This window comes from Esox lucius, chromosome 17 (genome assembly GCF_011004845.1).
Source record: "Esox lucius isolate fEsoLuc1 chromosome 17, fEsoLuc1.pri, whole genome shotgun sequence".
Taxonomy (NCBI): domain Eukaryota; kingdom Metazoa; phylum Chordata; class Actinopteri; order Esociformes; family Esocidae; genus Esox; species Esox lucius.
Window position 1 is genome coordinate 44,904,630 of NC_047585.1, and position 140,735 is coordinate 45,045,364.

Consider the following 140,735-nt stretch of genomic DNA (forward strand, 5'->3'; position numbering starts at 1 on the left):
TAGATCCCTTGCTCCAAAAGCAGTTGCAGTGAATTAATTAATATCTGATCATAAACTACAGATGCTAGTCATAAAATTTGAATATCATCAAAAAGTTTATTAATTTCAGTAATTCCATTCAAAATGTGAAACGTGTATAATGTTTACATTCATTCCACACAGACTGATATATTTCAAGTGTTTACTTCTTTTCATTTTGATAAATATAACTGACAACTAATGAAAGTCCCAAATTCAGTATCTCAGAAAATTAGAATATTGTGAAAAGGTTCAATATTGAAGACACCTGGTGCCACACTCTAATCAGCTAATTAACCCAAAACACCTGCAAAGGCCTTTAAATGGTCTCTCAGTCTAGTTATGTAGGCTACACAATCATGGGGAAGACTGCTGACTTGACAGCTGTCCAAAAGACGACCATTGACACTTTGCACAAGTAGGGCAAGACACAAATGGTCATTGCTAAAGAGGCTGGTTGTTCACAGAGCTCTGTGTCCAAGCACATTAATAGAGAGGCGAAGGGAAGGAAAAGATGTGGTAGAAAGAAGTGTACAAGCAATAGGGAGAACCACACCCTGGAGAGGATTGTGAAACAAAACCCATTCAAAAATGTGGGGGAGATTCACAAAGAGTGGACTGCAGCTGGAGTCAGTGCTTCAAGAACCACCACGCACAGACGTATGCAAGACATGGGTTTCAGCTGTCGCATTCCTTGTGTCAAGCCACTCTTAAGCAAGACACAGCATCAGAAGCGTCTCGCATGGGCTAAAGACAAAAAGGACTGGACTGCTGCTGAGCAATGTTCCCTGATTAAAGTACATTTTGCATTTCTTTTGGAAATCATTGTCCCAGAGTCTGGAGGAAGAGAGGAGAGGCACAGAATCCACGTTGCTTGAAGTCCAGTGTAAAGTTTCTACAGTCAGTGATGGTTTGGGGTACCATGTCATCTGCTGGTGTTGGTCCACTGTGTTTTCTGAGGTCCAAGGTCAACACAGCCTTCTACCAGGAAGTTTTAGAGCACTTCATGTTTCCTGCTGCTGACCAACTTTATGGAGATGCAGATTTCATTTTCCAACAAGACTTGCACACAGTGCCAAAGCTACCAGTACCTGGTTTAAGGACCATGGTATCCCTGTTCTTAATTGGCCAGCAAACTCGCCTGACCTTAACCCTATAGAAAATCTATGGGGTATTGTGAAGAGGAAGATGTGATACGCCAGACCCAACAATGCAGAAGAGCTGAAGGCCACTATCAGAGCAACCTGGGCTCTCATAACACCTGAGCAGTGCCACAGATTGATCAACTCCATGCCACGCCGCATTGCTGCAGTAATTCAGGCAAAAGGAGCCCCAACTAAGTATTGAGTGCTGTACATGCTCATACTTTTCATGTTCATACTTTTCAGTTGGCCAACATTTCTAAAAATCTTATTTTTGTATTGGTCTTAAGTAATATTCAAATTTTCTGAGATACTGAATTTGGGATTTTCATTAGTTGTCAGTTATAATCATACCATACCATACCATACCATCTTCTTCCGCTTATCCGGGGCCGGGTCGTGGGGGCAGCAGTCTAAGCAGGGATGCCCAGACTTCCCTCTCCCCAGACACTTCCTCTAGCTCTTCCGGGGGGACACCGAGGCATTCCCAGGCCAGCCGGGAGACATAGTCCCTCCAGCGTGTCCTAGGTCTTCCCCGGGGTCTCCTCCCGGTGGGACGGGACCGGAAAACACCTTCCCAGGAAGGCGTTCCGGAGGCATCCGAAAAAGATGCCCAAGCCACCTCAGCTGACCCCTCTCGATGTGGAGGAGCAGCGGCTCTACTCTGAGCTCCTCCCGGGTGACCGAGCTTCTCACCCTATCTCTAAGGGATCGCCCGGCCACCCTGCGGAGAAAGCTCATTTCGGCCGCCTGTATCCGGGATCTTGTCCTTTCGGTCATGACCCAAAGCTCATGACCATAGGTGAGAATAGGAACGTAGATTTACCGGTAAATCGAGAGCTTCGCCTTGCAGCTCAGCTCTTTCTTCACCACGACAGACCGATACATCGACCGCATTACTGCAGAAGCTGCACCAATCCGTCTGTCAATCTCCTGTTCCATCCTTCCCTCACTCGTGAACAAGACCCCTAGATACTTAAACTCCTCCACTTGAGGCAGGCACTCTCCACCAACCTGAAGTGGGCAAGCCACCCTTTTCCGACTGAGGACCATGGCCTCGGATTTGGAGGTACTGATTTTCATCCCCACCGCTTCACACTCGGCTGCAAACCGTCCCAGCGCATGCTGAAGGTCCTGGTTAGAAGGGGCCAACACGACAACATCATCTGCAAAGAGCAGAGACGAAATTGTGTGGTCCCCAAACCTGACACCCTCCGGCCCCTGGCTGCGCCTAGAAATTCTGTCCATAAAAATTACGAACAGAACCGGTGACAAAGGGCAGCCCTGCCGGAGACCAACATGCACTGGGAACAAGTCTGACTTACTGCCGGCAATGCGGACCAAGCTCCTGCTTCGGTTGTACAGGACCCCATATTCCCCAAGCACCCTCCACAAGATGCCGCAAGGGACACAGTCGAATGCCTTCTCCAAATCCACAAAACACATGTGTATTGGTTGGGCAAACTCCCATGAACCCTCCAACACCCCGTAAAGGGTATAGAGCTGGTCCAGTGTTCCACGGCCCGGACGAAAACCACACTGTTCCTCCTGAATCCGAGGTTCTACTATCGGCCGTATTCTCCTCTCCAGAACCCTGGCAACTCAGTTATAATCATCACAATTAAAAGAAATAAACATTTGAAATATATCAGTCTGTGTGTAATGAATGAATATAATATACAAGTTTCACTTTTTGAATGGAATTACTGAAATAAATCCACTTTTTGATGATATTCAAATTTTATGACCAGCACCTGTAGATGTTAATGGCTTGTGTGAAACGTGGCTAAAGCCTGATGAATTCACTGCCCTAAATGAGGCCTCTCCTCCTGGCTATACTAGTGATCATATCCCCCATACATCCCAAAAATGAGGGGGTGTTGCTAATATTTATGACAGTAAATATACATTTACTCTTAAACACATCACTGATTTTCTTTCTTTTGAAGTTTTACTCATGAAACTTAACCAGGCTGATAAATCGTTTTACATAGCTACTATTTAAAGCCCCCCTGGGCCATACACAATGTTCCTCAATGAGTTTCCAGAATTCTTGTCTAACCTTGTAGTCATGGCAGATAGTATTATGATTCTTGGTGATTTCAATATTCACACGGAAAAGTCCAATTGACCCAATGGGTTTTATCAACATGTCTCAGGTCCAACGCACTGCCACATTCATACCTTAGATTTAGTCCTGTCACGAGAAATAGATATTGTAGATCTAATAATTTCCCCCCAAAATCCTGGAATATCTGATTACTGTCTTATTACATTTAACATTAAAACAATAAATGTTCTTGCTCCGCAAACAATGAGTTTCAAAAGCAGTACTATAAATTTTCAGACTACACAGATTTCTTGATATTCTTCCAAGCTCGCTCATCAATGAGAGAGTAAATAAATCTGCAAACAATCAAATCGAGGATCTAAACTCAACACTGCGAAATACCTTAGATACAGTTGCACCACTAAAAACTAAAGAAATACCCAACAAGAAACTTGCTCCCTGTAGTACTAGAGCACTCAAGCAAGCCTCCAGAAAATTGGATCGAAAGTTTCGCTCCACCAAGTTGGAAGTAATCAGATTAGCCTGGATAGACAGTACACTACAATACCAAAAATCACTCACGTCTGCTCGATCAGCTTATTTCTCCAACCTAATTGAGGTGAACAAAAACAATTCAAAATCTATCGTCTATACAGTTAACAAAAAAGCAACGCTCAACAAGTGAAGTGGGTCTTCTGTCACGTTGTATAGTAGGAGACGGAGGCAGGCGCAGAAGGTTGAGGTGTTTCCCCTTTTTATTTAACCAAAACAAAGAAAACTAAACGGAGTGCCGGGCACTCCAACACTGGGGGCTAAACACAGGTGAAATTAATATACTAATCAACCGAGACAAGAACAGGAAAGACCATACAAGAACAAGACAAAGACAAACAGAAAACATGAAGTGGAACGGTCCCTTCAGGCAGGAGTCAGGAGTCAGGAGCCTGGGGAGGGCCAGAAGCCGGGGGAGCCAGCGAAGGTCCAGGACTTGGCGGAGGGTCAGGAGACGGGAGAGCCGGTGGAACCGGGAGAACCGGCGGAGGGTCAGAAACCGGGAGGGACGGCGGAGGGCCAGGCGCCGGGGGAGGCGGAGCCGGCGGAGGGTCAGGAGCCGGGAGAGCCGGCGGAGGGGCTGGAGCCGGCTGAGGGACAGGAGCTGGGAGAGCCGGCTGAGGGGCAGGAGCTGGGAGAGCCGGCTGAGGGGCAGGAGCTGGGAGAGCCGGCTGAGGGGCAGGAGCTGAGGCGACAGGGACAGGGAGGAGGGTGCCGCTGTGGCCGGGACCGGGGAGGAGGGCGCCGCTGAGGCCAGGACCGGAGAGGGCGCCGCTGAGGCCGGGACCGGAGAGGGCGCCGCTGAGGCCGGGACCGGAGAGGGCGCCGCTGAGGCCGGGACCGGAGAGGGCACCGCGGGACAAGGCGGCAGCTGCAGTGCAGGAGAGGTCGCCGTGGGATGAGGCGGCGGTTCCAGGGCAGGAGAGTCGTCAGCGGGCTCAGGCGGCCAGTCATCAGCGGCCTCGGGCCAATCCTCCTCGGGCGGCTCAAGCCAATCTTCCTCGGGCTCGGGCGGTGGACACTGGGCAGCAGGGGGAGCTGGCGGCTGCGGCGGACACTGGGCAGCAGAGGGAGCTGGCGGCGCTGGCTGCATCTCCTGGGCAGAAGGGGGCGCTGGCGGTGCTGGCAGCATCTCCTGGGCAGAAGGGGGCGCTGGCTGCATCTCCTGGACAGCAGGGGGCGCTGGCTGCCTCTCCTGGGCAGCAGGGGGCGCTGGCTGCCTCTCCTGGGCAGCAGGGGGCGCTGGCTGCCTCTCCTGGGCAGCAGGGGGCGCTGGCTGCCGCGGCTCCAGGGCAGTAGGGGGCGCTGGCTGTCGCGGCTCCAGGGCAGCAGGGGGCGTAGACTCATTGCAGGCTTAAAAGACTCATTGCTGTCCTGACTGTATGTTTCTGTACATATTTTCAGGCTGGGTTTCAGTAGAAGCATTTTGTGAAAACTGTAGATGTAAAAAAGACTATGAAATATATTTGATTGATTGACTTCAATTTAGATATCAGCTTACATTATTATACACCACGGACTTAAACAAAGATAGACCCTCTGCAATGACCAATAGTTCCCTGCAATGACTAACAGTCCTCCCCAGAATAAACACACAAGGAACAATAGTCCTCCAAACAATGACTAATATTCCTTCATGCAATGCCTAATATTCCTCCAAACTATGACTAATATTCCTCCACACAATGAATAATATTCATTCATGCAAAAACTCTTACTCTTTCAATGATGAATTGTCTTCCTCTGTGAGGAACGAAAAAGGCAGATAGGCAGACACTTATCTACAATGTCCCTTCAGCTCAGTACACAGGGCATGATGTTATTTACCCTTCAACAGTTCAACCCTGTTTAAATGAGCTAACCTTCATGGACATGGTGCTGAATTGCCAACACAGTTGTTAAAAAAGACACAGTCGGAAGAGAGGCCGGTGCCAGACAGACAAAGGGCAGATTCAGAGACTGATCCTGTCTTTGAAAACACCTGTACTACAAATATATCAGGCCAGAGTTCTCCAACACTGTTCCAGTAGGGCTACTCTAGTTTTGTCATGACACAGTTCAGAGAAAAATATGTATTCCTTTAGTGAGAATTACATTTTCCTTTCAACAATCTAACCTAAATTGATAGTTATTTTTCTCTAATTTTTTGGGTGTATGATCAGTCTGATTAACAATAAAGCAATATTTTCTTTGCGCTCGTCTTTACCAAATCGGCCTGTAGCACAATATCAGTCCCAAATGGCACCATAATCCCTATCTAGCGCACTACTTCAGACCTGAGCCCCAGTCAAAAGTAGTGCGCGACACAATGCACGTCAGTGGGGACACAGCCATGAGTACCAGAGAAGCCAGGAGAATCACATGAACACAGATTCACCACCAGGTATCAGTGCTGCGCTTCACATGACTGTGAAATGATGATTGGCTGTGTTCCTAAAACAAGCTCTTCCCTATCAGGTCAGGGGACTGTATGTGTGTGTGTGTGTGTGTGAGATATTCGACTGCTTTACTAAACAGCTAATCAGAGTGATAGTGCTGATCTGAAACAAAAAGTCACTGTCATACCAAGCTTGTGGAGCTTCCCCCCTTCATGTGGTTTGTTCAGGGAGGTGAGAACACACAAAATAACCAGTACAACACGTTGAGGTCCAGGGGTTGTATGTCGCATTCCTGAATCAGCATCACATAAACACACCAAAAAGAAGATTTTTATAACTCTTTATGAAACTTAACCGGACTTTACATACACCACTTTGCCTAAAACAGTGCAGCTGTATTTGATGTTTTGCAGTATTTTATTGAACGGCAGTAAAGGATAAAACTTCGAAACACTTCTTGAAACATTGCAGCACTCTGTTAAACATTGTGGCCAATTATTTTGAAAGCGGCTTGGGATGACCACTCTTCTGCATAACGTCTAATCTGTTAGTGTGATCTCGATCAGAATGGCCAGTTGAATGCTAATCATTATAACCCAAGTGTGGCGTGAACGCACCCCACAAATCAGCGTCACCCTTCAGGTTAAGAAAACACCCTCCAGGGCCCTGAACTCACCCTCTGTGTCTCTTCCCATCACCCCCACTGGTGTATTTCTCGCCAAAAACGCTTTGCCATCCCTGGTGTCTGCCTGGTAACACACTGCTGTCTCTGGTGATGTCCTAACTAATCCAACCCAGTGGATTTTATATTAGTGACTTTTCAACTCAATGATGCAGTTGACCATATCTATTCATCGGTTTCCGGAAACATCAGGTTTAAACTGGGCGAAGCGCGGTCGCCGCTGTCTCCAGACCACAGGCTTAGGTAGGTGATGTCAGAGCTGCATGGTATTCTCCTGCCCCTGACAAACCACAATCCAGAATGTGGAGGCAAAAACAGAAATCATTCATCTGCGTGTTCAGGACATTATCAGTCTCTGTAGTCTAACAACCCCATCATTATTATAATGACAGCCATGACAACCAGACTCCATCACTAAAAGGCCCTGCAAAGCCACAAAGCTCACACGCTGACCCAGAACAACTGACTCAGGACCAGCTTCCCCTGGCCAAATCACAGGCATTACCATCAGGCAAAAACACACCAAGTCTGGCCCTGGACCAGTGGTTATATGGGTGAGGCTACAGCCAGGTCATACAGTTGACAGTGTCTGTTGGCCTGTTTTCTTCAGAGTTGCCAGGAACGCGTCACACTTAACTGTTGTGGTAAAAACCCCAAAACATGTTCATAGAAAGAACTGTTTTTTAAGACTTGTGGTCTAGTGATTCTGCATCTTTTATACTAAGAACCTTGTTCTGAGTGAGGAAGTACAATCAGGCAGTCCTGTTTCCATAGACCATGAACCATGACCTGAAATCTAACCATGACCCTAACTGAATCCATGACCCTGAACTTAACCATGACCCTGAACCCTGACAATAACCCTAACTTAAGCCGTGACCCTGACCCTAACAAATACTATCTTCTTTTATTCTAACCAAGTCAACAACTTTGTGTACTACTAGTATTACTTATCCAGAGCGTCTTACATCAGTGAGTGGATACATTTCAATACATCACTACTGTTCTAGCAAAGTGTTTGTCTTTCAGATAACAGACAACATGAACAGAATCCCACAAATCATGAAACTGAACTGTTTCCCATATGTAAGGCACAATATATGGAACACGGTGTCATTCAGACCTGGTCATTACTGTTAGATTGACGAACAACGGGGAAATGGGTAACAAATAATATTTATTTATTTCTCACCAAAAAACTAGGTTTTGCCATACACTTATTCCTGTAGAACTCAAAGTGGATTGCTAAATTGGTTAATAATAAAATAAAATGTGAGTGGGACAATAAGAGTTGTTGGATTCAATCTTCATGACATCAACAGCATCTGAGCGTATACATGTTCAGATTATTTTTTTTTAAATAAGTGTGTAAAATATTTAAAGCTATTAATTTGTTTATTACAATGTTGGCATTTTGTTGGCGATTATTTTAACAACCTAATAACGTCAGACCTCTGGTTGAAAGTTCTTTCAACATGCTAATAACGGCAGACCTCTGGTTGATGAATATTTCTACAGCCGAATAATAGACACTTGAGAATGAACAACAGACTGAGCAAGAAAGTACAAAGAGATTCCCTCTTCTATTAGATCAATAGAATAAGGAAAGCTGGAGCGGTGAGTCTCAAATGACAACCTACACCCTACATTCACTCTGCTGTGCCCTACTCCAGGAATGCAGGGTTCTGGTCAAAATAGTGATTTAGGATGATTTTAGGATCAGAGGGGCATTTGTCTTTGGAAGATAAAAGATGTGGAAAACCAGTCCCTGTCAAAACCGTCTCCAGTCAAACAGTGGATGAACCAAACAGATCTAGGAATAGAAGTCCATGGCGTTCTTCTCGCTCTCATCCGAGGAGGGGTTTTGATGCTGGTCCGAGTCTGACTCCAACATGGGGCTGCGCTGGAGACCAGCCGGACCGCTGCTCTGGGGAGAGGAGGCGAAGAGAGGAGGGTCAGAGCTGTTTGGTATCAGTTGGGGGAAGAACAACTCCCCCTGCATTTGGGACAGCCAGCTAGGGGAGAGTCTGTCACTTTGACCCCTGTCCTGGTGCCCTTTGGTGGGACTGATGGAGTGGAGCGATGGGCTGAAGTCCTGGAGGGTCTCTCTAATCCTCTGGTTCTCCCTGGTTGCTGCCTCCCACACCACCTCCAACTCTCCTTCCACCTCCCTGCAGGGTGGAGAGGGGGACAAAGTCCGGAGGAGGGAAAGAGAGAGTGAGATGACGAAAATAGTATTGAGATGTTTTAGTATTGAGAGTTTTAGAGTTTTTTTTTTTTAAAGAGACGGGTGAGTCATAGACAGGTTAGGAGAACCCATGGTCATCATGTCTTATATAGGTTAGGAGAACCCATGGTCATCATGTCTTATATAGTTTAGGAGAACCCATGGTCATCATGTCTTATATGGTTCAGGAGAACCCATGGTCATCATGTCTTATATAGGTTAGGAGAACCCATGGTCACCATGTCTTATATCTGGACCACAACCACCATCAGCAGGGCCGGCTGAATTGGCCAAACCCAGCATGACACTGTGATTGGTGTTCGGCTGTTACCAAGCCTTTACATGTCTGCAGTGCCCTCAACTGCCCTCTAGGAGGCGACAACGAACACTGGATGACTTCTAAAGATAATATGTGGCTGGCTACACTGTGGACATGAACGAATCGCTGAAAGACAGACACTGAGAAAGAGAGGAGGAGAGACAGGGAGAAGAGGAGAGGAAATGGAGAAAGAAGAGAACTGTCTGGAAGAGAGGGAGAAAAGTAGAGAAAGGTAGAGACAAAAGAAAAAGAATATGACTGCCGGAAAGAGAGGGATTCACTGTGAGGTGCAGTGAGAGACAGGGAGAAAAGGAGAGAAACGCAGAGGAAGCCCCACCAGCTGATCGGTCTTACCCAGCCAGCACTGACTCCCCCTCCTCCTCACCCCCCCACAATGCCCTTCCTGTAATTGGTTTGCGTTGCAAGTGACTCGGCTGCCTTTCCCTTCCTGCTCCTGCCGGTGTGTGACTGGGCTGCCTTCTTCCCTGGATGCCTGTGACCAGGCTGTCTGCCTTCTTCCCTGGATGCCTGTGACCAGGCTGTCTGCCTTCTTCCCTGGATGTCTGGGCCCTGAATGGCTGGCTGGTACCTTTTCTGCTGCAACACTCCATCCAGGTCCTGCTGTTTGTCTCGCACCAGTTTCTGAAGGTGAAGAATTTCTCTCTGGTAGGAGGCTGCCCTCCCTGCAAAGTCCTCCTCCTGCTCTGCCAGCCTCTGGCCCAGAACCCCCAGACTGGAGGCTGCCTGCTGCTTGTACACCTGAAGGGGAAAGAGAGGAGGTGAAAGGCAGGGGTGAATGGAACAGTGGAGAGAGAAGACAGCTTGAAGGGACAGAGAGGGTCCACGTTAAGACCAAGATCTACTGAAGAACAGAGAGGGTCCACATTAAGATCAAGATCTACTGAAGAACAGAGAGGTTCCACATTAAGATCTACTGAAGAACAGAGAGGTTCCACATTAAGATCTGCTGAAGAACAGAGAGGGTCCACGTTAAGACCAAGATCTACTGAAGAACAGAGAGGGTCCACATTAAGATCAAGATCTACTGAAGAACAGAGAGGTTCCACATTAAGATCAAGATCTACTGAAGAACAGAGAGGTTCCACGTTAAGACCCAGGACATCGACTGAAGGGGGAGAGGAGGAGTCCCTACTGGGTTGACTGCTCGGTCAGGGAGTCTGTGTTTATGACCATGACCACTGGGACATCATACAACCCACCAGCACTACAATCACCACATCTTCCAGGGCTGATGCAGCCCTGCTGGATGAACTGACACTGGGAAACAAACCAGAAGCACATGGAAGAACAGACACTGGAACACTAGAGGATAAAACCCAGACACTGGAACATTGCGGTGTAGAACCCAGACACTGGAATGTTGGTGTGTAGATCCCAGACACAGGAATGTTTGAGTATAGAACCTGGACACTGGAACACTGGAGTATAGAATACAGACAGTGGAACACTGGAGTATAAACATGAGAACATTTAAAACTGGATTATTGAACCCAGGCAATGGAACACTGGAGTATAGAACCCAAGCACTGGAACACTACATTTAGAACCCCAGCACTGGAACACTGGTGTACAGATCTCAGATACTGGAACCTCGGAGTATAGAACCCAGACACAGGAACCAATCAAAGGCAAGGTAAATATTGAGAGGGAGAGGAGTATTTGCTTTGTGTGTGTGTGTGTGTGTGTGTGTGAGAGAGAAAAAGAATGCTCAGAAGTAGAGACCGTTTTACATAGTACTGGCACCTTTAGAGAGATTCAGTAAATTGAATAATTCTGTAAATTAAGTAATTAATCACATTAAGGAATACTGTAAATTAAGACATTCCATAAATTAAGAAATGTCATGAATTAAGGGATTCTGTGAATTAAAGTAGTCAGTAAATGAAGGGATTCAATTAATTTAGTAGGTAACTGAACACAGGATTTAACCAAAATGTGTGTCAACCCAGCCCATTGACCACCTGTGGAGCAGTTAGGATTAACAGTCTAGCTTAAGGACAGAACAACTGATTTTAGAACAGTGGTGTTTACTGCAGAAAGCCGAAAAGATGTGATGTTAAGTGATGCCTCTACTGAGGTATTAATGTTAAGTGATGTTATAATACTATGACAGTGATGTCACTAATGAGGTATTGATGTTAAGTGATGTCATATTACTGAGATGGGTAAATTAAATTATGTCACTACTGATGTTTTATGATATAATACTGGGGCAGTGATGTTTTATGATATAATACTGGGGCAGTGATGTTAAATTATCTCATTACTGAGGCAGTGATGTCATAATACTGAGGCGTGATGTTAAGTGATGTCATATTACTGAGGCGGTGTTTTGAAAATCTGTCATAATACTGAGGCAGTGATCTTAACTAATCTCATAACACTGAGGCGGTAATGTTAAGTGATGTCATCGGCTGACCAGACTGATTTGGGTAGAGGGCTATCTGTTGACATAGCAGGATTGAACATGAAGCTGGGTAGAGGGCTAGCTGGGTAGAGGGCTATCTGTTGACGTAGCAGGATTGAACATGAAGCTGGGTAGAGGGGTATTATTTCTGAGTATGGACTAAACATAAAGCTGGGTAGAGGGCTATGTTTTCTTTTTTTTTGGCAACAAACACACACAATTTTTCCATCAGGGTTATGGGGGTGAGACAGGGACATTGCTTGAACCCCCCCTTTTTTAACATTTATATGAATTCATTGGCAAAAGCATGTCCGCGGCATCTGGCTCCACTCCAGTGTACTCAGAAAAAGAATGTCTGATTAAAGTCAGATTATTTGACTATTTGCAGACGAAATGGTGCTTCTCTCTCCAACCAGGAAGAGCTGACAGAATCTTCTAGACCGCACAAATTCTGTCCAACCTGGGCCCTAACGGTGAATCTCAGCACAACAAGATTCCAGGACCACAAACAAATCTAGACACTGTTGTCCTAGAGGAAACAAATAACTAGCCTACCTCAGCCTAAACACCAACAGCACAGACAACTTCAATAAGACTTTGAATGACCTGTGATTAAATGAACTGAAAAGCAAACGGTGGCCTGCTGGTTTCAGGTCAACAGAGTTCCGATCCATACAATAGGTCATAGTATAATTTGATAAACAATGCTTTTTCAATGCATACGAGTATTCTCAATTCCATTTGTAACTACAGATTAAAAATAGTTTCAATAGCATGTAGGCTATTTACGCAACCTATCCTCTAGTGACATCTTGGAATTGATTATTTAAATGTATTGTTCAAATAATATTGAATGAAAAGCTAGCACAAGGATGACCGAACAAATCTGCAAAGATTTTATTTGGTAAGAATAAGGCTAAACAAAAAAACTTTGTTTGTCAATCTGGAACATACTTCTCTTCTCCTTGGCACGGTTCACTATCTGTCCTTGGGAGAAACAGCCCCAGAATACATTTTCCATCAATATATCTGATCCGATGGTGGTTAATAAACAAGAAGACCTAACCCTTTTGCATTTCTTTACACAAAATGTGATTCGATAATGTTCCAAAATTGGAACATTACAAAACAATACAAAGCAGATGGGAAAATATTCCAGGCTTTAGTGTGAAACGGTGTGTGGGTGTTGAGAGAGAGCTGGTGTGGTGTCGTTTCAGAACAAACACAGGAAATTAATCCAGTTAACGAAATGAGTCTAGTCTATTCTCTCAGGTGTGTCTGGATGCCTCCAGTTCTCAGGGCTACTGCCTCACTAGGGGTTTATAGAGACACTGTGGAGATGTGCAGAAATAATCAAATGAAAGGAAAAAGAGAAAATGGAGACAGGTGGTAAAGACAGGTCATAACAGGTTGTGCTGTTTGAGGAGGCAATCTAGGTTTAAAAAAACACTGACAAAGCAAAGGAAACCCCCCCTTTTTCACAGGGAAAGTCTGAGAGTTTCCACATTCGTTATTGGAGTTTAACCGGTTTATAAACAGGTCCAACAAAATGTTGAGCGCGAGTACAAACATCCATTTCACAAAACGTTAACGTTGAAATAAAAGCCAGGGCAGTTCTGGACTGCGCCTGTTAGGATGCCATGTTGGCTTGGTCTCTGATGTTACATCTAATACCATCAGAGCTAATAGGCTGCTGGCTTCTGCTGCCAACCCATGACACACATAGCTAATAGGCTGCTTACTCCTGCTGTGATCTAATGACACACAGTGAACTGTGACCTTTAAAGAATAGGGATCCTGTGGTGTGTGTATGTATGTGTGTGTGTGTGTGTGTGCTTATTGTGTGCGTCAGTGTGGTCTGACAGTGGTGGCTGAATTCTGTAAGCTGTCTCTCAGTGATCAGCTGAGCACTGCCTCTTTAATGCCTCTATTAAGTCTCACAGACTTAGTCTTCAGTCCTGCCTCTATAGAGTCTGCCATTCATGCCTCTATAGAGTCTCTCAGTCCTGCCTCTATAGTCTCTCAGTCCTGCCTCTATATTATTTCAGTCTTGCCTATATAAAGTCTCTCAGTCCTGCCTTTATAGTCTCTCTGTCCTGCCTCTATAGTCTCTCAGTCCTGCCTCTATATTTTTTCAGTCTTGCCTATATAAAGTCTCACAGTCCTGCCTCTATAGTCTCTCAGTCCTGCCTCTATAGTCTCTCAGTCCTGCCTCCTTAGTCTTTCAGTCCTGCTTCTATAGTCTCTCAGTCCTGCCTATATAAAGTCTCTCAGTCCTGCCTTTATAGTCTCTCAGTCCTGCCTTCATAGAGTCTCTCTGTCCTGATTCTATAGAGTCTGTCATTCCTGCCTCTGGTGTCTCAGTCCTGCCTCTGTATAGTCTGACATTCCTCGCTCTATTTAGCCTCTCTGTCCAGCCTTTATTTAGTCTCTCAGTCCTGCCTCTATAGTGTGTCATTCCTGACTCTATTTAGTCTCTTAGTCATGCCTCTGTACACCCTCTTGTGTGGTGTCATAATGCCTAAAATATGAGGTTTGATAATGTATGCATTTTTATTTCTCTTAGCTATTTGGGATCAGTAGGACCTAATAAGTATAATATTTAAGCATGGCACAGACAACTGTCCTCTAGTAAGGACAATAGGTTTGAGTTAAGCAGAATGAAGTACATGGTGCAGGAAGCCTCAAACATTGTGTCCTCATATGTGGACACAGGGTCTCAGTTTAATGGACATGTTTAATTGCCAAGAGACACTAGATTCTAGCTTTTGTTGCCATCCCAGTCTGTGATGGGTTCTGGAAGCATGTCCAGGGTTTAAATGTAAAGACATGTAATGCATCAGAATTATTCTGTTAGAATCCTGCAATCCAGATAGATGGAAACAGATAGAGACAGACCCTTACATTGTAAAATATTATATGCCAATAAAGCCCATTTGAATTGAAGACCGATAGAGGAAGAGAGTGAGACACAGAGAGAGAGAGAGAGTAACAGAGACAAACAGAGAGACAGATACAGAAAGACAGACAGAGTGAGGAAACAGACACACAACGAGAGATACAGACACACAGAGACAGAACGAGAGACAGACAGAGACAAAGAGAGAAAGAGACAGACAGAGACAAAAAAGAGACAGAGAAAGACACACGACAGAGACACACACAGAGAGAGAGACAGAGCAAAAGAGACAGAAGGCAAAGTATTTGCTTGCTTTGTTGATTTTAAGAAAGCATTTGATTCTATTTGGCACAAAGGTCTATTACACAATTCTACAAAGTGGATTTGGTGGTAAGGTGTATGACTTAATAAAATATATATATGTACACAGAAACAGAACAGATTTTGGAGTTAGACAAGGCTTTAGGCTCATTCCAAATCTATTGAACATGTCTGTAAATGAGGTAGCAGACCTGTTGGACAACTCCACAGTCTCAGTTCTGCTTTGGAAAACTTTAAAATGGCAGTGAATGGCAGGTAAAAGGCAGTAGAGCATTGTATGCAATAAAACACATTATTAAAAATCGAAATGTTTGATAGTGTAATCCAACCAATAGAAATGTATGCAAACAAGGTTTGGGGAACACTTAATAAACTGCACTTTAAAAAGGGGAACAAACATCTCTGTCAGAGATCTGAAACAGACACTTACTTACCAATTATAGGCTGAGTGACCAGCTCTTGGCAATAAAAACTAGCAGACAGAGACAGACAAGGCTACCCGGACAGGAGTCTGTGTGTGGTCACTGCATGACCAGGGAGATAGAGGCAGACAGAGACAGACATGGCTACCCAGACAGGAGTGTGTATGTGGTCACTGCATGACCAGGGAGATAGAGGCAGACAGAGACAGACATGGCTACCCAGACAGGAGTGTGTATGTGGTCACTGCATGACCAGGGAGATAGAGGCAGACAGAGACAGACATGGCTACCCAGACAGGAGTGTGTATGTGGTCACTGCATGACCAGGGAGATAGAGGCAGACAGAGACAGACATGGCTACCCAGACAGGAGTCTGTATGTGGTCACTGCATGACCAGGGAGATAGAGGCAGACAGAGACAGACATGGCTACCCAGACAGGAGTCTGTATGTGGTCACTGCATGACCAGGGAGATAGAGGCAGACAGAGACAGACATGGCTACCCAGACAGGAGTGTGTATGTGGTCACTGCATGACCAGGGAGAGACGGAGACACTTTTTCTGCTTTACTGTGAGAGATATTCATCACCAACATATTTGAAGAACTGACCAAACATATTCCAAATGTTTATATCATTACACCCAAAAACAAAAGATACTAAGTGGTGAAACAGCAAGGGCTACTCTTTTTGCCGGACCGCGTAAGCGGAGCCAGCCAAGAAGACAAGAAGAGCGAATGTCCCTTACTGAGTGAGTGACTGACTGCCTATCCCTTGTTAAATAGCGTAGTGGTTAGAGAAGTGAATTTGTGAACTACAGGCCCCACGTTCGTATCTCCTCGTAGGCTAAGCGAAGTACGCATTATGAATTATTCTATATAGACGAAAACTACAAAACCGTTAGTATCTACCTTATAGGTAGCCTGAAATAAAACAGTTTACGGTTATATTACGACTGTTTCTGGTGGATGTTCAAAGTATGCATCCGTGCATGCGTTTTGGGTCAGGATAGACAAACACATTTGCTGGCTACAACATACAGTAGTTACGTTATGGTAAGCCTTAACTAAAACTGTATACGGTTATATTGCGACTGTTTCTGGCATGGAAAAGTTCATCCTCAGTCTCGCTAGAAATTGATATATTCTTATGATTATTCCTAGGAAGTTAGTAGATTCTAGTAAGTGTATTACTGGCTAATAAGCTGTTCAAACGGCCAGTGGCAAAAGCAATACAGTTCATAGACACTATGGTGGAGGTAAACTTAATAAGAAACCTTAGTCAGTTTAACACAATCCTCAATGGAGACTAGTGACTGCTGAAACATGTAATGCCGTGGGGTAGTGGTTAAAGACAGTGTCTCTCATGTGGAAGACCTAAGTACAAATCTATTGAGAGCAACAACATTTATTAATTATTTCTGGTAGATTCCACGATTTCTCATATTTTCACTTGATGAAAAAGTTAGTTATCGTCACATTTATTGATAGTTATTTTATAAATGTAATTCACGAATGAAAGAAAAAAGTATGTTGTTTTGCCATGAAAGAAAATAGCTTTAGCAGACTCGCTAGCAATTGCTCAATTCTTATGACTATTCCAGTAAGTTAGTAGATAGCGGTAAAGTTTATAACTGGCTAATATGCTGTTAAAACGGCCAGTGGCAAACGCCATACATAGACACTATTTGTGGTGGAGGTAAACTTAGAAAGAAACGTTAGTCAGTTTAACTGTATCAATGTTATTCACGAATGGCCAATTAACTGTTAAAACGGCCAGTGGCAAAAGAGGATTTGTTCCGTGGTGTAGTGGTTAATGACACAGCCTTTCATGTGGGCGACCCGGGTTTGAATCTCGAGGTGGCAACTCTTTCTGTTGCGGGCCGGCTGAACTAGGCTGCCTGGTGTCTTGTTGTTATCTCACTAATAGGTTTTGCTTTATTTTATTACAAAATACATTGTATAGATTGATGCATTTGCAATATTTACATGTTTTTACTGCCAATGAAGCAATCATATTTTTATTTGAGTGAGAAAGAGAGAGAGAGAGAAAAATAACTATGTACACAGTATATAATGTGAGTCCATAGTGAGTGTGATTTTGTATTTAGTATTTATTATGTTTCCTTTTTCCAGACTTGCCTTTTCTTCGATTGAAATTGAAAGGCAGATACAGAGAGATACAGAAAGAGAGAGAGAGAAAAATCGTGAGAAAGAGATAGAAAGAGCGATAAAGAGAAATGTAGAGATATAGACTTCTATTCCCTTTCATCTCTGAGTAATTTCATCTTCCATTTGGATCTAATTTAAGATGATCCTTCATTAATCCCTCCAGGATTCTGCTCAGATTTTTATGTTGATGTGTCCTCTGGCTAAATCAATCAAATCAATCGATCAAATTTATTTATAAAGCCCTTTTAACATCAGCAGTTGTCACAAAGTGCTTTTACAAAACACCCAGCCTGAAACCCCAAGGAGCAAACAGCAGTAGTGTTGAATTTCACTGGCTAGGAAAAACTCCCTAAGAGGCTAAAAAGTTTGACTACATAATCGTAAATGTGCGGTCCATTGGTTGAACTTATGAGCGCCCTTTCTTTGTGGAACCTTGGGGGGACTGGAAGGGAAAGATACAGGCTACTCAACAGAGAAACAGAGAGAGTGGGACAGGGAGAGACAGAGAGAGAGTGGGACAGGGAGAGACAGAGAGAGAGAGTGGGACAGGGAGAGACAGAGAGAGAGGGTGGGACAGGGAGAGACAGAGAGAGAGTGGGACAGGGAGAGACAGAGAGAGAGTGGGACAGGGAGAGACAGAGAGAGAGTGGGACAGGGAGAGACAGAGAGAGAGTGGGAGATGGAGAGACAGAGAGAGAGAGTGGGACAAGGAGCGACAGAGAGAGAGTGGGACAGGGAGCGACAGAGAGAGAGAGTGGGACAGGAAGAGACAGAGAGAGAGAGTGGGACAGGGAGAGACAGAGAGAGAGAGTGGGACAGGGAGAGACAGAGAGAGAGTGGGACAGGGAGAGACAGAGAGAGAGTGGGACAGGGAGAGACAGAGAGAGAGTGGGACAGGGAGAGACAGAGAGAGACTGGGACAGGGAGAGACAGAGAGAGGAATCGAAAGGAAGAGAGGACCTGAGCTCTTGGTGTAGTTAAGCAACACTGAGTCTGTGAGTTTTAGATGTAAACACAACCTGAGTAGTTGAGCACAGGCCGCAATCAACAATCAACAGGAGCTTGTTGCACATCATTTGGCCTTTAGATCATTTACAGACACCTGGGGTGCATTCACAAAACTTGAGAGGGACCAACTTGAATTTGTCCAGTCAGTAACTAGTTATTTTGCAATGAATGAACAAATACAGCACCTCCTTAAAGACAGAGCTGTTTGACACTGACTCATTGACTGGGAAGGTGATGATATTCTGATAGTGATTGGTGTGTAGGTCACCCAGATAGCCTTTAAACAGCCCAGCTTAGACAGATGTCTCAATAGCCCTCATTCACTCAACCAGTACTCGGTCAATGATTATATGTTCCTTCTCTACCATCACAGTTGGACTTATCGCTTAAGTCCTAATCCAACAGGTTGTAATACTATCTAATGGGCAGTTAGAGCCTGCTGCCATTGTCTAGGGACCAAGGGTAGGTTGGTTACATGCTTCTTTATCTTAGTACAAGCTGGCAGGCTCTTAACACACATTAACACTGAGAGCCTATCTGACTTTCTACTACTAGAGAGCTGTTCTGCCAGATCTGCACACCCTGAGACTGACCTATAAAGGTAGAGCATTTATCCAGAAGTATTCTGACTGTTACAATCACTTGTATCTGTTATTCTGAAGATACAGTATTGCCTCTCCTTAGACACAGCTTGTTAGCTAAGCAGAGGGACATGCAGCTTGTTAACTTATCATAATAAGCGCTTGTTAGCTAAGCAGAGGGACATGCAGTTTGTTAACTTATCATAATAAGCGCTTGTTAGCTAAGCAGAGGGACATGCAGCTTGTTAACTTATCATAATAAGCGCTTGTTAGCTAAGCAGAGGGACATGCAGCTTGTTAACTTATCATAATAAGCGCTTGTTAGCTAAGCAGAGGGACATGCAGCTTGTTAACTTATCATAATAAGCACTTGTTAGCTAAGCAGAGGGACATGCAGTTTGTTAACTTATCATAATAAGCGCTTGTTAGCTAAGCAGAGGGACATGCAGCTTGTTAACTTATCATAATAAGCGCTTGTTAGCTAAGCAGAGGGACATGCAGCTTGTTAACTTATCATAATAAGCGCTTGTTAGCTAAGCAGAGGGACATGCAGCTTGTTAACTTATCATAATAAGCGCTTGTTAGCTAAGCAGAGGGACATGCAGCTTGTTAGCTAAGGAGTGACAGCATAGTGGAAAGGCATCCTGGATTTTCCAAAGGTCAAATACGGGGTGCTTATCTTTTTTATTTTTCAATATCTCACCTCCCAATGAAACAGGCCAGGGATCAGCCTTGTCTCACCTCCCAGTGAAACAGGCCAGGGATCAGCCTTGTCTCACCTCCCAGTGAAACAGGCCAGGGATCAGCCTTATCTCACCTCCCAGTGAAACAGGCCAGGGATCAGCCTTGTCTCACCTCCCAGTGAAACAGGCCAGGGATCAGCCTTATCTCACCTCCCAGTGAAACAGGCCAGGGATCAGCCTTGTCTCACCTCCCAGTGAAACAGGCCAGGGATCAGCCTTATCTCACCTCCCAGTGAAACAGGCCAGGGATCAGCCTTATCTCACCTCCCAGTGAAACAGGCCAGGGATCAGCCTTGTCTCACCTCCCAGTGAAACAGGCCAGGGATCAGCCTTATCTCACCTCCCAGTGAAACAGGCCAGGGATCAGCCTTATCTCAACTCCCCTTGAGACAACCAGGATCAGTCATTATTGACGGTCACTCCATAGTGTTTGTCAAACCATCTCAGCACAGCACAACTGCATGGGAAGCTAATCTTTACAAAATCAAGCAGGGACTGATGTTTCCTCAGCTAAGTGCCAACATCTCATTAGCTAAGCAGCATACAGAGACAAGCAGATGCTACATTAGTTCATTTCTGGAGAATCTGTCAGCCCTCTTCCACAGCAAAGCAGACAGAAGGAGTGGACAAGCAAGAAGAGGAAGATTTTATTCATTCAACGTTTGTCAATATTTTGTATTCTCGTCCACATGCTTGGGCAATGTAAAGAAAGACATTTGAACTGACAGGGTGTAGAAGTGGATGAGTGGAGATGGAAGAAGTAAAGGATGAAAGAGGAGAAATGCAGAGGAGAAGAAGAAGGAGGACAGAGGAATATACATTTTACAATAACAACAGGAATAACCTGACATACTCTAAGTCTCCATTGGAGCCCAGCTGTGACTGAAGGATTTGGGCAATAAAGACTGCGTGTGGTCTGACATGAAGTCCCAGTGAAAAGTGTGTCCAAACTACTGACTGGTAGTGTATATAGAGAGACTGTCAGCGCCCTGTGACCTCACAGAAACTTTAAGATATTCAGCCGACACTCTCATTCACAGAAACTTACAGTAGTACACATATTGACCCCCTTGGTGGAAGTGAACCCACAACCCTGGCAAAGCAGGTGCCATGCTCTATCAACTGATCTACGCTCCATCAGCTGATCCACGTTCTATCAGCTGATCTACCCTCTATCAGCTGATCTACCCTCTATAAGCTGATCCACGCTCTATAAGCTGATCCACGCTCTATCAGCTGATCCACGCTCTATCAGCTGATCCACGCTCTATCAGCTGATCCACGCTCTATCAGCTGATTCACGCTCTATCAGCTGATCCACGTTCTATAAGCTGATCCACGTTCTATAAGCTGATCCACGCTCTATCAGCTGATCCACGCTCTATAAGCTGATCCACGCTCTATAAGCTGATCCACGCTCTGTAAGCTGATCCACGCTCTGTAAGCTGATCCACGCTCTATCAGCTGATCCACGCTCTATAAGCTGATCCACGCTCTATAAGCTGATCCACGCTCTATAAGCTGATCTACGCTCTATAAGCTGATCCAAGCTCTATAAGCTGATCCACGCTCTATAAGCTGATCCACACTCTATAAGCTAATTCACACTCTATAAGCTGACTCACACTCTATAAGCTGATCCACACTCTATAAGCTGATCCACGCTCTATAAGCTGATCCACGCTCTATAAGCTGATCCACACTCTATAAGCTGATCCACACTCTGTAAGCTGATCCACACTCTGTAAGCTGATCTACCCTCTATCAGCTGATCCACGTTCTATCAGCTGATCCATGCTCTATCAGCTGATCTACGCTCAATCAGCAGAGGCAGACAGGACAATTCGTTTCAGGAACTACTGGTACGGAGAAATATGTATCATCCAATATCGTACACACCATAACCCATGAAGACAATGTTGTAATGGAATGTCTCCCCTGCCACCCTTTCCTTTTATATCCCTCCCCCTCACTGTCCTTCTCTCTCTTACTCTCACTCCTCCCTCCCTTCCACCCTTTTCTCTCCTCTCCCTCCCCTTCTCTCCTTATTTCCTCCCTTCTCAGCTCCTTTCAATGAAATCAGACAGATCACAGCTCCAGCTGACAACAGAATGACACTTTGTGTGGATCCAATTATTTCAGCAACTAGCCACAGATTAAAATAGACAGAAAACAACACTTATTAGAGAAATAGACAGGCAAACAGACAGCCAGGCAAACAGGTAGACAAACTGACAGCCAGGCAGGCAGACAGACGGAGAAGGAAAAATAGAGCCGGGTGGAAGAAGCACATGTTAAACTCTGTATGTATGTATGTATGTATGTATGTATGTATGTTAAACTCTGTATGTATGAATGTTAAACTCTGTATGTATGTATGTAAGTAAGTATATGTATGTATGTATGTATGTTAAACTCTGTAAGTATGTATGTATGTATGTATGTATGAATGTTAAACTCTGTATGTATGAATGTTAAACTCTGTATGTATGAATGTTAAACTCTGTATGTATGTATGTATGTATGTATGTATGTTAAACTCTGTAAGTATGTATGTATGTATGTATGAATGTTAAACTCTGTATGTATGAATGTTAAACTCTGTATGTATGTATGTATGTATGTATGTATGTATGTATGTATGTATGTTAAACTCTGTATGTATGTATGTATGTATGTATGTATGTATGAATGTTAAACTCTGTATGTATGTATGTTAAACTCTGTATGTATGTATGTATGTATGTATGTATGTATGAATGTTAAACTCTGTATGTATGTATGTTAAACTCTGTATGTATGTATGTTAAACTCTGTATGTATGTATGTATGTATGTATGTATGTATGAATGTTAAACTCTGTATGTATGTATGTTAAACTCTGTATGTATGTATGTTAAACTCTGTATGCATGTATGTATGTTAAACTCTGTATGTATGTATGTATGTATGTACAGTATGTTAAACTCTGTATGTATGTATGTTAAACTCTGTATGTATGTATGTTAAACTCTGTATGTATGTTAAACTCTGTATGTATGTATGTATGAATGTTAAACTCTGTATGTATGTATGTATGAATGTTAAACTCTGTATGTATGTATGTATGTTAAACTTTGTATGTATGTATGTCAAACTCTGTATGTATGTATGTATGTATGTATGTTAAACTCTGTATGTATATATGTTAAACTCTGTATGTATGTATGTTAAACTCTGTATGTATGTATGTATGAATGTTAAACTCTGTATGTATGTATGTATGTATGTATGTACAGTATGTTAAACTCTGTATGTATGTATGTTAAACTCTGTATGTATGTATGTTAAACTCTGTATGTATATATGTATGAATGTTAGACTCTGTATGTATGTATGTATGAATGTTAAACTCTGTATGTATGTATGTATGAATGTTAAACTCTGTATGTATGTACGTATGTTAAACTTTGTATGTATGTATGTCAAACTCTGTATGTATGTATGTAAGTATGTACATTATGTTAAACTATGTATGTATGTATGTATGTTAAACTCTGTATGTATATATGTTAAACTCTGTATGTATATATGTATGTTAAACTCTGTATGTATGTATGTATGAATGTTAAACTCTGTATGTATGTATGTATGTTAAACTTTGTATGTATGTATGTCAAACTCTGTATGTATGTATGTAAGTATGTACATTATGTTAAACTATGTATGTATGTATGTATGTTAAACTCTGTATGTATATATGTTAAACTCTGTATGTATGTATGTTAAACTCTATATGTGTGTATGTATGTATGTATGTTAAACTCTGTATGTATGTATGTTAAACTCTGTATGTATATATGTATGTATGTATGTATGTATGTATGTATGAATGTCAAACTCTGTATGTATGTATGTATGTATGTTAAACTTTGTATCTATGTATGTTAAACTCTGTATGTATGTATGTATGTATGTATGTATGTATGTATGTATGTAAGTATGTACAGTATGTTAAACTCTGTGTGTATGTATGTTAAACTCTGTATGTATGTATGTTAAACTCTATATGTGTGTATGTATGTTAAACTCTGTATGTGTGTATGTATGTATGTATGTTAAACTCTGTATGTATGTATGTATGTATGTATGTATGTATGTATGTTAAACTCTGTATGTATATATGTATATATGTACAGTATGTTAAATTATGTATGTATGTATGTTAAACTCTGTATGTGTGTATGTATGTATGTTAAACTCTGTATGTGTGTATGTATGTATGTTAAACTCTGTATGTATGTATGTATGTATGTATGTTAAACTCTGTATGTATGTATGTTAAACTCTGTATGTATATATGTATGTATGTACAGTATGTTAAACTCTGTATGTATGTATGTTAAACTCTGTATGTGTGTATGTATGTATGTTAAACTCTGTATGTATGTGTGTTAAACTCTGTATGTATGTTTGTTAAACTCTGTATGTATGTATGTATGTACAGTATGTTAAACTCTGTATGTATGTATGTATGTACAGTATGTTAAACTCTGTATGTATGTATGTTAAACTCTGTATGTATGTATGTTAAACTCTGTATGTATGTATGTATGTATGTATGTACAGTATGCTAACCTCTGTATGTATGTGTGTTAAACTCTGTATGTATGTATGTTAAACTATGTATGTATGTATGTTAAACTCGGTATGTATGTATGTATGTACAGTATGCTAAACTCTGTATGTATGTGTGTTAAACTCTGTATGTATGTATGTTAAACTCTGTATGTATGTGTGTTAAACTCTGTATGTATGTATGTTAAACTCTGTATGTATGTGTGTTAAACTCTGTATGTGTGTTAAACTCTGTATGTATGTATGTTAAACTCTGTATGTATGTATGTTAAACTCTGTATGTATGTATGTATGTATGTATGTATGAATGTTAAACTCTGTATGTATGTATGTTAAACTCTGTATGTATGTATGTTAAACTCTGTATGTATGTATGTATGTATGTATGTATGTATGTATGAATGTTAAACTCTGTATGTATGTATGTTAAACTCTGTATGTATGTATGTTAAACTCTGTATGTATGTATGTATGTATGTATGTATGTACAGTATGCTAAACTCTGTATGTGTGTTAAACTCTGTATGTATGTTAAAGTCTGTGGTTCATCATACAGGAAGTAGGGTATCATCTGCTGTGTATCCACTATATTCATTTTTGGGATGGGCACGGGTAGACGAATATTCAAATATGCTAAATTAATTTAGTATTCGAGTACTTGTGTGTGTATTCATTTTTGCCCCACATTGTTTTTTCACATAGCCTATGCATTTTTTTGGGTTGAAATATATAGACCTGAATATTACTTTTCTAAATACTATATCAATTCCAATCTGGAATTTTTACATATGCTGATATAACATGACATTTAAAAAAAATATTTTCATGATATTATTATCATTTTTATAACATGCGCTCCTTCACACGTATTTGTTCTTTAAGAGCGTCAGGCGAAGCGTTTGTAGTGTGGTCGGACCCAGTCTGTCAGAATTACGCCAAATATACTTCTTAGCCAACTGTTTGCAAGTGAATGAAAGTTAAGTAATTCAAGGGAAGATGGAATATATCTACTGAATGAATGGTACCTATAGAAAACCATTTTTGACACAAAACGCTAAGTAAAGTTTGGCTGTGGAATCTAAGGCGGTTGAGAGTACAGAAAATGGTGAGTTTAGCATCCAATAAACTCAATGCTGTGTTGAAAAATAGTGTCTTCTAGTTCTGTAGCTGAGTTTTGCGTGTTTACCACTCTGTTTCCTCCATATGCGCGCACGCTTTTTTGTCACACGAACGGCCATTAAGCCAATGTTCACGGAACTACAGAAAAGTAACTAGCTGTCTGTGCATGCACGCCTTTGCGCTGAACGGGCAGTAAGTGGCTGTCACATTGATATAAAGGTAGCCACCGTCTGAGCGACAACCAAATGTAAGAAGCTAACAGTCATGACTCGATAGCTACAATGGATTAGCGTCATGCAGGTAACAATACTCTATTAATGCGGCAGCGGCACTAAGACCTTCGGTTTTCATATCTTGCCTTCAAAATAAAGTTCTGCGATGGGTTGTGTGTATTGTTTATATTTTCAAAGAAAAAACTATTTCGGGTAAAATATAACATTAAACAAATTACTATTTAAATAATACATGAAATAAGGTAAGCACATTGAGAAATGGTTAGAGCTAAAGTAAGTTAACTGGAGAACCACAACATGTTTATTGGGGACAGAAAAAATCCTACCTAGTGCAGCTTTGAGTACTTGGTATCTGTACTTGGTATGGCAAGTACTCAAATGTAAGTACTGGTACTTGGTCTGAAAAAAAGTGGTATCGGTGCATCCCCAATGTAGAACAAATGAAGTGCTTGATGCCAGCTGACTTTTGTCATATTAACAGACAGTAATGACAATAATTTGATAATGAATTTGATAATTTTAGACCCAAAGATTGCGGTTCACCGACATTCCCCATCCAGTCTGACAGAGTTTCAGAGGATTTATTAGGAATAATTGGAGAAACTGCCCAAATCCAGGTTTGCAGGGGCGGGGCGTGGTGCATGGTGACTGTTGGTAGGGGCGTGGTCCATGGTGACCGTGGGTATGGGTGTGGTGCATGGTGACTGTGGGTATGGGTGTGGTGCATGGTGACAGTGGGTAGGGGCGTGGTGCATGGTGACTGTGGGTAGGGGCGTGGTGCATGGTGACTGTGGGTAGGGGCGTGGTGCATGTTGATCCCTACCAAAGGCACTTCTACAAAGTACTGAAAAAAATGTAAACACTAATGGACATGAGATATTATCGTTTTCTATTCAAAATAAAATGGCACACATTTCTAAAAATGCGATTGTATTATCATCATGGAGAATGAGAAACTTGAGAAATCATAGATATACATAGATAGATTGGGATGGTGTGTGGGAGCAGGGAGATAGAGAGTGTTTGCATGTGAGAGACACAGGGAGTGTGTCTGTTTGTGTGCCAGCCAGAAACACAGAGGAAGAAAGAGAGAGAGAAAAGGACAAAGATGGAGAAGAGAGGAGAGAGGAATGAGGGAAGGAAAGAGAAAGGAGAGATGGAGAGAGGAGTGGGTGAGAAGGAGAGAGAGGAGAGAGAAAGGAGAGGGAGAGAAGGAGAGTGAGGAGAAAGGAGAGGGAGAGGAGAGAAAAGGGAGAGATGAGAGGGAAAGGAGAGAAAAGGGAGAGATGAGAGGAAAGGAGAGAGAGCAGCTGTCTCAGTGAACAGCCACCTTCCATTCATAATGGATTCACATGTATATTTAATGGTCATAAAAAAAGGACCGAAGGAATAGATGGATGATCTCAATATAGCTTTTTAAAGTTCTTAATATGGCTTTGTAAAGTTCTTAATATAGCTTTGTAAAGTTCTTAATATAGCTTTATAAAGCTTAACAGCGTTAAATACATTTGGCATGTGTGCGTATCAGAAAAATATAGAAGTCACCTCTTTTCAAATAGCCTGGCTATGTTTGGAAGTCATTATCTGATCAGGTAATGTAGAAAAAGATGTCAAAGGCTGAATACACGTCATCAAGACAATACTGTGTCCAAAGCTCAGATACCATAGCTCAGTATTTAGTATAGCTTAGTATTATACACAAACACCTGCTAATCTCTGTCCCTGTTGCTCCACCATGCTCAGCAGTGTCAGAGCATCAGTAGTAACCATGGTGATTTCACAGCCTGTGTCGCGATGCGACATGTCTCTCTGGATACTAAATTGTATTTACCTCCTGGTGAGAGTGATCAATCACTGATTACCCCCAGATCCTTAACAACTGTCTGGGTATGTCGTGTGTCTGTGTCGGTGTCTGTGTCGGTCTGTGTGTGTGTCAGTGTGAGTGTGTATGTGTGTGTGTCAGTGGCGATGTGTGCATGTCTGTGTGTGTTTGTGTCGGTGTGTGTCTGTGTGTGTCTGTGTGTGTTTGTCTGTGCCGGTGTGTGTCAGAATGAAATCTAGTCCGAATGAAATTTAATTTACCATGTATAAATTCATCCATTCACCCAGCTTTCAAGAAAACCCATGTAACCCAGTTCAAGCTGTTCTCTCTGATCTGAGGTTTGCATTTCTAGGCAGTCCAGTTTTCCAACGAGCAGTCGGCCACAAAGCCAGATCTTCCTCCACAGGTGATGAAAACATGTTACGGCGAATACAGTCATTCACACAAATCCACTAATTGTGCCTTTTGGCTCAGACCTCCTCATTCTCTCACGCTTTCTCTTCCATTCTCTCCCTGTCATTCCCATTCTATCTCTGACTCTCTTCCTGGGACCGCTTCATATCTCTGCTGAATCAGCTCCAGTGAAGCAAAGCAACATCCCAGACAGAGTAGGATTGATCCCTACAGCTGAATACAGTAGCCCTACAGGCCAGTAGATAACAGCTAAAGCACATAGATTAACCTCCATGAACTGACCACTGTAAGTGGCTCTTAATGAGAGACTCTCCTTAATTACTTGTAATTGTGAAATGTAAATGAGGTTTAGTCAGTAAGGAGGCAGTTTGAAATCAACAGCCCAGGTCTGTGATCGTGTGAAGATGTCTGTTAACTGTCAGTGTGTTTAGTATCAGTGTGTGTCAATGTTTAGTGTCAATGTGTTTAGTGTCAATGTGTTTAGTGTCAGTGTGTTTAGTGTCAGTATGTGTCAATGTGTTTAGTGTGTGTGTGTCAATGTTTAGTGTCAGTGTGTTTAGTGTCAGTGTGTGTCAATGTGTTTAGTGTGTGTGTGTCAATGTTTAGTGTCAGTGTGTGTCAGTGTGTTTAGTGTGTGTGTCAATGTTTAGTGTCAGTGTGTGTCAGTGTGTTTAGTGTGTGTCAATGTTTAGTGTCAGTGTGTGTCAATGTGTTTAGTGTGTGTGTCAATGTTTAGTGTCAGTGTGTGTCAGTGTGTTTTGTGTGTGTCAATGTTTAGTGTCAGTGTGTGTCAATGTGTTTAGTGTGTGTGTCAGTGTGTTTAGTGTCAGTATGTGTCAATGTGTTTAGTGTGTGTGTGTCAATGTTTAGTGTCAGTGTGTTTAGTGTCAGTGTGTGTCAATGTGTTTAGTGTGTGTGTGTCAATGTTTAGTGTCAGTGTGTGTCAGTGTGTTTAGTGTGTGTGTCAATGTTTAGTGTCAGTGTGTGTCAGTGTGTTTAGTGTGTGTCAATGTTTAGTGTCAGTGTGTGTCAATGTGTTTAGTGTGTGTGTCAATGTTTAGTGTCAGTGTGTGTCAGTGTGTTTAGTGTCAATGTTTAGTGTCAGTGTGTTTAGTGTCAGTGTGTCCTTTTTCATTTGCTCCTCTCTGTCAGTCACCTATAATCTCTGTCACTCTCCCTCTTGCTCTACACTTTCCATTTCATTCTCTCTCTCCCCTCTTTCTATTTCACTCCCTCTTTCCCACACTTTCCTCTCCCTGTTTTTCTCAGACAGAAATTAGTTTCATCGGTTCTGTCCTGACATGTCTAACAGATAAAGGATATAATTGAGTCTTTGAATGTTAACCAGGAAACCATCGTTAGTCACATAACTGTATCACCACCCTAAATTCTGAGCCATGGTGATATTAAACATTAAGGGTACAGTAATTACACTGCAGTGTTGACATACTATATTATACTGCAGTGTTGACATACTATATAACACTGCAGTGTAGACATACCATATTACACTGCAGTGTAGACATACTATATTACACTGCAATGTAGACATTCTATATTACACTGCAGTGTAGACATACTATATTACACTGCAGTGTAGACATACTATATTACACTGCAGTGTAGACATACTATATTACGCTGCAGTGTTGACATACTATATTACACTGCAGTGTTGACATACTATATTACACTGCAGTGTTGACATACTATATTACACTGCAGTGTAGACATACTATATTACACTGCGGTATAGACATTCTATATTACACTGCAGTATAGACATACTATATTACACTGCAGTATAGACATACTATATTACATTGTGTTTATTGTCAGTGTGTATCAATGTGTTTAGTGTCAGTGTGTGTCAGTGTGTTTAGTGTCAGTGTGTGTCAGTGTGTTTAGTGTCAGTGTGTGTCAGTGTGTGTCAGTGTGTTTAGTGTCAGTGTATGTCAGTGTGTTTAGTGTCAGTGTGTGTCAGTGTGTTTAGTGTCAGTGTGTGTCAATGTGTTTAGTGTCAGTGTGTGTCAATGTGTTTAGTGTCAGTGTGTGTCAATGTGTTTAGTATCTGTGGTTTTCCACTGTGTACCTCCAACAGGCTGATACATTGCCTTTATAAAACACCTCTACACACTCTAACAGGCTGAAACAAAACCCAAAAAATTTTGATACTGACAGTATTTCCCAATAATTAGTCAACGCAATAAGACAATGTTCTGTAGTAACATGTGACACACACACACACACACAGCCTGAGGTGATTCATATTCTCTTTGACTGACATGTGTTGATTACTGGTTTCTCACTCTCTCAATGCCCCCCCCCCTCCATCTATCTCCCCCTCTCTATCTCTCCACCCATCTCTCTCTCCATCTATCTCCCCCTCTCTATATATTTGTCTCTCCATCTATCTCCCCCTCTCTATATATTTGTCTCTCCATCTAAATATTTGTCTCTATTTATCTCTCTCCACCCATCTCTCTCCCTCTTTTTCATTTGCTCCTCTCTGTCAGTCACCTATAATCTCTGTCACTCTCCCTCTTGCTCTACTCTTTCCATTTCATTCTCTCTCTCCCCTCTTTCTATTTCACTCCCTCTTTCCCACACTTTACTCTCCCTGTTTTTCTCAGACAGAAATGTGTTTCATCGGTTCTGTCCTGACATGTCTAACAGATAAAGGATATAATTGAGTCTTTGAATGTTAACCAGGAAACCATCGTTAGTCACATAACTGTATCACCACCCCAAATTCTGAGCCATGGTGATATTAAACATTAAGGGTACAGTAATTACACTGCAGTGTTGACATACTATATTATACTGCAGTGTTGACATACTATATAACACTGCAGTGTAGACATACTATATTACACTGCAGTATAGACATTCTATATTACACTGCAGTGTAGACATACTATATAACACTGCAGTGTAGACATACTATATAACACTGCAGTGTAGACATACTATATTACACTGCAGTGTAGACATACTATATTACACTGCAGTGTAGACATACTATATTACAATGCGGTATAGACATTCTATATTACACTGCGGTATAGACATTCTATATTACACTGCGGTATAGACATACTATATTACAGTAGAGTATAGACATTCTATATTACACTGTGGTATAGACATACTATATTACAGTGGAGTATAGACATTCTATATTACAGTGCAGTATAGACATTCAATATTACAGTGCAGTATAGACATTCTATATTACACTGCGGTATAGACATACTATATTACAGTGGAGTATAGACATTCTATATTACACTGCGGTATAGACATACTATATTACAGTGGAGTATAGACATTCTATATTACACTGCGGTATAGACATACTATATTACACTGCGGTATAGACATACTATATTACAGTGCGGTATAGACATTCTATATTACAGTGCGGTATAGACATTCTATATTACACTGCGGTATAGACATACTATATTACAGTGCGGTATAGACATTCTATATTACAGTGCAGTATAGACATTCTATATTACAGTGCAGTATAGACATTCTATATTACAGTGCAGTATAGACATTCTATATTAAAGTGCAGTATAGACATTCTATATTACACTGCACATACTATATTCTGTCAAGCTTGTAACAGCCTGTATGTTGACGTATTAGCCATCAGTTAGAAATAGTTCAACATCTGCATTGAAAGATTGTGTTTTACCGTCAGTTTCTTTTTTTTTAGAGAATCAAAACAGCACTAACCAAGAGGCATATGACATATTACTAATGTTAATGTGGGGCAGAAAGGACCTGGATTGGTTGTTGGTTTGTGCATTTGACAGTGCCTGCAACATGATGTGTTAGCTAATAGTGTCAGGGATAAAACCAACTAAAAACAACTATAAATCAGGATGTGTGGAACAATGCAGTCTGTTTCAGGGTGCATTTCTAGTTAGGTTTTCCGATAGTTAAGAGACTGCTAACATTATACGTGATACTCATTACCATACCAGTGACATACGACAGTTAAGAGACTGCTAACATTAGCCGTGATACTCATTACCATACCAGTGACATTCGACAGTTAAGAGACTGCTAACATTAGCCGTGATACTCATTACCATACCAGTGACATCCGACAGTTAAGAGACTGCTAACATTAGCCGTGATACTCATTACCATACCAGTGACATCCAACAGTTAAGAGACTGCTAACATTAGCCTTGATACTCATTACCATACCAGTGACATCCGACAGTTAAGAGACTGCTAACATTATACTTGATACTCATTACCATACCAGTGACATACGACAGTTAAGAGACTGCTAACATTAGCCGTGATACTCATTACCATACCAGTGACATCCGACAGCCAATCACTAGCTCAAGTACTTGATAGGGGCCCAAATAACACCCTATTCCAGAGACCAAAAGACTTATCAAAAACTACATAGGGAGCCATTTGGAAACCCCACCCATGTGATAAATGGTCCCGAAGACTTCAGGGAGGGGCTGAATATTCAGATCATAAGTTACAGTGTATTTGTCCCAAATGGCACCCTATTCCCAACGTAGTAAACACCTTTCAACAGGAAGGCACTAAATAGAAAATATGGCATTTGAGACACATATATTTCCTCCCGGGTTGCTGAGTGTGCTATTATATCACGCTAGAGAGACCCTGAATGATGTGTCAGTGCTCAGCAAAGCGTTCTCCTCTATCAGCGTGGCAAAGACGCATGCAGCACAAATGACACCCCATCCCCTAGGTAGGGCCCTGACTGTCAGTGGTAATAGGGGCCAGAATGCAAGTCAAGGCAGTCAAGCTGAAGCATCAATATAATGGAACATCTCCAAGTTTAATTGTAGATTATAGAAGCAGTAGACAGCAAAGCCCTCTGTCACTGGGGAACCCAGCATATTACTGGGGAACCCAGCATATTATTGTGGAACCCAGCATATTACTGTAGAACCCGGCATCCCTGCCTGTAAATATAAAGACCAGAGAGATGAAAGACAAAACAACACAATGAACAGCCTGGAAAAGGCTACAAAACATCACAATGACCTGCATGGTAAATGCTGCAAAAGAACACAATGATCAGCCTTGAAAATTCTACAGAACAACACAACACATGCAACTCTTAGTATTGTGCCTAAACAGACAGTATCTTTTATTTGAAATGATAGTCATGCTTTCAGATGATTTACTTGGTGTAGATCCTAAACTTATAGCGGTATTGATAATTTATGCCACCACCATTTTATGACCAACCCCAGATCCATATTCCTTCCAGTAGTCCTCTCTACAGACGGCATTAGCTAAATGTCATGATTTAAATCATTCATCAAGCACAACCGAAGGAGGCAGCGGGACAAAAAGACACAATGACCTTTACAGCTGGGAAACAAGCTGGCCCAACCTGGCACCCTAACCCCTTCATACTGCACCTTCACCATGAATCGTAGTGTACTATGTAGTTCATAGAATGGCATTTGGGATATGTCCAGAAACTCAGCATGCACTGTTGGTCTTGTTAACCCCACCCCAGGCACCAGTGCCTAGCACTGTTTCCAGATGAGGCGGTTTCCCACCCATTTGGACTATTTTTAAGCCCAGAAATTGGCTTAGGCAGGTCAGTTTACAGATAGGATTGTGTAGTAAAAATAACGTTTGGGTGGGTTTTTTATGGAGTTCGCGGGTGTTTGTACTGTACACTGTCATTGAATCTGGCAACCCTGGTGACTAGGCAAGAGTCACTAGGCAACAGTGACTAGGCAACAGTGAGGTGACTAGGGTATAGGTTCAATTACCTTCTGGACTAGAGGAACTACATCAATGCCATCATTATATTCCCATCCTCATAATGCAGATAGTTAGCTGGCAAGATGGAGATCAGTGGTTTTGAACATCGAAAGTGTTTGAGGTTTCCAGTGGCTGCTTGAGGATAACCACCACCTTTGAACTACATTAAAATGATGGATGCCAACAATGGGGACATTTATGCTCTCATCATGAGACCCACATTACAATGGGAGATGGGAAACCATCCTGTCACCTTCTGGTCTGTCTGCCTTGTGATTTCTTGAAAGAGACTGTCTAAAATAACCTTTTCCTTTATTAAGGAACACTCGTGGCAAACGCCATGCTATACAAAACTGAGTCACATAGACAATAGTCTGAGGTTTTTAGAGCCCTCAATAGTCTGAGGTCTTTAAAGCTTTCAACAGTCTGAGGTGTTGTAGAGCCCTCAACAGTCAGAGTTTTTCTAGAGCACTCAACAGTCTGAGGTATTGTGGCGCCTTCAACAGTCTTAGGTCTTGTACAGCCCTCAATAAACTAGAAACTTGAAGGTCTTGTAGAACCTTCAACAGTCTGAGGACTTGTTGAACCTTCAACAGTCTGATATGTTGTATAGACCTTAAAAGTCTGGGGTCTTGTAAAGCCCATAACAGTCTGATCTGTTGTATAGCAGGCCCTGGTGGTGTCATCAGTCATCTGATTCATGAATCCCAGTAATGGTATCCTAAAGTCATGGTTACAATTCATTGGCTTATCTGTCTGTGTGTCTCTCTTTCTATCTCTCTTTTAGAAGGTAGGCAACATACGGTATATGTTTGACTGACAACACATGAAAAGAACATACATGTTTCCTGAGAACAACTTCTCAATTACAGCAACGCATCTAGCCTTGCTCAGGGACAGAAGGTCAGATGTTTCACCTTACCGGCTCCTTTTGGCTACTGATCAGATGAACTAATCGCTACACTACCTGCCTCTCTTAGGTGATGTTATGTTCTGGATAAACATTCAAACACTGTCTCCCTTTGTCTCTCTCTCCTCTTCCAGGCCGTGAGACCAGGATGAGCGTCCCTCAGCAAGAGCCGGCTGAGAAGCCCCCCTCCGCCGTCACACTGACCCCAGTCCCCACCCCGGCAGTCAACACCCCGACGCCAAACGTCAGCCCTCCGCTGACACCCGTCACAGATGAGCTGGAATGCCAGATATGCTACCAGCGCTACAACGCCCACAACCGCAGGCCCAAGATCCTGGACTGCCTCCACCGCGTGTGTGCCCGCTGCCTCAACAGGATCCTGGACCTGGGCGACGGCTCCGGCCGCATCTCCTGCCCCTTCTGCCGCCACGAAACCGAGGTCAGCGAGTACGAGGTGTCCGGACTCCCTGACGACTCCAACATCATGTGCCGTCTGGCCGTCAGGGACAAGTCGTGGAGCTCTGACAATGCCAAGGAGGTGGTGCTGTCCCCGAAAAGCCTTTCGTCCGACTCTCCCTCCCGCGACTCCTCCAACTGCCTGGTCATCACCATCATGGAGGTGCAGAGGGATGCGGGCTCGCCCAGCCTCGGCCTGAGCAGCTCAGACTATTACCCGGACCACAGCATGGACTCCATCTCTGTGGCCTCCAACGGGCCCGAGGTACAAGACGCCCTGTCCAGGTTCTGTACCCATGTACCCAGAATCTTGGTGTGGCTCCTGGGCTTCTTCTACTTTGGCTCGCTGCCACTGGGCATCTACCTGCTGGTGATCCAGAGGGTGTCTCTGGGCATAGTGTGTGTCAGCCTGGTCCCGTCTAGCCTCACCGTGTGTCTGGTCTATGGGTTCTGCCAGTGTCTCTGCCAGGGAATGTGTGATTGCTCCTCCAGGGGCTGACTGGCTGGTTGACTGACTGGATGGCTGGTTGACTGAATGGGTTGACAGACTGGCTTGCTGACTGGCTGGTTGACTGAGTGGCTTTCTGACTGGCTGGTTGACTGGTTGATTGGCTGGTTGACTTGCTGGCTGACTTGATAAAGTCGAGACTGAAGAGAGGTTGTGATACGCTAATCAACAAGTCAACATCCTTAATGATGTCAATCAGAACAGCGTAAAAACTATGAAAATGGGTGGGGATGGCTGTCCGGCTGGAGATGGGTGGTGGCGAAGGTGGAGGAGAACCATGGATGGGGCACCTGTCCTCTTCTGTCCTGGCTACCTCCCTATACCAAGAAATGACATACAGGCTTTTTACTAAACAGGAGATATAGGAAGTACTAAACAGGAGATCAAGGCTCAAACAAGGCTCCCTTATCGGTGCCACCATGGCGTCCTTTACAGTCCAAATGGATCCGTGGATTTACAGGACTGGGTGGTGGCGAAGGTGGAGGAGAACCATGGATGGGGCACCTGTCCTCTTCTGTCCTGGCTACCTCCCTATACCAAGAAATGACATACAGGCTTTTTACTAAACAGGAGATATAGGCAGTACTAAACAGGAGATCAAGGCTCAAATAAGGCTCCCTTATCGGTGCCACCATGGCGTCCTTTACAGTCCAAATGGATCCGTGGATTTACAGGACTATCTCCATACATGGCTGTGTAGGGCAGGAGGACGCTGAAGACCAGCAGAGGTGGAGAAGATTGGACGGTAGGTCACAGGGTCCTGAAGTGTTTTCAAGACAAAATGGATTCACCAGGTGTGTGAGAGAGTCTGGTGACCACCAGGACCACAAATGTCTTCACGTTGACTCAACGGCCTGACGACTCGGAGTGGCGACACAAACCAATGTTGGCCTAAGAGCTCGCATGCATCAAGTCCCTCTCTGTCTCAGACCTGTCCTGCTCTCCTGTTTGTCGACGAGAACAGTGTCCGATGACTCCTCAAGGACAAAGCCCCAATAAGAACCTTAGTCAACATCCTAAATAAAACCCTCTCCTCTTTGTATTCTAGTGCAATTCTATTTAAATCTGGCCCTCCAAGCCGGTTCCACTCCATTATTTCATTCCAACCCCCTAATCAGGGACTTAAATAGCCCGTGGACACCAGGTGGGCAATTAATGATGAGGTGGAACAGAAGGCTTAGTCCCTGATTAGGGGGTTGCAAGAGAAAAATGGAGATTTGAATCACACTGGTCTAGAGCACTCGTTTGACCAGAGCTCTGGTAACCTAGTTACATTCTATCAGTAGTACATGTTTGTCAGGTGTTACTGTGGATGTGGAGACCATCAAGTGGCTGTTGTATTGTGTTCTGCTGCCTACTCTTGTCTGTCATTCCACTGATGAATGACAGGCCTTCCCGACTCGGAACTACCCACTGCACCGAAACATATTAAATCAAGCTGTTTCCATCTAATCTAGATCAAACATGTCAATGTGGCAATGTTTAAACAACATCCACAACTGATTCATGGTGGAGGGGTATTTTCTCATTTTCACCAAACGTTTAGCCTAAGTCCAAGGACAGGCATATTTGCTGTTCATGTCAGTTAATTTACAGAACGTAAATTTAAACTAGTTAACATTATGTCTGTGCTACGTGGTTACACCAGCAATCGGTCTGAAGACTTTGTGCCCTGTGATGGAAAAAGGCAAGAGATTCCTAGCTGTGCCGACAGCGTTCATCTTTCCGGAACACGACAGACTGACTGGCAACACACAGGGGATGTGATAAACTACTGAAATAAATGAGGAAATTCCTCATAAATTATGAGGAAATTGCTTCTTTCTTTCTTTTTATCTTTAAAACAACATACGTAATGGATTATTTTTGGTTCTTTTCCCCCAGGATTTAGACATCAAAAGCCCACTTAATTTCAGGAGGATAAACTTCCTCAAAAATAACGTAAGCTGCTAGGCTGTAAATCATCAAGAATAATGTTAGCTTTAAGTCTGTGATACAACAGACCATACTTCCCAAAAGCACTAGAACTCATCTAGTACACTTCTACTTACATATATTCTTTATGTAAGGACTGTATAGGTAATAGCGTGCCTTTTGGAATGCATCAGCTGTCCAGGTCCTTCAAACCTTTGACCTCCTCTTGTCTCTCTCCTCCCCTCCTCGGGGACCACCTGATCTGATTGACGTGGCAGAACAATCTCAGCTTATTTTAAAAAAGCTGGGGTTGCCATGACAACACGACAACGGTTTCCAGTTTTTACGTGCTAACAGGCGATAACAGGTTTCTGCCAACCTGGTGTGGTGATGATGCCAGTCGTTCTGAAGCCGTAGACCCCCTCTTTAAACCAGTGGCCCTCATCACAGCCACTTCAATATGGAGCCTGGCCCCAGCATCGAAGAGACACTAGTCTAAATATAACGTGTCTGAAATCTCCTTCCCTCTCAGAAGCCAGACCGTCCAGACTAATTCAGAGGACAAGACAGGGTGAGGTCACTTTTGGAGAGCGGTGTGTTTTTGGAGGACCTGGGAAGCTCCAGTGTGGTGATCATGTGACTAGGGTGAACAGTAAAGGGAATAGCGTGCCATTTTGGACCAATAATGTACCATGTTAATATTTTTGTTCATCCTGACACTGAACTAGGTGCATTTTATTTTACAGGTTTTAATTGGCGTAGCCTGTTTGTAATAGTTGCCTGTCTGATTTATGGGTTTAATAAAGTGTTTCATTTAAGGAACTGTTGTCCACATTATTTCATGTATGGTCTAACAAAATTATTTCAATATGGGACTCCTGCATTGCTAACTATAGTATATTTATATATTGCACACAATCAAATATTCAACATCCTTTTACTGGCATTTCAGGCAAATGTTGCAGCATGAATTTAAAAACACATGAATAATTTACCACAATCTCCCCTCTCCTTTCGTCAACCTCACTCTTCCTTTTGACTCTCCCGGTGAGTTCAATGCACAGAAAGATTCCGACCACGTTATCTCAAACTCACCCTTCAAATAAGAATAAGAACTTAATATAAGAACATCTTTTAAGAGCATCTGTTTTTCCCCCAACAGTGCTCTTGAAATACCCTTCAGAGAACTGTAAACTGCAGGAAGACCAAATGGGTCCGACCCAGTGTGGTTTGTAGGGTAACATGCAATCTAAAGTCCAAACCCCTTGTTGTATTCCCTCCTTCCCTCTCTACCCATAATATTATACTCATTTGCAACCCATACATGAAGTACTATGATTCCATTGAAAGGTCAGTTCATCTCACGCCATTGTCTCCTCACCAGTCCACAGCACACAAAATCTGCATCCCAAATAGCAGTCTGCTCTCTAGATAGTAGATGGCCCGTGACTCCTTTAAACCAGATCCCTATGAAGTAGTTGTGAACTTTGTAAGGGATGAGGATCTGAGAGACAACCCTAGCAACATTCTGCACAGTGTTCTACCCCAAACCGAAATCAATCGGATGTGTGTAGCTCACTCAGTAAGAGCGTGGTCCTTACAATATCAGGATTCTGGGTAAAACTTTAGAGGGTTTTTGATGAAGAAGAATTGGACCTCAATGAGCTGGACTGTGGACACCAGCTTATGGTTTTAGAATAACCTTGGTGATAGAATCCAGACCATTGTAATGGATGGGGTACAATCTAATTGTAGTGGTTCACACAGGAGTTCACCAGGGTTCATTTGGGTTCTTTGTTGTTTACTTAGTAAATTAATGACATTTGTGAGAAAATTAAATTTTTCAAAATTGCCGCTACTGTTTGATTTCCAACTGACACCAAATTCTTAAGCAGGTGCTAAATACAAAGAAAATTAAATACAGTTATGTGAAAATGTAAGTACAGCCCCTGGAAAGTTGTCTTTGGTAATTTTACACATTTGGAAAAATGGATGTAAAATTCCCTTAATCTTCCCTTAATGTTTATAATCATTTATTAATCAAAAATACAGAAATGCATTTTAATAATCCTGTCCATTGTCATTGCAGAGGGCTTTCATGCATCCACAGCCCTCTTCAAGCCCCCAACCAGCATCTGGGACTTCACCTAGCCATCCCATAACCCTCCAATTTGCCTGTGTGTTTTGGATCATTGTTAGTTGCAAGATCCATTTTCAGTTCAGTTTCAGGTTTTTGATAGAAATACTTAAATTCTCCTGACAAATCCTCTTCTAAAATATGGAATTCATGGTTTATAAAATGGGGGGGGGGGGGGGTTGTTTAATTAGATTACAGATTACATAATGACATGACCAAATTCAATCACACCCATGTGATGATAGACCCGTATGGAAACTGGTTTTGGCTTGAATTAAACCTCTTCAAGAATAACAAATACCTCCAGGTTCTAGAAAAACACAAACCTCCAGGCTTTAGAATAACACAAACCTCCAGGTTCTAGAATAACACAAACCTCCAGGTTCTAGAATAACACAAACCTCCAGGCTTTAGAATAACACAAACCTCCAGGTTCAAGAATAATACAAAACTCCAGATTCTAGAATAACTCAAATCTCCAGTTTCTAGAATAACACAAACCTCCAGGTTCTAGAATAACACAAACCTCCAGGCTTTAGAATAACACAAACATCCAGGTTCTAGAATAATTCAAACCTCCAGATTCTAGAATAACTCAAACCTCCAGTTTCTAGAATAACAAAAGCCTCCAGGCTTTAGAATAACACAAACCTCCAGGTTATAGAATAACACAAACCTCCAGGCTTTAGAATAACACAAACCTCCAGGTTGTAGAATAACACAAACCTCCAGGCTTTAGAATAACACAAACCTCCAGGCTGTAGAATAACACAAACCTCCAGGCTTTAGAATAACACAAACCTCCAGGTTGTAGAATAACACAAACCTCCAGGCTTTAGAATAACACAAACCTCCAGGTTCTAGAATAACACAAACCTCCAGGCTTTAGAATAACACAAACCAAGGGATTCTAGACAACAGATCAACACGTTGGACTGTCAGGATGGACATGGTACATAGGTGAGCATTTCCCTGTCTGTGTGTGTCCAGAGAAAGCTAGAGGCAGCAAGAACACAAGCAGCTTTTAACAACCATTAAATGTGCTTCCTGCTACTTCCATTGATTATGTTTCATTCTCATTCGATGAGCAGAGTATATATAAGCTCTGGCTCCATCCCAAATGGGTCCTGAATCCCTGCATTACAGTAGTGTACTAAGCAGGGAATAGGGTGCTATTTGGGAAGCCTGCCTAGTCAGAAGGTGACGCTGATAGGAGGCAGTCAAGTGTTGCACTGGTTCATTATTTACGATGATAATAATGTTAGCTTCGTCTGGGCTCTACCCTTAATTAGAGATTAGAAAAGTTGCATGTGAGAGTTGATGGATTGTGAATGGTTTTGTGCAGAGATTAGCATCAACGCCATGGGCAGGTGTGTGTGTGTGTGTGTGTGTGTGTGTGTATACAGGTTTTACTGTACTTGTGACTACCAAATATTTCCAGTGTACTATAACAAGAAAATCAACGAGGCAAGCCTAGATAGGACGGCCCGTGACTTGATGGAAGTTGTTGCCCTCAGCATATTTGAACCTGGATCTCCTAAGTGAGAGGCTGTGTCTTTAACCACTACGCCACAAAGCTAGACATAAGCCAAGTGATAACGTCTTGACAATAGATCATTTTGTCACACATTAACATCATGCCAAGATCTAATATTTTGCAAGACACCATTATGCACTGTGTTAAACTGGCTAACGTTTCTTATTAAGTTTACTTCCACCACATATAGCATATATGAACTGTATGCCTTTGGCCAGTAATAAGATTACTAGTATCTACTTACTTACTACTTGGAATAGTCATAAGAATTGAGCAATTGTTAGCGAGACAGAAGATGAACATTACCCTGCAAAACCTATTTCATTCCTTGGCTAGTTTTTCGTTCATTTGTAAATGACATTTATACAATAACTATCAATATAGGTGATGATAACTGACTTTTTTGTCAAGTGAAAAAACAAGAGAATCATGGAAACCCCTCCACTTTTACTGCCAAAGGGGTCATGAACTACCCTATATTACCCCAAAAAGCGTGCCTGGATGCATACTTCGACAATCTGAAATAGTCACAAAATAACAGTTAACAGTTTTATTTTAAGCATACTATAACGTAGCTACTGAAGGTTGCATCCAGCAAAAGTTTTGTCTATGCTGAAAAAATCCTAATGCATACTTTGTTTTGTGCTATTTCATTTCATGGCACAACAATGTTCAGTTTTTTTTTCATTTGTGAATGACATTAATACAATAACTATCAAGATAGGTGAAATAACTGACTTTTTCGTCAAGTGGAAAGACAAGAATTGTGGAAACCCCTCTCCTCTTTTACTGCGTAAGGGCTTGTGATCTACTGTTTATTACCCCAAAAAGCATGCAAGGATGCGTACTTTGAAAATCCAATAGAATATAACGATAAACTACCAGAAGATCTTAGATGTGCCCCAAACGTATACATTTTTTAATCCAGGTAAAAAATACTCTTTTCACATGCCTATGACTGAGCACTTAAACTCAACCACACTGTTTAGCCTTATAGCTTCCTATGTTTTTATCCCGTTTTTAATCTTTATATGTTTTCTTATTGTATTTTTTATTATTATGATGTATTCATTTGTCATATTATAGCTATTATAAAATTAACTATATAATACCAAAATATCCCCAACCTGTGGTTGGATCTGAATGTGAATAATGATGGGAACATTTCTCCTCTCCCCATTTAGAAAATAGCTGTTTTTGTCTTAAGATTTAGGTTGAAGTCACACACACAAACAGAATGCAACCAAAACACACAAACACACATGTACCTTCTACATGGTGCCAGGACAACAACCTCTCTCTCAATGTCTGCAAGACTAAGGAGATGATCGTGGACATCAGGAAGCAGCAGAGGGGGGGTCATGCCCCCACACACATCGATGGAGCTGAAGGACAGAGAGTCTCCGAATACAAGTTCCTCGGTGTGTTCATTAAAGATGACCTCACTTGGTCCAGGCAAGTGAACTCACTTTTGGAGAAATTTGGCATGTCTGTAAAAACTCTCACCAACTTCTTAGTCATCACCAATTTGCGTACATTTTGTCACACTAAAATGGAGCGTCAGTTAAATGTGTACATTTTAAAGCTTTTCATTGTTCACGAACCCACTCCAAACCACAGTCAGGTCGGCCTGGCAAACGCCCCAGAGAATCTTGGGTTAAAAACCTCTGTGGTGTATTCTGCAGTGTTTGCACTGGCAGGAAACAGTTTCTACTGAGAGAAATGACAAATAACCAATGAAAGTAGTAGTCGTATTAGTAGTATTTAGCGAGAGGCTTCCAGGAAGAAAAGCCTAACAATGATGAAAAAAAGTTACTTCCCTGCATCCCAAATGGCACTCTACTCCATTTACATTGGACTAGCCTATGAGACCTGGTCAAGACTAGTGCACTAAAAGGGAATAAGGTGCTATTTGGTACTCACACGCTCATTATTACTGTCTCTGAAAACATTTAGGCTGCTGACTGGACCTTAGATTATGACATTAACTGAAAAGGATGACAGAGACGATATTAATTTGGCTTAATCAGATGCTGCCTAACAAAGCCACTTTGAATTGAAAGGAAAGAGATGGAGAGCAAAAAAAAGATAGAGCCACAGAAGAGTGACAGAATAGAGACAGCATGACAGAATATACAGCTTCCATCTCTAGAATATTCCACAAAACATTCAGTGCCCTGAGCAAAACTGGGTAATCTGAGTAAAACTGAAGAAAATGTGAATGTGAAGATTTTTTTTTGCTGTTCATCCTATTGGTCTTTCATTCAAAATAATTGAAATAAAATTATTGAAAGAAATGTATGAGAAATAAATTTTGTACCAGAATTATTGGCACCCTTAGAAATTATTGAGTAAAATCTAAAATCTAAATGTATATTCCCATTCATATTTTATGGATTTCATGACCTGGTACTACCTCTACCCATATAAAAACCTTAATGACCTGGTAGTACCTCTACCCATATAAAAACCTTAATGACCTGGTAGTACCTCTACCCATATAAAAACCTTAATGACCTGGTACTACCTCTACCCATATAAAAACCTAAATGACCTGGTACTACCTCTACCCATATAAAAACCTTAATGACCTGGTACTACCTCTACCCATATAAAAACCTTAATGACCTGGTACTACCTCTACCCATATAAAAACCTTAATGACCTGGTACTACCTCTACCTATATAAAAACCTTAATGACCTGGTACTACATCTACCCATATAAAAACCTTAATGACCTGGTACTACCTTTACCCATATAAAAACCTTAATGACCTGGTACTACCTCTACCCATATAAAAACCTTAATGACCTGGTAGTACCTCTACCTATATAAAAACCTTAATGACCTGGTACTACCTCTACCCATATAAAAACCTTAATGACCTGGTACTACCTCTACCCATATAAAAACCTTAATGACCTGGTACTACCTCTACCCATATAAAAACCTTAATGACCTGGTACTACCTCTACCTATATAAAAACCTTAATGACCTGGTACTACATCTACCCATATAAAAACCTTAATGACCTGGTACTACCTTTACCCATATAAAAACCTTAATGACCTGGTACTACCTCTACCCATATAAAAACCTTAATGACCTGGTACTACCTCTACCCATATAAAAACCTTAATGACCTGGTACTACCTTTACCCATATAAAAACCTTAATGACCTGGTACTACCTCTACCCATATAAAAACCTTAATGACCTGGTACTACCTCTACCCATATAAAAACCTTAATGACCTGGTACTACCTCTACCCATATAAAAACCTTAATGACCTGGTACTACCTCTACCCATATAAAAACCTTAATGACCTGGTACTACCTCTACCCATATAAAAACCTTAATGACCTGGTACTACCTCTACCTATATAAAAACCTTAATGACCTGGTACTACATCTACCCATATAAAAACCTTAATGACCTGGTACTACCTTTACCCATATAAAAACCTTAATGACCTGGTACTACCTCTACCCATATAAAAACCTTAATGACCTGGTACTACCTCTACCCATATAAAAACCTTAATGACCTGGTACTACCTCTACCCATATAAAAACCTTAATGACCTGGTACTACCTCTACCCATATAAAAACCTTAATGACCTGGTACTACCTCTACCCATATAAAAACCTTAATGACCTGGTACTACCTCTACCCATATAAAAACCTTAATGACCTGGTAGTACCTCTACCTATATAAAAACCTTAATGACCTGGTACTACCTCTACCCATATAAAAACCTTAATGACCTGGTAGTACCTCTACCCATATAAAAACCTTAATGACCTGGTACTACCTCTACCCATATAAAAACCTTAATGACCTGGTACTACCTCTACCCACATAAAAACCTTAATGACCTGGTACTACCTCTACCCATATAAAAACCTTAATGACCTGGTACTACCTCTACCCATATAAAAACAGAAACCTCTCTGTTTAGATTATCTCTGTAGGTTGCGCTGTGATAACCCCAGGAATGTTTACACTGACCATTTGGCATGGGGACTTACTGTCTTGGAAACCTGATCTGTGCTCGGTAGACACACCCTTCAATGTATATATCAGCTTGTAACCAACACTACAGTGAGAAGAGATTGAGTGAGATGAGATTGAGGTTGTGTAAGGAAGACCAGGTCCGTAACCTCATGAACAAGACTTTCTAAGGCTGCAATAAATATTTGAATTACTCTCTCCCTTGACAAACGGGTATGCGATAATTATTACAACCACTATACGAAATGGCTGATTTCTAACAGGTACTACCCCTACGTATATAAAACCCCAAATGACCTGGTACTTGCGTACACTAGTGGTGATCCCTGGATGTAGACACATTATGTTGTATTGTGATTGTTAACAGCTTTCATACCGTTTTAATAATGGTAGGAGAGGCAGAGACAAATCATTATTACACAGAAATAACCGTTTCATTAAACTTGCAAGGAGTGATATTCCCAATACAGGTACAGTGAATATCTCTACAGTAGCTCAGAGAACTATTAGTACTTATAGAGGAGAGGGGTGTGGTTGGATACAGCACAGCTGACTTATGTCAACAATACATGTTCCCTATTGTTCTATCCATTCCTTAGCGCTACCCAATGGGCCGGCAGCCCCTCCGTTCCCCAGGACATTAGAGGAGCATTGTACACGACCTTTTCAACTAAGATGGGCCACATACCTTCAGGATGAAGAATAGATACACTGAAGGCTTTAAAGCAGACCTGGGCAAGATAAGGCCCTGGGACGGAATCGGCCCGTTGAGTCATTCTATCCGGCCCGCAATACATCCAAAACCTTAAAAACAATATCAAATAAAAAATACCTGATGAGGTCTGCAGACTACCTTACTCCATTTCCTGTCTGTATTTATTTTATTTCAAATTAAAAGTCCTGCGGTACTCCCAGTAATAAGTACAGCAGAATCCTACTGTCTGTTTAAAACACTTTTAAGTTGAAACAAGCTACTTGCATTGCTATGATACGTAGGGACCAGCACCACGATCCACGCACGGAAGTTATCATTTATTCATACTATACACAATTGATGGCTGGCGATCTCTGGAAATGAGCCTGTCTAAGAAAAGTTGATAAAGAAAGCAGGGTATTTAAAAAAGTAATTTATTTGCAGATGTTGCAGGTGAAGCAACTTGCTTAATATGTAAAGCTAATGTCGCAGTTTTTAAATAGTACAATTTGCAGAGGCACTTCAGAGCAAGCATGCAGCCAAACACAAAAACTGTCACCCGATGCTAAAATTTAACAAGCCCAAGCGCAGATGCAGCCTCACTGTTTGAACATCTTGCAGCAGTACTGCACACTGCTTCAACAGAACCGCACACTGCTTCAACAAAACCGCACACTGCTTCAGCAGAACCGCACACTGCTTCAGCAGAACCGCACACTGCTTCAACAGAACCGCACACTGCTTCAGCAGAAATGATTCCTGACTTCACCTCACTTTTCAACGCTCATACAAGGCTCCCCTGTTCATATTGAGTGAGTCGCCCTTAAAGTAGATTTCTTGGGTCTGGGCTGCTGGAATCGCTGTTGTTAAAAGCACGTCGTACAAAAAATATATACTGTATGAAGTTAGATGACGGCAATTATACCAACATTTGCTTTGAGTGAAAATCTTCAAAAGTAATTTCATAGACTTATGTCTGCCCTAATAACTGTTGTTAACAATATACCTTATGTAATGTAGCTTACTCTGTTAAGTTGAAAGTTACGTTTCAAGGCAAATATGTGTTGCAACATTTCCTTTGAATAATAAGAAAAGGGATTTCTTAGGCCTTTGCCTGCCATAATAACAGTTAACAGAGTACAAAAAAACATTGTTAAAGTAAATTAAGTTAGATTATGAAAATGGTGTTGCATGGAAAAAGAATATGCATGAATATAATATGCAAGTTAACAGAGTAAGCCATGTCTTTTAGGTATGTTGGTTAAAAAAAGTAATCTGGCCCGCGATGCTCTCTGGCATTTTCAATGTGGCCCCCCAGTGAAAGATATTGCCCACCCCTGCTTTAAAGGGATAGTTCATTCAAAAATCATATTTTGGTGACAGTACTTTTACCCCGAGTAGGTCCTTCAGGCACATTGAGTTATTTTTTAAAACAATCCTTTATTCAGCTCTGTCTCAGTCAGTAATTAGCGTTATTAGCATCGTAGAAATTCATGTTCTGTAGACAACACAATCATGGGGAAGACTGCTGACTTGACAGCTGTACAAAAGACGACCATTGACACCTTGCACAAGGAGGGCAAGACACAAAAGGTCATTGCTAAAGAGGCTGGTTGTTCACAGAGCTCTGTGTCCAAGCATATTAATATAGAGGCGAAGGGAAGGAAAAGATGTGGTAGAAAAAAGTGTACAAGCAATAGGGATAACCGCACCCTGGAGTGGATTGTGAAACAAAACCCATTCAAAAATGTGGGGGAGTTTCACAAAGAGTGGACTGCAGCTGGAGTCAGTGCTTCAAGAACCACCACGCACAGACGTATACAAGACATGGGTTTCAGCTGTCGCATTCTTTGTGTCAAGCCACTCTTGAACAAGACACAGCATCAGAAGCGTCTCGCCTGGACTAAAGACAAAAAGGACTGGACTGCTGCTGAGTTATGTTCTCTGATGAAAGTACATTTTGCATTTCCTTTGGAAATCAAGGTCCCAGAGTCTGGAGGAAGAGAGGAGAGGCACAGAATCCACTTTGCTTGAAGTCCAGTGTAAAGTTTCCACAGTCAGTGATGGGGTGCCATGTCATCTGCTGGTGTTGGTCCACTGTGTTTTCTGAGGTCCGAGGTCAACACAGCCGTCTACCAGGAAGTTTTAGAGCACTTCATGTTTCCTGCTGCTGACCAACTTTATGGAGATGCAGATTTCATTTTCCAACAGGACTTGGCACCTGCACACAGTGCCAAAGTTACCAGTACCTGGTTTAAGGACAATGGTATCTCTGTTCTTAATTGGCCAGCAAACTTGCCTGACCTTAACCCTATAGAAAATCTATGGGGTATTGTGAAGAAGAAGAAGCGATACGCAAGACCCAACAATGCAGAAGAGCTGAAGGCCACTATCAGAGCAACCTGGGCTCTCATAACACCTGAGCAGTGCCACAGACTGATCGACTCCATGCCACGCCGCATTGCTGCAGTAATTCAGGCAAAAGGAGCCCCAACTATGTATTGACTGCTATACATGCTCATACTTTTCATGTTCATACTTTTCAGTTGGCCAACATTTCTAAAAATCTTTTTATTGGCCATTTTTTTATTGGTCTTAAGTAATATTCCAATTTTCTGAGATACTGAATTTGGGATTTTCATTCGTTGTCAGTTATATTCATCACAATAAAAGAAATAAACATTTGAAATATATCAGTCTGTGTGTAATGAATGAATATAATATACACGTTTCACTTTTTGAATGGAATTACTGCAATAAATACACTTTTTGATGATATTCTAATTTTATGACCAGCACCTGTATGTGTGTATGTATGTATGTATATATGTATGTATGTATGTATGTATGTACGTATGTATGTATGTATATGCAAGCATCATATTTCAATTTATTCAGAACAAAATCTCAATGTAAAATAATATCTGAGTAAAATGAGAGAATTCAGAAGATATTCAGGCCCCTTCATTTACTCCAAATTTGATTGTGTTCCCATTTCAACTAATTCCATCTTCCTAATTCCAAATATCTCCTAATAATTGCAAAATGGAAGCTCAAGCGTAACATTTTATTTAGTGTCGACGTTGTGATTGAACAAAAAGTTGAATTACAATAAAGAAATGTTGATGTACATGTTAAGGAAAACTGTCTATTTGTCACAGCTCTAATAGCTGTACTGAACACAAACTGATAACGCACAACAGAAAATATGCTCAGGGTTATTCCACCTCTCTTTCTGTATCTACTGACAGAGCTCCTGATGTAACGGGGTGCTGAAAGACAGACAGACAGCGCTTGGCAGATTATATGTCTCTCAGGCTACAGAATTGTTATCCATGACTTTGTGACTGAACAGCTTGATGAATCACACGGGAGCTGGGTGGACACACAGCCTCCTAAGGAAACACCAGAGGACTATGGATACTTCCAGAATAGATTCATGATGTGTGTGTGTGTGTGTGTGTGTGTTTGTGTGTCAGAGGGGAGAAACGTTGGATGGCTAAACAAAAGAGAGCTATAGATGTCATGACAGACACCCACGCAAGCTTAACACGCTTACCCAGCAATCTACTAACGGATAGCTGCTAATTGTACTAATTAATCATCTGCACACGTTCCTTCCCCATGATGTAGACATGATGTAGTTGTGGCCAAACCAACATTAATCCCACACCCTGCTATCACACTTTAATCAGCCTTTATTCATTTTGTGATTTTTTACGATAAAGCCAATTCAGATTTTAGTGGCTGTTATCCACTTGAAACCGGTCTCCTGGGGTAGTCGCTTTCCAGAGTTACCCACAGTTAGCGCCACAACACTAGGCCTAGCTCCCAAAGAGATGGTGCCACAACAGTTACCCACAGTTAGCGCCACAACACTAGGCCTAGCTCCCAAAGAGATGGTGCCACAACAGTTACCCACAGTTAGCGCCACAACACTAGGCCTAGCTCCCAAAGAGATGGTGCCACAACAGTTACCCACAGTTAGCACCACAACACTAGGCCTAGCTCCCAAAGAGATGGTGCCACAACAGTTACCCACAGTTAGCGCCACAACACTAGGCCTAGCTCCCAAAGAGATGGTGCCACAACAGTTACCCACAGTTAGCACCACAACACTAGGCCTAGCTCCCAAAGAGATGGTGCTACAACAGTTACCCACAGTTAGCGCCACAACACTAGGCCTAGCTCCCAAAGAGATGGTGCCACAACAGTTACCCACAGTTAGCGCCACAACACTAGGCCTAGCTCCCAAAGAGATGGTGCCACAACAGTTACCCACAGTTAGCGCCACAACACTAGGCCTAGCTCCCAAAGAGATGGTGCCACAATAGTCACCCACAGTTAGCGCCACAACTCTAGGCCTAGCTCCCAAAGAGATGGTGCCACTACAGTTACCCACAGTTAGCGCCACAACACTAGGCCTAGCTCCCAAAGAGATGGTGCCACAATAGTCACCCACAGTCAGCGCCACAACACTAGGCCTAGCTCCCAAAGAGATGGTGCCACAATAGTCACCCACAGTTAGCGCCACAACACTAGGCCTAGCTCCCAAAGAGATGGTGCCACAACAGTTACCCACAGTTAGCACCACAACACTAGGCCTAGCTCCCAAAGAGATGGTGCCACAATAGTCACCCACAGTTAGCGCCACAACACTAGGCCTAGCTCCCAAAGAGATGGTGCCACAATAGTCACCCACAGTTAGCGCCACAACACTAGGCCTAGCTCCCAAAGAGATGGTGCCACTACAGTTACCCACAGTTAGCGCCACAACACTAGGCCTAGCTCCCAAAGAGATGGTGCCACAATAGTCACCCACAGTTAGCGCCACAACACTAGGCCTAGCTCCCAAAGAGATGGTGCCACAATAGTCACCCACAGTTAGCGCCACAACACTAGGCCTAGCTCCCAAAGAGATGGTGCCACAATAGTCACCCACAGTTAGCGCCACAACACTAGGCCTAGCTCCCAAAGAGATGGTGCCACAACAGTTACCCACAGTTAGCGCCACAACACTAGGCCTAGCTCCCAAAGAGATGGTGCCACAATAGTCACCCACAGTTAGCGCCACAACACTAGGCCTAGCTAGGGTCCCCTGAGAGGCTCCATACGAAACTGAATGTGTAAGTCTCAAGGCCCCTTGCAAACACTCAAACACACACGATACACACCGACAACACATTCGAAGAGCAGTTGTATTTCTTTAATTTAACAATTGTATTTCTTTAGTTGTATTGTTGTATTTCTGTAGTGGTATTGTTGTATTTCTTTAGATAAACTGTTATATTTCTTTCCTTGAACTGTTGTATTTCTTTAGGTGTGTTGTTGTTTCTTTAGTGGTATTGTTGTATTTAGATAAACTGTTGTATTTCTTTAGTTAAATTGCTGTATTTCGGTAGTTGCATTGTTGTATTTCTTTAGTTAAACTGTTGTTGTATTTGATTAGTTGTACAGTTATATTTCTTTAGTTAAACTGTTGTTGTATTTGATTAGTTGTACAGTTACATTTCTTTAGTTGAACTGTTGTTGTAATTGATTATTTGTATTGCTGTATATTGGTGTGATTACCTTGACCTTCTCCTGGAGCTTTCCGAGACGCAGTGTGCCCTGCAAGACCCTGGTGATGACGCCCTGTTTGTCGTGTTCCAGAGAAGAGGCCTGGAAGGGGAGACAGGAGACAGGGAGGGTTATGGATCTAGGAGAGGAGGAGGAGGAGGACAGGGAGATGGAGGAAGGGAGAGAAAGAATGAGAAGAGAGAGGGGGTGAAGTGGAGATAAAGAGAGGGAGAAAGAACAGGACAGATAAAGGAGGAATGAAGGAGAGATACAGACACAAAGGGAATGAGAGGGACAGTCACAAAGGGAATGAGAGATACAGACACAAAGGGAATGAGAGGGACAGACACAAAGGGAATGAGAGGGACAGACACAAAGGGAATGAGAGGGACAGACACAGAGGGAATGAGAGGGACAGACACAAAGGGAATGAGCGGGACAGACACAAAGGGAATGAGAGGGACAGACACAAAGGGAATGAGAGGGACAGACACAGAGGGAATGAGAGGGACAGACACAGAGGGAATGAGAGGAACAGACACAGAGGGAATGAGAGGGACAGACACAAAGGGAATGAGCGGGACAGTCACAAAGGGAATGAGAGGGACAGACACAAAGGGAATGAGAGGGACAGACACAGAGGGAATGAGAGGGACAGACACAAAGGGAATGAGAGGGACAGACACAGAGGGAATGAGAGGGACAGACACAAAGGGAATGAGCGGGACAGACACAAAGGGAATGAGCGGGACAGACACAAAGGGAATGAGAGGGACAGACACAGAGGGAATGAGAGGGACAGACACAGAGGGAATGAGAGGGACAGACACAAAGGAAATGAGAGGGACAGACACAGAGGGAATGAGAGGGACAGACACAAAGGAAATGAGAGGGACAGACACAGAGGGAATGAGAGGGACAGACACAGAGGGAATGAGAGGGACAGACACAGAGGGAATGAGAGGGACAGACACAAAGGGAATGAGAGGGACAGACACAAAGGGAATGAGAGGGACAGACACAAAGGGAATGAGAGATACAGACACAAAGGGAATGAGAGGGACAGACACAAAGGGAATGAGAGGGACAGACACAAAGGGAATGAGAGGGACAGACACAGAGGGAATGAGAGGGACAGACACAAAGGGAATGAGCGGGACAGACACAAAGGGAATGAGAGGGACAGACACAAAGGGAATGAGAGGGACAGACACAGAGGGAATGAGAGGGACAGACACAGAGGGAATGAGAGGAACAGACACAGAGGGAATGAGAGGGACAGACACAAAGGGAATGAGCGGGACAGTCACAAAGGGAATGAGAGGGACAGACACAAAGGGAATGAGAGGGACAGACACAGAGGGAATGAGAGGGACAGACACAAAGGGAATGAGAGGGACAGACACAGAGGGAATGAGAGGGACAGACACAAAGGGAATGAGCGGGACAGACACAAAGGGAATGAGCGGGACAGACACAAAGGGAATGAGAGGGACAGACACAGAGGGAATGAGAGGGACAGACACAGAGGGAATGAGAGGGACAGACACAAAGGAAATGAGAGGGACAGACACAAAGGGAATGAGAGGGACAGACACAAAGGGAATGAGAGGGACAGACACAAAGGGAATGAGAGGGACAGACACAGAGGGAATGAGAGGGACAGACACAAAGGGAATGAGAGGGACAGACACAAAGGGAATGAGTGGGACAGACACAAAGGGAATGAGAGGGACAGACACAGAGGGAATGAGAGGGACAGACACAGAGGGAATGAGAGGGACAGACACAGAGGGAATGAGAGGGACAGACACAGAGGGAATGAGAGGGACAGACACAGAGGGAATGAGAGGGACAGACACAGAGGGAATGAGAGGGACAGACACAGAGGGAATGAGAGGGACAGACACAAAGGGAATGAGAGGGACAGACACAAAGGGAATGAGAGGGACAGACACAGAGGGAATGAGAGGGACAGACACAGAGGGAATGAGAGGGACAGACACAGAGGGAATGAGAGGGACAGACACAGAGGGAATGAGAGGGACAGACACAGAGGGAATGAGAGGGACAGACACAGAGGGAATGAGAGGGACAGACACAGTGAAAGAGCAAGGAAGAGAAAGTGAGGATAGGAATGAGGAAACAGAGAAAGGGAAGGAGAGAGGGATAAAGGAAGAGAGGCAAGGAAAGAGTGAGGAAAGACAAAGATAGGAAGGGAGTGACAGAGGAAGACAGAGGAAGACAGAGGAAGAGAGGATGTGAAGGTTTATTAAGAGCGGACCAGTAACAAGATAAATGCAGTGTGGCACATATAGTCCATACCTACTAATCTAGAACCATATTAATTATACAGTCCTTTAGGAACAATCCTTTTGAAAAAGGTTCTAGTCTGTTAAAACCCTTCATAAAACATGTTCTAGTGCTTTACAAATATTTATAAACAGGTTCTAGCTCTCCTGGGAGTGTTAAACTTATGATTCCCTATCTAACTATTTAGCAGCCAACATGGAGACAAAAACACTGCTGCGACTGAGTCCAGGCGAAAGGAATAAATAGGGATGTTACAATTAACAGTTCAAGTTATTTGAAGATGCTCTAATCCAGAGGGACTAACCGCACTGGATGCATGTCATTTCGCACAGGACCCCAGTGGGAAGCAAAACCACAACAATGACGTGGGTGAAGCGCCAAGCTCTATCAGCAGAGCTGGACAGGATCGAGACACAATGTGAATGTTAGAATAATAGTGTGTAAATAACAGGAGCATGAAGAGACTTCAGTGGAACCCTTACTGTAGAGCTGTTTTTAAGGTTTTAAGAGTAGGGCACTGTGGGTGTATGTGTATGTGTGTCTCTGTGTGTGTGTGTTACCATGTACACCAGCTGATCTCTCTCCTGCGTGGTCTTCTCAGCCAGAGCTACAATGGAAGCCAGGTAATGATGGGCTGTCATCTCCTTCTCCTGAGAGGTCTGCATCTGCTGCTTCAACAGGCCGATTCGCCTCTGGGCTTTTCTTGGGAAAGAGGGACAGAAAGAGAGAGAGGGAAGGAGAACGACAGAGAGACAGAGAGAAAGAGAGAGAACGAGAGAGAGGGAGAGATGGAGAGAGAGAGTAAAAGGCATGTAATTGAGCACAGGAATAACCTTTCCTCAATCTACCGCCTTGAAACTTCCTAGAAAGAGATTCCTAGAAACACCTTCATAAGTTGTGTTTCAGGGCTTTCGGGTCAATATACATATACAGGGATTTGGTATTTTCCCAAATGGCACCCTATTCTCTAAATAGTACACTACTGATGACCACTCTACTCCCTATTTAGTGTGCTACCTGCCTATGAGTTTCAATTGCAGAACCACCCTGGCAGAGGTATGAGGACAAGTCTATATTCCTGTTAGAGGGATTAGGATAGGTCTATATTCCTGTTAGAGGTATTAGGATAAGTCTATATTCCTGTTAGAGGTATTAGGATAGGTCTATATAACTGTTAGATGTGATCTGATAGGTCTATATACCTGTTAGATGTGATCTGATAGGTCTATATACCTGTTAGATGTGATCTGATAGGTCTATAACAGCAGTTGTCACAAAGTGCTTTACAGAGACACCCTGCCTTAAACCCCAAGGAGCAAACAACAGTAGTGTTCGATTTCAGTGGCTAGGAAAAACTCCCTAAGGCCAAATTTTAGGAAGAAACCTAGAGAGGACCCAGGCTCAGAGGGGTGACCAGTCCTCTTCTGGCTGAGTCCAATTGGAATAATTTATAAATTTCTCTGGGCTAAATCCAGAGTCTATTTGATTCTAGACTAGGTCAGAAGTATGACCAGGTGGACAAGGACAGGGACAGCAACGGGCCCCCCAAACCAGGTACTCCGCAGGTGTGGACCAGGACCTCATCTCCTCCTAAAATGTAAAACTGGAGGAGACTGAGAAAAGTGCATTCCTCATATCCCCCAGCACAATAATATAGCAGCGTAACACCTTGGAACTGAGACGGGGGGGTCCGGTGACACTGTGGCCCTACCCGGGGAGGCCCCGGACAGGGCCCAACAGGCAGGAAATCAATCCACCCACATTGCCAGGCATCAACCAAAGGGACACCCACCAACTGCAACCACCCTGAATGAGGGCTGAGTATTGCTAGCAGCGTACAGCCCAATTGCACAAGTGCGCAACAGAGAGTCAACAACAAGCCAGTGACTCTTCCCCCGAAAGGCATTGGAGGGAGGGCATCCCAGTGGCGACAAGAGCCCATCTGGCAAGATAGCAAGTGTGGACAGTATCAAGCCTACTGGTCACCTTCACGCCCCTGGGCCAGGCTACACCTAATTACAAACCGTGCTGTAGAGATGAGTCTTTAGTAGACACTTGAAAGTTTGCACTGAGTTTGCATTTCTAACCTTAATTGGCAAATCATTCCACAGTAGTGGAGCTCTATGAGAAAAGGCTGTGTGCAGCCGTGTGCAGCACTAATTGAAGTTGATTTATTAATTTGTCTGGATAACCAGAGAGAAGAGCATTGCAGTAATCTAGTCTAGAAGTAATGAAAGCATGGATACATTTTTCTGCATCAGTTTTTGATAGAAAGTTCTAATTTGTTTCTATACCTGTTAGATGTGATCTGATAGGTCTATATACCTGTTAGATGTGATCTGATAGGTCTATATACCTGTTAGATGTGATCTGATAGGTCTATATACCTGTTAGATGTGATCTGATAGGTCTATATACCTGTTAGATGTGATCTGATAGGTCTATATACCTGTTAGCATGACGAGACGCCTCCAGATCGGCTTCCAGAGCCTTAATGTCGGCGGTGAGGTTGGTTTTGTCCAACACCAGACTCTTCTTCTCAGCCTGGAGAACAGACAATCTCCGCTGTAGTTCTTCCAACTCACTCTGCTGACGGCTGGAATCGGCCTCCAGCTGACTACAACACACACACACACACCACACACACACACCACACACACACCACACACACAGACACACCACATACACACACACACACACACACACAGACACACACACACCACATAAACACACACACAGACACACACAGGTTAGCAGGTGGACAGTGGAGACAAACTGTGGAAACAATCTGAAACTAGCTAAAGACTAACTCAAAGTGGAGCTATCTTAAGATAACTCCAGAATGGCTTCACTAGCGAAAGAGTCTTCAAATAACACTGCATCAACCTGACTGGGTTCTTAATAAAGAAATGGGCCGATCATACCTGGAGATAAAACAATCGTCCCATTGCCTTCAACCACCAGTCGCTCCAATTTCCTTTCATCAAACGCTGCCTGTATAGATGGTGCATTTTAGAGCGATCCACTTAGGGTGATAACATCTCCATTCCACTCAATTCATTGGGTTAAATTCTTTTCAAGAACTCCAGCTTAACAACTCATGAATGGGATGACATCCCAAAGGACAATCTATTCCCTATGTGGTGTCTTTGCTTTTGGATCTCTTCAGGAAATAGGCTGTCATTTAGAACGCAGTTCGAGTAGTATAGCATAGCAGACAACAGATTATAATTACATGCCATTGTATCATAGAGATCCAGAAATAGGTACCTTTCCAATCCACTGACTCTCACATGGCTCTTCTGCTATTCTCTTATCAAAGTCTGGCAACAGTTACAGATGTTGAATTGTAATTTGAGCCAACTGGCAGGTACATTAGACTCCAGTAACGTATAATTTCTATTATAATTTCTATTAAAATTATAAGTTTTGTGTTGTTTAGTAGAACCTCGGATTCAGGAGGAACAGTGTGGTTTTCGTCCGGGCCGTGGAACACTGGACCAGCTCTATACCCTCTACGGGGTGTTGGAGGGTTCATGGGAGTTTGCCCAACCAATCCACATGTGTTTTGTGGATTTGGAGAAGGCATTCGACTGTGTCCCTCGCGGCATCTTGTGGAGGGTGCTTGGGGAATATGGGGTCCTGGGTCCTTTACTAAGGGCTGTCAGGTCCCTGTTCAACCGAAGCAGGAGCTTGGTCCGCATTGCCGGCAGTAAGTCAGACTTGTTCCCAGTGCATGTTGGACTCCGGCAGGGCTGCCCTTTGTCACCGGTTCTGTTCGTAATTTTTATGGACAGAATTTCTAGGCGCAGCCAGGGGCCGGAGGGTGTCAGGTTTGGGGACCACACAATTTCGTCTCTGCTCTTTGAAGATGATGTTGTCGTGTTGGCCCCTTCTAACCAGGACCTTCAGCATGCACTGGGACGGTTTGCAGCCGAGTGTGAAGCGGTGGGGATGGAAATCAGTACCTCCAAATCCGAGGCCATGGTCCTCAGTCGGAAAAGGGTGGCTTGCCCACTTCAGGTTGGTGGAGAGTGCCTGCCTCAAGTGGAGGAGTTTAAGTATCTAGGGGTCCTGTTCACGAGTGAGGGAAGGATGGAACGGGAGATTGACAGACGGATCGGTGCAGCTTCTGCAGTAATGCAGTCTTCATCTCAGTCAATCTACGTTCCTACTCTCACCTATGGTCATGAGCTTTGGGTCATGACCGAAAGGACAAGATCCCGGATACAGGCGGCCGAAATGAGCTTTCTCCGCAGGGTGGCTGGGCGATCCCTTAGAGATAGGGTGAGAAGCTCGGTCACCCAGGAGGAGCTCAGAGTAGAGCCGCTGCTCCTCCACATTGAGAGGGGTCAGCTGAGGTGGCTTGGGCATCTGTTTCGGATGCCTCCGGAACGCCTTCCTGGGAAGGTGTTCCGGTCCCGTCCCACCGGGAGGAGACCCCGGGGAAGACCTAGGACACGCTGGAGGGACTATGTCTCCCGGCTGGCCTGGGAACGCCTCGGTGTCCCCCCAGAAGAGCTAGAGGAAGTGTCTGGAGAGAGGGAAGTCTGGGCATCCCTGCTTAGACTGCTGCCCCCGCGACCCGGCCCCGGATAAGCGGAAGAAGATGGATGGATGGATGTTGTTTACAGTTTTTGTCATGACACATTTCTACAACGTCAATGTTGAAATTAGAACCTCAAATACAAACCTCCTGACACAGAGTGTTCAAATCCTGCATCTACAGAACCTCAAATACAAACCTCCTGACACAGAGTGTTCAAATCCTGCATCTACAGAACCTCAAATACAAACCTCCTGACACAGAGAGTTCAAATCCTGCATCTACAGAACCTCAAATACAAACCTCCTGACACAGAGTGTTCAAATCCTGCATCTACAGAACCTCAAATACAAACCTCCTGACACAGAGTGTTCAAATCCTGCATCTACAGAACTTCAAATACAAACCTTCTGACAGAGAGTGTTCAAATTAAGATCCTGCATCTACAGAATGCAAAGATCACAAGACCCCCACTTGGCCTACTTTATATGACTGAAACTTCCAAATGATTGTCAGAACGTGGAAAGACAAGAAAGCCCCCTTTTAATACTTTATCCCGAAATCCAAAGTAAATTCTAAGTAAGCCCTTTTCGTGACAGCGAAAACAAGGCGTCAGTTGGTCATAGATTTGGACAGGACTGTAATGTCTCCCTGCACTCATACGAGCATTTTCTGCTTTGTACTGAAATACCAGCTTTAGCTATAGTACATGAGGTTTGAGATTGTAGCTATCAACATTTTGAGTCTGTCTAAAGCTATTAACTGTTTGAGATTATGTATGTAGCTATAAGCTGTTAGACATTGTGTCTTTGCTATGAGCTGTTTGATTTTGTGTCTGTACCTATAAACTTTTAGAGATTGTGTCTGTAGCTATAAGCTGTTTGATATTGTGTCTGCAGCTATAAGCTGCTTGAGTTTGTGTCTGTGGTATGAAATGTTTGATATTGTTTCTGTAAATATAAGCTGTTTGACATTGTGTCTGCAGCTATGAGCTGTTTACGATAGTATCTGCTGTGTCTGTATCCCTTTCCTGTATCCATCTACCGTTTTAGCTTAGTTGTGACAGAATGGTGCTCGTCCAAGCTGACGGAGTTCTCAAGATGACAGCGAGCCTGCAGGTGGTCCGTCTGCAGAGCCTGGAGCTCCATCTTCGTGTCCTCCAACTCCTGCTCCAGCTTCTGCTTCTCTGCCTCCAGCAACATCAGCTGCTTAGACAGCTTAGAGACTGGGAGAGAGGGGACGGGTTAATGGAGGTCCTGGATAACTTTAACTTCCTAATGCTGCCTTCAGACTTACCTACGGTGGAGTTTGAAACTACATGGTTGTACTAAGTGGAAGAGGGTATTTCAGTATGTGGAAGAGAGTATTGTAGTATGTGGAAGAGGGTATTTCAGTATGTGGAAGAGGGTATTGTAGTATGTGGAAGAGGGTATTGTAGTATGTGGAAGAGGGTATTGTAGTATGTGGAAGAGGGTATTGTAGTATGTGGAAGAGGGTATTATAGTATGTGGAAGAGGGTATTGTAATATGTGGAAGAGAGTATTGTAGTATGTGGAAGAGGGTATTTCAGTATGTGGAAGAGGGTATTGTAGTATGTGGAAGAGGATATTGTAGTATGTGGAAGAGAGTATTGTAGTATGTGGAAGAGGGTATTGTAATATGTGGAAGAGAGTATTGTAGTATGTGGAAGAGAGTATTTCAGGATGTGGAAGAGGGGATTTCAGGATGTGGAAGAGGGGATTTCAGTATGTGGAAGAGGGTATTTCAGTATGTAGAAGAGGGTATTTCAGTATGTGGAGGAGGGTATTGTAGTATGTGGAAGAGGATATTGTAGTATGTGGAAGAGAGTATTGTAGTATGTAGAAGAGGGTATTTCAGTATGTGGAAGAGGGTATTTCAGTATGTGGAAGAGGGTATTGTAGTATGTGGAAGAGGGTATTGTAGTATGTGGATGAGCGTATTTCAGTATGTGGAAGAGGGTATTGTAGTATGTGGAAGAGAGTATTTTAGTATGTGGAAGAGAGTATTTTAGTATGTGGAAGAGGGTATTTCAGGATGTGGAAGAGGGTTTTGCAGGATGTGGAAGAGGGTTTTGCAGGATGTGGAAGAGGATTCACAGGATGTGGATGAGGGTATTTCAGGATGTGGATGAGGGTTTTCAGGATGTGGATGAGGGTATTTCAGGATGTGGATGAGTCCCAGGGTGATTACTGGTTCTTGCCTTCAGTTAGGTGTCGTCCATGGCTGTCTGTGGCCTTGGCGTGCTGCACCTCCAACTGCTGTATCAGGACCTGGTTCTCCTGTAGTACCAAGCGAGCCTGCTCCTGAAGCTGTCTCCTGGGAAAGGAGCAGGGAGGGAGGTGAAGGAGAAGAGAGGGTGGAACACGGGAAAAAGGATAAAGAGACTCAAGACACTTTCTGTCACACACATACTCCCACAATCCTCACCCCTCCTTGTGACTGACTCCTCCACAATCCTCACCCCTCCTTGTGACTGACTCCTCCACAATCCTCACCCCTCCTTGTGACTGACTCCTCCACAATCCTCACCCTTCCTTGTGACTGACTCCTCCACAATCCTCACCCCTCCTTGTGACTCACTCCTCCACAATCCTCACCCTTCCTTGTGACTGACTCCTCCACAATACTCACCACACCTTGTGACTGACTCCTCCACAATACTCACCACTCCTTGTGACTGACTCCTCCACAATACTCACCACTCCTTGTGACTGACTCCTCCACAATACTCACCACTCCTTGTGACTGACTCCTCCACAATACTCACCACTCCTTGTGACTGACTCCTCCAGACTCTTTCAGCTCCTGGTGTAACTTCTCATTCTCCTGAACCACCTCTTCCACACGACCCCGGAACCTATGCAGATCATCCTAGACAAAACACATCAAATCAATACAACAGTAAATGTATAAATAAATCAGTCCTTCCGAGGTAGCTTGCACCCCATTTTCAATTGAAGCCCCTCAGAGGGGAGTGATTTACGCTCAGTATCCTGCTTGGTACATCTCGAACATGCCAGCGTAAATCCAAACACAATGAAAATGATTATGATAATTCCAATTATTATTTTATTCTTTCTGAGGTAATGGAAATAATCCCTTTGTTGCGACAATTCACATAGCTATCAATTAAAGGATACAATTTACGTGTTTTTACAGCTTACATGTGAAAATACAAACCTAGGTAAATACGTACCTAACACTACTGTGATGTTCACATGCTAAAGCTAGGATAACATTACAATGACAACGTCAATGTGATCTAGCTAAGCTAAAATTACACTGATAATGTCAATATGATCTAGCAAGACTAACATTACAGCGATAATGTCTATGTGATCTGGCTAAGATAACATTACAGTAATAATGTCAATGTGATCTGGCTAAGCTAACATTACAGTAATAATGTCAATGTGATCTGGCTAAGCTAACATTACAGTAATAATCTCAATGTGATCTGGCTAAGCTAACATTACAGTAATAATGTCAATGTGAACTGGCTAAGCTAACATTACAGTAATAATGTTAATGTAATCTAGCTAGGCTAACATTACAGTGATTAATTCAGAGCTCTGGCAAACATTACAGTGATAAAGTCAGTGCTCTGGCTAGCGTAACAACTTTGAAGGCTACTACTTAGCGTAATGATATGAAAACTAGGAGCTCTACATTTTAATTTGTGATTTAATTTGTGATTTCACGTTGGCCCGTCTCTTGAAACCCAGCAATGAAACTACTTAAGATGCTGCCTAGTATTTTACTTTCATGTGAAAGTGATAAGAGGAGGGAGATGTGGGCAATTTAGCATAGCATTACGGATGATGGTTTATTTCACTGGTTAATTATTTTTGTTTTAATAGCATTTTTCTTATTTTCCAGTTGATTTGGTAATGTTTTCCATGCCAATAAAGCCCTTTTATTATATTGAGAGTGAGGGAGACAGAGGGAGGAAAGGAAGCTGAGGGAGATGAAGAGAGAAAGAAAGGGAGGAAGCAACGTAGAAGAGAGGAGGAGGTGGGAGGGAGATATGAGGGGGGAGAGAGGGAGGGAGAAAGAGGAGGTAGAGGGAAGGGAGAGAGAAGGATTACACGCCGCTAGGGGAAGATTTTGGATGTGAAGGAAGATGCCCCTTGACTTCCTAAAGGAGGGATTAGAACTCTCCATGTCCAAGTGTGATTGGAGGAGAGGGAGAAGAATGATGGCGAGGGAAGAAAAGGGAGAAACCCTAAAGGCATATTATTATTTTTCTCCCTTTGAGATCCTAGTAGAACAAAGGGCCTCATACTGTTTAAAGTGTGTTTTATTCTCAAAGAGAACATTCTCCCCGAAAAGTACTTATGCAGCTATAGAGTTCACCACATCACAGAGGAATGGTTCGGAAGGCCTTGTCCTATGAATTAGAAAGTCTTTCAAGTGTGTGTCCTCTATAGTTGGCAGCCAGTAAAAGTGTGTGTGTTTATGTATGTATGTGTGTGTGTGTGTGTGTGTGTGTGTGTGCCTGTGCATACAGTACAGGGCCATAATGTGTATGTGTCCTGGCTCATCCTTTGATGTTGAAATGACACAAAGGGAATATCTGATGCAGAGTTCCAACAGAATCTGTGATCAAATCAACTCTTTACATTTCCATCAATATCTGCTCCTGTCACCTCAAGTTCATCTGTTTCACTGCAGAAACACAACAAATACTTTTAGCATGTCCCAAATGGCACCTTATTCTCTATATATTGCACTACATCTACACCCTATTCCATACTAATAACATTCATATTAATATTCATTATTTTTCTTTGGGTTGTTATCCCTCTTTAAATAGTGATGAAAGGATTAAAGGAAAACAAAAGTGATGAAAGGAGAACAACAGGACATGTTGGCTACCACCAACGATAAAGCTTTCCAGGGCTGCAAGCACCTTGATTCAACAACAAATTAATGTTAAATATTTACAACACTTACAAATAACAAATGAATGTTAAATATTTACAGAGCTCTCTGTCAAAGCTTTCACCATAGCAACCACAACAGAGTAAAGCTAAAGACAAATTCCTGGATTTTTGGCCACTGGTTGTAAAAGTGGCGCTGTTGAGCCAAATGGGTCCCAGATCATTTGTCCTGTATATGTGCCGATATAAACACTACCTTTCAAAAGTTGGGGATCACTTAGAAACAGTTTTCAGCTGTGCTAACATAACTGCAAAATACTTTTCTAGTGATCACATAGCCTTTTAATATGATTAACTTGGATTAGCAAACACAGGACAGAGGGTTGCTGATAATGGCCTATGTACACCTACGTACATACACACACCTATGTACACTTACGTACATACACACACCTATGTACACCTATGTACATACACACACCTATGTACACCTATGTACATACACACACCTATGTACACCTACGTACATACACACACCTATGTACACCTATTTAGATATTCCACTAAAAATCTGCCATTTCCAGCTACAATAGTCATTTACAACAATAACAATGTCAACACAGAATTTCTGATCAATTTGATATTGTTTTAATGAACAGCAAATTTGCTTTTCTTTAAAAAACAAGGACATTTCTAAGTGACCCCAAAATATTTAAACGGTAGTGTGTGTCATTAAAACCACTCAAATTCAAAGGTGTAATTTCATGGTGAGATTTGATAATGCTTCTATTGAAAGAGTATGCACATATACAGTGGGTATGGAAAGTATTCAGAACCCTTTAAAAAAAAATCTAATCATTAATGTACACTCAGCACCCCATCTTGACAGAAAAAACAGAAATGTAGAAATGTTTGCAAATGTATTGAAAAAGAAAAACTGAAATATCACATGGTCATAAGTATTCAGACCCTTTGCTGTGACACTCATATTTAACTCACATGCTGTCCATTTCTTCTGATCCTCCTTGAGATGGTTCTACTCCTTCATTGGAGTCCTGCTGTGTTTAATTAAACTGATTGGACTTGATTAGGAAAGGCACACACCTGTCTATATAAGACCTTACAGCTCACAGTGCATGTCAGAGAAAGAGAGAATCATGAGGTCGAAGGAACTGCCCAAGCAGCTCAGAGACAGAATTGTGGCAAGGCTCAGATCTGGCCAAGGTTACAAAAGAATTTCTGCAGCACTCAAGGTTCCTAAGAGCACAGTGGCCTCCATAATCCTTAAATGGAAGAAGTTTGGGGCGACCAGAACTCTTCCTAGACCTGGCCGTCCAGCCAAACTGAGCAATCGTGGGAGAAGAGCCTTGGTGAGAGAGGTAACGAAAAAGATCACTGTGGCTGAGCTCCAGAGATGCAGAAGGGAGATGGGAGAAAGTTCCACAAAGTCAACTATCACTGCAGCCCTCCACCAGTCGGGGCTTTATGGCAGAGTGGCCCGACGGAAGCCTCTCCTCAATGCAAGACATATGAAAGCCTGCACAGAGTTTGCCAAAAAACACATGAAGGACTCCCAGACTATGAGAAATAACTTTTTCTGGTCTGAATGAGACCAAGATTGAACTTTTTGGCGTTAATTCTAAGCAGTATGCGTGGAGAAAACCAGGCACTGCTCATCACCTGCCCAATACAATTCCAACAGTGAAACATGGTGGTGGCAGCATCATGCTATGGGGGTGTTTTCAGCTGCAGGGACAGGACGACTGGTTGCAATTGAAGGAAAGATGAATGCGGCCAAGTACAGAGATATCCTGGAAGAAAACCTCATCCAGAGTGCTCAGGACCTCAGACTGGGCCGAAGGTTCCCCTTCCAAAAAGACAATGACCCTAAGCACACAGCTAAAATAACAAAGGAGTGGCTTCGGAACAACTCTGTGACCATTCTTGACTGGCCCAGCCAGAGCCCTGACCTAAACCCAATTGAGCATCTCTGGAGAGACCTGAAAATGGCTGTCCACCAACGTTCACCATCCAACCTGATGGAACTGGAGAGGATCTGCAAGGAAGAATGGCAGAGGATCCCCAAATCCAGGTGTGAAAAACTTGTTGCATCATTCCCAAGAAGACTCATGGCTGTACTAGCTCAAAAGGGTGCTTCTACTCAATACTCAGCAAAGGGTCTGAATACTTATGACCATGTGATATTTCAGTTTTTCTTTTTTAATACATTTACAAACATTTCTACTTTCTGTTTTTTTTCTGTCAAGATGGGGTGCTGAGTGTACATTAATGAGAAATAAAATAAACTTTTTGGATTTTAGCAAATGGTTGCAATGAAACAAAGAGTGAAAAATGTAAAGGGGTCTGAATACTTTCTGTACCCACTGTAAATACATACTGTACACATTCAGCCCCAAATGGGTGGTGTAAAAAAAATAAGCATGAATTCAAAAAAGCTTTGGACTTCATCTTCAAGGTTTGGTTTAAGGATAAAAGAGAATAAATAATAATGAGTGCATGATACTGGCAATGAACCTGCAAACCTCAGTGCCGTAGCTCAGTCCCCATGTACAACACTGTAGCAAGCCGTTAGGATATTAGAGGCTAATACGCAGTAACATCCCCCTGTTGGATGGTCTGGAAGGCCCTCCCCAGGGCCTGAAAAAAAAAACCTGAAAGCCTCCTAGGTTTTCCTTATCAGAGATTATTATATGTTTAGAAGGGGCTCTCCGGATCCGTCCCAAATTACAGTCACACAGAGAAACACACACAGCTAGTACCTCCAAGGCCTCCAGAAGAGATTCTTTCTCAGTCAACCGATCTTCATAAGCCAGCAACAATGGAGACAGATACTTCATATCCAGCTGAGAGGGAAGGTCAGAAGTTAGAAATAAAACAATATCACCTTGGGAAACAACATATCATATTATAAAACAACATTATCAAACAATATGTCATATAAACAAATAATATATAACATTATAAAAAACTGGGTTGGTCAAATCCTAAATGTTAAAGCAATAAAGCACAAGGTGATTTGGAATATGGTCTATATAAAAAACCTTTACCAAATTGATACATTCAAAAAAATAATAAAAGAATCACATTTTAAGACAATATGCCACATTAAAAGTCCCATTTGAAAATAAATATACATACAGTGGATATAAAAGGTCCACACACCCCTGTTAAAATGCTAGTTTCTTGTGAGACAAAGATAAATCATGTCAGAACTTTTTCCACCTTTAATGTGACCTATATCGTGAACAATTCAATTGAAAAACAAACTGAAATCTTTGAGGGGGAACAATTTAAAACTCACAATAAACTGGTTGCATAAGTGTGCACACCCTTAAACTAATACTTTGCTGAAGCACCTTTTGATTTTATTACAGCACTCAGTCTTTTTGGTAGGAGTCTATTAGAATGGCTCATCTTGACGTGGCAATATTTGCCCACTCTTCTTTGCAAAAGCGCTAAGAAACTAAGAAAATGTCAGGAAAATCCTACTAGAACATCTGAACTTTATTTGTGATTAATCAGAGTCACTTTAAACGATGGCAGGTGTGTAAAGACTTCTATATAACATGAGTTTGAATGGTTAATTCTGACCGCAGCCGCATCCCCAGTGATAAGAGGTTACGCACACTTTTGCAACCAGGTTATTGTACGTTTTTTTTATTTTCATTTTTCCCCCTTGAATATTTCAGTTTATTTTACAATTGAATTGTTCACATTATAGAAGTTCTGACATGATTTATCTTTGTCTCATTCCTTTACATCACAAAAACCTGTCATTTTCACAGGGGTGTGTAAACCTTTTATATCCACTGTATTGCATTATAAAATGATATATCACATTATAAATTGAGATCATATAATAAAGCATGCATGTTAGCAGCTGCATTAACGCTAGTCAAAGTAGATGGACACATGAAATGTTTGTTGTTCATCTGTGTTCATAGTGGCCGTAGTTGAAATCCTCTAACAACCTTTCTTGTTCTGTTTAAAAGAACAGCATGTTTCATGCTGTTTGACTCATAGAGTATTTAGATGCATTAATGTTGGATGAAGACATATTCATAAGAAAGCAGCAACCCATCACATTTTGCGTTTTCCAAACAACAACAAAAAGCCACTGTGAACAATCCTCAGAGGATCTCCTAGAAAACATGGAAAATGGACAGTGGTGAATAAATCAGAACATTTAAATATAGGTAAGGGGAAAGGAGAAGACATAAGTGGAGTTATCCTAAGTAAATGTAGTCCACTCTGTTCATAAAATATTCTACTTTTGGGAACAGAAAACTGTACTTAGATGAATGTTTCATCAATGACAAAATCGGCACAATGTTGGCCCAGTTTCATCTCACTCCACAGACTTCCGCGGCTAGGCCACTAGGCTTCCTATCACAGAGGGAGTGGAAATGGCCACCTGATTTACACATCCCATTAACTATCTGGCTCCTTGTCAATATGTGTGTCAGTTTTATAGAGAAACTGGGGGAAGGCACTGACCAGCCATGGAGGGGCAGGTCCTTTGGGTGGCAGGCCACGGGTCCTGGAGCCCTGGAAGACATGAGGGACGATTACAACCTAAAATAATTTAGATTATTGTCACTGAACAGTACAAACGCAGAACAACAATATGCAGTGCATAATGGTTACAGATACACAATATACACTCCCATGTCCTCCTTTTCTGATGGATAGAAGAGAAAGCGATAAAGAGAGAGAGAAACCTTCCATAGCAAAGCCCTCATCTAGACTGACTGTAGAACCGTCTCAGCTAATACACCACCGTTCCAACAGAGCTGCCAGGTGGGACGCAGACCTTTAATTTCCTTGTTAGTCTAATCGGTATGCCACTGGCAAATGTTTCAGGCCCCTTTCTCAACTTTAAGGGGTGCATATCTTTGACTTCCATTGTCCACCAGAAAACAAGATGTCTGTGACCCAGCTCAGGTTTTTCTTTATGCGTGCTACGCTGGGTGGTGGTGCTCTGTGGAGACCGTCCCACAACGAGACAATCTGAGTACGGTGAACATCATTTCTTGGAGGTTTATTACTAAAATTACAAAAATACATGATGAGAAAAAGTAGCAAAGAAACAAAGGAGTTTAAAATACAAAACAATTTAGGTGTAGGACTATCTTACAAAGAAAGGTAGAACTGAAGCATAACACCTCCATTGACCTCCCTCTCTGTCTATCTGTCTGCCACACCTCCCTCCCTCCCTGTCTTTAGAGGAGATCTCTGCACATGTCAACCTTATAGCAGTTTGATCCTATAATGGCTGTTCTGTCATTGAGGTTGAGGTTAATTTGAAGGAAATTCTCTCAAATCCACATATCACCACATTTATATTCAGGATTTTTTTTTTTTTTTTTTTTTCAATATCCAAAAAAAGGGGAAATCTCCAAAAAATATTAAAATATGTACATTTTGGAATTAAACAACAAATCAATCAATGAACGAAGAGATTATACTTTTGACCCAAACCTTGCATCTCATGACAGCCACGTAGTTTGTCCTATCATTCATTGGCTTAATAGCAATATTTTCTATTGTTTGGTATTAGGCTAACTTCAATAGCTAGGGTGTACCAACTCCATTACTGCTCCATTCAGGGTAAACTGCTAGGATTCGGTCACGATGACTAAGTCCATTGCAGGAAGTAAATGTCTGCTTTGTTTCCACGATTCCCTTTGTCTACCTTTCATGCATCAAAAACACTCCATGTAATTTACAGCATGGTCAAATAGTTTTTAGGCTGTTTTTAGGCTGAGTGAGTGCGGGATATTAGCGAGGTGCTCTTTACGGACCAGACTAAACACCAGGCACAGAAAAACCAAATGAAGTACAACGTGTTGAAGCGACAGTCTGCACTGACCGACACTGACTTCAGATTGTCTCGTCTCGTACAATCGTTGAGTTCTGTCTCGGTCTGTAATTGCATTCTGTTATCTGCCCGATGCAACAATCTCATTCCAATCTTCCACATATTAGAGTGGGCAGGGAAATAGACCACAGACACACTAACAGCCCAAAATAACATCCAACTCCCTATATAAGATGCCACTTTCTGAAGAACCCCCCCTTCTGTTATCTGTTGTAGGTAGCAACCTGTCCCAGCCTGTTATCTACAGACTCTGGCCAGTAGGCTTCCCATCAGAAGGATTACACCTCGGGCTGATGAGGCCAACTGATATCAGTGTCTCCCGTTCAGGTTTAGGGTTCATTCAGAACCACATCAGCCTACTAAGGATGTCTACAGATACACATACCGTGTATTAAAATGAATAATCAGGTTTTTGCAAGACTTTCGTTGCACAGCAGCCAGGGCATTGCTTGTTTAAAAAGTTTGTAATTACCACTTTTACATTTCTGACAAAAAATGTGTAAACCCTATCAAATGTTTTTCCACTCATTATAATCTACACAACAATTCAGATGCCCTGTTGCTGGACAATTTTATTGTAGCCCAAATGAAAATACCTTCAGGGAAAAAAAGAGTGGGATGTGTGATTTACAGATACTGGATATTGGAGTTTTTCAGAAAAAGAATTGTTTGTTATCTGTAGCAATTGAAGCTCTTGGGACCAGTGTTGGTTAACTTTTAAAAGTAACTAATAACAGTTAGTAGAGTTGGGAGAACAAGTATTTGATACACTGCCGATTTTGCAGGTACTCTTCAACTGTGAGAGACGGAATCTAAAAACAAAATCCTGAAAATCACATTGTATGATTTTTAAATCATTAATTTGCATTTTATTGCACGACATTGGTATTTGATCACCTTTTGATCACATTTTGAAAACTGTAGACCTGTACAAGGCTGGGATGGGCTACAGGAAAATAGGCAAGCAGCTTGGTAAGAAGGCAACAAATGTTGGTGCAATTATTAGAAAATGGAAGAAGTTCAAGATGACGGTCAATCTCCCTCGGCCTGGGCTCCATGCAAGATCTCACCTCGTGGGGCATCAATGATCATGAAGAAGGTGAGGGATCAGCCCAGAACTACACGGCAGCACCTGGTCAATGACCTGAAGAGAGCTGGGACCACAGTCTCAAAGAAAACCATTAGTAACACGCTACGCCGTCATGGATTAAAATCCTGCAGCGCACAAAAGGTCCCCCTGCTCAAGCCAGCGCATGTCCAGGCCCGTCCGTCCTTCCCTCAGTAAGAGCATTGAAGATGGGTCGAGGCTGTGTCTTCCAGCATAACAATGACTCGAAACAGACAGCCAGGGTTAGGAGTGGCTCCGTAAGAAGCATCTCAAGGTCCTGGAGTGGACTAGCCAGTCTCCAGACCTGAACCCAATAGAAAATCTTTGGGGGGAGCTGAAAGTCTGTATTGCCCAGCGACAGCCCCAAAACCTGAAGGATCTGGAGAAGGTCTGTATGGAGGAGTGGGCCAAAATCCCTGCTGCAGTGTGTGCAAACCTGGTCAAGAACTACAGGAAACATATGATCTCTGTAATTGCAAACAAAGGTTTCTGTACCAAATATTAAGTTCTGCTTTTCTGATGTATCAAATATTTATGTCATGCAATAAAATGCTAATTAATTAGTTAAAAATCATACAATATGATTTTCTGGATTTTTGTTTTATATTCTGTCACTCACAGTTGAAGTGTACCTATGATAAAAATGACAGACTTCTACATGCTTTGTAAGTAGGAAAACCTGCAAAATCGGCAGTGTATCAAATAGTTGTTCTCCCCACTGTGGTTACAGTTCGCATAAAGCAACTAGTTTTGGGATCGAACTTCGGTTGTCCAACAGGCAAGAGATTCCAGCAAAACATAACAGCCGCCTCTGTGATTGGTAATAGTGACATAGTCAACATAGTAAGCTGCTTATCAAGCCTGAATCACGCAGATCAGCCTTCCAATGCACAAACTGCTTGTCGACGCTACACATCGATTTGAATGAATGGGAGCTGGACGCGTGGGTTTGGTAGTCTGACTACTGTAACGTGTTAGTCTGACTACTGTTACCATGTTACCCCCAACACTGCTTGGGACATTAGAAAATTTGGCAGCAAAAGAAAGTATATCACATTCCAATTCGGAATTTTCCAAGTGAAAAACAAATAAACCCTTTTTGAAATGGAAGGTAAGTAAACCTCATGACTTCACTGGAACTGAAATGTGAACCAAATCCTGTTCCTTAACACTAAATCCTTAACACTTTCTTGAGACAGCAGTCATAAGAGTTATGCTAGCTATGGTTGGGTAATATGAGGGTTGGGCTCAGGGTTAGATGTATTTACCTCTTCCTTGGTCAGCGGTCTGAAGCGTGTCTGGTAGCGGCTGAGCTCCACGTTCAGTCGATGGACGGTCATCTTCAGGCTGTCGTTCTCATCCACCAACTCCTGGGCCTGGTGCCTCAGATTGAGTAATTCAGCCTGTTGACCTGCCGTCAGGACACAACACCCCACAGTCTATTACACTGTTGACCTGCCGTCAGGACACAACACCCCACAGTCTATTACACTGTTGACCTGCCGTCAGGACACAACACCCCACAGTCTATTACACTGTTGACCTGCCGTCAGGACACAACACCCCACAGTCTATTACACTGTTGACCTGCCGTCAGGACACAACACCCCACAGTCTATTACACTGTTGACCTGCCGTCAGGACACAACACCCCACAGTCTATTACACTGTTGACCTGCCGTCAGGACACAACACCCCACAGTCTATTACACTGTTGACCTGCCGTCAGGACACAACACCCCACAGTCTATTACACTGTTGACCTGCCGTCAGGACACAACACCCCACAGTCTATTACACTGTTGACCTGCCGTCAGGACACAACACCCCACAGTCTATTACACTGTTGACCTGCCGACAGGACACAACACCCCACAGTCTATTACACTGTTGACCTGCCGTCAGGACACAACACCCCACAGTCTATTACACTGTTGACCTGCCGTCAGGACACAACACCCCACAGTCTATTACACTGTTGACCTGCCGTCAGGACACAACACCCCACAGTCTATTACACTGTTGACCTGCCGTCAGGACACAACACCCCACAGTCTATTACACTGTTGACCTGCCGTCAGGACACAACACCCCACAGTCTATTAAACTGTTGACCTGCCGTCAGGACACCCTACAGTCTCTTCCCACCAGTCTCCACCCATCAGTCTCCACCTTGCCAGTGTTCAACCCACCAGTCTCCACCCACCACTCATTATCCGCCCACCAGTCTCCATCCACCAGCCTCCACCCTACCTGCCATGGTTTCAGGGGCCTTGCTGAATTCCTTCTCAAGACTCTGGATCCTCTGGAAGCTCTGCTGCAGTTGAAAACTCTGTTCTGTACACCGTTGCTCCAGATCCCTTTTGTCTGCCCCAAGGACCTGGTTCTGTTTGGTTAAAGACCGAACCAGGTCCTGCTGCATCTTCAGAACCTCTCTATAGGCACCGCTTTCCTCTGGGTGTGGCAAGGCAAAACACAGCACAATGAAACACACAGAGATACATAAAGAACCACACAGGGTGTAAGCCTGAGACACGGAGCAACAGAGAGGAAGAGAGACACAGAGCAACAGAGAGGAAGAGAGACACAGAGCAACAGAGAGGAAGAGAGACACAAAGCAACAGAGAGGAAGAGAGACACAGAGCAACAGAAAGGAAGAAAGACACAGAGCAACAGAGAGGAAGAGAGACACAGAGCAACAGAGAGGAAGAGAGACACAGAGCAACAGAAAGGAAGAGAGAGAGACACAGAGCAACAGAGAGGAAGACAGAGAGATAAATAATCACAAAAGAAGAAGAAAAAAGCAACTGATGAGAACATAACACAGTGCCACAGGGTGCAATTCTTGAACATTTATTGTTCACTATTTACTAACAACAGCTGGAACATCCAGATGAACATCTCTGTGCAGATCACATCCTCATCTATAACTGATAATAATATCAACAGCTGGAACATCCTGATGAACATCTCTGTGCAGATCACATCCTCATCTATAACTGATAATAATATCAACAGCTGGAACATCCTGATGAACATCTCTGTGTAGATCACATCCTCATCTATAACTGATAATAATATCAACAGCTGGAACATCCTGATGAACATCTCTGTGCAGATCACATCCTCATCTATAACTGATAATAATATCAACAGCTGGAACATCCTGATGAACATCTCTGTGCAGATCACATCCTCATCTATAACTGATAATAATATCAACAGCTGGAACATCCAGATGAACATCTCTGTGCAGATCACATCCTCATCTATAACTGATAATAATATCAACAGCTGGAACATCCTGATGAACATCTCTGTGCAGATCACATCCTCATCTATAACTGATAATAATATCAACAGCTGGAACATCCTGATGAACATCTCTGTGTAGATCACATCCTCATCTATAACTGATAATAATATCAACAGCTGGAACATCCTGATGAACATCTCTGTGCAGATCACATCCTCATCTATAACTGATAATAATATCAACAGCTGGAACATCCTGATGAACATCTCTGTGCAGATCACATCCTCATCTATAACTGATAATATCAACAGGTGGGACATCCATGAGGAACTTGTCCTTTATGAAACAAGTGGAAAATACAAATTTGAATTGGATTTCATGTCATAAGAATGTCCTTATCAAACAGGCAAAGGGCAGTGAAAGAGATCCCTTGGTTAGGAAAAAGGGCAGATCATTAGCGTGTAGCCTTGACAACAATGATTTATTCATAGTTTTTAATATTTCTTTCATATTGTCCATATACCCATTTTCTAAACTCTTTAGAATTGCTGCTAGTTTACACTGTTAAGTATATATTTGTTCTACTTTTTGCTTTATATTTTATTTAATGCTACTGCGTAGATGTTGTATGCCATGTCATAAGAATTTCACTGCTCAGAACGACACTATATTATTGTGCATTAGACAATAAAAATAATTTGACAAATTTGTGGGACCAGTGTGTGGCCTGTTTCTGCAGCATTATCAGTGGGATCAGTGTGTGGCCTGTTTCTCCAGCATTATCAGTGGGATCAGTGTGTGGCCTGTTTCTGCAGCATTATCAGTGGAATCAGTGTGTGGCCTGTTTCTGCAAGATTATCAGTGGAATCAGTGTGTGGCCTGTTTCTTCAGCATTATCAGTGGGACCAGTGTGTGGCCTGTTTCTGCAGCATTATCAGTGGAATCAGTGTGTGGCCTGTTTCTGCAAGATTATCAGTGGAATCAGTGTGTGGCCTGTTTCTTCAGCATTATCAGTGGGACCAGTGTGTGGCCTGTTTCTTCAGCATTATCAGTGGGATCAGTGTGTGGCCTTTTTCTGCAAGATTATCAGTGGGACCAGTGTGTGGCCTGTTTCTGCAGCATTATCAGTGGGACCAGTGTGTGGCCTGTTTCTGCAGGATTGACCAGTGGTCAGTACATTTATAAACTGGTTGTAGGTTTGTTGATGTTGATGCCAAATCTTTGTTTTGCCCAGTGACCGTGGGGAAGTTCACCCATGCTGAACGGTGATCAGAGGTTTATGGGATTTTAGAATCCCTCCTTTTTATCTCCTATTGTGGAACTTGTGCCTTGTGTGACTTCAATGGACCCCAACCCTGACAAAGACATCTCTTCAGAATCCCAATCACAAACAACCATGCCACCACGGCCAAAGCCCCAGTCCCTTTCACACTTGTCTCTTCTACCTGACTGTCCATCTCATTCAATACCGCTCTCTTTTATTCTCGCACCTAAATGTCCATATCTTTCTATCTCTATTTCTTGTCTCACCTAAGTTTTCATCACTCCTGATTCCTGATTTCTTGGTCCTCTTCTTTGAAGTGCTGATGCTTTCTTTGCTTAAATCTGTGGGCAATAGGCAAAGAAAAACATTTTAATAATTTCAATTTTTTTTTTTGATGTGGGTATTTGAGAGCAGAGAAATTTAAAGCAGTCATACCTAGTACAACAAATGTCAGTAATTTATATAAACCAAACCTGAGAACACTTCCCACATTCCAGTTTTAAAAGGCTCATAACAGAAATGACTGAAATCTCATGAACATGTTGCCAGTGAACCCCACCCCAGCAAAACACACACACCACTTGAATTCCTCTAATTTCATGTCATAACATCTGAATTTTAGAAACCCAGGGTTGGGGGAGCGACACCTAATCACCTGATCAGTGAAACTTCTCTAAGGACATTCAGACATGCCCAGAATTAATAATCAGTTAATATTCTCTAAGGACATTCAGACATGCCCAGAATTAATAATCAGTTAATATTCTCTAAAGACATTCAGACATGCCCAGAATTAATAATCAGTTAATATTCTCTAAAGACATTCAGACATGCCCAGAATTAATAATCAGTTAATATTCTCTAAGGACATTCAGACATGCCCAGAATTAATAATCAGTTAATATTCTCTAAAGACATTCAGACATTTAAACATTGACACTAGCAGTGTGTGTGTGTGTGTGTGTGTGTGTGTGATGCAGGGAGATCAGATTTAGGTATTAATAGTAGTAGTAGTATTAGTAGTAGTAGTATTGGTAGTAGTAGTAGTAGTGGTTGTGGTAGTAGGAGTAGGAGTAATGGTGGTGGTATTAGTAGTAGTACTAGTACTAGTAGTAGTAGGGGTGGTAGTATTAGTTATAGTAGTAGTAGTAGTAGTAGTAGTAGTGGTGGTAGTAATAGTAGTAGTAGCGGTGGTAGTAATAGTAGTAGTAGCAGTAGTAGTGGTGGTGGTAGTAGTAGTAATGTAGGTAGTAGTGGTGGCGGTAGTAGTAGTACTAGTACTAGTAGTAGTAGGGGTGGTAGTATTAGTTGTAGTAGTAGTGGTGGTGGTAGTAGTAGTAATGTAGGTAGTAGTGGTGGCGGTAGTGGTAGTAGTAGTAGTAGCAGTAGTAGCAGTAGTAGTAGTAGTGGTGGTAGTAGTAATGTAGGTAGTAGTGGTGGCGGTAGTGGTAGTGGTAGTAGTAGTAGTAGTAGTGGTGGTAGTAGTAATAGTAGTAGTGGTGAAAAGGCTGAGGAATAGAAGTGTTACATTTGCAGTGGTCTCTTCATTTTAACCCTTCTGTTCCTCACTCAAAACCTTCCTTTTCGACTTATTTGGCAAAGGAATGAAAAGGGTCTCTTAATTTTTGTCTGGAGCTGTAGAAGCCTGTGAAGACGTTTAAGTCTATGAAAAATCCCCTCAGGGGAAATGCTCTTCTACACAAGGTGTTAAGAAAATCGCTGGCAAAAACCCCCTCTAATGCACCCATTTGGCCAGTGATGTAGGCCTATTTGGTAAATGCTGTCTGCCTGGAAGCATCTCAGGACATTACCTGGGGAAGGCATGGCTCCACGAGACGACGACGACAAAGGCCTCTGCTTCAGATTGGGTGAGGGCGTCACGGGAGCAGACAAAACGTCAGACTGAGTCAAACGACAGATTAGAAGGCAGCCATCCCAGGACAGAGCACAGAAATAGAAATCAGAGTGAAAAGTCTTCATCTTTCTCTTAAACACTTTGAAAGGCATCCCATAAGGTACAGATTGTATATATTGTGTTGTTTCGTGTAACTTCTGGTAGTGGAATAACAACATGATTCAGTTCATCTGTATGACCTCATCAAATCCCTCAGGACAACAGGTTCAAAGAAACAAGGAAATCAGCCCTTTATTTAAAGGTTTGCTTTAAGCTGAGCTGTGCTTTTACAGTGAAGCTTCATGACACAGCTGTCCTGAGGCCTCTCAGACCATTAACTGTCCCAAATGAGCCCCTATTCCCTTCATAGGGCACAATTGATGATCAGACCCCATAGTGAGGAGTAAGAAAAGAGAATAAAAGGAGTGGAGGAGGGGAGAGTGAGTTTTGGGTAAAATAGTGGGGTTGGAGTCTGTGTGTGCCTACGTGTCTGTGTGTGTATGTGTGTGTGTGTGTGTGTGTGTGTGTGTGTGTGTTTGCGCCAGGGGTGGTAGGTCAGGGATACGCAATCAACCAGTGAAATTATGTCTCTCTCAGGTCCACTGTCCTTCAAAGCCTTGGGGGAAGAAGCAGCTCCGCCCAGCCAAGGTCAGCCTCCAGAAAACCTGACTGACGGACATTCAATCTGATGTAGTGGACCACTTCTTCACAGGACCCACAGTGAATGGAAGTAGTGTACCACCATACAGGGAATAGGGTGGTGAAGTAGTGTACCACCATACAGGGAATAGGGTGGTGAAGTAGTGTACCACCATACAGGGAATAGGGTGGTGAAGTAGTGTACCACCATACAGGGAATAGGGTGGTGAAGTAGTGTACCACCATACAGGGAATAGGGTGGTGAAGTAGTGTACCACCATACAGGGAATAGGGTGGTGAAGTAGTGTACCACCATACAGGGAATAGGGTGGTGAAGTAGTGAATTATTTAGGGAATAGGGTGGTGAAGTAGTGAAGTATTTAGGGAATAGGGTGGTGAAGTAGTGAAGTATTCAGGGAATAAGGTGGTGAAGTAGTGTACCACCATACAGGGAAAAAGGTGGTGAAGTAGTGTACCAACATACAGGGAATAGGGTGGTGAAGTAGTGTACCAACATACAGGGAATAGGGTGGTGAAATAGTGTACCAACATACAGGGAATAGGGTGGTGAAGTAGTGTACCAACATACAGGGAATAGGGTGGTGAAGTAGTGTACCAACATACAGGGAATAGGGTGGTGAAGTAGTGTACCAACATACAGGGAATAGGGTGGTGAAGTAGTGTACCAACATACAGGGAATAGGGTGGTGAAGTAGTGTACCAACATACAGGGAATAGGGTGGTGAAGTAGTGTACCACCATACAGGGAATAGGGTGGTGAAGTAGTGTACCACCATACAGGGAATAGGGTGGTGAAGTAGTGTACCAACATACAGGGAATAGGGTGGTGAAGTAGTGAATTATTTAGGGAATAGGGTGGTGAAGTAGTGAAGTATTTAGGGAATAGGGTGGTGAAGTAGTGAAGTATTCAGGGAATAAGGTGGTGAAGTAGTGTACCAACATACAGGGAATAGGGTGGTGAAGTAGTGTACCACCATACAGGGAATAGGGTGGTGAAGTAGTGTACCAACATACAGGGAATAGGGTGGTGAAGTAGTGTACCAACATACAGGGAATAGGGTGGTGAAGTAGTGTACCACCATACAGGGAATAGGGTGGTGAAGTAGTGTACCAACATACAGGGAATAGGGTGGTGAAGTAGTGTACCACCATACAGGGAATAAGGTGGTGAAGTAGTGTACCACCATACAGGGAATAGGGTGGTGAAGTAGTGTACCACCATACAGGGAATAGGGTGGTGAAGTAGTGTACCACCATACAGGGAATAGGGTGGTGAAGTAGTGTACCAACATACAGGGAATAGGGTGGTGAAGTAGTGAATTATTTAGGGAATAGGGTGGTGAAGTAGTGAAGTATTTAGGGAATAGGGTGGTGAAGTAGTGAAGTATTCAGGGAATAGGGTGGTGAAGTAGTGAAGTATTTAGGGAATAGGGTGGTGAAGTAGTGAAGTATTTAGGGAATAGGGTGGTGAAGTAGTGAAGTATTTAGGGAATAGGGTGGTGAAGTAGTGAAGTATTTAGGGAATAGGGTGGTGAAGTAGTGAAGTATTTAGGGAATAGGGTGGTGAAGTAGTGAAGTATTTAGGGAATAGGGTGGTGAAGTAGTGAAGTATTCAGGGAATAGGGTGGTGAAGTAGTGAAGTATTTAGGGAATAGGGTGGTGAAGTAGTGAAGTATTTAGGGAATAGGGTGGTGAAGTAGTGAAGTATTTAGGGAATAGGGTGGTGAAGTAGTGAAGTATTTAGGGAATAGGGTGGTGAAGTAGTGAAGTATTTAGGGAATTGGGTGGTGAAGGGTGATATTTCCCTTATTGCACATTTAGTTTTGCCATTTGTACTGCATTTGCCTTGATTGCACATCTACACATTCCACTGGTAATATACATATATTGAATATTTGCAAATACGTGTAAATTGAAAAATATTGAATATTTGCAAAATACTTGTACATTTTCTGCCCTCCTCTATTTGCACTTATGGTTAGATGCTAACTGCATTTCGTTGTACTGTACTTGTTCTGTTTTAGGGAATAGGGTGCCATTTGAGAAACATTCTTCACTCTAGAAATGGGATACAGGAAGTAGGAGCAGGCTGACATGAACCTGATGAAAACATCAGTGACAGGACATTACAGCAGAGAGAGTTACCTTATTAACTGCTGACTGTTGGACTTCATCTACACCTGCAATAGAAAGCTTCTTTAACGACGATGAGCATCAGTATTGGATGTGTTGATGTTTTACAGCATTTTAAAGTGAGCTTCAGGACTCACACAAAACACGTTTCAAAAGAGCTGGGACAGGGGCAACAAAAAACTAGAAAAGTTGAGTAATGCTAAAAACAAACATCTCATAACTAATAAGGTTAATTGGCAATAGGTCAGTGACATGATTGGGTATAAAAAGAACATCCCAGAGAGGATGAGGCTTTCAGAAGTAAAGATGGGTTAGGGTTAGGGTTAGCAGTACAGAAGGCAGTGAGACGGCAGGACAGACTTGGTTAGAGGCCAGGCAGTGAGACGGCAGGACAGACTTGGTTAGAGGCCAGGCAGTGAGACGGCAGGACAGATTTGGTTAGAGGCCAGGCAGTGAGACGGCAGGACAGACTTGGTTAGAGGCCAGGCAGTGAGACGGCAGGACAGACTTGGTTAGAGGCCAGGCAGTGAAACGGCAGGACAGACTTGGTTAGAGGCCAGGCAGTGAGACGGCAGGACAGACTTGGTTAGAGGCCAGGCAGTGAAACGGCAGGACAGACTTGGTTAGAGGCCAGGCAGTGAGACGGCAGGACAGACTTGGTTAGAGGCCAGGCAGTGAGACGGCAGGACAGACTAGGTTAGAGGCCAGGCAGTGAGACAGCAGGACAGACTGTTTCAGACTGTTGGTTAGAGTCTTTCAGCTCTCTCAGGTAGTTCGAATTCGTAACAGTAAAGAGCATGGGTTCATGGAGACTGCAGGGTGTGTGTTTGTGTGTTTTACTCCACCCGTGTTAATCAAACACCCCCCCCCCCCCCCCCCCGAGGATAATAAAACAAGGAAACTGTACCTGCGGGTAAAGGTGACACTATATCAAAGGCAGAGTCATCAGTCTCCACCTCGTCCTCCGACTGAACCCGGCCCTGGAGAACAGACACACGGCTTTAACACACCGATTGGACCCTCCCTGGAGAACAGACACACGGCTTTAACACACCGATTGGACCCTCCCTGGAGAACAGACACACGGCTTTAACACACCGATTGGACCCTCCCAGGAGAACAGGCGGACAGCGTCAACATATCTGGACGGCAGGTTATCAGTACACTCACACACCGAGGGGCAGGGGGGCTGCAAGGTAATGAACACCACCAGAGAGTTCAGAGAGGAACAGGAAGTGTTTGGTCATGATACCGTCACCTCCCTGCTAATGTAAAAACCACGTAACATGTCTGCTGTATGTCGTTAAGGACCATCTTTAATTCAGAGCCTGGCTTCATACTCAGCACTGCCAGTGTCCCAAATGACACCCTGTGACCTGTGTACTGCACTACACATGAAAAAGAAAGTCTTTCCCAGCCTCCTCAGCTACACCTGAAAGGGTGAGGAACCGTGGTAGGTTCAACTCCTGTACATATTCCAGAATGACTGTGAATGTAACCGACTCAGTCATGCTTCAGGCGTGCTAGCTAGAATGTCAGCCGTGCCTAGTTTCCCGACATAATACGTCCTTCGTAATCGTCAGTGCATCCAGAATGACACTTTATCTCTCATCAGGTGCGTTGACCAGGACCCGGGCAGTGCCAACCGTTGACCTTTGCCTGGTCCAACCTGACTCCAATATATCAGACCAGTTCTTCACATGACCAACATGTTCCACCATGGCCAGTGATCGGTTATGTAGCCGATTTTTACCTTATGTACAGGAAAGTGTCTGCCCCCAGACATGAAACTAAAATGACCAATAGAACACAGTGTCTTAATTAACATAAGCCTCTCTAACGAGGACACGGTGCAGTGTGCTGTAAAACAGGGCAGCCATCTTGGCTCTTTGCTGTATTCTATTTGTACAAATGACCGTCCACTGTCCTTGTATTCAGCCTGTGTGTCTATGTAATAATAATAATAATAATAATAATAAAAATAAAAAAATATATATATTTCTTGTACAATTACACAAAGTGCTTTACACACAATAAAAATAGAAATACATTAAAATAATTAAAATACATATAAAAACATATAATTTAAATTAAATAAAGGAAGTAAAATCACAATGAGAAAAGGTTTTAGGTAAGATTTAAAGGAATGCACTGACATAGCATCTCTGACATTCTGTAGTAGGCTGTTCCAGAGTCTAGGGGCCCATATAGCAAAGGCCCGGTTCCCTTTAGTACCCTGAGAACACAACATTACAAAGCTAACACAGTTAGGAACATAACTGTAGCCCTTAACATGTAGCTTCTGTCTGTTTTTGAATGGATATGAAATATGGTAAAATATTCCACAAACTAAACGATCTTAAAGCTAATGCAGATCTATATTATCTATTGAATAATGTTGATATAGAGCAGGGGGACCGGAGGGTGTGTTCCAACTATAGGGGGATCACACTTCTCAGCCTCCCCGGGAAAGTCTATGCCAGGGTTCTGGAGAGGAGAATACGGCCGATAGTAGAACCTCGGATTCAGGAGGAACAGTGTGGTTTTCGTCCAGGCCGTGGAACACTGGACCAGCTCTATACCCTCTACAGGGTGATGGAGGGTTCATGGGAGTTTGCCCAACCAATCCACATGTTTTTTGTGGATTTGGAGAAGGCATTCGACTGTGTCCCTCGCGGCATCCTGTGGAGGGTGCTTCGGGAATATGGGGTCCTGGGTCCCTTGCTAAGGGCTGTCAGGTCCCTGTACGACCGAAGCAGGAGCTTGGTCCGCATTGCCGGCAGTAAGTCAGACTTGTACCCAGTGCATGTTGGTCTCCGGCAGGGCTGCCCTTTGTCACCGGTTCTGTTCGTAATTTTTATGGACAGAATTTCTAGGCGCAGCCAGGGGCCGGAGGGTGTCAGGTTTGGGGACCACACGATTTCGTCTCTGCTCTTTGCGGATGATGTTGTCGTGTTGGCCCCTTCTAACCAGGACCTTCAGCATGCACTGGGACGGTTTGCAGCCGAGTGTGAAGCGGTGGGGATGAAAATCAGTACCTCCAAATCCGAGGCCATGGTCCTCAGTCGGAAAAGGGTGGCTTGCCCACTTCAGGTTGGTGGAGAGTGGCTGCCTCAAGTGGAGGAGTTTAAGTATCTAGGGGTCCTGTTCACGAGTGAGGGAAGGATGGAACGGGAGATTGACAGACGGATCGGTGCAGCTTCTGCAGTAATGCGGTCGATGTATCGGTCTGTCGTGGTGAAGAAAGAGCTGAGCCGCAAGGCGAAGCTCTCAATTTACCGGTCAATCTACGTTCCTACTCTCACCTATGGTCATGAGCTTTGGGTCATGACCGAAAGGACAAGATCCCGGATACAGGCGGCCGAAATGAGCTTTCTCCGCAGGGTGGCTGGGCGATCCCTTAGAGATAGGGTGAGAAGCTCGGTCACCCGGGAGGAGCTCAGAGTAGAGCCGCTGCTCCTCCACATCGAGAGGGGTCAGCTGAGGTGGCTTGGGCATCTGTTTCGGATGCCTCCGGAACGCCTTCCTGGGAAGGAGACCCCGTCCCACCAGGAGGAGACCCCGAGGAAGACCTAGGACACGCTGGAGGGACTATGTCTCCCGGCTGGCCTTGGAACGCCTCGGTGTCCCCCCGGAAGAGCTGGAGGAAGTGTCTGGGGAGAGGGAAGTCTGGGCATCCCTGCTTAGACTGCTGCCCCCGCGACCCGGCCCCGGATAAGCAGAAGAAGATGATGATGATGATGATGATGATGATATAGAGCAGGTTGATGAGACTCATGTAGGGTGCAGACAATCTCATTTGGTCCAAACATTTACAGATCTAGTGGATACCAGGATAAAGGTCTTGTTTACATTACAGGTGAGAGAATAAATGTTTGCATGATCATTCCTGTAGTGTTTGAATTCCCACCAGCAGGTTACTCACATAACATCCAGGATTATGGCCGTCAATCGCAGGAAATTCGTGTTACACGCGTGCGCACTGAACAAAAACATGACACAGTTTTCTTCACACATGCAAAACTCCAGGTGGGCTTCTGTCGAAAATGTGTCGCACGCTACCCCAGAAGGTCGCATCTCAATCTATCAATATCTGCAAGTTTACACAACAAAATAATCAGGCATCTCGAGTCTTCCTCGATACATCTCAGAAAATGAAGTGTGATGTAAACAAGCCCAAAAAAGGTCAGTGATGAAGCATAACTCTGCTGTCATGACAGCCCTGCAGACCCCAGATTTATCACACCTGGACAACTGCCTGGTTGTATGGTGTATAGCCTTCATTTGCCTGGTTGTATGGTGTATACAGACAGGCAGTGGGTTCTAAGTGGATCAGTGGATTAAAGAACCCCTCCAAGGCACTTCTACAAGGACAAGCAGTGGGTTCTAAGTGAATCAGTCGATTAAAGAACCCCTCCGAGGTGCTTCTACAAGGACAGGCAGTGGGTTCTAAGTGAATCAGTCAATTAAAGAACCCCTCTGAGGTGCTTCTACAAGGACAGGCAGTGGGTTCTAAGTGAATCAGTCGATTAAAGAACCCCTCCGAGGTGCTTCTACAAGGACAGGCAGTGGGTTCTAAGTGAATCAGTCGATTAAAGAACCCCTCCGAGGTGCTTCTACAAGGACAGGCAGTGGGTTCTAAGTGAATCAGTCGATTAAAGAACCCCTCCGAGGCACTTCTACAAGGACAGGCAGTGGGTTCTAACTGAATCAGTCGATTAAAGAACCCCTCCGAGGTGCTTCTACAAGGACAGGCAGAGGGTTCTAAGTTTAAGTCTTATATTATTTTGTCATGAGGGTAGGCAGAAGCTCAGGGGTTTAGAGGGGCTACCAGTGCCAGTTTACAGAGCACATCAACCCTCACACACACACACACACACACTCACTCCCTATAACAACATGTCCATCCCACAATTATACATATTTCAAAGCGTTATGGTTTTAAGTGATATGTGATGTTGTTTCCTGCCGCACAGCGTCCTACTTCTGGGAAACAGGTTCGGGGAAAACAGCAGGCAGCTCCCATCATGTCTGGGACCATGCACATTGTAATTCCATGTTACATCATGTGTACTCAGACACGTTGCTACCAACTGTGGGACTGGAAGGGAATGGGCTGTCAGCTACCGAGGACTGATGGCTTTTTACCACAGACAATTTATAGAACGCTTCCCAAATCTCATCCTGTTCATTACCGAGCCCTAATCCTGCAGACAGCCCAGGGCCCATCTGGCACACATTAATTCCAAGTATTCTGGTTAAACTGCAACAGACACCTGCCTGGCTGTAGTTGTTTAAAGTGGAAACAAGATGTTGTTAGCAGACAGTACTTCTAACCCTACAGCCGTGTGGTGTCTCTCCCAATAGAGGAACAGCTGGATGTACAGCCATATAGTCTCTCTGATTATAGAGGAACAACTGGATGTACAGCCATATAGTCTCTCTGATTATAGAGGAACAACTGGATGTACAGCCATATAGTCTCTCTCATTATAGAGGAACAGTTGGATGTAAAGCTGTGTAGTGTCTCTCTTCCTATAGACAAACAGCTGAATGTACAGCCTTGTAGTGTCTCTCTTCCTATAGACAAACAGCTGAATGTACAGCCTTGTAGTGTCTCTCTCCCTATAGACAATCAGCTGAATGTACAGCTTTGTAGTGTCTCTCTCCCTATAGACAAACAGCTGAATGTACAGCCTTGTAGTGTCTCTCTTCCTATAGACAAACAGCTGAATGTACAGCCTTGTAGTGTCTCTCTTCCTATCGACAAACAGCTGAATGTACAGCCTTGTAGTGTCTCTCTTCCTATAGACAAACAGCTGGATGTACAGCCGTGTAGTGTCTCTCTTCCTATAGACAAACTGCTGAATGTACAGCCTTGTACTGTCTCTCTCCTTATAGACGAACAGCTGGATGTACAGCTGTGTAGTGTCTCTCTCGTCATAGAGGAACAGTTGGATGTACAGCCGTGTAGTGTCCCTCCTTATAGACAGCTGGATGCTTACTTTCTCTCTCAAAAGCAGAAACTTTGACCAAAGAGCTCCATCTAGCGGAATCTTGGTGTAAATGACTGAATGCGGAATGACTGGAAATATTTTGGTCACAAAAGAAATTAACTATTTCTTGGCTTTATGTTAGATGGAGGCTAAAGTTGGCTTTTTTGTGTTTACTGAATGAAGACAACAGAAAGAAAGATGACAGTTTGTCCTGACCGTAGACTACTGAGGCGGTGCTGAGACATCTGACTTCAGGTCAGGGCTGATCCCATATGCCCTACACTCTATATCCTAATTGGCACACTATTCCCTACAAAGTGCACAACCACAATGATCCAATGTCAACAGTAATTACTGCTTAATAAAGAGATTTAGACAAACCCGTAAAATCCTGAGTCCCAGTCAAAATCATTGCTGGGAAAGGGGAACGGGGAAGTTGGGGAGAAGGGGTTGCATTTGAGCAGCTGCTGATTAGAACAGAAACCTGGTCTACCTGCTTTACAGGGTGGGCGTAGAGGTCCTCTCTGTCACTGGAAGACCTCCTCCTTTGGCGATCCAGAGACTGGTACACATGACAGGGTTCCTCATCAGACAGCTCCTCTTGCTCTATGTCCTCCTCCTCATCATCGTCATGCTCATATTTGTCTTCAGAGCGTGCGGGGGAGGGCAAGCGAGGTCGGCAAGAGAGAGACTCTGGCCATTTGTCCCTGAAAGAAGACAGAAGATGTCCCACATATGCTAGACATCCATCCACTCCCTTGTCAATGTGTTGGGAGGTCTGACAAGTCAGGAAATCACATCAGATGTGTGAACGCTGAACCCTGGGACTGGTAGACAATCACTCATTCAGATATCTTGACCTTGGGGGCCAAACGTCCCAAAAGGATCCAGTTGGAAGATTTGCGGGATCAGGACTACCTGGTGTACAGAGCAGTGGTGGCGTAAGGCTCTAAAGTGGTCAGGGCCTGTGAGCAGTCACTCTCTGAGAAGGACCTGGGGCGTCCGGGGGGAACTACGAAGGTCTGACCAATCAACGATGATGACAAGATGGCAGCTGCCAAGGCAGACCTGCAGAAAGGGCATGAAGAAAAGTTAAGGACAGGGAGGACAGAAAATACATTAAAGGCTGGGATGAAAAATAAATCAACAACAAAAGCATGTATCGTGGAACATACTTGTACTGTGCAACCCTAAGGCTGTAGCACTATGTGGATTGGAACATATTTTACTATTCGAATAATATTCGGTTAACCGAAATAAATGTTTTTAAAAACTAGGGATAACACATGAGCGCTTCTTCATAACGCGCGAAGGACAGGGTGTTGTCGTGTAACATCGGCTCAATGACCGTTCGTGTGACAAAAAAGCGCATGCGTGTATGAAGGAAGCAGTGTGGTTGACACGCAAACTACAGAACTAGAAGACAATATTAATCAACACACAACATTGAGATTATTGGATGGAAGAGTCTGGAGAAGTTTTAGTTAGCTAAGCTAGCCAGCGATATGCTATTTGATTAACTCGCCGTTTTCTGCACTCTCAACCGACTTTCGATTCCACAGCTGAAATTTACGTAGCGTTTTGTGGCCAAATATTTTTTCCGGAGGTAACATAAAATTATTAAATATATTCCATCTTCCCAACAATTGGTTAACTTTTATCCACTTGCTAACAGTATGCTAATAACTATATTTTACGTCATTCCGACTGACTACCACTTTCATTGAGGAACGTAAACAACAAACACGTGTGAATTGGGAGCGACTAAAAACGTTATACTTTTTTTTAAATGTCATGTTATATCATCATATTTCAACATTTTTGATTGGAATTTTACAATTATTTAGAAAAATAACATTCAAGTCAATTTATTTCAACCAAAAAAAATACATATACGTAAAAAATAAAATGGGGGTAAATTGAATACACACACAAGTATTTTCGAATACTAAATACATTTCGGGTATTCGAATATTCGACTATCCGTGCCCATCCCTATGTAGCACACATATAAAAGCATGTGTTTTCTGTGGGATGGGTCATAATTCAGCTGGTTTTGGATACTTCCATGTTTCAGTACATCATCATAAAGTCAGGACAACAACGAGAGAAAAGGGAATGAATGACACAGAGAAGGAGAACATGAAAGAGGACAGAAGGAGAGAAAATAGAAAGGGAAAATGGATGAGAGATAATGTTGAAAAGGAGTGTCAAATGAGACCCTATTCCACAGAATGCACTACTATCAAATGCACCTTTGGAAAACAGTAGTGACTCGGTCGGGTGTCATTTGGTGTGTGTGTTAGTGCATGTTCACCATAGGTACCTGGGTCTCTCCGGAGAGGGGTAGGGGCTGCGGGGGGGAGGGGTACGCGGCACAGCTGGCCTGGGTGCAATGGTGGCGGCAGGGACCAAGCCATGAGCTATGTGCCTCTAAACAAACAATCACGAGGAGACCTGGTTACGGGGCGTTAATGACAACACAAGGAATGGGAGGTAGAGGTTACAGACACAGTTTTGATGAGCAGGTAGGTTGACTGAATGACTGAATGTCACAGTACCAAAAAAAGATGAAAAGTCTCTACAATCCATAATGAAAATTAATACTGACTGATCAAGAATAATAGATTTAGGTTAAAATGAACAAGTGATCATGGTATGCTACTTTATTTTTGGTCACCACCATGGCAGGAAAACAATGTGTTATTTACATGTTTCTAAACACTTGGGGATTGTTATGGAGATATATTTCTGCCAAAATGTTTGTACTCACAGCATACAACTCACAAATGTGAGCCATGATCCATAAATACACAGCATACAATCCACACGTGCATACTGTAATCCATAAATACACAGCATACAATCCACACGTGCATACTGTGATCCATAAATACACAGCATACAATCCACACGTGCATACTGTGATCCATAAATACACAGCATACAATCCACATGTGCATACTGTGATCCATAATTACACAGCATACAATCCACACATGCATACTGTGATCCATAAATACACAGCATACAATCCACACGTGCATACTGTGATCCATAAGTACACAGCAGTGAATCCATAAGTGTAAACCATGATTTGTATATACATTAAACACACAAATGCGTAGTTGGAAACGTAAAAGAAAATGCTTGTAACATACGCTACATTACACTATGGGAATTTTCTGCCCTCCTCTATTTGCATTAATTGCACATTTAGTTTTGCCATTTGTACTTTATTTGCCCTCATTGCACATCTATACATTCCACTTGTAATATACATATACTTAATACTTGTAAATGCTAGTACATTTTCTGCCCTCCTCTATTTGTACTTCTGGTTAGATGCTATCTGCATTTAGTTGTACTGTACTTGTACTTTTTCAATGACAATAAAGTTGAATCTAATCTAATCTAATATACACCAATCAGCAAGAACATTATGACCACTGACAGGTGAAGTGAATAACACTGATAATCTCGTTATCATGGCACCTGTCAGTGGGTGGGATATATTTGGCAGCAAGTGAACATTCTGTCCCCAAAGTTGATGTGTTAGAAGCAGGAGAAATGGGCAAGCGTAAAGATCTGACCAACTTTGACAAGGGCCAAATTCTGATGGCTAGACGATTGGGTCAGAGCATCTCCAAAACTGCAGCCCTTGTGAGGTGTTCCCGGTCTGCATGGGTCAGTACCTATCCAAAGTGGTCCAAGGAAGGAAAAGCAGTGATCCGGCGACAGGGTCATGGATGGCCAAGGCTCATTGATGCACGTGGGGAGCGAAGGCTGGCCTGCGTGGTCCGATCCAACAGATGAGCTACTGTACCTCGAATTGCTGAAAACCTTAATGCTGGTACTGATAGAAAGGTGTCAGAACACACAGTGCATCTCAGTTTGTTGCGTATGAGGCTGCGTAGCCGCAGACCAGTCAGGGTGCCCATGCTGACCCCTGGCCACTGCTGAAAACACCTACAATGGGCACGTGAGCATCAGAACTGGACCACGGAGCAATGGAAGAAGTTGGCCTGGTCTGATGAATCACGATTTCTTTTAGATCACCTGGATGGCCGGGTGTGTGTGTGTCTTACCTGGTAAAAACATGGCACCATGATGCATTATGGGAAGAAGGCAAGCCGGCGGAGGCAGTGTGATGCTTTGGGCAATGTTCTGCTGGGAACCCTTGGGTCCTGCCATTCATGTGGATGTTATTTTGACACGTACCACCGACCTGAGCATTGTTGCAGACCATGTGCACCCTTTCATGGCAACGGTATTCCCTGATGGCATTGGCCTCTTTCAGGAGGGTAACTTGACCTCCAAATTCCCTAGATCTTAATCCAATCGAGCATCTGAGGGATGTGTTGGACATACAAGTCCGATCCATGGAGACCCTACCATGCAACTTACAAGACTTAAAGGATCAACTGCTGACGTCTTTCTGCTAGATACCACAGCACACCTTCAGAGGTCTAGTGGAGTCCGTGGCTCAACGGGGTCAGGGCTGTTTTGGTGGCAAAGGGGGGACCTAAACAATAATATAATGTTATGGCTGATTGGTGTATACGTATACTTATATATACTTATATATACTACTACAAATAAACACTTACTACTCAAATACATAACTTTAGTTCGACTTTCAGGTGCCTAAGCATTTGCACAGTACTGAATATTGGGCCCTCAATAAAAAAAAGTTGCCAGTTTTGTTGGGCAAATGTCATTACACACCAAAAAGAACTTCCAGAAAAAAAATAAAACATTGAAAGCAACATTCATACTCTAATGTCTTGGCTGTAAATTTTTTCGGTTGGATATGTATCACTTTCATGGCTAAGAGGTTTAGAAAATAGTTAATTATTTGCATCAGTCCAGACTGCATTGTTAATAATTCTGTTTCCTCCCCCTTCAGATCTTCCCCAATGGCTTTTGAGACAGTTCCAATACGTTTAACTTATTCCCATGATTTTTCACATCTAGGGGGACTTGATCCCTTAATCTAGCCCTCTGATGCAGTATATTAGTAGTAATGTGTATTATAAAAGTTAACACCATATTACAGTTTCACAAGGCAGATCAACAAAGAAAATGCACAGCTCCCAATACGCGGATCCCAATACGCATTATTTAATTTCAAAAACATTTAAATTAAATACCAATTAAATTGGAGCAGCACGAAGTTTTACCACGGCAATCAGTTTTCAGGATTCAAACCACCCGGTTAACAAGAGTCGTGCGTAATGCACAATGGTATTTCAGTAAAAGGTGTACTTTATACTTAGCATCAACTCCTTTTCATGTACATTGATGACATAACAAGGTACCGTCGTGCTTGAAGGTTAAAACATAATGTTCGTGATTCAAACGCAACAGGAATACAGTAAGTGGAAGAACCATAGAAGCTATGTCCTTAACTTCAGAACTAAGAGATAACAATAATTGTAAGCTTGCTCAGATCAGATCATATTATCATCTTCATTGTTATCACATACTTAGCTAGTATTACAGTAATAGCTGGAGTCACGTCATGAAAAAAAAAATGCAAACTCGGAAAAGCAGAAAGGCAAGTTGGTTGCTTAGGTATTAACGTAACAAGACTACAGTATCTAGTACCACTGCTGAGATTGAGAAAAACTTAAACTTCACTTACAAATGCTTTTTTTTCGCTTCTCCTGAAGCTAAATTTTGACATCCTGTCCTGATGAATGTATGCTTGACTCTGTTGGAAAGAAGATGTTATTGATGTTTGTTTTGAGACTCTAGCTATAATAATTAGGCCTGCTGTAGTAGTTAGCTAGCTACGAACCTATAATAAAAAATGAAGTATGTTCTCGATATTCTTTATTCAAACCGCACTCAACAAGCGTTAGATAGCTTTGCAGAAGCCAGCAGAGCTACCCTACTCGTATCCAGACGCTTTGCACTCCATGTCACCTCAATACAACGGCTTATTTCATTGGTTTACAGGAAAAAGAGCAGCCACTCACCGTTTAGATTTAATCCTCTTAGCAACGCCATCTGTTTGAAAAGTTTGGAACCGTTTCTTATTTTCCACACGCACTGAATATTCTGAACCCGCAGGGAGCGCTATAAAACAACGTTGTTTTAAAAAAAAAATTGCACCTGACATTTCTCAATTTTAATTTTAAATGTTTATAAATATATTTTAGCGGTATTTTATGATTTGTAAAAAATATGTGATTTTATTGTTTATAAAATACGAGTTCTTACTAAACTTTGCTAAAAAGATTCAGAAACAGGCGGGCACCAGTATGTGAGGCAGCTGTTGTGCTGGACCAACCTAGGCCTGACATTATTTTTTTATTCAAGGTTTTGTTTTACTGGGAATCAAATGAAAAGAACAAAATGTAATTCAGATAATTATTTTATGTACATTGTCATAAGAATATGTAAATATCAAAATAATCTCACACACACACACGCACGCACGCACACACGCACACACGCACACACACACACACACACACACATACACACACACACACACACACAAACCACTCTGACATCAGTGCTGGCCTACAAAAGACTTTTCCCTTTAATAGCTCAGCCAAACCATCCAACCCACAACATGAGAAAGTTGAGTCTGTGAGCAATTAAAAAAACATTAGGTCTCCACAAGCTACGCAATCTGTCCTGTTCCCATGCTTACTGTATTCTGCATATGGAAATGGGACAGCGCTCAAAACAGTTATATAATCTGAGTAGGATATGAAAAGCCAAAATGTCCAGTTACAGAGTTTTGTGTAATTCTATAAAAGTATGAATAAATAGAGGAAAACACCTTTTCACTTTACCTTTCACCTTCCCACTTTTCTGAGGGAGATAGACAGGACCACGAAAAGCACTTTTAACAAGCTCATGGGATTTCTGCATGTTTTGCATCACCTGCCTGCCAACTGTCTTCCTGTGTGAACCACATTGATGTTTCCTCTTAGACTCTTATCTATTACAACTCAGGTGGAGGGAAGGCTCCTGAAGACAGACAGACAGGAAGGCAGACAGGCAGACACAGGAAGGCAGACAGATAGTCAGACAGACAGACAGACAGACAGGAAGGCAGGCAGTCAGACAGACAGGCTGGAACTGAATGTAAATGGTCTACATCTTAATCACATGAGAGAGAGAGGTTTGGGTTCAACCTTAACCCACAGAAACAGAGGTTGGTAGCCAAGCCATAGAGAAGGATAGAGGACTCAGTTCAAATTGATTTCAAAATCAGAAAGTTAAAATTAAAAGGACATGTTTTCAATGGCTCCTTCCAATTTAATTCCTCATAAATGGACCCCAACTCTAAATTAAGTCTAATTCAGTTGTGATGGATGTATAAGGAGACAAATAAGATATAATATACAATAATATGCATTATAAAATCTGATTGACTAAATAGGGTTTGAAGACTCATTATGCAAGGGATAAAATGTTGTTCTATTTGGCTAAATATTCATTTAAAAAATATTTTTTGACATCAGTTTTATAAGCACATTAACATAATGTATATGCCCAGGGAATAACCATATTATATTTATACATTATGATAATACATTATTAGGCCTGTGGCCTTGTTCCTTCTTACAATGATGAGGTTTGCGGTTTTATTTTAAGGTAAAAAAATTTTTTGTTTAACATTAATTTAAACATGGAAGCCAAGTTGAGACCAATGTCTTTTTTTACAGTTGAGCCCTGTGTAAGATAAACTACATTTAAAACAAAAAAGACAATGAAACACATGGATAGAAACACACACATTAAGAGAGCTGGTCACAGTAAAAAGGTATTGTGCTAGACATTTGGACTGCTTTATAGGCACCAGGGTTTTGTCTGCAAGGCATTTCATGAGTGTCAGGCATGGTAGCCAGAAGCTGGTTCACCTCAGAGTTAGGTAAGTCTTGTGTGTCTGATGACTGCTGTTTTTCCTGTACATTTTTGTGGTGAGATGGTTTGGAGGTTTCCCCCAGACTGCCCTATATACAAATATCCATCAGTTTGTGTCCCTCCAACAAGTCAGGATATTCCCTGGCTATGAAAAGTCGGTTTACAAAGACGTGTATTTAAACTTTTTGGGCCCCATTACTGGAAACAGATTTATAGTCTTAGACTAAGAATCACTCTCAATTGGAAATCTTCATCAAGCCATTATTTCTGTCCAGGACTACGCTTAATGAGTCCCGGGAAACCGGCCCCACGGGAGGGCCTTCATATGATGCGTTCGTGTCGCCCCAAATGAAGACAGAACAATGCTTGGTCTATTCAGTGAATGACCAGAGTTTATTCAGATTCATGGTTACAGACAGATTGATATAAATACACATGGTGATGAAACACGAGACACCACAGGATGTACAAACTGAAACCTAGAAAATCAAACAGGGGCACAAGACAATGTATCCCCAGTGGCACACTAACCCCTACATTTGGGGCCCTACTCAACAGTGCCCCAACACAAAATGTTTATATTATATTCCCTCCCAGTAGGGGACTAGAGGAATACTGTAGCGTAACACAACGAGGGCATTATATTGGTTAATACAAAGGTGATGTCAGTTGCCCTGCTCCAATCCTGTTGCCATGACAACAAATGCACTTGACACATTGAACAGGTGAGCAGGACAACATTACCATCTGTACAAGCAACTTCAACTTCTCCTCAATTTGCATAACTAGAAAGTCCTTAGGCAACCAGAGATCAACTTACAATATGCTAATTGGTAGAATATTTCAGAGACCCAAAAGGTAGTCTTTCCTTCGAGATTAAGTGAAGTAAAAATGAACACAAACATAACAAACAAACATTTAAAGACAATATATTATAATACATATCATTTCAGGAATACATTATTCTGCCTAACAACATACAGACTTCGACCTTACTATCCAAAACTGCTTAAAACATACATGTTCATATATTTTGGACTTTTTTTTAACATAAATAATTTTATTATCAAACATAAAATAATCTACTTTGTAGATAATGAAAAAGACCAACATTACAGTGTCACGTTCAGGTGGAAATCTAGTAGATATCCGTAGAAACCAGTAGATACCAATGAAGACAAGAACCAACCTGGACTGCCCTTTGAACCCAGGCTAGGACATTGGTCAGCCCATAGTAATGAACCCAGGCTAGGACATCGGTCGGCCCATAGTAATGTTAATGAATGTGGTAAAGCATCAGCCATGAACCTAAAGAAACACCTGAGCAGAGTTCCAACATGCTGTCTTCAGGCAACAAAAGCGTAAAAGAGGACTGCAGCCCTGAAAACCAGATGCTCCTGTTTTGATCTGGGGACTCAGTTGACTATAGTAAAACATGTTACTAACCCCGGAAAACAGACGAGATGATCACTTCCCTTTTAAGAATATTCATTCATTATTGACTGTAAATATATTACACAAACCTTCAGAGATAGAACATGGCCAGGCTGCTGTTAATGGGGCTTCTGGCTCTACAGCAGGGGTGTTCAACTCTGACCCGCAAAGCCAGATCCACTTTATATTTTCATTGTTAGAAACACATTTAGATCGGGGACACCAGGTGGGTGGCATTAATCACAGGGTAAAGCAGAAAAGCATCCAGCTCCGGTCCTCGTAGGGTAACAGTTGAATACCCCTGCTCTGGAGCAACGAAGCCATGAGTCAATAGTACAGGAGTGGGTGCTACACTGATTACTAATCTACAGTAAATCACTGGCAAAGGTTGGCAGAAGCTCAAAATGCATGACACAGAGGTTTTTGGTTTATGACATAACTAAGGACCTGCTCCCCATCCCCTTCATGCCCCTCCCACCACACATCAATCAAGTCTGAATTCAGAGTTCTCATAGGCTTATAGCCCGCCCACCACATATCAATCAAGTCTGAATTCAGAGTTCTCATAGGCTTACAGCCCGCCCACCACACATCAATCAAGTCTGAATTCAGAGTTCTCATAGGCTTACAGCCTGCCCACCACACATCAATCAAGTCTGAATTCAGAGTTCTCATAGGCTTACAGCCCGCCCACCACACGAAACCCATTCATTCACCAACTCGGTCTAAACAACATATTACACAGGAGAAAACAGATATGTAGCAGCTTACAGCGCATGGTGTTCCTCTGGTAGTGCCTTATCACAGACAATCGTTCATGGTTACAGTATCCCTCAGCCCTTTACTACAGAGGAATATATAAAACCTTATCATCTTAAAACACACCTTCCAGTTAAAATATGGTTTTGTTTAAAAAAACATGCCACTGTCTCTGAAAAAAAATTCAAAATATCACTGATCCGTGTACACATAATAACCGATCGCTAATTCAGATACTAAGACAATCAGCCTATTGCTTGTATATGGCATTATACACAAGTTTAAATGTATGGAATGTGTACACACACACACATACATATATATACACACACATATGTATATATATAGGCACATAGAGAATATTCAATATGGTGTAGCTAATGGAACTGTAACATAGGCCAAGCCAGCCAGTCTCGCCTTACGAACTACAGCCCCTCCTTTCCATAGCAATGTAGTCCCTCCCCTCCAATCCATATCAATGTAGCCCCTCCCCTCCTCTCCATAGCAATGTAGCCCCTCCCCTCCTCTCCATAGCAATGTAGCCCCTCCCCTCCTCTCCATAGCAATGTAGCCCCTCCCCTCCTCTCCATAGCAAGGTAGCCCCTCCCCTCCTCTCCATAGCAAGGTAGCCCCTCCCCTCCTCTCCATAGCAAGGTAGCCCCTCCCCTCCTCTCCATAGCAAGGTAGCCCCTCCCCTCCTCTCCATAGCAAGGTAGCCCCTCCCCTCCTCTCCATAGCAAGGTAGCCCCTCCCAACCTCTCCATAGCAATGTAGTCCCTCCCCTCCAATCCATAGCAATGTAGCCCCTCCCCTCCACTCCATAGCAAGGTAGCCCCTCCCAACCTCTCCATAGCAATGTAGCCCCTCCCCTCCTCTCCATAGCAATGTAGCCCCTCCCCTCCTCTCCATAGCAATGTAGCCCCTCCCCTCCTCTCCATGGCAATGTAGCCCCTCCTCTCCATAGCAATATAGCCCCTTCCCTCATACTACACAATCCTACGTGTATATTCAACATGGCATTCCCTAATGCAGTGCACTACTTTTGACCAAAGCCCATAGGGAATAGGGCGTCATTTGGAACGCATCCCTTAACACATTGTTCTCTTACCCAGTAGTGTGTGTGTGTGTGTGTGTGTGTGTGTTGGTGAGTATACAGTCCAGTGTGTGTGGCCTAATAAAGAGCCGGGTCGTTGTAGGAGCTGGAGCTGGGGAACGTGGGGCAGTGCTTGTTCCAGGGAAGTGTTCCGGAGAAGTCTGCTGTGGGGAGGCTGAGCGTGCTGGAGCTCTTCAGACGGTTCTTCAGACCCCAGGACAGAAAGGACCCCTTCTTGGAGACCTTGCGACCCTTGGGGCTCTTGTCGTGGTCATCGAAGGCAAGGCAGATCATGGAGTAGGTCTTAGGGAGACCCCCACAATATGTGGCACTTTTGGTGGGCTGGGGGGAGAGAGAAGGAGGAGGGGTGGAAGAGAGAAGCTGAGAGAGGGATGGGGCAATTTTCTATTAAGTTCAGTGTGTTGACAATGAAGTAGATTCGTCATGCTCTACATAGAGTAGGTTTCTGTGCAGAACATATCATTTAAAACAGTAGATACACTTCCCAGCAGTAGAGACAATTTCCATTTGATGAAGTGAAAGAAAAATACATTTCCGTGGGATCAGTGGTGTGAAATTCCCTTAAACAATAAGAACTCCTTGTGAAAGCTGAGAGTTTTGCAGCGTTGATAACTTGATGCATAGAGGCAATTTATCTGCCATCACCTTTCAGTCGGAACTTAGAAAACAGATAAGGTGACCTTCAAGTCTTTCTATAGAAACCAATAACCACTTCCCAGGGTTCCTAATGAGCCAAGGACAGACAGTGGGAGGGTCTTACCATGGGCTGGCTGCTGTCCATCAGACTGACAACGCGGATGTCGATTCCTTCTTCATCCACGTCCTTCAGCAGCCGCATCACTTCGCTCACGCCCATCCACTTACAGTCGATGTCCCCGACCGCAACAATATAGTCCCCTTCTTTCAGTCCGTCGACCTGGTAACAAAAGATAACATTAAGTCCACAAACAGCAGGCAGAATGACTAGGGCTGAGCAAGGGGCAGTCCCAGATATACGACTATTCTGTTATATCTGCAGCCAGATGAAAGCAGGTTGACCTTTCCCCATTGGACAAATATTGACAGTCTGGAATGTACTGGGAGGCCAGCAGATGCTTTGTCCTGATTCTGTTTCCATTAAAACAGGAGGCATTCACCAAGCTATTCAGTTTTACACTGACATTAGATTTTAGTCAGTCAGCAGACACTTCTATCCAGGAAAACTTATGGTCACTTCAGCTTAGCTGGAACCTAGCCTGCATCACCAAGTCAAGTACATATTTCTTCGGCCGTATCAATGAACACAAGACAATGTTTATTGTGAGTGAAGGTGGTGGTGTAATAGAAGTGGAGGGTACAGAAGTCAAATTTCAGTCTCTACAGACCAAGGTCAACTAGTCCAACCTCTATACAGGACAAACCTCCCCGTACTCCTGTAGGAAACAACAAGGCGTCCTGCTTGAACTGTGCCAAGGAAACCGAGGAGGAACAATCGATGAAGTACAGGTTTAAATCTTATTTAATGCATTAGTTATAAAGGAGTCATGACGGACTCGGCAGCCTGACCCCTCCCCCAGTAACCAGTAGTACGGTACACTCCCAGCAGCCTGACCCCTCCCCCAGTAACCAGTAGTACGGTACACTCCCAGCAGCCTGACCCCTCCCCCAGTAACCAGTAGTACGGTACACTCCCAGCAGCCTGACCCCTCCCCCAGTAACCAGTAGTATGGTACACTCCCAGCAGCCTGACTCCTCCCCCAGTAACCAGTAGTACGGTACACTCCCAGCAGCCTGACTCCTCCCACAGTAACCAGGAGTATGGCAGAAATGGTTAATGGAGGTGTCCTGTAAAGTTAGTTCTCCCCTAACATCAGGTTGCCTTTCCAAAACCCTTCCCCAGTAATAATTATTACTAACAGTGGGGGGGGGGGGGGGGGGGTCTAGAGGAGCATGATGGGAACAGGCGGTTCTCCTCTGAGTGTGGGTTCTACTCACAGCGGCGTGGCAGAGAGGATCCAGGGAGGTGATCTGAACAGGTGGTTCTCCTTTGAGGGTGAAGCCCATATCTCTGTCCTCCAGCTTCAGCCTGACAGTACGAGGTGCAGTCCAGTGCTGCTTAGCGGAGAACACGCTCAGGGGACCCTGGAGGTCGATGGAGGAAACACAGAGATGCACAGGTTGATGTGGAATCTCAAAAATAAAACCCCGGAATAATGGGAATTTTGTCTCACCACCACTATTATTTATTCACACAAAGAGTTAATAGCTTGTTATACTATTTTAAAAGTATAAACTATATTAACACTTCCTCAGAGATGTAGTGTAACACATTAAGACCTTGAACTAGTGGACCATGTATTACAATCACATGTTTCGAACCATCCCACCTCTCGGAGGTTCAACCTATTCCCTGGTTAAACATCTGTTCCCACTGTACAGTCATCCCACCTCTGAGGTTCTCAGCCTATTCCCTGGTTAAACATCTGTTCCTCACACCACACACAGCGGTAAAGACGACCACACTTGATTTACACGAGTGTTCCACATCACTCACTCACACACTCACTTCCCTTGACAAAAGTGCAACCCTGTTTCCTAAAAAGTAAAAAACAAGAAACCAGGCAAGCCTAGTTCAGCCGGCCTGCAATAAAAAGTGCTGATCGTCGTTGCCCTCCAAAGATTCAGATTCGGTTCACCCTCTTGACATTATATAATTCTGTAACGCATTAACATCACATTAACATCAATTTCTTATTAACTTTACCTCCACCACAAATAGCACCTATGAACTGTATGGCTTTTGCCACTGGCTGTTTTTACCGCTTATTAGCCATTCGTGAATGACATTGATACAGTAACTACTGTGACTATAACAGACATTTTCTCCCAGTGAAAAGAAGAGAGATTCGTGTAGTCAGCAAAGTGTTTGTCTATCCTGAACAAATCCTGAGACATAATTCAAAAATCCACCAGAAATAGTCGCAATATAACAGTAAACAGTTTAATTTTAGGCTCCCCATAACGTAGCTACTGAAGGTTGTAGCCAGCAAGGTTTTTATCTCTCCTGAACAAATCTTCTTTTGCCACTTTAACAGCAAATTAGCCATTCGTGAATGACATTGATACAGTATCTATCAATATAGGTGACGAAAATACTTTTTCGTCAAGTGAAAAGATGAGTGAATCGTGTAGCCAGCAACGTTTGCCTATCCTGAACAAATCCTAATATCCACCAGAACTACTTTAGGCTTCCTTTTACATAACTACTGGAATTAGTTTCTCTCTGTCCTGAACAAATCCTAAGGCATAATGTGTTTTGACTGTGACGGGAGTGGAACGCATTGCCTTCTCTGGGCCCAAGCTCATTTATAATGGACTGAGGCGAAGTGGAAAACTGTCCTGTGGTCTGACAAATCAAACTTTGAGATTGTTTTTGGGAAATCACAGACGCCGCTTCCTCCAGACTAAAGAGGAGAGGAACCATCCGGCTTCAGTGCAAAAGCCAGAATCTGTAATGGTATGGGGGTGCATTAGTGTACATGGCATGGGTGACTTGCACATCTGTGAAGGCACCATAAATGCTGAACAAATATACAGGTTTTGGAGCAACATATGCTGCCATCCAGACAATGTATTTTTCAGGGAAGGCCTTGCTTATTTCAGTAGGACAATGTCAAACCACATTCTGCACTTATCACAACAGCATGGCTCTGTAGTAAAAGAGTCCGGGTGCTAAACTGCCCTGCCTGCAGTCCAGACCTATCAGCCATTGAAAACATTTGGCACATTATGAAATGACAAATACAGCAAAAGAGACCAGAACTGTTGAGCAGCTGCAATTCTATATCAAGTAAGAATGGGAAAACATTCCACATTCAAAACTACAGCAATTGGTCTCCTCTGTTCCCAAATGCTTACAGCGTGTTGTTAAAACAAGAGGTGATGCAACACAGTGGTAAAGATGCCTCGGTCTCAACTTTTCTGAAACGTGCTGGCCTCGAATTCTAAACGGGCCTGTATTATACCCAAAAACAAAAATAAATCTCAGTTCCGACATTTGATATATTGTCTTTGTAATATGATTAAGTGATTTGCACATCATTGCATTCTGTTTTTTATTTGCATTTTACACAGCGTCTCAACTTTTTTGGAAACTGGGTTGTAGTTGAAGGGTAAATAGGTGCCAGAATATTGCACCACACAGGGAACAGGGTTTAAAGGGGATTTACTCACCTACGTCATTTGAAATGTTCTGAAAGTTTGAATCAGACTGAAACGTGTAAAAATCTGAAATGGCCCCCTAATCCCCATCTACTTCCCTACCAGTGTGCATAGAGCACATGTCAAATGTCGAGCCTTATATTGAGGCTGACCTTTAGGGTCCTCTAGTAGCGTAACACCTCTCCAGGGTTAAAGTTAGTCCTGCCACAGTAGCCTTACTGGGCAGTATTCAGACAACAGCATAACAAGCTCTGGCTGTCCACAACTTTTCTGCATTTGACAGAATTTATTCTGTGGACACAAATCCAGAGCACTGTGATGCTGATAGCTGAATACATCATAAATAATGTAGGTAATGGGGTGGTTTGCCGGGCACACATTAGCTTTAGTCCTCAACCAATTTTTTCTGGAAGGGACCGGGCTTAAACTGTGTCCGTCAAACTGGCCCTGTAGTGTTAGAGGAAGAATTAGTAGCCCACATACCAGCCGGTGGAAAAAGTCTGTGACTTTCACCTTTGTTGACACGGGCATTTCCATCTCCGCCTTGTGGTCCGTTTTAGCTGAGAAGGGAGGAAAAAAGGCTTTATCAGGCTGCATTTGTTTGTTATCACCACACAGCCTCCACTGGCATGTAAAGAAGCGCATTGCAACATGACAACATGCAAATACTAAGCAATTACAGTCCATGCATTCATAGTGGTTTTCTCTGAATGAACTGACTGTGAAGTCACTGAACAGCTTGTTTACGAGGTTTACCACATTATAAATGGAAAAATTTACATTTCTGTCAATGTTTTTATGAGCAACACATAATAGTTATGAAGAAATATTTCTAGTTTTACAGTGCTCATATTTCCACCCAACAGTTGTTAATGAAAATCAAGAACCTTGTCTCTGATGACAATGGAAAAACAAAAACCATGGCCAAGAGATGTACTTGTAGAACAACTACTTCCTGAAATTACGGTTATTGGAAAAGCGGATATGATGTTCAGCAGAGATGTTAAGCATCACAGCAGCTAATAAGACCTCCTGCCCACTCACAGATGATGTCCGGTGCCTCCAGGTAGTCGGTGAACTCGTCTTCCTGGTCGTTTCTGGTGAATTTGGCCAGGGAGCGTTTGTGGCTAGCCTGGAGGATCTCCTGAAGCACGTCCAGCTTTCGGAGGTGACGACAAAGGCCATGGATCCTGAGGGCCTCCTCATGGCCCATCACAGCCCGACGCAGGTGGGCCTTACCTGGGAAGGACGGGGGTAGCAGGGGTGTCTAAATATAGCACCTATAACCTCCAACACACAGCAAGACCTGTGCTATTGTAGCTGACACAGACTAGTAGAGGGTATTGGACCTGTAGTCTCTGGGCCTACGTCAGTCAGTGTGTAGGACTGACCTACGTCAGTCAGTGTGTAGGACTGACCTATGTGGCGTCTGTCCTCTCTCTTTCTGAGGATGTCCAGAGGGGAGCGGCCATCCAGCATGGAGTCATAGACCTGGGACAGAGTCTTCTCCTGCAGGTCTTCATCATCTTGGGGACTCACTGGGAACAGCACAGGCAAGGCGTAAAGACACTATCAGTGACTCCCTTTTAAACAAGCTAGCAAAAATGTCAGGGACATTCCCAGCATTCCAACCACATCTTTCCTGGGAAATCCTGGGAATTATTGGAATTTTACCATGTTTTAGCATGACCTAATTCAACACTATGACTTTGTCAAGGTGCAAGTACTTATTGTCACTGGCTCACGGTAGACAGAGAAAAGGGAAATATCTTCGTTTATAAATAAACAACAAAAAGAGACAAGACAAAATGCACTCCCTCCTGTCTGCCTACAGAGGGACCTCATTAGGACATCATTAGTGTATCCAATTCTACAGATTCAAAACAAAAACATTCCTCCATGACTTGGGGTTAACAATCCCCCTTTTGAAAGGCCCAGGGGAGCCAACTTGGATCGAAGTATTCATTAATTGGTTCTAAGTTAGTGGGTTTCATTCAGTAAACAATGTATTACTGGCAATGACCGACCCTGGTAGCTTCTGCCCCAAAACCCAGTTGAATTTTACATAACCCCCCCTCCCCCCCCCATCCCTTCCCCCTTTACCTCAGAAGGTTGGCGACCGAGGAAGATTATAGTTGACCTCTGAGGCAGAGGCGGCGGAGAGAAAAACTGGACCCAAATGGCACCCTATTTAGTACACTACTCTTGACCCGAACCCACCGGGTATAAAAAAAAAAAAAAAAGGGTGACATTTGGGACGCCCTAGTGGCTGTTGGCTGGCTGCCTTCACTAGAGGACTGATCTGCCCTGTGGCTGGGGGACGCGTTGTGTTTAAACAGCACAGACGTCTCATACACGGCTGTTCCCCGGAGGATTTGGGTGCTTCTACATAACCAGGACGGCCCAGATTAGATGTACAGCACAAAACAGCACCCCATTTCCTGTTCAGTGCACTTCTTCCTTTCTCCTTCCTCTAAATAACACAGAGAGAGATAATTGGCTTGACTCACGCTGGTGGTCCAATAGGGCGGTAGCCACGAAGTAGTGTGCCAGGGACCGGTAGTGATGGGTCTTAACCTGGGCCATGGTGGACCAGAAGAAGGGGACGTTGTCTTTAATGGGCGTCTGGCTCATGGACTGGTGCACCTGGTCATAACTGTCTCCCACCTGAGAGAGGACAGAGGTACTGTTAAAGGTCAACACACAGTCAAACTGATCCCTATGTAGTACAACACTGTAGACCAGCCTATTCCCTATGTAGTACAGCACTGTAGACCAGCCTAGTCCCTATGTAGTACAGCACTGTAGACCAGCCTAGTCCCTATGTAGTACACTACTGTAGACCAGCCTAGTCCCTATGTAGTACAACACTGTAGACCAGCCTATTCCCTATGTAGTACAACACTCTAGACCAGCCTAGTCCCTATGTAGTACACTACTGTAGACCACCCTATTCCCTATGTAGTACACTACTGTAGACCACCCTAGTCCCTATGTAGTACACTACTGTAGACCATCCTAGTCCCTATGTAGTACACTACTGTAGACCATCCTAGTCCCTATGTAGTACACTACTGTAGACCAGCCTATTCCCTATGTAGTACAACACTGTAGACCAGCCTATTCCCTATGTAGTACACTACTGTAGACCATCCTATTCCCTATGTAGTACACTACTGTAGACCATCCTATTCCCTATGTAGTACACTACTGTAGACCAGCCTATTCCCTATGTAGTACACTACTGTAGACCATCCTAGTCCCTATGTAGTACAACACTGTAGACCACCTTATTCCCTATGCAGTACACTACTGTAGACCATCCTAGTCCCTAGGTAGTACACTACTGTAGACCATCCTAGTCCCTAGGTAGTACACTACTGTAGACCATCCTAGTCCCTATGTAGTACAACACTGTAGACCACCTTATTCCCTATGCAGTACACTACTGTAGACCATCCTAGTCCCTAGGTAGTACACTACTGTAGACCATCCTAGTCCCTAGGTAGTACACTACTGTAGACCATCCTATTCAGTCAGTGTGTCTGAACCCAGGAAAGGCATTTGCGGCGGTAAAGCAGTCCTCCAGGCATTACCCGTCGGGTACTTCTGACCTATGATGTCATCATGTTACACGAGGACTTTCACTGTTCTCTACCCCAACGCATCACAGCGGTGTATTGATACATGAGACTGAAAGGGACATTCAAGCCTCAATGTTAATGGAGGGAACTTTTACTGCAGAAGTTTCCTACTTAAAAATGCATCTCGAAGTTAGGCGTAACTAGATGAGGAAGCATCGGACTGGACAAGACCCAAATAATTAACAGACAGAACGGAACCAGAACAACATAGCCTGCGTACCTTGGCAGCTTCCTGGGCCATCTTCAGGAGGGAGAAGAACTCGTTGCGGATCCCAGACAGAGCGATCTTCTCAAACAGACACTCCTGGGCCTGAGACAGCATCATCTTGATGAGCATACTGAGCATGGCAGGAGACAGGTCGTAACTTGGGGTGTGGGTGAATGTTTCCTTAAGGTGGTTCAGGACTCCTGGAGGACAGACAGAGGGAGGTCAGGTTGATTATGATGGGGGGGTTGAGAGAGGGAGGTCAGGTTGATTATGATGGGGGGGTTGAGAGAGGGAGGTCAGAGTCATTGTGATCAATTAAATACATTTGACCGATTTATTAAATAACTGTTAGACTGATTATCTCACTACCTTAAGATAAAAAAAATGTGTTAGTGTATTTTACATTTACTGCATTTTGTGGCTGCGTTTCTTGTCACCTTTCTAATGTAATGAGAAATGTCTGTTGAGGAAGAGTGGAAGTGTGTTCGACGAAGAGCCGTGGTTTGTGAATAGAGTGATTTAGTGAGATCCGTGTGAGAGTCCCAACCTGCTGAGGTCAAAAGTGCAGCTGCCTGCTGGAGAATAATCAACAGTGTGGTCTGGGAACCAAGGTCCTGTTTGTAGTCCATGAATGAAGTCAAAACAACAACTCTGCTCTCCCATGACAATCATTCCTTAAGGCCCAAATGACTCCCTGTTCTCACAAAATGCTTTTTTTAACCACAACCCATTCGGTCTTCATTCATAGTAGGGCACCATATAGGGTACATGGTGTCATTTTGCACTCACAAATTCAGTTTACTCTGAGGCTGGGTTCATTCAGTGATTTGGAGAAGTGTGTGTGTGTGTGTTTGTTGGCGATAAATCAACACTGTGTTCCAGGTGAGATCAGGCCACACCTGTTCCTACGCAACAACAAGAACCAAATGTGTCCTTTGTCGTATCCAGCCTCCTGACAGCTCCTTGTTCTCTCAGAGAGAGCTCCTTGTCCTGTATGTCATCATACTGGCTGAAAGGAGGGGAGTCAGAGTTCAACGGGTGACTTGTGTGTATGTATGTATGTATGTATGTATGTATGTACCACTGTACTTGTGATGTCCTCACTAGTATAATAAACCATGGTAAACCCTGAATAATGGGAAGTTTTTCTGGTCCTCGCTTATACAAATTGCTTTTTTAGGGTTAGGTAAAAATGTGTATGTTTAGGGTTATGATGAGGTTGGTTAACCCTAACCCAAGAAAGGATAGCATTTTTTATAGAAATCAATTGTGATCCCAAAAACAGTTCTCACAAGTAGTGTATAACAAGAGTGTGTGTGTGTGTACAAGTACTGTATAACAAGAGTGTGTGTGTGTGTGCTGTAAATTACAGTCTTGAGATCAGATGTGTCTCACTATGTCCCAGACCTGGAGAGTAACAATCCGATACAGTAACACGGTCATGATAACCAGTTCCAGCCTGCTCCATAGCTGACAGGGGTGTGTATGGCACCCTAATCCTGATTTAGTGCACTAGTTCTGACCAGATAGTAGGGAGAAGGGTGCCATTTAAGATGCGAACCGTGTCCCAGGAACCCCAGATGAATGTTGGTAGAATTACGGGCCAGCTCATAAACTATGGCAGGCTAATAAGAGAGCTTCTATCGGGCTGCGCCCTCAGCTTGATCATCACAATGCAACGGACTGCATAACTGAGATCAGGGAATAATATAATTGTGACCTTTATCATATAAAACAATTATTTTGTCATGGGAACCTACTTGAGTGTTTAGTATGAGGAATCTGTTGTAAAGAGGGCGGGGCCAAAGCTCTCACGCCAACAGAGAGGAATCGTAAAAAAGCTGCATATCAAAGAGCAGAAGTTACATCCTCCTGCCAAGAAGTGCAGATGTAAGACCGCTTTAGGTATCAGACTGCTCATAAACCCCCTGGCTTAATGCCAGCCAAGGCTTACAAAAACAAATTGACCCAATTTCCCTGCTTAGAAGTAGCACACTATGGAGGACTAAAGGTGCCATTTTGAATGCAGAACCAGAGAAGTTATGAAACCTAATGAAAGGAATGATTTAAGAAACTGAAAAAAAACAAAAACAGTAGACAACCAGGAAACTATGGACAGCTCTCCCTCCTCCTCCCTCTACTCCAGCAGGGTTTGAACGTACAATTTACAAAATAATAGAGAATCGGCACTGAGTGAAACTCAAAAGCCAGTTCTGCAGCAGATGACAAAGTGAAGTACTGAAATATGTCTTTAGTTTGGTGAGGGCTGAATTTCGGGACGTGAATGATGACTGTATTTATAGTGGCTGTACTACTGACCAATCAATCAAGTCGTTCTGATATTTCACGCGATGAAAACGCCCTGCAATTAGGTTTCATTCTCAAGCAACCCACTGACAGTCAATGTTCATGTATTACAACAAGCTTGCACATAATCAGAGAATTGGCCACCTCACAAACAGCTGTAGAAGGGACTACAAACCTGTGGAGTTACGAAATCAGTGAAACCATATCATGAACTTCTTGTACACAATTAGAACTCTGCCCTGGTCACCAGTGTAAAGTCCAAGCCAGCATTTTAGTGTAATATTAGGCACTGGTATCCCAAATGTTTACCTGCTCTAAGTACTGCACTGCTTTTAACTAAGGCCCTATAAGCCCTCAAGATAGGGAAAAGGGTTCCATTTGGAATACAGACTGTCAGCAGTCCACAGACCGTCAGCAGTCCACAGACCGTCAGCAGTCCACAGACCGTCAGCAGTCCACAGACCGTCAGCAGTCCACAGACCGTCAGCAGTCCACAGACCGTCAGCAGTCCACAGTCTCTCCTCACCTGCGGCCTTCTGGAAGGCGGTGATGGCCTCGTCAAGGCCGGTGCTGGTCTGTCGGTTGCAGCGTGTGCCGATCTGGGTGTACAGAGCGCCAACGTTGAACAGAATGCTGGCCTTCTCTAGAGAGACGTTCTGCTGACACACTGGCACACCTGTGAACGAGTCATACCTGGGAGAGAGCGAGGAGAGAGAAGGAGTCGTTGGTAATGGAGGCTGAATGGGGAGACAGTGAGGGGAGAGGAGGAGTCGTCGGTAATGGAGGCTGAATGGGGAGAGAGCGAGTGGTCTCCACCTTTTTCTTCATTGCGATTCCTTGTTGATTTGCTGTGTCAACTTCATTTATGTTTACTTTGTGAGATGTTAGAGGATAATTGAAAATCAGCCAGCTTCACTTTAGAATAAAAACATTTAAAAGGGAAAGGGGCTTGTGTCAGGCAAAGGTACATTGATATTTGACACGGTAGTCATATATAGGTTTAAACAACATCGCTATCAGATGCAAGACAATGGAAAAGACCAATGAAAGAGACAAAGCGTCCGGCATCCATTTCCACAGTGACATTTTTCCATCTCTAGGACAACAGGAGAAGTTGTAGATAGCCTGACTCCTAGGGTGGGTCATATCATACAAGAAGTGTTATGAGTCAGTGAGGTGGAACGTACCAAGTGAAGAAGATGCCCAGCTGGCGGGTGGGGGAGAGGAAGCGGCTCTCCAGTAGAGGCAGGTGGCTGAAGTATTTGGTTAGTAGCTCAATGCCAGCGTCACTGCGACTGGGGGTACGGCAGGCCTGGAGGGACAATTTTATACAGATGAATACGTTGTCAAGGTGCACTGCTGCTAATATAGCATGGCTGACAGCGGTTTTGACATCACAGCCTCTTCAGCCAGGCTACAGTAAAATTAGATCGGAACTACATATTAGAAAATATTAATTTGGTGAAAAACAAGGCAGGGATCAGGATGCGTAATGACAGGTGGGTCACATTAGGCAGAACCCAGTTGTCATTCTCACAAAGCAGAACACTAAGAGACCTAGGCTAAGTGTACCTGTCTCAGGTCTATCAGGTCAGCGATCTCCTCCTCGTAGCTGGAGCCATCTTCACTGTAATGCTCAAGGATAAAGTCCTACACAAACAGAGAAGATTCACAATATCCTCCTTTAAAAAGCCACTATTATCTAATAGAGTCCTGTTGAGCCAGCCCATCAAACTACTATCATCACACAATTAAAAACTATCATGATGAGTTAACAGAACCCACGGATCAGAAACATATCACAGCCGAAGAACCTAGCCAGCTTTCACAACAGTGTCACCAATTCATCATCAGGGACTTTGAGAGGTCTGTCTCTGAACCTTAATATAAAGTAAACCTGACCAAACCTAAACAAAAAAACGAACATACCTGAATGTAAATAAAACTACACAAACCTACAGTATACCAAATGTACACTTTACCGAACCTAAACATAATCAAACGTAAATCTAAGTTAACCTAAAACAAACCATGCCTAAACAAACCCATACCAAGCCTAACATGAACCTAACCAAGCAGAAGTGTCTCTAAAGCATTATAAGTGTTATATCTGTGGCTTGGAGCCAACCAGTCTAAGACCAGCACCTTGTCATTATATCTGGTTAATTACAGGCTTCAGTAGGGCCAACTTAACCTGTCTGCGTCACCACTAGAACAGTCTCTGAAATGGCACCCTATTTCATTTGAAGTGCACTAATTTTGACCTGGACCAATATAGTAGTATTCTGTAGAATAGGGTGCCATTTGTGAGGTACCAGATGTCTGTTGTCTAGAAACTGTCAACATCCTCATCTGTAGGTCACAGGGCTATTAACATGACATCAGGGAATTTAGCACCAGTCAGGTTACACTATTTGTTTTCCAAATATAGCGTGGTATATTGGCAATATAACACGGTTAAGAGTGGTTTTAAAGCACAAATAGGGTGTCAGTGGGGACCAACTCATATCGAAAGTAGTGAAATGATGATCCTATACCTTGAATGGAACAGAGAAGTCCACCTCTTTAGTTTCCTTAAGACCCAGAGGGATGAGTGGGATGCTGGTGGCCTCTCTGGAAACATAATGTTAGAAGTTATATACACTGAATATAGAGATACTGTTAGAGGTTATATTCTGAGTAAATATAGAGATACTGTTAGAGGTTATACACTGTATATAAAAATACTGTTAAAGGTTTGATAGTAAAACCCATTTCCAAATAAGTTGGAACGCTCCGTAAAATGCAAATAAAAACAGAATGCAATGATATGCAAATTATTAATCCTTATATTTCATTGAAAATAGTACAAAGACAACACAATCAAATGTTGAAACTGAGAAATTGTATTGTTTTTGGAAAAAAGCATGCCGATTTTAATAAGCAACTAATTTCAAAAAGTTTGGAGAGGGGCATGTTTACCACTGTGTTGCATCACCTAGTTTTTTAACAATACTCCAAGCATTTAGGAATTGAGGAGACCAACTGCTGTGGTTTTGAAAGTGAAATGTATTCCCATTCTAGCTTGATATAGGAGTTTAGCTGCTCAACAGTATAGGAGTTTACCTGCTAAACGTATTTCGTTTCATAATGTGCCAAATATTTTCAGCGGGTGACAGTCTAGCACGTGGACTCTTATTACGGATGTTGCTCCAAAACCTGTATATATTGTTCAGCATTAATGGTGCCTTCACAGATGTGCAAGTCACCCATGCCATGTGCCTTAATGCACCCCCATACCATCACTGATGCTGGCTTTTGAACGTTGCGCTGAAAACAAGTTGGATGGTTTGTTAATTTTGATGTCAGACCACAGGACAGTTTTCCCCTTTGCCTCAGTCCATTTTAAATGAGCTTGGGTGGTTCTGGATCTTGTTTATTCCTTGTTCCTTCTTTGCATGGCAGAATTTTAACTAGCATTTGTGGATGCAGCGACGTACTGTGTTCACAGACAATGGTTTTCAGAAGTGTTCCTGAGCCTATGCAGTGATGTCTACTACAGAATCGTGTCCGTTTTTAATGCATTGCCAGAAGATCACGGCCATCCAATATTGGCCTTGTCCCTTGTGTACAGAGATTTCTCCAGATTCTCTGAATCTTTTAATGATGGTATGTACCTCAGATGATAACATCCCCAAATTTCATCCCCAAATTATTACGCTGACAAGCATTATTCTTAAATTGTTGCACTATCTGCCCTTTCAGTCTTTCACACAGTGGTGAACCCCTCCCAATCCTCACTTCTGACAGACCCATCCTCTCTGAAATTATCTTTTAACACCCAATCATGTAACACCCAATGCCAATTTACCTAATTAGTTGTGTGATATTCCACCAGGTTTAGTTTTTTAGCATTACACAACTTTTCCAGTCTTTTGTTGCCTCTGTCCCAACTTTTGAAAAGTGTTACTGGCATCAAAGTGGGCATATTTTTTCATGAAACAATAAAATGTCTGTTTCAACATTTGATATGTTGTCTATGTACCATTTTCTATTGAATATAGGATTTAAATGATTGGCACACCGTTGCATTCTGTTTTTATTTACATTTTACACAGTGTTCCAACATTAGTGGTTATATACGGTTTATTCATATACTATATTGTAGGTCAACAATGAGAGGCAGCAACAGAGAAATGACAAGGACACTGGACAGAAAAGGACAGAGTGACTGTTTACAGTGAGAGCCCTGTGATAAACAGTTAGGTTTGTCTCTTTGGAAAAAGACAGAAGGAACCATATTCTGTGACTATTTCAGAATAATTTGCTGAAATGTATCCAAATGTTGCCTTTTTGAAAATCAAATGAGAAAGAAACCCAGGTTTTAAGTAACATGGTATAACAGTTATGGGTTGTATACAAGATATTCATAGAGATCGAGATTAAGTTTGACTCTGGAGAAAGTTAATGTTTTGAAAATCCCCTATGATTCTGGGCTGGAGGGAACTCCCTTTGACCACAGTCTGTATTTTCATATAGGCAAGCCCACATTACACCACCCAAAGCAAACACTGAGTAGTAGCAGGGTCCACCTAACTCAAACCGCTCCGATCCACCTAACTCAAACCGCTCCGATCCACCTAACTCAAACCGCTCCGATCCACCTAACTCAAACCGCTCCGATCCACCTAACTCAAACCGCTCCGATCCACCTAACTCAAACCGCTCCGATCCACCTAACTCAAACCGCTCCGATCCACCTAACTCAAACCGTCCGATCCACCTAACTCAAACTCGATCCCTCTTGTTGTTCAGTTACGCAAATTTATCTGACTTCATGGTAATGCATTTTTATTTCATTAAGTGTTGGGGTCAATTTCATCTAAGGAACCAATCCCATTTGTGTTCGATGCTTGAAGATGTGGACTCTGTGGGTTCATGCTCTGAAATGGAAAAGACCTCTTCTTTGGAAAGTTTGGATTCTGTCTTAAAAAACTGAGAGGAAAAGGGTGACCTTCCAGATTGCATCCTAAATGACACACCCTACACTAGGCAGTGCACTTACACTGAGGTGGAATTTGGGACGGGGTCGGTGTCTGGTACTTCTCTATTCCACAGGAGCAATTCTGACAATCCTGACAGTAGGGTGCCATTTCTGGTTCCTCTCTGTATACACACCAATTCATTTTTCAGGTTCTAGTCTACCCAGCTCTGACAGACGGAGACCAGGTAAGACATCTTATCACCACACAGAGGAAATACCAGCTAATTAAAGCAAGAATCAGTTGTTTCTACAGCACTGTCAAAACTCCCTTTGGCTTAAAGTGGAAGTTATCAGGTTTTCATACTGCGGTATGCAACAGGGTCTTGGCACGAGCTGGTACCACCACAGTCTGGTAGTCATGCCCTTGGCCAGACATCCCACTGACAAACAATTTCACACAAACCCTAATGCTTTTGCTATGGGCTCACTAGTGCCGGCTTCATCCACAACAAATTCAGTGTAAACGGAGCGGTCCTGTATTTTGATCCAGAACACCTGGACATGAGACCAGTATGCAGTGTAAACGGAGCGGTCCTGTATTTTGATCCAGAACACCTGGACATGAGACCAGTATGCAGTGTAAACGGAGCGGTCCTGTATTTTGATCCAGAACACCTGGACATGAGACCAGTATGCAGTGTAAACGGAGCGGTCCTGTATTTTGATCCAGAACACCTGGACATGAGACCAGTATGCAGTGTAAACGGAGCGGTCCCGCAGTGTCCGTGACTGGTGCAGGCTGTAGCCATCTCCTTAAGCTCTTCCTCCAGGAACACGTTGGCTAATAACCTCTCACCTTCTCCCCTCCACTCTTTTCCACAGTACCCCCTTTCTCTCCGATTCATAACCACCACCCCCCCCCAGTATTCATGAAAGACACTGATTCCCTCCATCAGGTGGGATGTCCCCCTCCATCAGGTGGGATGTCCCCCTCCATCAGGTGGGATGTCCCCCTCCATCAGGTGGGATGTCCCCCTCCATCAGGTGCTAAATCAAACCCTATTGCCAACAGTATACATTTAACTACTTTTGACCACAACAAACATAACTTCCTAACCAGCGCACCATAGAAGACCACCTCTTCTCATGGGTTCTTAATCCGAGACACATGCGGATACTGCAGCCGTTTCAGGCACCACTTCAGAAGTCCTCTGGTTCCAGTGAAGGTAACCAGTTTGATCCAGTCTGAAGGAGAGCACTTTCGGAAGAGGAGGAAAACATTATGAAATAATGAGGCAACTGCTGAGAAATGAGATATTCTGCTCCGTGCGAATTTCTGCCAACATCCGGCTGAGGTTACATTACAAGAACAAAATAGCAGGAGACAATGTTGTTTTTTGAGCACAGTACAGCGCACTGTGGCTTTGTGTTGATCCAAGTTGGGTGAATACACCATTTTAAGAGACAGAAAGGACAGAGATAAAGACATAGATGGGTAAAATGTACTCTCTGTAGGCCTTGGGTATTTCCCACACAAGTATCACAAATGGGTAACTACAGTCTGTATATTTTGCTTCTTTAGGTGTAATATAACGGTGTGTTATATTATTTTCTCAGGGAACAGAGAGAGAGGGACAGAGAGACACACACAAAGAGGGAGAGCGACAAAAAAAGAGAGCAACAGAGATGGAATACAATAGCCTTTTTATTGTTGTCGAGAGAGAGAGAGCGCGATTGTTATCTTTCAGCAAACCCTCCTTCTGATCTGAGAGGGCAGGCGGCCCTCGGCGACACACCCTGGTTGCCAGTGGCTGTCTGTTTTATGAAGGGATTAGAGAACCCTTTTCCCACTCACAAAAATACCTTTAAACTCAAAACAACCATCAAGTAGGCCAATGGCGAATTAACATTTAATTCTGACTGAGAATGAGTCTAGGATGTCCCCGGAGCAGGCAAGGAAATGGCTGGCACCCCAGACAGAACCTGTGCCAACACCAGAGATGTGTCCAAAACGGCACCATATTCACTGCAGGCTCCCATCAAAATTAGAGCACTAGATAGGGAATATGGTGTAATTCGGGACACAGACCACCAGACCCTGTTACCAGAAGTGTTTGAGAGAGAGAACATGCTTGGGCCATTCTCCAGTGACTCTGACTGGGCCCCTGACATATTGTCCTCACTAACGTTTGACCAATCAGCACGTTTTGTTTGGTCCTGGTTGTCATGGCGCTTGCTGAGGAGCGAGTGTGACTACTTACAAATAAATGTCTTTGAATCCCTCTCCCTCTGGGATTTAGTGTGGAAGTAGGTGAGAGCTGCTGGAGTTTTTTCAATCTGTAGTTGGTTTGGAGTCATTAAGAACTGATGGAGGTGGGGTGGGGCTGGTTAAAATCAGGACTGGCTGCAGGATGACTGAGGGGGCATATCTAATTCATATACCATTTGCAGTGTTTATGGGGAAACAAAACCTGGGGGGGGGTACAGATTCTAGAGGGTCAATGTCCACTTTAAAGATTTGGTAGGGAGAGGGGTTCCGGTAGGGAGAGGGGTTCCGGTAGGGAGAGGGGTTCCGGTAGGGAGAGGGGTTCCGGTAGGGAGAGGGGTTCCGGTAGGGAGAGGGGTTCCGGTAGGGAGAGGGGTTCCGTTTCTGAAGGTGACTAAAGGGATGCAATATATGCAGGACTTTAATGTGAGTGAATTTTAAATTGCTTTAAAAACTTTCAAGTTTCCCTACCAAGACAATGAAGGATTACAGCCACAGCAACATATCGTTCAACCAGGTTTTTTGTCTCAACATAAAAGGGGCGAGGGACAAGAAATGAGACCTGTGGTGAATGACTTAATGAATAGTTAAGGTATCAATATTTTACCCTGGTGAAAATAAAACGGTAGAGGAGTTGTGCAGCAGCAGAAAAGAAACACATTTTGGAAACAATTTGGATGCGGGTTTACTTTCTATTGACCAGTAAAATGTATTTGAACAAATTTGGAAAACAAATCTGTTCAAATGCCTTTTATACTCTTTGGACGTTTGGTTTCATGTCAGATTCCATCGCTATGGTCAGGATACTCTATAGGGATATTTAAAGTGTTTGGTTTACGCTGGCTTGGGTGCTCCTTTTCAAGACAGTACGAGTATGGTGGGTACTGTACTACAATCGATTACGGTCCCCCAATTTGGGTTTTGCTATGACAGAACATTTGTTTTTCCTCTAGATAATATAATAAGTAGATAAGTTATCAAATTGCATTAGATGGGGTAGAGAATATAAACAGGTGACACTGCACAGGTAACAGCTCAACCCTGCTCTCCCTGAGAGAGAGATGCGTGCATTGGGAGGCATTCCAACAATTGTATCAAGCGGTTTATAAATTTGTTTCGATATTTGTTAGCATTTCCCTTTAAAATGTCTTCCTCATCTGTCATGTCAGGGTGTTTATCTCCGAAGATCTTATGAGCTCATGGATTCCTAACACTTTGTGAAGGAGCTCTTAACCTGTTTGCCCAGATCTACACATCACCTGCCTTTCATTCCTCTTTCTATTTTGTTGACTTTCTGTCAGCCTTTGTTTGTCCATCTTCATGTCAAAGCCCTCGGTATTCCACAGTGTGTGTTTGTGTATTACACATTTTGAAATGACAGCCAGTTACAAGAATGTCAACTGAGACTGAAATGTTAACTTCAACCCTAAGTCTCTCCTCGTTATTAACAATCATCAGAGGATGAGCTAAGAAACACACAGCACCACGCTATATTGCTCTGATTAAAGGTAGTGCCCCATACAAGGAATTGGGTGTGATTCGGGAGGCATGGACGTTAACTCACTGGGCATTCTGGTAGACGTCCACAGAGCTGTTGAGTGCCTCCAGCTGTTCCATGAGGAGTTGCAGATTGGAGTTGACATAGCTGAGCTCCAAGCCAACCATCTCACGCACTTTGTTATTGGAGGTCGCCCTGGAAACAGAGATGGGGACGTTAGCATTTACATTACACCTGTGAACAAGTGTCAGGTATTTACAAGAATACAGCGTTCCCCCTCCACTGACAGCTGATTAAGACAGTGGGATGACTGCTCCACCCCTACAGGGTCTCCATCACCCTCCACTGGTTATCTGGCATTTCTGGCAAATGACGGGACCCTTTTGCCAGAAGTGATCATCGGGCAACTTATGTGGTTACCTGAAGTGCTAAAACGAACAAAAATAAATGGATTGAATGCAGTGCGCTAGTTTTTTTATGCAGTGCGCTAGTTTTTTTATGCAGTGCGCTAGTTTTTTTTATGCAGTGTGCTAGTTTTTTTTATACTATAATCACAACAAGATCTAAAATGCATTTAAAAAAAGGTTCTTCTAAACCAACAATTCAATTTCCAAAGGAAAAAATCCTGCATTACAGCCAGACAGCACCAGAGCTCTTCACATCCAGGATTAATCGTCTTAACAACAGTATCCATGTCACCAGGCTGTGGGGAGTCCTGAAGGTGTTTTGTGTGTGTGTGTGTGTGTGTGTGTGTGTGTGTGTGTGTGTGTGTGTGTGTGTGTGTGTGTGTGTGTGCTGAGCCACTGGCCTGGCGGTCTGTGATAAACAGCTCCATTGTCAGGTCTTCTGCTGGGACTTTCAGTCTGAAAGACAGTAATGAGTCCACTGGAAGCTGGCAACAGACCAGTGCCACTGAAGGCCTGATGAAAGCAGGAAGGTCAAGGAGTGTGTATAGCCTCTGACCTTGCCTGTCCTGTCAGACCGGTCACACAAACATGTCCAGCACTGAAAAAACAACTGACCCTAAACCAGTCCGGCACCGCTGACTCCCACCCTGTCATTTTGGGCAGCTGTCCTGGGAGTCTGGTTAGCATAATAGACCCACACCTCCCGTCTGGGCAAACCTGTCAGACCAGAGACCTGTTGCGCCCTCAAACACCATGACAAACACACTGTCACACTCAGCGACTGCCGTCTGGTCTTCTGCCCACAAGAATGCCGCACCTTGGCATTTTTCATGATCAGAGGCACATACCGCCAATTCTGTGACACTTGCCTTAAGATTGTGGTCAGGTCTGACACAGAGCTAAAACCGATGAGTGATGACTCAGATAGTATGACTTAGGAGACAGCAAATCTCTTATAAACACTTTGCCAATGAAAGCGCGCTGTTTCTTCCAACTGTAACTTTATCCCCAAACTCAAATTGCTGACAGATGAATGGGGAGATGAATGAGATTATTATCAAGACGATTGCTAAAAGAATATTTATTATTTTGCTTGGCACAGACAGATGCCAGACAGGACAGACCACAAAGACAAACAGATGTTACGTGACCCAGGTGACTACTGACTGGCCAGTGTGACTATTGTCTACTGACTGACCGAGGTGACTTACAATTTTTACTTGCGTTTCTGGATTGACGACATCATCAGGATGAAGACATAACGCCCAAGTGGAACCCTATTCCTTAGTGGCCCCGGTCAAAAGTAGCACACTAAGAAGGGAATAGGGGTACAATTTGGAGCATATCGTTTCTGTATGTTTGTGACTGGAGCAGAATCTCCCCACCAACATCTTATTTCAGCTGATCGGTTCGGTGCTCAAAACCACTCTCCTCATGTGCCTGTGGGAGAGGTGCTAGCCAAGTGTTCTGCTGGTCACATTATACAGCAGATTCGGGAGAACAGCCTACCACAGGAACAGGGCTCTGTGCGTTTCCATGTATTACTGATTGTACATTAATGATACGGTACGATCCGGAGAAGGACCCCCAGGGCTCTCTGCAGCGGGGCCAGGGGCCCACAACCACCCGCCCGTGTCCCCAACAACATCCTGTTCACTTCATAGCACACTAAGTTTCACCAGAGTTCCAGTCATAATTACAGGCCGTGACTCCAGCCAGATGGCCAACGGAGACAGAGCAGATACCTGAGAGGAACCGGACAAAGACTCTCGCCTAATGGTCGAAGGAGTGACTTCACATGATTGAACCTGGGAAAGCCAGTCCGGCCTGTCCAATTTATCTCCTGATAGGAGGACCCAGAGGGGGCGGAGGAATGTGAACTACTGAAAACACCTGACTATGAGCAGACAGATGTAGTGCATGTACTCAAACTTTGGGCTTAGTGGCGGTCAATCTGCTGTGTACAAATGACGTTTCATAATTATTACGACGATGTTCTGGACATCAGTTTCTCCCAGACCCTCGCTGTGACTCCTGTACAGAGCGCCGTAACGTCTGGCCCGAAAATACACAGGTTCCTGAAAACAGACCACGCTCTGTCCTACACTGAAGCACTGCAGGAAGACAAGCACAAAGAACCGGTCCATCAGATACTCCTGCCTTTGTCCACTGTGCACTGGACCAGGGAGAGCTAGCAGCTAGCCAGTTAATACTTCGAGGAATGCAGAGCTCTTTGAAGATGACAGCCGCTCCTGCAGAGCCTCAGCTGGCCCCAGAGCCCAGATAACATTAGGACTAATTAGATGGACAGGAGCTAGGTGTTTTCCAACAAAACAATGCCAGGATTCCTTACTCAACCAACACAGCAATATTAATGAGGAAACAAATATCTTACACAGTATGAGATAGTTTGTTTGTAAAACTGGTTTGAGAACCATCAAACCAACCTTCCTGCAGGGGTTTAAAAGTTAGCAAATTATTCTCATGAACAAACGATTCTCTAACTCAGAAGTTAGAGGTAAATATCCAACTGATTGACCCAAGGTTAATTAATTCAGCAATTAGTTTGTGCACGTGTGTGCACGTGCGTGTGTGCGTGCACGTGTGTGTGAGTGAGTGTGAGAGAGAGAAGCATTAACGCTGCAGAAGCAGACAGTGATAAAGAGACAGACAGTGTGAGATAAAGGTGTTGATGACCCATTTCCAGCCTCATGTTCTGGGGACACACCTATCAGTCCGGCCTGGAGCATTCCCCTGGTAGTGTTGATGACAGAGGCAGAGCAACCACATTGTCAACCCCCCCCTCCTCCTCCCCCAAACTGGCCGGTCTGTTCAGTTCTGTCACTCTAGTTATATCTGTGTACGTGTGTTTGTGCGTGCATGCGCGTGTGTGTGTGTGTGTGTGTGTGTGTGTGTACGTGTGCGTTTGTGTGGGTAGAGCTCCAGACCAACATTTTCCACTGGTGCCAGTCAGTCTTTACATATGATTTGGCCGCATCCCCTCAAAACTAATTACAGTAAAAGATATCTGGCATTAGGTTATTTTGTGTGTTTTTTTACGAATCCATCAATACATACACATTTCTATTGTTATTTCACCAGATAAGTATGCCAAAAACACATTCTAATCCCAGTCTGGCAGTCTAAACCGATCCTAAAAGACGTCGGTCGGCCTGGAGAAAAACACCCCCTAACCCGTGAGATTCCAACTGCAGCACGCCCCTGCAGAACCCAACCGCACTAAACCCCTGCAGAACCCATGCCCCCGAAACCCCTGCAGAACCCATGCCCCCGAAACCCCTGCAGAACCCATGCCCCCGAAACCCCTGCAGAACCCATGCCCCCGAAACCCGTTTGCTCCAATTCCTTTAACTGTTTTGCGTTTCTCAGTGAGGCACAGCAAAGCCAAAAATGCCTACATGAGGGTGTAACAGCAGAATAGTGAGCCACATTCAGGATTGCGAGAAACAGTACACACACACACACACCTTCCCTGAGTGCTGACCAGAGGGACTAACTGCATGTTATTTGAGACATCAACATTGAAGTGGAGTAGAAAAAGAATACAAACTCTTTAAAATACAAACTCAGCTTGAGAGCGAGGACGTAGCTAGCTTAAGACTTGTGATTAAAGAGTCATTCTGCTTCCAGTCTCTTTCCCGGTTCTGTTCCACAGTTAGGCAGCCTAAAAACTACAGCAGGCCTCATGAGGAACTCGATACAAAGAATTCTATAGAACATATCTTTTAGGACGGGTGGACTGGTGGACTGTGCAATAGGGTTCCATTTGGGACGCCTCAACCGGCTACCGCGCAGACCAGCTACAATCCTAATGAGCATGATGGGTAATTGCGCCAACATCAGTTCCCTCCAACCCACAGGTCACAGACAAACCACCCAACCACAATGACAGAGGGAAGGGGAGGATGGGGCAGGGGTTGCCAGGATCGGAGCTGCTATTCTCACGTCAATAACATGGCTATTTAGCGCGTCTACCCAGTGCCATGGCAACAGACACAGAACAATAGGTCACCGGGGCAACTGATTAGCCAGGTGTCTCCATTCTGTGTTTACTAACAGGATGCAAATAACCACAAATTATAATCTTACCGGGACTGATGGACCGAATAAAAAATGCCAAATCATACTGGCAGCAAAGTAGTGGTTAGAAGCCAACCACTCCCATTACTGGGTGCTGTAGGCATCGGATCTAGACCAGAACAGACCAGTTATGTGCTGAGCCCAAAATGGCCCCTCTCTCGGTAGAGCACCTCTGAACCAGTGCCCCAGGAAGAAGAGGGAATGGCATGCTTTTTGGAGACAGCCATTCCAGCTCTCTGGGTTTATACGCAGTGGTTAAAGACAGAGAGGGGACTGACATGCTGGAGGGAAATTCTGGGAACTTTCCAGAGGTTCTTAGTATTTGCCCCCAAAACTGTGGTTGGAAGAACCGGAATTTCTGGAAAACCTGTGCCTTGCAGGAATGTGGCATCACAAAGAACAGCCCGAGGTCGGACTGAGCGGTACTTGGGACAATGTAGACATGTTTTGTTGAGCCAGTTGGGAAGATGTGATTTGATCAGGGGCGGCAGATGGCCTAGCGGTTAGCAAGGTGGACTGAAAAGAATCGCAGAGGCGACGAGGCCAAAAATCTAACGTTCTGCCACTGAGCAAGGCAGTTGATACTAATTGCTCCAGGGTGGCCAAATCAAAGTACATTTCCCAAAATGTATTAAAGATTTTCAAGCATTTAACGATTTAATATATCGATTTGGGAAAGACTCCCACAACTTTCCAGAGGGTGCATACGTCTCACGGCAACAAATGCTTCTGAAAACATACGTTTAGAAGAACAGCTTGATAAGCAACAATAACATGATAATGAGGTTAATAATGGGGTGAGAAAATATGGAAGACAAGCTACACAGACATCAAGGACCTTAGTCTTATTCTAAGAATCAAGTTGTGCCAGTTAATCCATGAATTCCTTGTTTTCAGAATGTTCTGTTACATGCAACATTTTCTCACCCTAAACATTGACTTGCTTCATTCAAGCATTTTTCCCCCCTCTAACTTCAGGATGGAGGAATCCTCCGACCAAGCGTATAGAGAGTCAAAAGGTCAACTATGCCATGTCAACTACAACCCTCTCTGTCAACTTAAACACATAACTTCCTCCTCTCTGTGTGTTCGCTAGAACAAATCAACTGTAACCCGGTCCTCTGCGTGTCGGCTCAGCTGTCGGAGAGGAATGCTTCTTCTTGTCACTGAGGGTTCATGGTAATGACAACATCACAACATGATCTCATCTATTGTTAAATCACCAATCATCTGAGTCTCTGAAGACGTCTCAGAGACAGACAGGTGAAAGACAGACCCGCCAGCGTGTGTGTGTGTGTTTCGGTACGTGTCTGTGTGTAGATACCTCAGTAGGTTTTCAGCTCCAGCCCTCATTCTCATCTGCTTGATGATCTGCTGGTTGAGGCTGGCTCTCTGGTTCTGCAGCTTGGAGCGGCCAGTCAGGGCCATCGGGTTACAACCCTGAAGATAAAACAGAAGGAGAACAGAGACCATTAACTACAAGACAGGAGGGAGATGACGAGATCATATCCAGAGTACTGTGAAGACCAGGCTCTGAATTCAGTACATATGCCTTGTTAGAGGGCTGATCTGGGATTGGCTTAGCCAAATCCAAATTATAAGATGACCTGATCCTTGGCAACTCTGATCAGAGACCGTTATGTCGGACTCCTTCCAAACAGACTTTGAAGATGATTTGGATCATAACCCAGCCCAGGAGAAGCTGTATGTTGTGCCGTGACTCGGGAGCAGACAGACAGTCCTTTACTCCCCACCCTCTGGGCTGGAACAGAACTCTTTTCTCCTGACGGCCTTCCTAAATCTCAACCTGTCCCATTCATAGTGTCGTACAAATGATCAGAGCGCACAGCAGGCAGCAGGGTGTTGTCATGGTATCAGATCAACAGACAGCCGTGCCAGTCTAACTATGTCAACAAACAGGGAGTTGACTCCTGGAGCTGGTTCATAGATAGCACCGTATGGTTGAGTCAGGGCACACAGTCAGCAGGTCAAAAGCACCACACTATGAGATAGGGACCATAAGGACTTGACTCAAGGAGCGAATTCCCAAACGCCGCCCTACACCTGTATTACTTGGGTCAAACGGAGGGCACCACACGGGGCCTAGGGATTCATTTGGGACACAGAATCATCCCTGTCACTTCTGAGCATCTGAATCACGGAAGCTGTTCTTAGATTAGGGCGAGTCCTGAACACCATGTCATAAAACACAGACAGAAGGCCAGTCCACTCAGCAATGTTTTCAGAATGACACAAACACCTGATCACAGTATCAACACTGAACTCTGTAGATGGAAAAATAAATGAACCAGACTTCAGGGTGATGTCCACATCAATAACACTGTGGGCAATGAGCCTAGATCATTACTCACGGCCGTCACCAAGGCATTATCCCTGGTCTTGCCTAAGTTATTATTTGTGGGGAGGTAATGTAACAAGCCCCACTGAAGGCATCTCCGTGACAAAAAGAAACAGTGAAGGGATATGTGCTAAAAAGTCAAGGTGACAGAGTTTGGAGATATAGAGATGATTAGTGAGAGAGAAAGAGAAGGATAGAGAGGGGGGGGGGAGAGAAGGAGGAGGGAGGGTGGGAGGGAGGGAGAGGGGGAGAGAGGAGAAGGAGGGAGGGAGAGGGGGAGAGAAAGAAAAAGGAGGGAGGGAGGGAGAGGGGGAGAGAAAGATAATGTGAGAGGGAGAGAGAGAGGAGGGAGAGGGGGGGGGAGAGAGAGAGAGAGAGAGAGAGAGAGAGAGAGAGAGGGGGAGAGAGGAGAAGGAGGGAGGGAGAGGGGGAGAGAAAGAAAAAGGAGGGAGGGAGGGAGAGGGGGAGAGAAAGATAATGTGAGAGGGAGAGAGAGAGGAGGGAGAGGGGGGGGGAGAGAGAGAGAGAGAGAGAGAGAGAGAGAGAGAGAGGGGGAGAGAAAGAAGGAAAAGGATGGAGGGAGGGAGAAAGAAGGAGGAGGGAGGGAGGGAGGGAAAGAGAGAAAGAAGGAGGAGGGAGGGAGGGAGAGACAGAATGAGAGAAGGAGAGGGAGGGAGGGAAAGATAGATAAGGTGAGAGGGAGAGGGAGAGGGAGAGGGAGAGAGAGAGAGAGAGAGATGCATATTTCTAATGGGTTTGGCTATGATACCTGTATGAAAAAACAATTGCATTGGTAGGCAGGGTGTTGCAGAGGGACAAAGCTCGCCCTAAGACACTACGTTGACACTACGTTGACACTACGTCAACACAATAATCCTGTTAATAATTCATATTTACATGATGTCGTCTTTATGACATTAGATCATCAACAGGAAGCTTTAGTCTCTATGGCCCAGGACTAGGTGTGTGTGCGCACGTGCGATTCCAACGTATTGTCATGAAACCACCCTCTTCTACATGCATCCCAAATGGGGTCCTATTCCCTACATCCATTAGAGCTCTGGGTCAAAGTGATGTGTAACTGGCAGTACAGTGCCAATCCACTCAGAGAGATATTCCTTAAACCATCAAGGTATGTATTCTCTGACAGAAACCAACTGACCAACTCCTCCTCAGAGGACAGAGACAGGTGATCTGTCACTGTGCCCAGTGGAAGTGCCTGAATGACAGAGGAATGTTTCACCAATGCTGACCTGTTAATCAACCCTAAGGGCTGAGGAAGGTCTCAGACTGCTACCTAATACACACTTGGCACACAGAGATCTGTAATCAAACCGCTGCCAAGGCAACGTGACTCAGTGTGTTCTGAACAGAAGAGCCGAGAATCAGAACAGAGGCATTCTATTTTATTGTGATTAGAAGGATTAATTGATGCTGAATAGATTCTTATCTGAAGGACTCTGTGTAAGGTTTGGTTGGCAAGAGCTCAGCCAGGGACAAAGACACTCAGTGTCTCATCATTATCAGCCTCAAACAGCCATCTTGGACAGGAGTCAGCAGCCCAGAAACAGGCCACTAACAAGCCTAGAGTTACGGTCACGTCCCAAATCATGGCCCCCTATTCACTATGTAGGGCACTAGTTTTGTCCACAGCCATATGCAAGGAAAGGGTTCTGCTACCTGCTTCTCGTTTCTTTGGAAAGACTACTGACGAGGCTCTTCCATTAAGCCAAACCATTCAGTTTGAAACAGTGTGTGTGTCTGCCTGCGCACGCGAGTCCTGTTCATAATGACAATAAATCTGGAGCAATAGAAAAGCTATAGAAACTGTTACATAGAAAACGGATGCAGACAAAGCAGGAGCTGACCAACCATTCGTTTTCACCATATTAGCAGTTTAACGGTCCTTCCAGACCTCAGACACTTTTAAACCAGAGGGATGAAGGCTGAACGTTTCTACTCCACAGGGGGTGGACCTAGGGTCCCCACATCTCTTAAGATATTGTTTCGTGGGTTGGGACTCGGACAGCCTTGGGCATAAATGGGGCAAATTGGCACCCTATTGGACCATAGAGCTCTGGTGAAAAGGAGAGCACTGTGTGGAGTATAGCATGTCATTTGGGACAGAGGGCTGAAAAGCAGGAAAAGACTGGACTGGAACCAGCAGACTGGAACCATAGTATCTCATGATGATCTGTGGTCAGACCAGGAGCACAGCGGAGTTGCCTATAGCTTCTGCTAGCCTAGCAAAACACTATGCTCACTCTTACCAAGCCAGCAAGTGTGTGTGTGTGTGTGTGTGTGTGTGGGGTGAGACAGAAAACCCGCAAGAGAGAATGAAAACAAAAAACTATAGAGAGAAAAAGTGAGAGAGTGGCGAGACAGATTGTGAGAGAGTTCATGAAACCGGGACAGAAATCCTAACAAGTGCCAAACCTCCACACTGTTCCACATCACAAATCTCTTCTAATTATCAAATCACCAGAGCTTACTGCTTACTGAGAGAGGATGGGGGAGAAACAGAGGGAGACATTGAGGGAGGCGTTGTGGTAAATAGAGAGATGAGAGAGCTCTAAGACAGAGTAGTCCAACTCTCTCCTCATACTTGGTGTCATAGCAGCATCAAGCAACACAGGAAGTCCACAACAAAGCCTAAAACCACACTCCGTTCACAGGGAGATCAGGGCAGCTTGACAACAACAAAGGGCCTTTTCAACTCTAACCAGAGCCCCTTTCACCCACCCGCCCAACTGTGATTACAGGTCCATCCAGGACTGTCTCTGCGTTGAGTGGCTGCAGCAGTTCTGCATGTTTGTTCTTTGGCACCACCAACAGTACGCCATTTGGGTTTAAGACCGGGGTCAACTACCACAACAACGTTACGCCATGCAGATTTTAGACCAGGGTCAACTACCACAACAACGTTACGCCATGCAGATTTTAGACCGGGTTCAACTACCACAACAACGTTACGCCATGCAGATTTTAGACCGGGGTCAACTACCACAACAACGTTACGCCATGCAGATTTTAGACCAGGGTCAACTACCACAACAACGTTACGCCATGCAGATTTTAGACCAGGGTCAACTACCACAACAACGTTAAGCCATGCAGATTTTAGACCGGGGTCAACTACCACAACAACGTTACGCCATGCAGATTTTAGACCGGGGTCAACTACCACAACAACGTTACGTCATGCAGATTTTAGACCGGGGTCAACTACCACAACAACGTTAAGCCATGCAGATTTTAGACCGGGGTCAACTACCACAACAACGTTACGCCATGCAGATTTTAGACCGGGGTCAACTACCACAACAACGTTACGCCATGCAGATTTTAGACCGGGGTCAACTACCACAACAACGCTACGCCATGCAGATTTTAGACCGGGGTCAACTACCACAACAACGTTACGCCATGCAGATTTTAGACCGGGGTCAACTACCACAACAACGTTACGTCATGCAGATTTTAGACCAGGGTCAACTACCACAACAACGTTAAGCCATGCAGATTTTAGACCGGGGTCAACTACCACAAAAACGTTAAGCCATGCAGATTTTAGACCGGGGTCAACTACCACAACAACGTTAAGCCATGCAGATTTTAGACCGGGGTCAACTACCACAACAACGTTACGTCATGCAGTAATATAAATAAAACTTTTCACAGTCATATTGCAACAATTTCTTGTGGAATTTTGAAGGACGCATCCGTGCATGCTTTTTGAGTCAAGATAGACAAAAACTTTGCTGGCTACGACCTTCAGTAGTTAAGTTACAGTAAGCCTAAAATAAAACTGTTGACATTGCAACTTTTTCCGGTGGATTTTCGAAATACGCATCCATGTATGCTTTTTGGGGTGTTTTGGCTAGATCAAAACCCCTTGGGCAGTGAAAGAGTTGAGTTTTCCATGATTCTTTTGTCTTCTCTTGACAAAAAAATCTGTTATTGTCATCTATATTGATAGTTTTTGTATCCAAGAAATTCACAAATGAAAGAAAAACAAACGCTTTTTTGTGCCATGAAATAGCTTTGGCAATGTAAAGTTCACATTCAGTCTCGCTCAATTCAATTCTTATGACTATTCCAAGTAGTAAGTTAGTAGATACAAGTAAGCCTATTTTGGCCAATAAGCTGTTAAAACAGCCAGTGGCAAAAGCCATACAATGAATAGATGCTATTCGTCAGTCAGTTTAACACAGTGCTTAATGGTGTCTAGCGAAATATTCAAACTTGGCGTAATGTTAATGAGTGACAAAATCTAACGTTGAGATGCTATACCCAGCCACTCACGTGGGAGACCTGGGATTGATTCCAGTGAGGGCAACAACATTTACGCTTCTAATTGCGGGCCGGCTGAACGAGGCTGGCCTGGTTTCTTTTCAGGTTTAATTGATCGATTTGTTTGCCGCGTACCACATGGGAGTGTTAGAACACTGATTATGTCATTTGATAAGAACATTCCTGTATCAGTTCGAACCATATGGATGTAGAACTGTTCTGGGTCTGGTCTGAAGATGTATTCGAGACAGAGATTGTTGTCGGGAACAGGATGTAATGGGTGCTTCCTCTGTAACCAGAACTGAACTCCATAGATACACTTTAAGGCTTCCCAGATTCACTCCCAATAGACATACTGCCTCCCAGACCAATAACTTATGTTTTATTACAGTTGTCACGAATGGCACACTATTCACTATGTAGTACACTACCTCTGACCAGGACCCCTAGGAAAAAGGGTACGACTTGGGAAAGCGAGCTAGGCCTAATCTGAAAGGAATGTTGGGGGTAGCAACAAACCGATGCCCAGGTGGATTTCATAATCCATAACTTTATCTGTCTGTTAGCTGGAACTGTGTGTGTGTGTGAGTATGCAAGAGAGAACAGACAATCACAATGTTATTAAGGGGTCATATTCACAGACCGCAATAGATAAAAGCATTCCATAAATAGCAGTGAGTGTATTGTCAATATCCTGTCTGTCTTGCTCATTAGGCTGGCCACTACACAAACCTAAAACTGAAGGCCCAACGATTACAGTAGTTTCTAATTGTTCCTTTACTGTCTACAAAAAAATCTGATTGAAACAATTGCTTCCTTTCACCATGCTTATCCCATCTGTAAATGGTCAAATTTAAGTAATATATAAACTAAAATGCTCTGAATTAGAGCGTCTGATAAAATACTAAAAGGTGATCAAAAGCGATACGTGTAGCATTCTAGAAAAGTCCTTATACTCCTAGCTAAAGGGGAAATAAACAAAATACAAAAATTAAGACGGAACATCTGTAAGATATCACCCGAAACACGGTCCCATCTCTCATGACCGGCCATGACAGTACAACCAGGCAGCTACATCTCAACAACAGCGCCCAGGCCTGCTGTGCTAGGGGTACGTCACACCTGGCTACAATTCAAACCCCATTGAAAACAGCAGATAGACTAACCGTATAGAATAGTACTAAAACTACCAAATGACATCCGACATCTAGTTGGTCAGGCATCATTAACTGTGTTTTGAAAATCTTAAAACACATTAACTAGTAAAAGCAACTATAAATTGCAATAAGACCAAAGTGTTAATTATTTCATATAATTTAGTTAACGAAAAACAGAAATAAAAACACACGCCGGAAACATCACACTCATGATTTATTAGTATTTGTACATCGTTAACTACGTAATAATCTTTATCCTTACAAATAATAACACTCACCTTTTTAAAATATCCATTCTGACCTGCTTTTTCCTGGATTCCGTTGGGAAGTATTGTGTCCGTCATTCTGAACTTTCAAACGTAGCACAAAGCTTCGAAGAAATTCAGAAAACGGGAATACTGTGTGCCTGTTATTCAACAGGTGCGTCTTTGCCAGCTTTTGCAATCAGTCCCAAGTTCGGTCAGTTGCCTGTTCGTTGTGTGTCATCACTTCAACCTACACTCGCTATTCCCCAAACTGCTAAACTCGAAACCCCGCCCCGAGAGTGTGACGGGAAGCGTTTCAGTACGTTCTAAGGGTTTTGTGTAGGTAGGTGTGGCTCCAATTGCGCTTTTCCTGATTTGCATAATAATCTTCCACCCCAAACCTGCATTTAGGTTTTACACGGAAGAAAATGCGCTTATGCGTTAGACATAAGCCGCGGAGGGCACCGGAAAGGCCGATATTGGTTTATTGTTTAATTTCTGCGCTCTTCCTATTTTCTCTCTTCCACGTAGATAACTTTAATGAAAACACCGATCAGTACCAAAAGATGTGCCTCCTGTCCAGGACAGTATTGAATTCAACCGTTACTTCATGTAATTCTCTGGAATTTTAAAGTTATATTCGGAAGAGTAGCCGTTGTTTTGACTAATAGGATCCTAACAAAACACCTTACCAAATCAATATTCCAAGTTTAAGAAGTTCATAATATTAAAATCTCAATATGATGCTGTTCATTGTGTGTCTGGTGGTGTAGAAACAGTTTTATCTCCATCAGATTCAGAAACACACCCAGAGAAACAAATAGACGTAACCACAAACACCCATGGCCTTTACACAAAACTATCTTGAGCTTGTATGTCTGACTGATTTACTCAGCAACCTTATTCAGTCTGTCCCTTCTGATAAGAACTGTGTTGTGTGTGCGTGTGTGTGTGTGTGTGTGTGCGTGTGTGCGTGTGTGTGTGTGTGTGTGTGCGCGCGCGCCATGTTTATCTGTACTTGGGGGACCTGGTGTATCCAGAAAGCTACAATTACATGAATAATAAATCCCAAAACGTTGCCTCATCCCTACTACAGAAATTGTGATTTCTGACAGAGGTTTAGTTTAGGGAAAAAAATTCAGGTTACTTTCAGGTTTAGGCATTACTGATTAGGGTTAGGCATTATCTAGGTTAAGTATAGGCATACCATTTAGGTTAGTTAGGTCAGGGGATTGGGAGCATGGGAAAAGTTTGTGTGTGCTCTATCAATCAATCAAATGTATTTATAAAGCCCTTTTCACATTATCAGCTGTAACAAAGTGCTTTTACAAAAATCATTTTGTGACAACCATAGCAATATTAAAAAAAAACAAATCTGACCAGATCTTGGAGTGTTTCAAGGCCATTTCCAACCAAATCAAAGTACATCATTCTACTGGCCACCTGCCTGTGGTGAACATTCTGGGCCATTGGCCATCTACGTAGGACAGGTTCTCCCACCAAAGTCAGCCCAAAATACATTAATAGAAGTCTCTAAGAACCCCAGGGTCACCTCAACATATCTACAGGCCTCTCTTGCCACAACCAATGTCAAAGAGTCATGTAAAATTGCACCAACTGAGAGGTCAGGAAGGACTGCTCCCTAACAATAATATCAAGACACGACTGACGTTTGCCAGACAACACCTGGGTAAAACCAACGCTTGACTTGAGATAGAATAAGTGCAGGAACTAACACATTGCACATTAGATTATGTTCATGAAAATGTATGTTGTCTGTCTGTATTGTGTTAACAACACTTGGCTAAAAATGGAACACTGTTTGCCTAAAATTAGAAGGGACGTCCAAGTCAAGCACCGGTAAAGACCAAAACTACTGGAACAGTGTTTTCTGGACAGTACCGTAAGAGTGGACAAGAAATTGTATCAAAGCCAGAGATATGGAAGAGCATGACCAGAAAGTTGTTGTCTTTGGTTGCTTAGAAACCTTATGTGTATGTTGGAAAATGTTATTTGAAAGCTGTTCGTTTTTTTCAAGGTTGCTACATTGATTGCATGTGTTGCTTGTTAGGAATGGTTTTGGCTAGAGGAGGGCATTTCCACAAAATGGCTTCCAACATATTATATATATATATATATATATATATGTATATATGTATTTATTTATTTTTTAAACTTTTACTTTGGGGAGTCTTCTTGAGGAACAAAGAACCCCTACACAACATTGCAAAAACAATGACATTCATAATACCAAATACTATTCATATTAACACCCTTGTAGATACATATTACCGCAAAATACAAAAAATACATTTTCACAACACTATAAATTGGTGTTAAGACAAGCATAGTCATCAGTATTTGTAAATGTTGTTTTTATCAGAACCAACCAGGCCTGTTTAAGAACAGAGCCACACGGTTTGGGCCCACCGAACCCGTTACCACTAAAGAAACAATACAATCATGCTGCTGATCCCCTGTTCCCTGTATCAACTGAACCAAACACTTCCCTGTACCAACTGAACCCAACACTTCCTTGTACCAACTGAACCCAACACTTCCCTGTACTAATTGAACCCAATACTTTCCTGTACCAACTGAATCCAATAATTCCCTGTACTGACTGAACCCAATACTTCCCTGTACCAACTGAACCCAACACTTCCCTGTACTAATTGAAACCAATACTTTCCTGTACCAACTGAATCCAATAATTCCCTGTACTGACTGAACCCAATACTTCCCTGTACCAACTGAACCCAACACTTCCCTGTACTAATTGAAACCAACACTTTCCTGTACCAACTGAATCCAATAATTTCCTGTACTGACTGAACCCAATACTTTCCTGTGCCAACTGAACCCAACACTTCCCTGTACCAACTGAACCCAAAACTTCCCTGTACCAACTGAACCCAACACTTCCCTGTACTAATTGAACCCAACAGTTTCCTGTACCAACTGAATCCAATAATTTCCTGTACTGACAGAACCCAATACTTTCCTGTACCAACTGAACCCAACATTTCCCTGTACCGACTGAATCCAAGACTTCCCTGTACTGACTGAACCCAACATTTCCCTGTACCAACTGAATCCAAGACTTCCCTGTACCAACTGAACCCAACATTTCCCTGTACCAACTGAATCCAAGACTTCCCTGTACTGACTGAACCCAACATTTCCCTGTACTGACTGAACCCAATACTTTCCTGTGCCAACTGGATGGATGTATGGAGGTATGGAGGGATAGATAGAGGTATGGTGGGATAGATAGAGGTATGGAGGGATAGATAGAGGTATGGAGGGATAGATAGAGGTATGGAGGGATAGATAGAGGTATGGTGGGGAGGAAGGATTGAGTGATAGCATCAGAGACCAACATTACTTTCCAAACTTCACCATATTCCCTAAACAGGCCACTACAAATGACCAGGACAAAGGGATGTTAAATGATACCACAGTTATTATTCCTATGAGGGAATACTTCTCTGTTGCTCTACTCCCTCTAGTGGACATTTTTATGGTAAGGGCTCTTTTCAGTCAGTACTGCTTAAACATTACCCACATGCAACCAATATCTAAAGGGCCAGTTTACTTAACATGTCCAGTGTTTACCATCCTCTGCTGTTAGTAAACACTGGACACGTTTACCCGAATGTTTACCAACATGTTTACCAACATGTCCAGTTGCTGAACTTTGCCTTTAAATTCTAATAACATTGTAAGATTAAACCTCCACGCTACTGATCGGATCTCTTTTGGAACAGACTGAAAAATACCTAAAAATGGTATCGACTGAATATAACGTAAAGGTAGAATGTAAAGGGGAACGTAAAGGGGAACGTAAAGGGGGACGTAAAGGTAGAACGTAAAGGGGGACGTAAAAGAGGACGTAAAGGTAGAACGTAAAGGGGGACGTAAAGGTAGAACGTAAAGGGGAACGTAAAGGGGGATGTAAAGGGGGACGTAAAGGGGGACGTAAAGGTAGAACGTAAAGGGGAACGTAAAGGGGAACGTAAAGGAGGACGTAAAGGTAGAACACGGTTCTGGCATGTTTATTGTTGTATTTATATTGCTCTCTCACTCTCACTTTCACTCATCTTCATCCGCTTATCCGGTATCGGGTCGCGAGGGCAGCAGCTCCAGCAGGGGACCCCAAACTTCCCTTTCCCGAGCCACATTTGCCAGCTCTGACTGGGGGATCCCAAGGCGTTCCCAGGCCAGTGTCGAAATATAATCTCTCCACCTAGTCCTGGGCCTACCCCGAGGTCTCCTCCCAGCTGGACGTGCCTGGAACACCTCCCTAGGGAGACGTCCTGGGGGCATCCTTACCAGATGCCCGAACCACCTCAGCTGTCTCCTTTCGATGCAAAGGAGCAGCGGCTCTACTCCGAGTTCCTCACGGATGGCTGAGCTTCTCACCCTATCCCTAAGGGTGAAGCCAGACACCCTTCTGAGAAAACCCATTTCAGCCACTTGTACTCGCGATCTTGTTCTTTCGGTCATGACCCAGCCTTCATGACCATAGGTGAGGGTAGGAAGGAAAAATTGACAGGTATATCGAAAGCTTTGCCTTCCGTCTCAGCTCTCTTTTCGTCACAACGGTGCGGTACAGCGAATGCAATACCGCCCCCGCTGCTCAGACTCTCCGGCCAATCTCCATTGTCCCCTCACTCGCGAACAAGACCCCGAGATACTTGAACTCCTTCAGATGGGGTAACGCCTCATTCCCTACCCGGAGGAGGTACTCCATCGGTTTCCTGCTGAGAACCATGGCCTCAGATTTAGAGGTGCTAATCCTCATCCCAACCGCTTCGCACTTGGCTGTGAACCGGTCCAGTGAGTGCTGAAGGTCACAGACCGATGATGCCATCAGGACCACATCATCCACAAAAAGCAGCGATGAGATCCCCAGCCCACCAAACTGCAACCCCTCCCCACCCCGACTACGCCTCGATATCCTGTCCATAAAAGTTACAAACAGGATTGGTGACAAAGCGCAGCCCTGGCGGAGGCCAACCCCCACCTGGAACGAGTCCGACTTACTACCGAGAACCCGAACACAGCTCTCACTTTGAACATACAGGGATTGGATAGCCCTCAAAAGGGACCTCCTCACCCCATACTCCCGCAGCACCTCCCACAGTATCTCCCGGGGGACCCGGTCATACGCCTTCTCCAGATCCACAAAACACATGTAGACTGGATGGGCATATTCCCAGGCCCCCTCCAGGATCCTTGCAAGAGTAAAGAGCTGGTCGGTTGTTCTGCGACCAGGACGGAATCCACATTGTTCCTCTTCAATCTGAGGTTCGACTATCTGCCGAACCCTCCTTTCCAGTACCTTTGAGTAGACTTTCCCAGGGAGGCTCAGAAGTGTGATACCCCTGTAATTGGCACACACCCTCTGGTCCTCCTTTTTGAACAGAGGAATCACCACCCTGGTCCGCCACTCCTTTGGCACTTTCCCCGACTCCCACTCAATGTTGAAGAGGCGTGTCATCCAAGACATCCCCTCCACACCCAAAGCTTTCAACATTTCTGGACGGATCTCGTTAATCCCCGGAGCTTTGCCACTGTGGAGTTGTTTTACTACCTCAGTGACTGCCTCCATGGAGATTGACGATGCTTCCCCATCAGCCTCCAGCTCTGCCTCTACTATAGAGGGCGTATTAGTGGGTTTTAGGAGTTCCTCAAAGTGTTCCTTCCATCGCCCAATTACCTCCTCAGTTGAGGTCAACAGTGTCCCATCCTTACTGTACACAGCTTGGATAGTTCCCCGTTTTCCCCTCCTGAGGTGGCGGATGGTTTTCCAGAAACACCTTGGTGCCGACCGAAAGTCCTTCTCCATGGCTTGCTTTTTCGGGCTATGCCCGTGGCAAACCCAGCCACCAGGCGCTCGCAGGCGAGCCCTCCCTCTGGGCCTGGCTCCAGACGGGGGCCCCGGGGTTGTTTTGAAACATTCTTAGTCTGGCTCCTCCCTTGAGACCACTTGGCCATGGGAAACCCTACCAGGAGCACTAAGGCCCGGACAACACAGCCCTCAGGTTCATATGAACACACAAACCTCTTCACCACAATAAGGTGATGGCTCCCGGAGAGGTTATTTATATTGCTGTTTTTATTAATACAGGTTTAAAACACATTTCTCTGTCTATATGCAGTTATGTATGAAATAGACATATGGTTTGATTAAATTGCATAATTGCCAGTGTAAAGGAAAAGTAGAACTGTAATTATATTTACCTATTTCACTTGAACTGTATCTGTGAAATATGTAATAGAACTGTAACTGTTCTATTTAAAATATAATGCCTTGAAATTACTTTGTTGTTAAAATACAATGATCATTACTAAGAAGCTGTGGCCTTGGTGTAAAACCAGTGGGACCACCGATTTCCATGTCAGGAAAATTCGACCGTTCCTGGATGACCCCTAGATGGTGCTGTGGGAATGTGGGAATAATGTTAGAATTTAATGTACAGGGTGAAAATTTTAAAGAAAAAACTGAATGAGTGGTGGAACATTATATGTAGATGCTTCCATACATGTGTTCTGTATGATACAATTATACAATTAACATCCCATCATGCTCAGTGGCATGAATAGAAATACTGAGCAGGACCAGTGGATCTAAATTCTGGATTAAGATGTCAAGATGAAAGGTTCTAAGTGTCTTTGAAAGAAGATTAATTATAGGGTCTCTTCCAGGATGACAATGCCCATATCCACTGGGCACAAGGGGTCGCTGAATGGTTGGGGTCAGTATGTTAATGATTTGAATAATATGCTACGATCTTCACAGTCACCATATCTCAACCCAATTGAAAGCCTATGGAAGATTTTGGATCTACGTGTTAGAAAGCGCTGTCCGCCACCATCATCACCAAAACACCAAATGAGGGATTATCTATTGGAATCATGGTGTTGCATCCCTCCAGAGTTCCAGAAACTCATAGAACATATGCCAAAGATCTTCTGGCGGCGCATGGCCCAACATCTTACTGAGACACTTCATGTTGGTTTTTCCTTTAATCTGTTACCCCTCTGTATGCCATAATGTGTTTCAGAGTACTATTAGGCAATGCAGAGAATCACAGCTTTACAGCAGCTTGTACCCCGGCCCGGGATCACTGTGCTATGCCAGTGGTTCATTGCTATTTTATAAGACAAAGGCTTTTATTATAAAACTCATCATGAGTTCTACACCCTGCTACTGACTTCTGCTGAAGACGGTTGACTACATTACAGTTGACAAATTACAAAAAGAGGGGAAAATAAATAATTAACATTTTGTCTTTAAAAAAAAGGTCTAAGTTGGCATCCAAGGGCTGTGGAAAGGTTATAAGAATCATCTTTATTTGCTAGAAATTGCATAGCATTGTGTCATGTTAGTGGCACTACAAATCTGGATGAGTAAAAACAATAACTTTTGATTAAACGTCCAGCAGAAAAGTTAGAAAAAACTAAAACTAAATGAGGTTTAGTAGGGTTCTGTGTAGAAAGTCAATTTTTCTGTATAGAACCAGAGCTTTCCGCTCCATTCTCTTCATTCACCAGGAGGCACAAAGCTGATTCTGCTGGTCAGCCTGTCCCAAATGCTACCCTATCCCCTAGAGAGAGCATCACTTTTCCAGTCTCCCTCTGTATTATTCTCTCTGTCCATATCACTCCCTCATCCTCTCTCTCCCCCTCTACTCTCTCCCTCTCCTTCTCTGTCTTTCTCCCTCTCCTCTTTCTTTCCACCGCCCTGTCCCCCTCCACTCACTCCATATCTCTCTTCCCTCTTGGTCTCCCTCTCTTTCCCCTTTTCCATCTCTCTCTTCTTTCTCTCTATTTCCTCTCTCCCTGTCCTCTCTCTCTTAATCTCTATTTCCCCATCTCTCTCCCTCTCCTCTTTCTCCATCTCTCTGTCACCCTCTCTCGTCTCTCTGGTCTAAATCAGTGCTCTACACATGGAAAAGTATGCCATTTAGGACACTGGAGAGTCTATCTCCTTCTGTTTTTAATGCCAGGGTGAGAACTAGTCTTGAAGGGCCACCTCACTAGCGAGGACCTCCATAAGGCTCCTTGCCCCTACACTGGTTGGTTGCTATGCAGCCATCGCCTGGCGCCCAAAGAACGTTAACTTTGCTGTTAACAAATGATGTTTGGTCCTGGTGCATGGCAATCCATGATATGACTGCGGGAATCGGCACTCTGGCTGAAGGATATGTAAGGAGCCAGTTTTAAAGGAGTGAAACGTCGGAGTGAGCGATGGGGGGAGGACAGGCAAGAGGGAGTGGGGGTGCATACATCCTGTATGGGCCGTGGCATCCCTGCATTCAACACTTTGTACAACCTCCCTTTCCAAATAAAACAGCACTGAGTCTTCTCCTGTAACATCTAATAAGGTTGGAGGATAAAGAACAAGATTTCTGAGACCGTTCCTCTATACAGAACCTCTCCAGATCATCCAGGGTCCTTGGTCCTCTCTCATTCACTCTCCTCTTCAGCTCTGCCCACTGGTTTTCAATGGGGTTGAGGTCAGGTGACTAAGGCAGAAGCTTGATTTTGTGTTCAGTAAACCACTTTTGTGTTGATTTGGACATATGTTTAGGATCATTGTCCTTCTGGAAGATCCATTGATGATCCAGTTTTGGTTTCCTGCCAGAGGCAGCCAGTTCAGATGTAATATTTCCTTGTATTTTATGGAGTTCATGATGCCATGTACCCTAACAAGATTCCCTGGGCCTTTGGAGGAAAAACGACCCCACAGCATCACAGAACCTCCACCATTCGTTACAGTGGGGATTAGGTTATTTTGTCACCATTGGTAATCATGAATCTGATAGCGTGGCTATGACATACAGAGTTCCACAGGGATCAGTTCTTTGACAGCTTCTGTTCAATCTCTACATGCTACCACCAAATTCTACAAAACAACAACATTAACTACCATAGCTATGCAGATACTCAAATAAATATGGCTCTCGAACCCTATGACAACAGCTCAGTAGATGAACCAAAACTTTCTACAATAAAACCAAGATAAAACAGTGATTATTGCATTTGGCAACAAAGGTAAGAGAAATACTACTAGTAAAGAGCTGTATTCGCCCTAAAAACCAGGGACCAAGTGCGTAATCTTGGTGTTCTGATAGACTCAGACCTCACATTTAACAGTCATATCAAAGCAGTCACCAAAACAGCATTCTATCATCTAAAAAATATTGCCAGAATCAAAGGCTTGGTGTTCCAAAAAGACCAAGAGAAGCTCATCCATGCTTTTATCTCTAGTAGGGTTGACTACTGTAATGGCCTCTTAACTGGACTCCCCAAAAAGTCTGTAAAACAGCTACAGTATGCTGCTGCTAGATTGTTAACCAGGACCAAGAGAACAGAACACATGACTCTGGTTCTTAAATCTTTGCAATGGCTTCCAGTCAGTTACAGAATACATTTTAGAGTGGTGCTTTTAGTCTATAAATCACTGAAAGGTTTAGGCCCAGAATACATTTGTGATATATTACAAACCGAGCAGGGCTCTTAGATCCATTAACTCAGGTCAGCTAGTAGAGCCCAGAGTCCAAACTAAACATGACAAAGCTGCGTTTAGCAGTAATGCTGCTCAAAACTTGAATAAACTACCAGAAAATCTTAGACGTGCCTCAAATGTATACATTTTTAAATCCAGGTAAAAAACACTTCTCTTTTCATGTGTCTATGACTGAGCACTTAAACTTAAGCACACTGTTTAGCCTTACAGCTTTTATAGCTTCCTCATGGAATGTTTCTATTTTCGTATTGGATGTTTTATTATTATGGTGGATTTTTTATATTTCAAATGTTTTTTATTCAATGTTTTATATTATTTCGTTGTTATTCTATTTCAGTTTTTCTATGTTTTACCAATGGTTTTTCTGTAATGCAAGTTCTGGTGCATCTCAGAGGAACAACCTCTGTGTAAATGTAACAATTTTGGACTGTTTTTTATTCTAATGCTTTTTTATATTTTTTGTTTCACTGTAAAGCACATTCAATTGCTTCTATGTATGAACTGTGCTATATTAATAAACGTGCTTGTTTGCTATAGCCACCCTTCTGTTTATGCCAAACCCACCTTGAGTGTTTGTTGCCAAAAAGCTAAATTTCTGTTTCATTCTGACCATAGCACAGGTGGTAGGACACACAGTAGCTGCTCCAAAACAATCGCCTCCCCGATCTGCTCCTTGGTGTGCTGCTCTGGTCGTATCCAGCATCAGTAGTGGCCCCTCAGACGGTGATAAGTCTCCGTTGGGGTCACTCCCACTGGTGCAGTGGCTTGCCGGAATCGTTGAAAACATGTCTGAGAGGAAATGTCAAACTTGACCAACAGCGCCTCCTTCAGCTCTTTGTAGCCGTCTGCGCTGTCCTCATCCATCGCCGTATTGGCTTCCAGTGCTTTTTTACGTTAGTAAAGGGACCAGTTTTCGTGCCCACTTATCCTCTGACCACTGCCATGTATGTCATCTGCTAAAACCTCAAGAGGTGGTTTTCGATGTCTTCACCCTGCTGGAATACTGGTATCTTTGGCTCCTTCGGCTGGAATAGTGGTGGGTCACAGCTCCTCCCTGTGGAGTGGCCAGTGTCGGCGCCAAGATCTCCCCTTGAGGTTGGCGTCACTGGAACAGTGCTGGTGTGGGAAGCTCCAGTCTTGGACTTCCCCCTCCTGCAGCACTGATAAACCCCATGGAAGGCGCCCGGCCTGAGAGACTGGTTTTCCGGCTGGGCTGTTGTAGGGACGTGTGCAGATCCAGCAGCTCCTCCTTACGGGCATCTTCTCTCCGGACATGGGCCTCTCGGAGAGCATCATCTCGCCTGGCTTGAGCTATGAACTCTTTTATCACCTCTGCCAATGGCGTTGCATCAGCAAGTGGTGCCCTCTGGACTGTCCTGTTGGTCCTCCAAAAGTAGCAGAGCCTCCTCCTCTGAGTCGGACCAGGAAGTTTCCCACTCCTGGTCTCCTTTTGGCACTACCAACCTTCTGGAGTGAGACCGAAGGCCGGTAATTCTCTTGACTTTATGCCCTGATTTGCAGGTTGGCATTCCACTTCTGATTCCAGAACGGCTTTTTTCTGGCATGCCTTCCAAATAATTTGTTGGCATGGAGGTGGCGTCTAGTGGCAGTTTTGGAGACTTTGTGACCTCAAGATGCTACTCTCCTCTGTAAATCTCCAACAGTGATATTTGGGGATTTTGTTGCCTCTCTCACCATCCTCCTCACTTTGCGTGGGGGCAAAATAAACTTGGGTCCTTTTCCAGGCAAGTTTGTAACAGTTCCAATTGTTTTGAACTTGTTGAGTATTACCCTAACGGTAGATATGAGTAGCAATTTTTTAATAGCCATTCCGTGGCTATTAAAAAAGCCGCTCAACACACTTTTCCCTCATTTGATTTGTGCGTTCTCTTTCCCATGTTGATGTATGAATAAGGGAATATGGCTTCTGTCATCTCATATTTATACCCCAGTGAAACTGGAAGTCATGGATTACTGCTTGACAGTTCCTCAACACTCTGATGAACATAAAAATGTACAGTCTAAATGGAAAAAGTGCTTCAGTTACATTTTGTTCATGATCATTTCTAGGATTGCCAATAATCACCCCTAAAAAACATGTTGTTTTGTTAGATACATTTTTTTCCCTCTGAATACATTTACTTCAATTGAAGGTTGGATTTTTCAAATTTGTTTCAGTGTGACACTAAGCTGATTCACCAAAAGATGAATTTTTGCCAGATCGCATGACATAAGTATTTGATACATCAGAAAAGCAGAACTTGCAATTACAGAGATCATATGTTTCCTGTAGTTCTTGACCAGGTTTGCACACACTGCAGCGGAGATTTTGGAGCAGCTACTGCGTGTCTTACCACCTGTGCTATGGTCAGAATGAAACAGAAATTGAGCTTTTTTGCAACAAACACTCAAGGTTGGTTTGGCATAAACAGAAGGGTGGCTATAGCCATCTACAGTAATCTCTTTCAATTGTAACGTGTTGAATGTTGTGTAGCGACACTGTAATACCTTTTGTTGGTTTGGATGTCAGCTAATGTAGGGAACTAGTTTTGAGATCTCCTTTGGGATCAGTTTTTGAGACTGGCTAGGCCACTCCAGGACCTTGAGATGCTTCTTACGAAGCCACTCCTTAATTGCCCTGGCTGTGTGTTTCGGGTCGTTGTCATGCTGGAAGACGCAGCCACGACACATCTTCAAT

The 140,735-nt window shown here is 43.4% G+C and overlaps 3 protein-coding genes across 17 annotated transcripts; 1 reads left to right on the forward strand and 2 right to left on the reverse strand.

Moving 5' to 3' along the window:
- Nucleotides 1–8,532: 8,532 nt before the first annotated feature.
- On the reverse strand, nucleotides 8,533–91,569 carry cep89 (centrosomal protein 89). 3 transcript variants are annotated; one of them, XM_034287065.1, is made up of 21 exons: nucleotides 91,455–91,569; nucleotides 91,299–91,367; nucleotides 87,978–88,084; nucleotides 86,570–86,719; nucleotides 86,145–86,358; nucleotides 80,563–80,635; nucleotides 79,668–79,702; nucleotides 76,780–76,870; nucleotides 75,235–75,309; nucleotides 72,702–72,902; nucleotides 71,717–71,859; nucleotides 67,957–68,007; nucleotides 66,219–66,302; nucleotides 61,323–61,426; nucleotides 60,756–60,871; nucleotides 59,579–59,759; nucleotides 56,438–56,601; nucleotides 54,549–54,685; nucleotides 51,688–51,777; nucleotides 9,958–10,127; nucleotides 8,533–8,993 (listed from the first exon to the last, which is right to left on the reverse strand). In XM_034287065.1, exons 2-21 carry the CDS (start codon nucleotides 91,338–91,340, stop codon nucleotides 8,636–8,638), a joined length of 2,586 nt encoding a protein of 861 aa, XP_034142956.1. In that variant the 5' UTR covers nucleotides 91,341–91,367; nucleotides 91,455–91,569; the 3' UTR covers nucleotides 8,533–8,635. The 3 variants fall into 3 exon arrangements, with proteins under 3 accessions (XP_034142956.1, XP_028969955.2, XP_034142957.1); XM_029114122.2 differs by having other exon boundaries at nucleotides 54,549–54,690; nucleotides 56,438–56,605; XM_034287066.1 differs by having other exon boundaries at nucleotides 8,833–8,993; nucleotides 51,688–51,814; nucleotides 54,549–54,690; nucleotides 56,438–56,605.
- On the forward strand, nucleotides 10,123–38,544 carry zgc:165481 (uncharacterized protein LOC100073327 homolog). 12 transcript variants are annotated; one of them, XM_010880608.5, is made up of 4 exons: nucleotides 10,123–11,022; nucleotides 28,084–28,137; nucleotides 34,726–34,841; nucleotides 34,983–36,235. In XM_010880608.5, the coding sequence occupies exon 4, from the start codon at nucleotides 34,997–34,999 to the stop codon at nucleotides 35,801–35,803; it is 807 nt and encodes a 268-aa protein (XP_010878910.1). In that variant the 5' UTR covers nucleotides 10,123–11,022; nucleotides 28,084–28,137; nucleotides 34,726–34,841; nucleotides 34,983–34,996; the 3' UTR covers nucleotides 35,804–36,235. The 12 variants fall into 12 exon arrangements, 11 of the variants coding, with proteins under 11 accessions (XP_010878910.1, XP_010878903.1, XP_010878912.1 ...); XM_034287071.1 differs by lacking the exon at nucleotides 10,123–11,022 and adding an exon at nucleotides 22,173–22,243 and having other exon boundaries at nucleotides 34,983–36,265; XR_004574622.1 differs by lacking the exons at nucleotides 10,123–11,022; nucleotides 34,726–34,841 and adding exons at nucleotides 22,211–22,247; nucleotides 36,291–38,544 and having other exon boundaries at nucleotides 34,983–36,076.
- A 4,973-nt stretch (nucleotides 91,570–96,542) lies between the features above and the next one.
- Nucleotides 96,543–128,758, reverse strand: rhpn2 (rhophilin, Rho GTPase binding protein 2). 2 transcript variants are annotated; one of them, XM_010864753.5, is made up of 15 exons: nucleotides 128,530–128,595; nucleotides 121,767–121,882; nucleotides 116,001–116,129; nucleotides 109,745–109,820; nucleotides 108,780–108,857; nucleotides 108,395–108,519; nucleotides 107,734–107,900; nucleotides 104,913–105,100; nucleotides 103,559–103,715; nucleotides 102,467–102,586; nucleotides 102,093–102,287; nucleotides 101,532–101,608; nucleotides 98,823–98,969; nucleotides 97,609–97,764; nucleotides 96,543–97,169 (listed from the first exon to the last, which is right to left on the reverse strand). In XM_010864753.5, the coding sequence occupies exons 1-15, from the start codon at nucleotides 128,593–128,595 to the stop codon at nucleotides 96,906–96,908; spliced, it is 2,061 nt and encodes a 686-aa protein (XP_010863055.5). In that variant the 3' UTR covers nucleotides 96,543–96,905. The 2 variants fall into 2 exon arrangements, with proteins under 2 accessions (XP_010863055.5, XP_028970120.2); XM_029114287.2 differs by having other exon boundaries at nucleotides 96,544–97,169; nucleotides 101,562–101,608; nucleotides 128,530–128,758.
- Nucleotides 128,759–140,735: the final 11,977 nt, after the last annotated feature.

Coding starts and splice junctions, on each gene's coding strand:
- zgc:165481 (XM_034287069.1), top strand. Junction 28,138..34,982: donor AGCCAGATCTTCCTCCACAG/GTGATGAAAACA, acceptor CTCCTCTTCCAG/GCCGTGAGACCAGGATGAGC.
- cep89 (XM_029114122.2), bottom strand. CDS start 91,340: ATGTCAAAATTTAGCTTCAGGAGAAGCGAAAAAAAAGCATTT. Junction 75,310..76,779: donor TGGAGCCATGCCTTCCCCAG/GTAATGTCCTGA, acceptor TATTGCCCACAG/ATTTAAGCAAAGAAAGCATC. Junction 61,427..66,218: donor CTCTTCTGGAGGCCTTGGAG/GTACTAGCTGTG, acceptor TGTTTTGTCTAG/GATGATCTGCATAGGTTCCG.
- rhpn2 (XM_010864753.5), bottom strand. CDS start 128,595: ATGACGGACACAATACTTCCCAACGGAATCCAGGAAAAAGCAGGTCAG. Junction 109,821..116,000: donor GACGTCTACCAGAATGCCCA/GTGAGTTAACGT, acceptor TTATGTTTCCAG/AGAGGCCACCAGCATCCCAC. Junction 98,970..101,531: donor CAGACTTTTTCCACCGGCTG/GTATGTGGGCTA, acceptor ATCGACCTCCAG/GGTCCCCTGAGCGTGTTCTC.